This window comes from Canis lupus, chromosome 1, assembly GCF_048164855.1.
Source record: "Canis lupus baileyi chromosome 1, mCanLup2.hap1, whole genome shotgun sequence".
Taxonomy (NCBI): domain Eukaryota; kingdom Metazoa; phylum Chordata; class Mammalia; order Carnivora; family Canidae; genus Canis; species Canis lupus.
In genome coordinates, this window is record NC_132838.1 from 58,006,453 (window position 1) to 58,136,152 (window position 129,700).

At 36.5% G+C, this 129,700-nt stretch overlaps 3 protein-coding genes across 4 annotated transcripts; 1 reads left to right on the forward strand and 2 right to left on the reverse strand.

The window, feature by feature from the left end:
* Positions 1–223: 223 nt before the first annotated feature.
* Positions 224–43,182, forward strand: KPNA5 (karyopherin subunit alpha 5). 2 transcript variants are annotated; one of them, XM_072831577.1, is made up of 14 exons: positions 224–472; positions 6,243–6,376; positions 7,784–7,885; positions 8,005–8,104; positions 9,509–9,603; positions 12,799–12,930; positions 14,587–14,675; positions 20,530–20,629; positions 29,079–29,242; positions 31,186–31,264; positions 32,823–32,948; positions 33,554–33,681; positions 36,672–36,850; positions 39,716–43,182. In XM_072831577.1, exons 1-14 carry the CDS (start codon positions 469–471, stop codon positions 39,901–39,903), a joined length of 1,620 nt encoding a protein of 539 aa, XP_072687678.1. In that variant the 5' UTR covers positions 224–468; the 3' UTR covers positions 39,904–43,182. The 2 variants fall into 2 exon arrangements, with proteins under 2 accessions (XP_072687678.1, XP_072687680.1); XM_072831579.1 differs by lacking the exon at positions 224–472 and adding an exon at positions 1,081–1,100.
* A 7,257-nt stretch (positions 43,183–50,439) lies between these two features.
* On the reverse strand, positions 50,440–57,796 carry FAM162B (family with sequence similarity 162 member B). The gene is made up of 4 exons (XM_072776745.1): positions 57,649–57,796; positions 57,364–57,475; positions 53,457–53,565; positions 50,440–50,627 (listed from the first exon to the last, which is right to left on the reverse strand). Exons 1-4 carry the CDS (start codon positions 57,794–57,796, stop codon positions 50,529–50,531), a joined length of 468 nt encoding a protein of 155 aa, XP_072632846.1. The 3' UTR covers positions 50,440–50,528.
* Positions 57,797–76,087: 18,291 nt separating this feature from the next.
* Positions 76,088–100,278, reverse strand: GPRC6A (G protein-coupled receptor class C group 6 member A). Its single transcript, XM_072831580.1, has 6 exons — positions 100,036–100,278; positions 95,947–96,250; positions 92,725–93,561; positions 85,874–86,086; positions 83,042–83,165; positions 76,088–80,806 (listed from the first exon to the last, which is right to left on the reverse strand). The coding sequence occupies exons 1-6, from the start codon at positions 100,227–100,229 to the stop codon at positions 79,692–79,694; spliced, it is 2,787 nt and encodes a 928-aa protein (XP_072687681.1). The 5' UTR covers positions 100,230–100,278; the 3' UTR covers positions 76,088–79,691.
* Between the last annotated feature and the right edge of the window lie 29,422 nt (positions 100,279–129,700).

A 129,700-nucleotide genomic window follows, 5' to 3' on the forward strand; every position in this document is an offset into this window, starting at 1 on the left:
GCATTTTCCGTCGTGCACCCCCAGCGCGGCTCTACTATTCGGTGACAGCGCCCGGCGCCGCTTAGGCTCCCCATCCACACCACCTTGAAGGATGAATGACTGAATCTGCAAACGCAACCCACGCATGAGTGTGAATGGAGGGGAGCTCGCGCGGAGGACGAGGTCGGGAGGACACGCGGCTGCCACCGCGCGCGCTCCCGGCTGACACCCGGGAGGCGGGGCGGGGGGCGGGGCAGATGCGGGCCACGCCCCTTGAGGGGTGGAGCTAGGCCGCTCGCTTGCGTGCAAGGGCTTCTGGGAGCCGAGCCTCGGGGTCTCGGGGAAGGGGCGCCGGGAGCCGCCATCTTGAGCTGCCGGCTTGGTCGCTGCGCTGGACGCTGGGGGCGGAGTGGCGGCCCCGCGGTTACCTGCAGCGGACGCCGCCGCCGGGAACTGGGCAGTTAATACGCCGGCTAGAGTGCTACGTTAATGGGTAAGTCGGGGGCGGGCAGGCCAGGTTGGGTGAGAACCCCGGGCCAGGTCCCTTTGGGAGTTACAGGGTCCAGGGGCCACCGTTACTTGCCCCTTTGCTGGCGGAGGCTCGAGGACAGGCCGTGCTGCCGGGTATCGGGGTTCCCCCCCGCCCCCCGGTGTACCGCGGGGAGACCGCGGGGGCGTGGCCGCCGGACCCGGTGTTCGCTGCCGCGAAGGTGCGGGAACGCAGAGCCTCGCAGGCGGGAGGAGCCCTGCGGGCCGAGCCGGTGCCGCCGCCCCGGGCCTGGGCCCCGATTCTCGGTACGAGGGCTGGTCGGAGGTCGCTCGCTCCCGGGACGCGGCGTCTGCGTGGCTCAGGCAGCGCGTTACGAGTTCCCCGGGGCCCGGAATCCGGCCCGGGTGGTGGCCCCGGGGGCCTACTTGCCGCACGGTCGCGGCGCGCCAGGTGCAGGTGCAGGTGCCCCGGGGCGGGGGGGGGGGGGGCTCCTGTCCACGCCGGCAAGGGTGGGTGGGTTACATGCTTCTCTCTGATGGCCTGTCATCTGCCTCCCCTCCCAAGATGGAAATTTAATAGGTGTTTTCCTCGGCGGTGCCTAGGAGATGAAGGATCCGAAAGCTCTGAAACGGTATAGTGATGCTTCAAAAGACTAGGACATCGGCATTTACACTTAGGCTTTTAAAACATTTTTTTTCTTTTTCTCCCCAAGAGAACGGACCTCTGACCTGGTGTCTCTTAATTACAACGCTCGGTGATTCTTATTCTGTAGGGAAGCGACTTTTCTTGGTAAACAAGGTTCAGCTGTGTCTCGTCTTCGCTGCCTGTTCGGTTGTCGGGGCTCTAGTCGGCAGGCAGGCTCCCCGTCTTGTGCCGATGTTAAATATTTTTTTTTTTTTTTTTTTTTGCTGCTAGGCACCCATAGGAATGGAGGCTTTTTTTTAGGGGCATGAGAAATTCGGTTGATAAATAGAAGAAGTTCAAATTCCAGTTACTTTCCCAGCCTCAAGCCAGTATTTTCTTTTTTTTTTTTTTTAAATTTTATTTATTTATTTATGATAGTCAGAGAAAGAGAGAGAGAGAGAGAGGCAGAGACACAGGCAGAGGGAGAAGCAGGCTCCATGCACCGGGAGCCCGATGTGGGATTCGATCCCAGGTCTCCAGAATCGCGCCCTGGGCCAAAGGCAGGCGCCAAACCGCTGCGCCACCCAGGGATCCCCAAGCCAGTATTTTCAAAGAGCTAAGTGAAGAAAAAAAATAAGCTTATGACTGAAAATAAAAGGAAATCCTTTGTGCAACCTCGAAGTATGTGAATGTCATTTTTTCTTTTTGAAATCAGTTGTATGAGGGGCACCTGGGTGGCTCAGTGGTTGAGCGCCTTGGGCTCAGGGCGTGATCCAGGGGTCCTTGGGATCCAGCCCCCCATCCCCATCGGGCTCCCTGCAGGGAGCCTGCTTCTCCCTCTCTGTGTCTCTCATGAATAAATAAAATCTTTTTAAAAAATAATTTGTATGAGATAGCAAAGATAGAAAAGGGAACAATCCTGTTGGGCCAGGCACCTTTAAGAGATGACTTTTCTTGGACTTGTCCGGTTTAAAGCAACTGCAGTGAGGATGCAGGTGTTCAGTAAGAAGTTAGTACTATATCCGAAAAGGAAACCAATGATTCATGAGTTGTTGGGAGTAGATTTTATTTGGTTGACATATTTATATTCAAGGTTTTATTTTTTTATAAATTTATTTTTTATTGGTGTTCAATTTGCCAACATACAGAATAACATCCAGTGCTCATCCCATCAAGTGCCCCCCTCAGTGCTGGTCACCCAGTCACCACCACCTCCCCCCCCCCCCACCTCACCTCCCCTTCCACCACCCCTCGTTCGTTTCCCAGAGTTAGGAGTCTCTCATGTTCTGTCTCCCTCTCTGATATTTCCCACTCTTTTTTTCTCCTTTCCTCTTTATTCCCTTTCACTATTTTTTATATTCCCCAAATGTATATTCATGGTTTTAATTGTGGTCACCTAGAATAATGGTCTTAGAAGTACTAGTGTTGAGTGTGTAGGTTGGGGAGGCACAAGGTGATTGAATCAAATGTGGGGAGAAGATATTAGAAATTGTTTCTTTACCTTTTAAAACTATTCCCTTTTTAAAAAAACTTTTGTTAATTTTATAATGGGATGGAATTTTAGCCTAGAAATACTTGTATATAAATAAATGTGGGGATGAATGCACTAATATATTTTGCATACATGAGGATATGTGATCAAAAACAATTAGAGGGGATCCCTGGGTGGCGCAGCGGTTTGGCGCCTGCCTTTGGCCCAGGGCGCGATCCTGGAGACCCGGGATCGAATCCCACGTCGGGCTCCCGGTGCATGGAGCCTGCTTCTCCCTCTCCCTCTGCCTGTGTCTCTGCCTCTCTCTCTCTCTGTGTGACTGTCATAAATAAAAAAAAAAATTTAAAAAAAAAATTAGAGGCCAGTGACCTGGAAAAGCCTAATGTTGTAGGTGATAAATACTAAGATGCTTATTGCTGTGAACATTTCATTTTGCTAAAATGTTTTATACTTATTGAGCGTAATGCAACAAGTAATGTTGAAGCCCAGTTTGCTCTGCAGTGAACTTATCTCTGTTTTTCTCTTCCCAGAGCCTAAACTCTTATTAATAAAACAATTTTTATATATGAAATGCTTAGAGAATAATGCTGAACATTGTTATTATTAATAAAGTTAGATTGAGCTGTTTCTAATGATAAGTATTTGTAGGTCCACAGTATTGTTGCAATCCATTCATTAAATCCTTTGAAAGAAGGATTTTCGTCAATTATAAATGCACTTTAATTGCTAGAATATACATGTGATAGGTTCAAAGACAGAGAGTACCTCTTAAATCATTCTGAAGTGCTCAGCCTATTCCATTCTACTTTTAGCTCCACCTATAATGAAATTTTTCTGTCTTTACCAGTGACCTAATTATCACATCTTTTGCCTCATGTGGTATTTAGCTTATTGTTGGAACTTGTATTCGTTCAATGAATCAATGAATGAATAAATTGAGTGACTTATTTTTAGTGCTACTACAAATGAAATACTCCTTTGTCTTTTGAATTCCCTTCTCTTTCAGGACTCTTACTTCTGATTATCTTATTCCTCTGACCTATTTCTTTTGGTTTCCTTTGCTCTTTCCTTTTCCCAATCGAAGGTAAACGTTCTCAAGATTTCTCCCTTGGCCATCTCTCTTTTATAGCTCTGCATGATCTTGGGTGATCAGTTTGGACTCTTCATCAGTTTTGACCCTATTTTTTAACCATCTATAGGTCTTAATCTCCTGTATGTGCCCTAAGTATTAATAAGTATATAATTATAACATCTTTAAAATGAAAATTACTATACATCTAGTAGAATGGCTACAATTAACAACAAAATTCTGACAATACCAAGTGTAGACAGAACACAGAGCAACAGGAAGTCTTATACATTGCTGGTGGAAATGCAGAATGGTACAATACTCTGCAATTTCTTATAAAAAATGAAGCATACATTTGCCATATTATCTATCAATCCTACTTCTAAATATTTACCTGAAGAGAAATGAAAACCTATATTTACACAAAAACCTGCATGTAAATATTTATAACAGATTTCTTCATAACTGCACTAAACTAGAAACAACCTAAATGTCCTTCAACTAATGAGTGGATAAACTGGAATATCTATGCAATAAGGTACTACTCAACTATAAGAAGGAATAAATTGTCAATATATGCCAACAGTATGGATCACACAAATACACTGTGCTAAATAAAATAAGCCAATTTAAGAACATTTTGCATTTCCAATTTCGCTAATTTAAGCCAAAGTAAGACTTCTGTTATTAATCCATTTATGTGAAATTCAGGAAAAGTCAGAACACTGAAGATGGAGAACCCAATCAGTGGTTACCAGGTGTTAAGGGTGGGAGAAGGGTTAATAGGAGCAGCAACCAGGTTTTTTAGGGAACATGGAGCTATTCTGTATCTTTATTGCCTGTGCATTTGTCAAACTCATAGAACTTTATACCAAAAGAGTGATATTTTTACTGTATATAAATTAAAAAAATAAAACAATTTTTTGCTTTCATCTCAAAACAAGCTCAAAAACAAGTAAGCAATCAAACAAAACCATCGCTCTGATACTCCATCTTTATTCCCTGTCTTGGCTTATTTTGTTGCTGTACTGAAATATCTCAAGCTAAAAACCATGGAGTCATTCTAAGCTACTTTTTCTTCTTCACCACATATTCCTTACATTTATTTGGTCTCTGATTCTTATTGAATCAGTTCTGCAATGTTTCTGTAATCAGCCAGTCTTCTACATTTCCAGTTAAGCTACTGTTTTAGTTCAGTTCTTTATCATCAAAGTTTGAAACAATCTCTTTAATTTTTAAAATTTCTTTACTCAGGATCAAGTCCAAATTTCTCAACTTGATTTCAGGAACCATATGTGTTGTTAGTTACCTTTCTATCTAGCTTTATCTCCTGCCTTTTCTCCCACAAATCTTTTTTGTTCAGGCATACTTAATTTCTTACCGTTTTATGTTTATGCCAGTCTTCTGTAAGAATGCTGCCTTTGCATATATTCCCTCTGCTTGAAATGCTTATTCCTTCCCTTTTCTCTCTTCATCCTCTTCTCTGGCAAATTCTTGCTCTTTTAAGATAAATTTCAGAGCTCCTTTAGCTCCTTAATTAGTTGCTATATCTTCTGTGCTCTTACAGGATTTAATGCATATGTTTTATTGTATAATTAGTTTATCTTCAACATCAGAAATGGCAGATAAATGCCAGCCTTTTCTTCTGTTTATTTTATAAGCATTAATTGATCACGAACATTCTCTCTGGTTTCCAAAAGTAAAATTATCACATTATTTTATTTTTTTATTTTTGTAAAGATTGTATTTGACAGAGAGCACAAGCAGAGGGAGGGAGAAGTAGGTTCCCCTCGAAGCAGAGAGGCTGATGTAGGGGTTGATCCCAGGACCCTGGGTCATGACCCGAGCCGAAGGCAGATGCTTAACTGACTGAGCCACTCAGGCGTGCCTATCACGTTATTTTAAATGGAAAATGTTATATAAAGTATTGTAAACATACTTGTAAGGAAGTTTATGTAAATGTTAATGTTTTAAAATACATTTATATTAAAACTACTTAAAAATAAAGTATACAAGTATTTCAGTATTTAAAAAGAAGTAATTATACAGTAGTACTGCAAATTAGTATTGCAGTCATGACTGAATTCATGACCCATGGAGCCTTAGTTCTGAAGTAAACGAAAGCAGCCAGACCCCCCAAAATGTTTGAGGTCTGCTTATTGAAGCCTAATACCATATTCCATTGAAAATAAGATCTTGCCAGGAGCTGTAGTATAGAAGCTTTCTACCCAACTATTTCATGATTGATTATATCCTAGCTGACAATGATGTTAAGATGCGTCCCACTTCAGAAAGATCAAAACACCAGGCACTGGGGAGTGCATCTTAAAATCAGTGAAGTTAGGGTCAATGACTTTATCTGTATTAAAACCAAAATCCATTATTTGATAGTTTAGTCCAAAAATATTTTGATCTTTTTGTTTCCATTTTGATATGGGAATGAGGGAACATATTCTTTATACATAATTTTAAGAATTAATTTTGTCTGTCTATTTAAGCCGTAAGCATGAACTTAGTTTTCCTTGAGTAGACATCTCATGTTGTTTTGAGAATTGTCAGTATGTTTTTTCTTCTCTCCTACCCTTAAGATGCCATGGCTAGTCCAGGGAAAGATAACTATAGGATGAAAAGTTATAAGAATAAAGCCCTAAATCCCCAAGAGATGCGTAGACGAAGAGAAGAAGAAGGAATACAACTTCGAAAACAAAAAAGGGAAGAGCAGGTAGGTGTCTTAAAATATTTAATTCTGTGTAACACAGAAACGTCATTATATAGATTTTAGAAGTTACATTATTATTGCTTATTTTTAGATAACTTAAAATGAAAAAATATTTTTAGGAGATTGAATAAATCTATTCTTTATTAGACTACAGGAATAATTCATGAATCAGAATCCTATGCTATTTTTAATCACTGAGAGGAATAGCTTTTCTGTTTTATTGATAAACATTTTATGTTCATCATGTTTTATCCCAGTGTTAAGGAATTTCTTACTCTTGAGCCTATTTAGATCACTTCCATTTGTCATTATAAAATTTGACAAAAACATTACTTTCATTTGTTGCTTTGTGATTTTCACAGTTCTTGCTCCTAAGTTAATTACAGTCTTCTTCCTATGCCACTCATACTGTTCCTTCTATAGTCTCATTAGCCAGCTAGCTCTCCTAGCCTTCTGTGTTTTGAACTTTGTATATGTGACATAAGGAACGGAAAAATCATTTAAAAGAGTATATCTCAACATTTTTCATTCCAAGATATACTTAAATTTAGAAGTATATATAAGTAATTAAGAGGGTTTAGTCCTCACGTGCATGAATTAAAATTAATGTATAGGAAGGACTAGCAAATAATAAAAAGTAGGGAAAGTCCTCCTCTTTTAGATATACGATTTATCATCTCCCTATCTATAGTATCTAACACAGTCCTTACTATCAGTCCCTGCTATAATATAGTAAAGACTCAAAAAAAGTCTGTTGAGTAAATGATTAGAAAGAAATGTATACTGGTTAAAGAAGAGCAGTATTTCTTCAGCTATCAAAAAGAATATACCAGATTTTTTTTGTATATTTTGATATAGGAAATGATCCATATATCCCCCTCAGTGACCTCACTATGCCTCATTCCTCTTTTTTTTCTTTATTTTTATTCATTCTTGAAATAATAAGGATAGGGCCATATTTCGTTGAGCGGTGTTCTCTATTCCTTAGTAATCTGCTATATGTTTGTTAATATATCGCATTATTTCTCCTATGTAACTAATTTGCTTTTTTATTAATATTTTCTTGGAAAAACTCTTAGACATCTCATATATCAGTGTGAGCATATGTGCTTTTTGAATGCTGTAAAATGTAAATGTGTACTCCACTTATGGGACCGGCCATTGGTAGAAGACCTGAGGTTAAGAACGACCCAAAGCAGTCTGTCTGCAGGATAAGAGCTAACCAAGCTCTTTGGAAAGTTCTAACTTTTCAAAGATAATTTAGGTTATCATGGTACAGTGATTGAGAAATACTATTTAGAATTTTAAATCATCAGTTTGTTTTGTTTACTTAAATAAAAAATATAATTCTATGGGAATTCAGTGTTTTATGGAAAGCCCAGTGTATAAAGTGATTTCTTTTTATTACAGTTGTTCAAACGAAGAAATGTCTCTCTGCCCAGAAATGATGAATCTATGCTAGAAAGTCCTATCCAGGATCCAGATATCAGTTCCACTGTACCCATTCCAGAGGTAGGTATTATAAAAATGTTTTTCAAATTATACTTCATCAATGTTTCAGAGCTACTGAATATAGCAGTGATTATTCATGTAAAATATTTAAGTGATAAAGTATATTTTCTTTGTTTTAGGAAGAAGTTATCACCACAGATATGGTTCAGATGATATTTTCTAACAATGCTGATCAACAGCTAACAGCAACTCAGAAATTTAGAAAGCTACTTTCTAAAGGCAAGAATTGTTTTCAATTTGCTTATTTGATATTATAAGATTCTGTAATAGAGTTTTACTTATTAGATATTTTTTATTTTAAGGCATTTTCCTTGTCAGTAGGTCATTAGTTCTTAATTCTTCTTTAAAATGTATTTGTAGGGGGTCCCTGGGTGGCTCAGCGGTTTAGCGCCTGCCTTCAGCCCAGGGTGTGATCCTGGAGTCCCAGGATCAAGTCCCACGTCGGGCTTCCTGCAGAGAGCCTGTTTCTCCCTCTGCCTGTATCTCTGCCTCTCTCTCTCTGTCTCGCATGAATGAATAAATAAAATCTTTAAAAAAATAAAATAAAATGTACATGTAAATAGATCTATTTTTTTTAATAAAGTTTATTTAAATAAGCTCCATGGCCAATGTGAGTCTTAAACTCACAACTTCAAAATCAAGAATCACTTGCTGTAATGACAGAGCCAGTCAGGGAACCCTAAAGGAAGTATTTTTTAATCCTTTTTGTTTTATATATAGGGAACATTAACAGACAAGTTTCTGGAGAATCACGAGAGTATATTTTATGTTGAAGCCAAGGGAGGGAGAAAGAGTTGTTAGTACTGGATCCCTGGGTGGCTCAGCGGTTTGGCACCAGCCTTCAACCCAGGGTGTGATCCTGGAGACCCGGGATCAAGTCCCACATCAGGCTCCTTTCATGGAACCTGCTTCTCCCTCTGCTTGTGTCCCTGCCTCTCTGTCTCTCTGTCTCTCTTTTTCTCTGTGTCTCTCATGAATGAATGAATAAAATCTTAAAAAAAAAAAAAAAAGAGTTGTTAGTACTTAGATTGCCAATAGCTGAAATATCTTGATTTTAATTTTGCATATCTTTGTTTTAAAATTTCCTAGAGATTTTATGATTCTTAAAAGCCTTCTGCATTTCATGAAAATTGATAAAGAATCCTACATAATCCAGTAGCATTTCTGTGAATAATGAATGATATCTGATGAAATAGAGTATCATTTGGCTGAGAAACATTAGAAAATGGTTGGTAGGGGAGGAGGAGACATTGCCTGGGGTATGCTTATAAAGAATTAGCAGGAACATTATCTATCAGTTGGTGTTTTGAGTGTTAGGCTGTAATACTCCATGTTGTGAAGGTAACCTTCTAACAAACAGTCTTCAACTTAAAAAATTTAAATTTTTGTGTAGAAAATATTTTAAAATTTCTCTTACTATAATTAATGAATAAGAATTTGCTTTCCAGTAGCACTGCAATTATTAGAATATTTGTTTACTTCCGTTAAGTCCACCTAAGGGTTTTAAACTTGGTCAGTAAAACCTAGGAAAGAGTTATTTTGTGCATCCTGTAAATTGACACAGGGACCAGGTTATTGTCTTTTTGTGTCTGTGTAATAACTTAATTCTTATTTAATTTTTAGAACCTAACCCACCAATAGATCAGGTTATACAGAAACCGGGAGTTGTACAGAGATTTGTGAAATTTCTTGAAAGAAATGAAAATTGTACTTTACAGGTGAGTTCTAAAGTTTTCTTTCTTAATGTCCTTTGAGAAATAACATACAATGAAAGTTTCTAGTGAACCTCTGCAATGCTAAATATATTGTAAGCATTCAGGAAATACTTGGTAATTAAAGGAAGAGGTAGTGCCTGCCACCTGTCTTGCCTTGGTCATGTTATGATTGCTGGTTTCTTCTTGGGACTGTTATTTTATTTAAAATATTTGGGAAAACTATATAAAATGATTCCTAATGGTAATAAAAATTTTGTACATGTCAACCTTTAATAACTTTTTCATTTTAGAAAACCTCAAATTAAAATGTTAATGAATAATTTTTTTTTTTTTTGGCTCTTAGTTATTTAGGGTTGTAACTTTTTAGTATAAACACTTTTACCTCTTAAAATATTTTTATTTGATTAATTGTTTTTTTTTTTTTTGAAAAAAATGAAATGAATATAATCAACTAAAAACATGACCAAAGTTAGGTTTCTCTAAATGAGCATTGCTTCTCAGTTATATTGTAGTGACAGTTGTAAGATATCTTCCAGGTAATTGGCTGCTAATAGTAAATTACTGAAGTTTGCAAGTGTTTTACTGTTTTTTTAAGAAAGATTGCTTTTCCTGACTTCATTGCTATATATATTCTTATGTAGGAGTACAGTGTGGAATCTAATCTATCAGGAATTGCACAAGACCTGCACCTAGTTTATCTGTGCTATTGTCAGTAGTAGAAGATTGTTACTGGTATTTATTTGAGTAAGAGTTGTTGAAATTGCAACTTAAAATAGTGTTCCACTTATCTGAGTAACTTAGAAAAGCTCTTCACATTTTAGATAATAAGCAAAGGAATGTGTTGCACATGTGAACGTTACCTATCATGACTTTTATGCTGAAAAATTTTGAGAGTGTTTACAATAAGGATGCCTGAGGAAAAAGCCACTTGGTATTATATATAGTCATACTGTGCATTAGTTTTCAAAGTCTTTGGGTGTTAGCGCTGTAAGGACTAAAGGTCATGACTTCTAGTCCATTTGTTTTATGTCTAAGCCCCAACTCCATACTAAAACCCAAGTCTCCCGATACATAGCTTATTTTTTTTTAAAGATTTTATTTATTTATTCATGACAGAGAGAGAGGGGCAGAGACACAGGCAGAGGGAGAAGCAGGCTCCACACAAAGAGCGCAATGTGGGACTTGATCCCGGGACTCTGTGATCATGCCCTGAGCCGAAGGCAGATGCTCAACCACTGAGCCACCCAAGAGTTGCAGGATTTATATAGCTTATTATTTGGCATTTTAATTCTAAATGAATGAAAGAGGAAATGAGTAAATATGTATAAATAAAACTGAGTGCGTGCTAGTTTTAGCCGTATATTGTAAGTCTTTGTATTACAAAATTAAAATATTGTCCCTCTCTGCAGAAATTCTTCACTCTTTTTTGGGGAAGACAAACATGTAAACAGATTTTTGATGCCGTAGTATACTTAGTGCTATATCAGAACTATAAACAAAGTGTTTTAGGAGCACAGAACATAATTACTCATCTGTGTAAGGGAAGTTAAAGAAGACTTCACAAAGGTAGTATTGTGTGGCTAGTCTCAAGGATGAACGAGAGTTGGCAACCCAAAAAGAAGAAAGTTATTACCAGGTTGTGGGAACAGCTCCAAAAAGCGTAGAGTATTCAAGAAGAACATTGGGGAGTTTGGCATGTATTAATCATTGCAGTTAAGACTTAACAAAATTCAGCAATATGGGCTTGGGATAGCTGTAGCTTTGTTCTATTACCCAAGATCATATGAAATATGCTAATTCTGATTATTGGTCTGTTGAAAAGGTTTTCCAGTGGAGGGCTACAAGCCATGTTGGCCTACAAACAAGTTTTGTTTGTCCTGCATGTGTTTTAAAAATGTATTCACATTTAGATATTAGCCTTTAAAACGTTGGGAATTTCATATGAAAATCTAGATTTTTGGCTTCTTTTGACAAATCAGAAGAGATGGCATTCCTGCCACTTAGTAAAGATCTAGTGGACCTGAATAGGACCTGGGCCCACCCTATTTTTTTTTTAATAAAGTTATTTTTTTCAATAAAGTTATTTTTTTCCCCTTCTTTTTAGAAATACCATAATTATGCTCTCCAGTTTGCTATAATTCCCTGCTTAGTCATATCACTCCTTTTATTGTTCTTTTATTGTTAATTATCTATTTTGTCAACTTGTGAATTCAGCAGTCTTTAATGCTTTCTCCTGGGTATACCTAGGAGAATATTAGGGGGTAACTTTTTAATTGTTCTTTGTTTGTTTAGAATTGGTTAGGAGTATGGATTAGGACTAGGATTATATTTTTCCAATATAAATTCCTCCCTTAGAAATTTAGACTTACACATGATAGTAACTATTTTCATACCTTTTAATAATACTTTTGGATGAGTTTTCATTCTATTAATCATAGTGATAGGTACCTTTCATGTGAAAAGTTGTCTATGCCAAATATTTTTAAAGTTATAGTCACTCCTTAGTTTGTTAATTTGTAGATCATTTTCAGTAATTCACTAGTTAATTGTGTATTGGGAACCATGGATTGAATTTTCTGTTTTGTTACAAATCTATCTCATTTAAGTATATCAGAATTTATTTTTTATTTTTTTTAGTATATCAGAATTTAAGTAGGATTGATATGAGTGACTTCTCAGAGGTTCTGTTGCTCATAGGAGTACTATGAGCCCTGCTTGTGGATCTGCTCATAGTGAACTCTGACTTTGAACAAGTCAGCTAAGTCTCTGGAATTCTAAGTTTCTTAATTTCTTAAAATGGGGAGGTTGGAACTAGATGATCCATCCCTAAGGAAACAAAAGTACCTTTTAGGATTCTAAGTTCCATAAAAATACTTTTGCTTTATTAAGTAGTGTCTCATTGATTTTTGAACTGCTTGCTTTAGGACACCTGGCTCTCTGAATAGTAACCATTAGGAGTTTTGTGAATTATAATTTCACATGTGTTCATGTATTCACGATTTTGAAATCTTTCATTATGTTCTTCTCAGTTTTTGTTTTTCCAAATTGAATCCTTTTTTAAAACTAAGGGTTTTATTTATGAAATCTGATTAATCTTCTATAATCATAAATCATACAGGCTTGTCCAGCTAACTCTTTACTCCCTCTCTTCTTCCTTTCTTTCTGACATTTCTTTGGTGCTTTCATTTATTTCCTTAGTTTGAAGCTGCATGGGCATTAACTAATATAGCATCTGGAACTTTTCTGCATACCAAGGTAGTGATTGAAACTGGGGCTGTTCCAATATTTATTAAACTTCTTAATTCAGAGCATGAAGATGTGCAAGAGCAGGTATGTTTTTATATTTACTAGATTTTAATGTCCTCTAGAGAGTTGCAGGTGCCTTGCATTTGTTAAAATGTAGTAATTTTTGTTCAGTGTCAATTTAGAAAGAAGGCAGAATGAACTGTCTCAGGCATAATCCTGGGTTCTCTCTAAGTGTGATCTCAGGTATCAGAAATTACTATTCCTGAGTATAAAACAGCATACTGGAACTCAGAATTAGTAATTTACCCAGTCACAGTAAATTGCTGAACCAAGTTTTAAACCTGAGCTAGTCTGACTCTGTATTTTTTGCATGTACATAGAATTATTTTGTTGTGTCTTTTTAAAATACCACATTATTTTTAATGGAACTATTTTTAAATAAACATTTATAAGTAAATTCTCAGAGTCGTAAAGAGGGAAAATTTAATCACATATACTTTGTACCAATGAAAGAAAATAAAATGTTTTGAAATTTCTGTTTTTGAACTATTTTTATTGCAAATCGATCTGTTGGTCCACCATTCCATTCATCTGTTTAGTTTTTTATATATATGGTTTTTTATCCCCACTTAATTGATATTGGGAGCCTTTTCTAATGACATGAACTATTCTTCCAAGAAAATTTTACTCATTACACATTATCTAGTCAGGTATGTACCATAATTTGTTACCTTTTATTATATATTAAAATTATTTTCAACTAATTAATATTAATATTATAATGAATATCATTATATTTCAGTTTGTATGTGTGTCTTGATTATTTCATTAGGCAAAATGATTTAACCCTGGCAAATGAAAAATTTTTTAAATTCTTAATATTTCAAAGTTGACCTTTGAAGAAGTTACATATACTGATTTCCCCACCAACAGAATATTAGACTTCAGGGTGAAAAATCTCTTTACTTCAAAAATTTTTTCTTAAGGTGGTTCTATGGCTTAGTTGGTTAAAGTGCCTTGGTTAAAGTGCCTTTAACAAAAATAAAAATTTTTGTTAAAAAATAGAAAATAAATTTAGGTCTAGAGTAAATGTTAAAAATATTTTTGACCCATGTTTTAGGTATTAAAATTTTCCCAATTGAAAAAGTAACTTATGTCTACTTTTGAACTGACTTTAAAAATTTGAAGTGAGAATGTAATGAAATGATAAGTTGCATTTGCATAATTCATTTAATTGAAATTTAATAAGTGAATAATTTGATCTTCTACTTCTAATTATTTAAAAAATTAGAATGAACCTGGACTAATTCTAAACTTATTTTCAAAGATCAATCCAAGCCAATTCTTGTAGTATCTTTACTTCACTTTTCTATATTTTGTCTCTCCTTCCCTTTTACAAATTTGTCCTTACCCAGTGAGTGGATTCCTTGGCATAGGTATAGGTAATTGCAAATTTCACTAAATTGATATATTTTGTCTCCATGTAGATTCAGCATAGACAGACTTTCCCTTCGTTGAACAGAATAATAATTTCACTAGTGTAATTAAAAAATGTTAATGCCCTGTTCTTCGGTTGATTAAAAATATTGTTAATAAATGGTACTTTTAAACGTTCTTTACTGTCCTATTAGCATGTTTTCATTTTTTTTTTTAAGAATTTGTAAACTATTTGTTCATTCTGTAGAGAGAGTATCTCATTTAAGATATTGTAACAGAATATTTTTTTCTCATTTTCCTAAGGCTGTTTGGGCACTTGGTAATATTGCTGGTGACAATGCAGAATGTAGAGATTTTGTTTTGAATTGTGAAATACTTCCACCTCTTTTAGAGTAAGTACCTCTATCACGAATTAATACTAGTTTCAGAATAGAAAACTATATTCTACATTATATTCTACATACATAATTATGTTCTTCAGTGATGCTTTTCAATTTGGTATATGGTTAGCTGTATTTGCAAGAGCAATAGCTTAAACGTAGGTAAAACAAACAAAAAATTCCAAATTTATCATTTCTTTTATATCCTCTTAAGCTGTACTTAAGTTATACTTAACAGTGTTTTATTTATTTTTTATTTTTTTGATTTTATTTATTTATTTGAGAGAGAGAGAGGAGAGTGAGAGAGCACAAGCAGGAGGAGCGGCAGAGGGAGAGGGAGAAGCAGGCACTGAGCAGGGAGCCTGACACAGGGCTCAGTCCCAGGTTTCTGGAGCCAGAAGCAGATACTTACTTGACCGAGCCACTCAGGTGCCACTAACAGTGTTTATTGTGTATTGATGCTTACTGTGTTGAAATAATAATTATACAAAATAAGAGTATGTAGTAATTTTTAGTACAATAAAAATTTAAATTTTGCTAAAGAAGGGCATCTTTAGTACATGAACAGATGATGTATTTAGGATATCAGGTTTTTATATTTGATGTTGAAATGTTCAGAGATCAAAGATCATAAGAGATTTTTCTTTCAAAATTAGAATTTACTTAAATGATTTATCTACTGGTTTCTTTTTCAAATACATTATACACTTTTTAGAAAAGCAATTACCCTATAATGTAAGGATCTTTACAGAAATTACATAAAAAAATTTTTTTAAAAGATTTTATTTATTCATCAGAGACACAGAGACACAGGCAGAGGGAGATGTAGGCTCCATGTAGGGAGCCCAATATGGGTGGGACTCGATCCCAGGACTCCAGGATCAAGCCCTGGACTGAAGGTAGGCACTAAATTGCTGAGCCACCCAGGTGTCCCACATAGAATTATTTGAGGGGTAGATTCCTTTATTAATCTTGGTTATTATTATTTACTAAGTGGACTTTTTTTTTGTTGTTTTTTTTTTTTTTTTTTGGTTTGATGCCACCTGCAGGTGGTGAAAAAGGAAAAACTGAGGAGATGGTTGAAAGGAAAAATTTTATCATTTCTGTGTTATTAGCCATATTTTCCAAGCTGAAGAATTGAATAGGAAGAATAAATTTTTAGTTACTAGTTTGCAAAAGATATGTTATTCCTTTAGAGAGAGTAAATTTCCATAGACCGAGTGATTTCACAGTATTTCACTCAACATTGAATACTTACCTATGTGCAGGCTACTGAACCACTTGCTACGATGTCATTATGTCATTAACTTTGGACTTACTCAAAATTAATCCAGAGTTTTGGGAATTTAACTGAGCTATGAAAGAAAATAGTGATTTAGAGTTCAATATCAGTTATTTTGAAATTCATACTATCAAAAGTATCTCTTAAATTTTCAATTTGAGATTTTTTTGGCCTGATAATATGGTTCATAGATTAAGCACTTTATTTCTTTTTACTTTTGCTCTCTGTCTTGTTTTCTTATTTGTTAATATCTCAAGTTGGCAATGGTTTATGAAATAGTAAGTAAGCATTTCTTAGTTTTAATTCCTTTAAATGTTCTAAGGAGCTTCTAATCATGACCAAAGAAACCAAACTAAAAAATAAAGCTCTAATGGAGAAAAAGTACCCAGGTATGTAGTGCTGGTTATAAACATAATAAATTTCAGAACAGGAGTAGGCTTAAAAAATTAGAAAGTTTCAAGTTCATTAAAAAATTGAGAAAAGTAGTGAAAGAGTAATTATGTCACCTCAGCTACTAGATGCTCCCACTTTAGTTGGGCAAAAGGAAGGAAGTGATTGGCTTTTATTAAGATTATGGATTATCTGTTCATATTGAAATTCACATTTTAGTTAATGTTTAAGTAAATGTAAAACTTCTATTAATGTACGGTTTTATCAATTCTGTTTGAGTTTTGTTTTATTCTACTTCATTTGTTTAACAGTAAGCGTAACTTTGCAGTAACCATAAACCTTTCAGCAAATGTAAATCTTTTATTACTGTAGATTTCATATACTGACACATTTGTTGTTTTAACTTTAATTTGTATAATAATTCCATTAATACAGATAAAGAAAAACATATATAACAGAGTTTAGCCAACTACAGGCCTCAGGCCAAATCTGGCCTGCTTCCTGTTTTGTAAATTAAGTTTTATTGGAGCACAATCATTCCATTTGCTCACTTTATATCTACAATTGCTTTTGTGCTGCATCAGCAGAGTTGAATGGTTGCCACAGAGAAAGGCCTGGAAAGTCTAAAATATTTACTGAAAAAGTTTCTCAGCTCCTGATTTAAAAAGTCAGTGTAATTTTTTTTATTTCTAAATGAGTAATGGTTTTAGAAGACAATTAGGGAAACCTGTACAACAGATTATTTTTTTAATATATAGTAATATATACATAACATAAAATTTATCATTTTAACTATTTTAAAATGTACAGTTGTGGCATTAAAGAGTGTTTTGTACCTATCACCACTATCTAGTTCCAGAACTTTTAGCACCCCAAGGAGAAACCCTATATCCGGTAAGCTGTCATATTCTGTTTCCTCCTAGCCTCAGCTCTTGGAAACCACTAATATGCTATTTATGGATTTGCCTGTTTTGGCTATTTCATATAAATGGAATCATACATTGTGTCACCTTTTGTATCTGGCTTTTTTCACATAGCATATTGTTTTCACAGTTCATATTACAGTATATCAGTAATTTTTTTATCAGTATTATTTTTATGGCTGTATAATATTCTATTGTATGGATGTACTACCACATTTGTTCACCCATTCATCAGTTGATGGTCATTTTTTTTTTTTCGACTTTTGGATTAAATAGTATTCTAAATACTCTTATACAAGATTTTGTTAGAATGGTAGTTTTCAATTCTTTTTAGGTATACCTATGGATAGAATTGCTGGGTCATACGGTAACTCTAACTTCTTGGGAACCACCAAACTATTTTCCATAGCAGCAAGGTTATCTTCATTCTCAGGGTTATCTTCACTCTTGATAGTGTCCATTGAGTCACAAAAGTTTTTAATTTTGATGAAATCCAGTTTACATATTTTTTCGTTTTGTCGTTTATGTTTTTGGTGTATATAAGAAACCATTGCCAAATCAGAGGTCATGAATATTTGCTCTTATGTTTTCTTCTAAGAGTCTTATAGTGTTACCTTTTATATTTTCATCTTTTTAAAGATTTTATTTATTTGACAGAGAGAGAGAGAGAGAGAGAGCACAAGTGGGGGGAGCATCAGGAAGAGGGAGAGGGAAAAGCAGGCTCTCTGCTGAGCAGAGAGCTCAACATGGAGTTCGATCCCAGGACCCTGGGATCATGACCTGAGCTGAAGGCAGATGCTTAACCAATTGAACCACCCAGGCACCCCTGTGTTTTCATCTTTGATCCGTTTCAAGTTAACTTTTTTATATGATGTGGGGTGTAAGGGGACATTCACTTATCACAGCATAATTTGTTGAAGAGAATATTCTTTATTCATTGAATGGTGTATATTGTTTTGATTACCTTTGTGGTAAATTTTGAAATCAGAACATGTGAGTCCTTCAATTTTCAATTTTTGGTCAAGATTGTTTTAGCTTTTGGGGTGCCTGGGTGGCTCAGACAGCTAAGCGTCTGACTCTTAATTTCGACTCAGATCATGATCTCATGGGTTGTGGGATTGAGCCCCACATCGGGGTCTCTGCTCAGTGAGTCCGCTTGAGATTCTCTACCTCTCCATCTCCTCCTCCCCTGCTCACGCACACGCTCTCTCCCTCTCTCTAAAATAAATCTTAAAAAAAAAAAAATAAAGTGATTATCTGTAGAGTGTATTATAGATGACTCATAGATTGTTGTTTGTTTTTGAGTTTTTACAAAATGTTATTCTGCCAGTCACTGCCTTTTAATTCAATAATTTGATCCGTTTACGTTCAGTATAATTACTGACAAGAAAGGACTTCTGCCATTTTATTGTTTTCTGTATATTTTATATCCTTTTTGTTTCTCAATTCCTTATTGCTACCTTTTGTGTTTAATTTTTGGGGGTAAGAGATTGTATTCCATTCTCATTTCCTTTTCTGTATATTTTTTAGCTATTCTATTAATGATTAATCCAGGGAGCACAGTTAATATCTTAAACTTACAGTACTTGTTGGAATTAATACCAATTTAGTTGTGATACTATGAAAAAACAGCTTCTGTACATCTCTGCCCCATCCCCTTTAAGTCATCATGAAAAATTACATTATCTCTTGTATGGCAATTAAAGTAGATTTATAATTATTGCTTTATGTGTTTGTCTTTTAAATCATATAGAAAAATTACAATTCAAACTTACCACCTTTTATACTTATCTATGTGATTATTTTTATTCTTTATTTTTTCTTCTGGTTTTGAGTTATGGTTTATTGTCCTTTCACTTCAGCCTAAAGGACTCCTTTCAGTTATTCTTGTAAAGCAGATCTACTGGTGATGAGTTTTCTTAGCTTTTGTTGTTCTGGGAATCTTACTTTCTCTTTGATTATTTTGAAGGCTAGTTTTGCAGGATACAGAATTCTTAGGTGACAGTTTTTTCTTTTAGCAGTTTATTTTTTATTTTTTAAAATTTTTAAAAGATTTTATTTATTCATGAGAGACACAGAGAGAGAGAGGCAGAGACATAGGCAGAGGGAGAAGCAGACTCCATGCAGGAAGCCTGATGTGGGACTCGATCCCAGGACTCTGGGATTACGCCCTGAGCCAAAGGCAGATGCTCAAACACTGAGCCACTCAGGTGTCCCTCTTTTAGCAGTTTAAATATATAATCTCACTGCCTTCTGTCTTCCATGGTTTTTGATGAAAATTTACCTGTTGAACTTCATGAAAGAGTTCCCAGTTAGACAAAGCAAAGGCATGCCCCTTGTATCAGTCCTTCAGACGGCACCTACACAGATCAAAACAGACAAACACTATTCCTTGAAAACAGGTCTCCTTAGCTCCCTTTTCGAATCAGGAACTCACAGTGGGAACTAGCTTTCTTCTTCAGACTGCTGCCAGACTGGGGAAGAGTTGGGCAAGGATATGTCAGACTGCCTGAAATCTCTCCTACCACATTGCAGCCCTTTCCTAGCTAAAAGTTTTCTTGGTTACTATCAACTTTTGGTTGTCTTCGAGAATACTAATAGACAATCTTTTTAAAACAAACATGCCTTCTCAATAGCTGATCTTCATTCAGTTTGACCCTGTATTCCTTGCTTCTTGAAATTGTATAATGTATTATTTTCATAGTTCTAAAAAAAAGGTAATACTTTTTTTTAAAGTATATAGAAATAATTTTGCTTAAGCACCAGATCAAATATTTTGCTTTTTTTTTTTTTTTTTACTAAGATGATTTGACCTTAATTTATAATGGTTAGGCTACTCTTGGTAAGACTTTATGCATTCCCTTTTCTGGTCCTCTAAAATCCCAGTAAAAAGATTTAATCTTCAAAATTGTATTATTTATTACTTTATATTGTGACTCAAAATAATAAATCTATCAAAGTTTTAAAAAAATATATAGAAGTAAGTCAATTTTCCATAACATCCTTTATTTTGAACATGTTTTATGTCTTGTAAAGACCTATTCAGATCATAGATTCAGAATTTTAAAAGTAAAGTGGTATATTTATTTTTATTTCCAGAAATATAATGATTTTTTAAATTTCTTTTTCCAATTTTACCACATTAGACTGACTACATTATAAAGTATACTGAGAATTTTCATAGTTTCTGATATAAAATAGCTAAAGAGGAAAAATGAATGTAAAGTGACAATTTTCTTTTTTCTTTCTTTTTTTTTTTTTTTTTTGGCAGGTTATTAACAAATTCAAACAGACTTACAACAACCAGAAATGCTGTATGGGCCCTCTCAAATTTATGTAGAGGCAAAAACCCTCCTCCAAACTTTAGTAAGGTATGAGTAAAATATACAAATTAAGGAATCTATCTACATAAACTTTTAAGTTTGTTTATAATATATGTGATTGCCTCTCAGCCACCATTGTCACTTGATATTTATGTATGTTAGTGTTGACCTTACAAATCTTCTAGTTTTGTTCTCATGTATAGGAAATTGAAATCCCCCAAAAGGTTAAAGTAATTCATCCAGGTCCACTATTAGTTGTAAAATTGGAAAAGTAAAAGTCCACAGTGGCTTGTGTTTTCCCAATGTACTTTTTATCTGTTTAGAATATCTTTTTCCCCATCTGTTCATATTCTGCTACAAGAATAGATTATTAGCAAATCTCCATTTTTAGTTCTATTTTCTTACCAATAAGATATTGTTAAAAAGACAGAACGTAGTTAAATTTCTGGGCTATTATTACACTTCTTTTGAATTCAGTATCCATGAGTGAAAGGGGAACATTGACTATAGCACTAAGAAGAGCTTAAAATCTGGTGAGGATTTAGTGTTAAAGTTTCTGGGGGCAAAAAATAATAAATTCCTAATTCAAAAATATGCATGAGTTGGTATGCCTTCTCATTTATACTTTTATCATTCCAATTTGAAATTTAAGATTTAGCCACATTTCATCTGAACCACCAACATAACTTTAAAATCTCATTGGTACCATCATTTATTGATCTTTTAGCACACTCCATAGCATGTTAGAGGTTCAATCATAGTTCATAAAATGTTTCCATTACTATCCATAACCATCCATAAAATTTTTCCAAATCATATTCCACATATATTGACAAGTATGTAATATGACTAAAGCTGGTTTAAGGCATTGTAAAGTATGCTACAAATAAAATGAGGAACAAAATTATTACTTTTTTTTTTAATTTTTATTTATTTATTTGAAAGAGAAAGGGCACACACTCAACATGGGGAAGGAGTGGAGGGAAAGAATCTCAAGCTGACTCCCACTGAGCACAGGGCCCAATGCAGGGCTTGATTTCATGACACGTGAGATTATGACCTGAGCCAAAATTGAGAGTTAGATGCCTAACCTGCTGAGCCACCCAGGGATCCCCAAAATTATTTGGTTTTATTTTTAAAAAATTTTTTGAAGAGATTTTATTTACTTATTCATGAGAGACACACAGAGAAAGGCAGAGACACAGGGAAGCAGGCTCCCTGCGGGGAGCCCAATATGGGACTCCATCTCAGGACTCTGGGATCACACCCTGAGCCAAAGGCAGATGCTTTATCTCTGAGCCACCCAGGTGCCCCCTAAATTATTATTCTAATTAGAAATTTGGTTTAATATGTATCTTAGAAAAGTTTTGTGTAAGCTATACCACAGTTCCTCAAGGAAACAAGTTATGAAATAATGTAGCAATGGCCTTAATTAGTTAAAAGGATTTTTTATAATTTTCACTTTATTGTAGAAGTATTTCTTTGAGTAGAAATACCATAAGGGATGAGTATTTGAACTGAGTATAATACAAGGAAAAGAATATATGGTACACAAGTACCTAGTAAATGACCTTTTTAAAAAACAAATGCATTATACATAAAAACATCATTTGGCAATGATTATTATAGAATTGAAAAAAATGTTTGTATTTTGAGGAGATAATAAGGATCAATTCAACTGATGGTGATGAATCCTTCAGCTATTTGTAGGTTTAGATGTGCATATGTAGAATTGGCTTGCTAATTATATATTCATGGTTTGAACATAACAATCAGTAATTTTTAAAATTTACCTTTTAAAAAATGGTATGGGATAACTGTATTTTGATTGAGTTTTTTGCATTGTTTTTCATTTTAAGTTTTTCTGTAAAATACTTTCCTCTTAAGAGTTTGTAGTTTTTTTCCCCTTAGCTTTTGAAATAGTATGCATCTGTATGTGTATATGTTAAGATGATAATTATGCAGTAATGGTTGTAAACGTATAGCTAGTTTAAAATCCTATGTTTCATTTTTTTCCATTTTTCCTGCTTAGTAACAGTATTGGATTCTTTTTTTTAAGTACTGTTTACATTTTGCGATCTTTTTGTGTTCTAATTGTATTACATGGTTTTTAAGAGTTCTTCAGCCATAGACAAGCAGTAAAGATTTAAAAAAATTTTTGTAATAACAGGTATCTAATATAAAGAACTCATTTTTAAAGAGTTTTTCTCAGGGACACATGGGTGGCTCTGTGGTTGAGCGTCTGCCTTCGGCTCAGGGCCGGGTCCCAGAGTCCGGCGATCAAGTCCCACATCGGGCTCCCTGCATGGAACCTGCTTCTCCTTCTGCCTGTGTCTCTTCCCCTCTCTCTCTGTGTCTCTCATGAATAAATGAATAAAATCTTTAAAAAAAAAAAAGAGTTTTCTCATAGAGATGCTTTTCCTGAAGAATTTGCTTATTTGAAAGATACTTTCAAAGTTTATGAATTTATAATTTATAAAACTGATAGTCTAAACCACATATTTGAGCTTTCTTTTTATTTTTTATTTTTAAAAAAATTTTATTTATTTATTTATTTATTTATTTATTTATTTATTTATTTATGATAGCCACAGAGAGAGAGAGAGAGAGAGGCAGAGACACAGACAGAGGGAGAAGCAGGCTCCATGCACCGGGAGCCCGACGTGGGACTCGATCCCGGGTCCCCAGGATCGCGCCCTGGGCCAAAGGCAGGCGCTAAACCGCTGCGCCACCCAGGGATCCCTTGAGCTTTCTTTTTAAAATGATTGCCTGTATGAAACATCTCATGGAATATTAAGACTTTGAGAAGTTCTATGAATCTTGAGAAGCCATGTGGTTACCTGAATTACAGGCCAATTCACATTTATAATGGTGAATAGATATTATTTAATAGCTGGTAGAGACTGTTGCTTATTTTCTCTTCTGTCCTACCTATACTATACTCTATTTCCATCCTCACTCTCAATTAATGACTCAGCTTCTTCACTGAGAAAATTGAAGCACTCTGAAGCGAACTTCATAGGTTATTACTGTCACCATCTGTATCGCTATGCATTCCTATCATCGTTGGTTACTTTAACCATGGTTCTTTATAAACTTAATTCATCTGTTTGTACACTTTGTAGATTTCTGTCTTCATCGCTCCGGGTACATCACTTCTTTCCTTCTAATAATTTAAAGATACTGTTATTTCTCTCATGTTAAATCTTTTTTTAGTCCCTGAAAGCCCTATTAGTTTCCCTGTTTACTGCCACCCCATTTCTTTGCTTCTTTTTATAGCAGAATTCCTCATTTGTCTGTTCTCATTGTCTGTTCTCTCTCCTTTCATTCTCATTGCATCCTCCAATCAGAATTTTCCCTCAGTCACTGCACTGAATTTACTTTCACTAAGGTCCTGAGTGTCTTTACATTGTGACATTCAAGGGTTAATGTTTAGACCTTTTCTTAAATGACTTGCTACATACATCACAGTGGTGATTCCTCAGTCTTCATGTTACCTGATCTATTGCCTTCACATGATACACTTGGTCACTTCTTCCTCCTGTGTATTTTTTTTTTTTTTTTTTTTTAAGATTTTGTTTAGTTACTCAAGAGAGACACAGAGAGAAGCAGAGACTTAGGCAGAGGGAGAAGCAGAATCCCTGTGGGGAGCCTGATGTGGGACTTGATCTCAGAAGCCCAGGATCATGACCTGAACCGAAGGCAGACGCTGTCAACCACTGTAATTTTTTTTTTCACTTAGTTTTCAAGCCACTACTTTAAGTTTTCCTTCTACCTCAATGATTGCTCCTTTACAGTTTCATATAGTAGTTCCTCCTCTTTTACCTCCTAAAGTTGAGAGTACAAAGTGAATGGTTTTGGCTGTTCCTTATATTTATCTGCATCCGGTTCTTTATTGATATTACCCATTATGTGACTTTAAATGTCATCCACATGCCAGCAACTTCCAAATTTCAGTGTTTGACTCAGATCTTTTTTTCTAACTCCAAACTTAGCATTTTTATTTGGCTATCTAATAGACATCTCAAATTTAACATATTTAAAATACAATTCCTGTTCTTTTGCCCAGAACCTTCTGTGCTAAGTTTTTCAGACCCATTAATAAAATTTTCATCTTCTATTATTTAAATGAAGTACTTTAACATTTTTACCTGCTTTCTCTTTTATCTCATACTCTGCATTCATTCCATCAGTAAATTCTGTTGCCTCTCCTGAAGAACATTCAGGTAGGGGTTCTTGTAGCCAAATTTGATCCTTGCTTGAGGATCAAGATGATAAGGAAAGGAAATAGTTTTAACATTGAATAAAAAGAATCTGTGAGTCTATCCTAATACTAAAAATCGGGAAAGGAAAGCTCTTTTTTACAGAAGAATGCCAATTAATACATGTAGAAGGACTTTGTATTAGAAAAGTCAGCCACCATGCTAATAATTGATTTGGGCAGGGATCATCAGTGAGTTCTAAGACACTTAAGTGAAATATTGCTGGGGAACAGAATATTTATATGGTTGGAAAGTATTGTCCTACAGAGTATTAATTACAAAGTAGGGAGTACGCCTGGGTGGCTCAGCAGTTGAGCGTCTGCCTTTGGCTCAGGGCGTGATCCAGGTTTGGGGATTGAGTCCTGCATCAGGTTCCATGAGGAGCCTGCTTCCGTCTCTGACTATGTCTCTGCCTCTCTCTGTGTGTCTCTCATGAATAAGTAAATAAAATCTTTTAAAAAATAATAATTACAAAGGGCATAGGAGGGAGTTTTGTTTACTGTTGATAATTCTAGTGGACTCTTGTCACCTTAACCAAATGATTAAATTTAACATTGCTAAGAAGGGAAAACTGACATTATGTGCCTTCAGATGTGACATGACTAAAAATAACACATCATGACCTATGTAACACTCTTGCTAGAAATGTTTAACCTGAATCTAATAACGAGGAAACAGGAAGACCAATCAGAATTGAGGAATGGTTTGTGAAATAAATGTCCTAGACTCTAAGAATATCAGCAGTGTGAAAGCACACAAATAGGATGAGGAGCTATTCATGATTAAGACAGTAAAGGCAGACCTATTGGGATGGTTAAAATCTAAAGAACTAATAATACCAAGTGCTGACGAGATAATGGATAGCAACTGAAATTCTCACACATTGCTGATAGAATGTAAAATGGCATACATTTTAGTAAGAAGACAATTTCTTACTATGCTATTTAGCAATATGGTACTTACCAGGAAATAAGAAATAGTATGTCTACAAAAAGACCTGTATATAAATGTTTACAAGAGCTTTATTCATAATCATCAGAAATTGGAAAACAGCCCAAACGTATATCAGCTGGTGTATGGATAAATAATTTCATTCATAAGGTGGAATACAACTCCACAATAAAAAGGAAGAAACTATTGGTGCATGCAACAACATGAGTGAATCTCACAAGCATTAAGCTAAATGAAAGAAGCCACACACAAATGCTGCATCTTGTATGATTTCATTAATATAATATTTTGGAAAAGACAAAACTATAGAAACAAAAAATCAGATCAGTGATTACCTGAAAGGGACAGAGAGGGTAGTTTTAGGGATGATAGAAATATTCTATATCTTGATTGGGTGGTAGCTGTACAACTGAATGTTTTTGCCAAAACTCTCGATAGAACTGTACACCTAACTATTATTTTTACTTTATACTTCAAACTTGATTTTTTTTATGACACTTGTGAGCTATAACAGGTATATGCAACATTTAATTACTGATTAGATCATGGATTGAAATTAAGTTTTAGTTTAAAAGATTTAAATTTGCTTTAGACCTTAGATAATATTATTGTAGCAATGAAAAATTTTTCGATGTTTCGATTTTTCGATAACAGTTATGTTGTGATAGGAGAATGTAAAGAAATACCATTTTTCTTAGGAGATACATGCTAAAGGATTCGGGGGGGGGGGAAGTATGATAATATCTGCAGTTGGTTCCCAAATAGGCCAGTAAATGCCATTTTTCTTAGGAGATACATGCTAAAGGATTGAGGGGTGAAGTATGATAATATCTGCAGTGTGTTCCCAAATAGGCCAGTAAATATATTTTTAAAATATATTTTATGTGCATATATACACATACATATGTATGCATATTTCCCATTTTATCTCATTTTCCCATGTATTCAAGAATTGAGATTTAATAAAATTTGTAATTTTTACTGCTTCTACAAGGTAATTCTTAAATGAACTGGCATTCCCCCCTCTCCTGGCAAGTGTGTGGGTGTAAAGAATACAAAGTTCTGTGGTATATTTTGGTACTGCTGCCTTAATATATGCTGACTTTTACCCACCATTGCTTTTGTGGCTTTAAGTGCAAATGTCAACAAAAGACCAATTATGTGTTAGTATAATTATGAAAATGGCTTTTACATTAAAGATTGCTTCTCCCAAAGGTTTCAAGAATCCTGCAGGGGTCCATGGACCACACTTTGAGAACCATCGGCCTACAACTTAATGCTAAATATCTGCTTAATTACATAATTCTTTAATTGCTTGCTTAATTACAATCTTCTTTAATTGCTTGCTTTTAAGCAATTTTTCCATAAGCTCTACTCTGACTACCCTTCATAATAATGTAATCTCTCAATACCCCAGCCATTGACCCACCTCCACATTTTACTCCACATTTTTTTCAACATCTTTTAACATAATACATGGTTTTAAAAATTTATTACTTATTTAAATAAAATATCTTTCTTCCACTGAAATAAACTCCTTAGAGTTAGGAGTCTTTGTCTCTTTTTGTTTCCTTATGTATTCCAAACTTACAGTATAATTCATATTAATAGGGCTTAAGACTCATTGGGTAGATTTTCTGTGATTTTTTCTATGAGAGATTTTATCATTGACACTTAAAAAAATTATTTTCACAATCATTTTATATTCTCAAGAATTTGTTTTTTGCTCTTATCTTTATATGGAATTTTTCTGTATAGGTGTTAGCTTTTTTATGGACCCAGCAAATTATCTACCTGAGGTTTTATAATTTCTTTGAAATTTTTTCTAAAGTACTAGAACCTTTCAAAAGCTGTAACTATTCTTTATTTGTGGCATATCTAGATTTAGTATATAGCTCTTGTCTGAGAATAGACTAAGGGATACTTTAGGTTACTGATAAAACTTTGAGTATAGAATCAGTACTGATCATGGCAATAAAAAGAGCAATCATCTCTGTGCTAGTTACTGTTCTAAGATGCCTCATACATTGTTACTAATTTAACAGTACTTTTTTTTTTTTTTTTTTTAAAGATTATTTATTTGCTCTCATGAGTAAGGGGGAGGATAGGGAGAGGGAGAGAGCAAGATTGGGCAAGCACAAGCAGAGGAAGGGGCCGAAGGAGAAGTAGAGTCCCTGCTGATCAGGGAGCCTAGTGCAGGGCTGGATCCCAGGACTCTGGGATCATGACTGAGCTATAGGCAGACACTTAACCTACTGAGCCACCCAGGTGCCCTTAACAGTGCTATTGTATCCCTGTTTTATAAATGAAGAAATGGGTTTTAGAGATATTAAGTAATTTACCCATGGTCCTACATCTAGTGAATCTAGGTCTGTCTGATTTGAGAAAGGAAGGATCATAGAATTTGTCTAATTATGGCTTTGTTTCATAGAATTGGAAACTGAGTCTCAGGTGAAGTGATAGGTTTATTTCACAACTGATTAGTTGTAATATTAATATGAAAGATTAAAGTCTCTTGCTATGTGTGTGGTTTTTCTTTTTTTTGTAACTGAAGATTCAGGGTTTTCAGTACATTAAAAAGTACAGCTTATTAGTGACTTCAGGTTTCTTATTGTATTTTCTCTACCTTTAGTCCTCAACTGACTATTAGATTTATTTCCAGTAGTGTACATGTAATAAGTAGGTTGAGGTTTATTTCAGTTGGATCATATTTCATGAGCATTGTATTAAACACTTAACTAAAACATTTTTACTTCTGTTAGTTTTGGTATGCCTTTTATGGGTGCATTATGTGTGTGATTTAAATATAGGGGATCTCAAATATGTAATTCAGTACTCTTAAAAACTTAAAATTACCACATATTTAATGTAAGATTAATTGGAGGGGCACCTGTGTGGCTGAGTCAGTTAAGCGTCCCGATTCCTGGTTTCCGCTCAGGTGGTGATCTCAGGGTCCTGAGATCAAGCCCTGCATTGTGCTCCCCACTCAGTGGGGAGTCTGCCTCCCCTCTCTTTACCCCTCTGTCTCTTCCCCAGCTTATGCACTCTCTTTCTTTAAAATAAATAAGTCTTTTAAAAAAAGATTAATTGGAAATAATCAGTTACATGTTCATATATATGATCATAATTTTAAAACAATAGAATGTTTTAATTTCTCTGTTATTTTTGTAGCATTAAATTTTTGTTTTAAAATGAGGTTCTAAAAAACATAAAATGAAGTTCTAGATTTTCCTCAGGAAACTCGATCTTAGATAAAATAGTTAATATTGGCTCTTTTCTTCTAGGTTTCACCGTGCTTAAATGTCTTGTCACGATTGTTGTTTAGCAGCGACCCAGATGTATTAGCAGATGTGTGCTGGGCCCTTTCTTATCTCTCTGATGGACCCAATGATAAAATTCAAGCAGTCATTGATTCTGGAGTCTGTCGAAGATTGGTGGAACTTTTGATGTAACTATGATTTATGATTAATAATTGTATGATTGTGTATTAAATCTAGCAGTTAGAGTAATTGCCTTATAATAATCTCTCAAGAGGTACTATTTTTAGGAATGATTGAAGAGCTATCAACCCCACTTTTCAGAACAGCTATCATGCTGAAAAGTTGATCTTTTTAAAAGTTGTATCTCATTTTCTAGTTGGAACTACTCATTTTGTGAATGTGTTTTATCAGTTTTAATCTTTTTATAAGTGGTAGGGACTTAATTCAACAGTTAGGTATAGAATGCCTGTTACTTGCTAGAGTGTTGTACAACATATTGTTAATGAAGTATAGAACATGGCATCTGCTCTCACAGAACCAGTAATCCAGTTAATTGTTACAGTAACCAATTTGTAAAAGCCCATGTAGTGAAAACATTTTGTTGTATTTCATTTGTTCTAGTATTTCACTTGCTAGGCTACTATTGCTACCTTTTTAAAAAAGAACATATTTTTTATAAAAGAAGTTAAAAACCTGTAAGAGAATTTGTTTTAAAAAGATTATCATTTTCTTAAAATTTTATTATACCTTTCCTTTTATCAGAAAACCATTAGGTAGGCTCAAACAAGGCAGATGGTATGAAGAAAAGAGCTCTAGTACAAAGACAACATCTGCCTAGGCAGGCAGGTCCAATGGGGGATCAGGGCTCAAGCTTGAGGTTGGCACCCACAGAGCAGAATAGCAAGCAGGCTGGATGGAGCAACACATGATAGATAACAACCTAGTTGGATCAGAAAATTGGTCATTTATAGGGGGGTTATGATAAAAGAAGCCAGTTTCTTATTCTAAAAGAATGGAGGTACAAATATGGAAAGGAGGAAATACAGAATAATCCCGTGGTATTAGATTAGAATTAGAGATACCAATGTGAACTCACAGCTTTGAACATAAAGAGATAGATGTAGAAATAAGTGTGTATGTGTGTGTGTGTGTCCTCTTAAAGGGTGTGGGAGGTAGTGACACATCTGTACTAAAAAGCCAAATACACCAAATCTTGGTTTTTAAACACTACTCTTCATTAACAGGAACCAAAGTTCTTGGATAAATGGCTGATTCTAGGGCTGGGACTGAGAAAAATTAAGATGAACCCAGAAAGTAGTAAGTGCTCAAAGAATGGAGAAATGTCAAAAGGACACAGACCCACTTGAGGGAACTCCTATGTAAACTTCCAAAATTCGGATGATTTGAGCATTAAAGTAAATTACAATAATATAACAATAGAAATCTGGGAGTCCACACTAAAATAAGTAGGTAGATTAATAGACTGAAAAAAAGCATATAGTTGGAATGATGGTATTATAAAATGTTTATTGGCATCAACATTAATAATAATTCAGACAGTACACATCAAGGGGTGGTGAAAATAGTGGTGCTGGTGCAAGTGGGGTAAGGAATGAGATTTTATATAGTCTAAAAGTATATCCTCTCAAAAATATTAAGTATAAAGGGAAAAACAGTAATATTAAAATAGAGAAATCTGACAGACACCATCATAAGTGACTGGAGTTTGGTTCTACTATTGTGGACAAAACAGGTATCAGATGCTATATAATGTAATGAAGGTGATAGCATTTATGATATCCCAGCTAAACATATAATTTGTGTCTTAATCATGAGGAAGCTTTGGACAAAACCTAATAATTGGCTTATGATTAGCATAAATGTCAAGATCATGAAATAAAGGAAAAATTGGGAATTGTTTTGAATTTAAAAAGACTAGAGACATGACAACTGGGTGTAATACATAATCCTGGATTAGATTCCTTATTACAGAGGTATTACTGGCAAAATTAGTGAAACTTGAGTGGGCTCTCTGGGTAAAGAGTATATAGGAATATTTTGTACTATTTTTGCAAATTTTTTGTAAATTGTAAGTCTTACATTGTATGTAAGTTCATATTTTTATTTTTAGGCACAATGATTATAAAGTTGTATCACCTGCATTAAGAGCAGTTGGTAATATTGTGACTGGTGATGATATTCAAACACAGGTGAGTTCAGACTTTAATATAAATTGTTAACATAATAGATTTTAAGAAATTTATCTAGTTTCATACTATTGGTTACATATTAATCAAGACTTGAGCATTACCATAACTATATAGGCATGTATAATGTGTCAGTAAGCATATTCTCGATAAGAAGTGATCAACCTCAAATATCTGTATGTGAAAGCACTATCCTAGATCTATATCAATATAAAGAAGTACAAGATAAGAGGTTGGGTCTCAAGGGATTTATAATAAAATTGATGGGAAAATATGTATTAAAGCAAAACAAATTACCCAGGTTAATGAAAGTTTGCTGAGAGCTGATTGGTCAGTAAACGCTATGGAAGTTTAAAAAAGAGATCACTGTGCTGAGAATGAGAAATCTTTGTAGATTCCATAAAAGAATTGTAATTAAAACTATATTTTAAAGGTGGAGAAGAACTTAAGTAAACTAGAAGAGATTTTTGTGAACATAGGTACAGAGGCAGACATGTATGATTTGTATTTAAGAAACATTAAGCCTGACTGGAGAAGGAACTGGTAGGGTTGATTGATAATAGTTTTAATGTGGAGTTGGTTGGAAGGAGGAGCGCTTTTTATAGTAGATTGAAGACCTACTTCAGTGAATTCAGAGAATGGAAGGAAGGATGGCAAGGAAACATTTTCTGGGTTAGTAACCGTGTGTCTTTCTATCTGTGTTTTGGAGGATGGTGAGATACTAGAAAAGATATGATATCAAGATTGACCTTAGGTCTGGGGCAATCTTTCTTGAAGATAGGAACTTAAACTCTGATGTTAAATTTTCATTTGCCACCATAAATTTATTCTAATTTACATATTATTTTTCAGGTTTAATCTTTTCAAGTTCTATTTAGATATATTAGTTAAGTAGTTGATCCTTGGTAATTGATAGTTATTAATTTAAAATAGCTCTTTAAACAAGAATACTCTTCTAAACATAACATTTTCCAGCAGAATTTTGGTGTACTGCTTCATACATTCTTCAGCAAGTAAATTTAATGTAAATCATTGCGGGTATTCCGAAAATAGGAACATAATTATGCCATGGAGAATGTAAAGGGACAAGGCAATACAGATTTCTTTACAAAAGAAAAGTGGAACAGTAAAAAATTTTAATGAAAAGTAATGTACTTATTCTACACATTGAGGTCTTACCAGTTATGGAATTAGGTACTTTCAAACTATTTTTTTTTTCATCGTTTCATTTGGTAAAACTAGAAGTTGGATTCTGACCAGTCACTAAATCTATCTTGAAATTCTTGTATCAATTGAATTCTTAAGTATATTTGTAAACTTGAAGGACACACTTCTGAGTGTCCTGCTTATTTGCATTTTAGTGGTTTGACAGCACTTTACTGCAACAAGTTTTGGCAAGATGGGAGAGTAGAAGATAGCAAGTACCTAAGTTTTACTTTGAAAGGAAGTTCTTTTTTCTTAATTTAGTTTTTCATGAGCGATATTTGTATTTCTAAATTAGTCTATCTTTTTGTAGTTTTTTGCTATGAAACTTTGTTTCCATTTCTGATTTTTGTTTCAGGTAATCTTGAATTGTTCTGCATTACCATGTCTCTTACATTTGTTGAGTAGCCCTAAGGAATCAATAAGAAAAGAAGCCTGCTGGACTGTTTCTAATATCACTGCTGGAAATAGAGCTCAGATTCAGGTAAATATCTTTCAGATCTAAGAAAACAGGAAGATCTCATAAGTCAGTTTGGACAAAAGTTACCATATTATCAGTGATTTTTTTTTTTTTTTTTTTTTTTAGTGTTACTCAAAAAGATTCTTGAAAAGTATTTTACAGAACATGGCCTTTTCTCCTCCAAAATAATAAGATTTATTTATAGTAGTTTGGTAAGGAATCGTGTGATGTGTGTATGTATAAAATTGCCCACAGTGCTAGATACATATGACTAGTCTTAAAAAGAGATTGGTTTTTATTAGTTTTAAGTAAGTTAGGTAATAATATTCCTCTCAAAGCTTTTAAGTGATGATTTTTTAGGGTCTTATTAGGCTACTTGAATCAAAAATTACTTATCCATTTTGATCAAGTTATCTGCCTTGTACTTTTATCATCCTTTTAAGTTTATATTCTATTAATATATTTTCCAATCTTGAAAGTATATGAAAGTTTATTGAAAGATTAGAAGGATTTCCAAAGGTGTTTTCAAAAAACTCTTTTAAAGCCAACGGGTCTTATTATTTCTGTACTTATTAACATTTTTAAAACAGCATTGGCATTGTTTATGCTGTATCATTTTTCCTTCTCAGGCTGTTATAGATGCAAATATTTTTCCTGTTTTGATTGAGATTCTTCAGAAAGCAGAGTTTCGCACCAGAAAAGAAGCAGCTTGGGCTATAACTAATGCAACATCAGGAGGCACTCCAGAACAAATAAGGTGTGATACAGTTTTTTTATTCGATTTCAAATGTGAACAGAACAAAATGAAGTACTACATACTTTTTATTTGTTGATGAAACTAAAACATTATTTCTAAGTCCGTTTAGTATGCATTTTTATTTATTTTTATTTTTTTAAAGATGTTATTTATTTATTCATGAGAGACACAGATAGAGATGCAGAGATACAGACAGAGGGAGAAGCAAGCTCCCTAGAGCCTGATGTGGGACTTGATCCCCAGACCCAGGATCATGCCCTGAGCAGAAGGCAGATGCTCAACCACTGAGCCACCCAGGTGTCCCTTAATGTGCATTTTTAATGTGAAATGAAAGCATTTTGTTACATCAGTTATATTATTCATTCATAGTAGGGTTTTTTTCTTTTTTTCAGCAGTAAAGGATAATTAACATCACTTGCCTTGGCAGACTATTTCAGATTAAAAATCTGAAAAAGAACAGTCTGTATTAATTTAAAAAATATACTATAATGGACATTAAATATTTTGTATACCATTAGAGTCACATACATATAACTTTATTATATAGGAATGGCTGGTATGAACATCCACTTACTTAAGTAATTATTAAAAATAAAATTAAAAATAATACTGAAATAGACATTTGTTTGTATAGTGATGTTCTCCTAGTTGTTAGCCTTACCTGCAGATGGTATCTTTTTTTCTCTATACTAGTTTTCTTTTTTTCTTTTTTCTTTTTTACAGTTGGTTTTTGAATCTAGGTCTTTTGTTATTTGTTTACTTGTTTCTTTTACTGACAACGTAAGTAGTAGGTACAGGGGCTTTGAAGTCAGGCTGCTTTCAAATCCTGTTCCCTGAATAAAAGTTGTGTGACCTTGACAAAGTAATTTTACCTGTCTCATCATCCACAGTTTCGTCACATTTTCAAATGAATTTGGTTAATGGATAATCAGTTATGGTAGTTTCTTAATAATTAAATGGAATTCATATATTGAAAGTGCCTAACATGATGCCTGAACATTAAGTTCTCTACTGAGTTTAGCTGCTATTATCATTATTATTTGTTATCATCATCAACTTTTATGACCAGAGTTGATTCCTAAATTTCTTTTTATCTTGTACTTTTACTCTCTTTTCCCCCATAGCAAGGTTCTACTTTGCACTTATATAAAAGTCTGACTTCCTACAGAATCTTCTTCTATGGATTTGTCTGAAACTCAGGACTTTTTAAGTTTCTGGAAGTGACTGTAGAGGGTATTTTCTAATGAGTGTTTAATTTATGTCATAATTTATAAAACAAGAAGTCAAGCTACTAGCTATTTTACAAATCACTGAGAGGATTTTGAAATATACCTGTTGAGAGATCTTTGTCTTCTTGCCTTCATTTATACTATTATCTTGATGTCTTAGATTTATATTTCTATATATTGATTACATCTTTTCTGCTTTTTATTTTCCACTTTCTTTCCATTACATTTCAATCTCATATTATGAATATAAGGAGTAATAAAACAAGATCTTCCCTTTGTTCTAGTTTGCATTTTTTATAAACTAATATTTATCTGCTTTGTGAACGAAAGTTTCTTTGTTCATCTACAAATAGTTGTATTTTTTCAATTTGTTTTCATTATTATGTCTAGTTCATATATTATTACCTAAATTTATTGGTGTGTGTCAGGTGTCCAAAATGAGATCATTATTTTTTCTAGCCATTTTTGCCATTTCATTAATTCTACATATATGGAAGGAAATCTTGATCTTAGATTAATTTCAGCATGCATACCAATAATATTTGTTGAATGTCTGATATTGCCAGTTGTACTAATTCATTTCAGTTATTGAGTGCCTGGAGAATATCAGATACTTTCATATACTTTTTGTCCTTTAACTCCATACCTCTGTGAGATTTATTCAACAAATATATTGATTAAAGTATATAGCAAGTGAATACTCTAATGAAGGTATATACTTTTTTTTTAAGAAAAGAAGAGTGGAAACTGACTTTTGAACGCTTAACTGTATTTTTACAGCAACCCTCTGAGCTTGGTACTGTTATTACCCCCATTTTTAAGATGGAGAAATTGAGGCACAGAACACTCAAAGTCATACAATTAATAAGGAATGCAATTGGAACTTGCATGCAGTCTGGCTTTAGTACATGTTTTTTTCCTTTAGCCTTAATGGACTTTTTGCCAAGTAAATAAATCAGTTACTTTATTTATGTTATAGAGAATGGAAAAGAAGTGCTAAAAACTATAAAAGAACAGAGTATTAAAAAATGAGTGGAAGGGATGCCTGGGTGGCTCAGCAGTTGAGCATGTGCCTTCGGCTCAAGGCGTGATCCCAGGGTCTTGGAATCAAGTCCCACATCGGGCTCCCTGCAGGGAGCCTGCTTCTCCCTCTGCCTGTGTCTCTGTGCCTCTCTGTGTCTCATGAATAAATAAATAAAATCTTAAAAAAAATGAGTGGAGTAACTTTTGTGAGCATTGTTTATTAAAATTACTCACAACATAGACTGTTTTGCTCCTAGAAGCCTACTGTATGCTTCTAAAAACAGGAGATATTTTAGAGCATCAGCTATGATTGTTTTTGTGGGAAATTTGACTTCGATGTCACTTCTCCCTATTTCTCCCTCCTCCCATATGACCCCAATGTGTGTGCATAGGCTCACATTTTAAAAAAGAAAGCACCTTGAAGCCACTATTCATAGTATTCATATGCTGTGCAAAAACAGGCCCAAGTACCAGTTTGCTTGCATGTGTATTTTTGTAATATTTGTAATATTACTTATTGCTAATTGTGGTAAATGAGAATAGGAGAGTAAAAAGTTTTCTTGTTCTTATGTAAGTGCAAATTAAATGTTTTAATGTTTGAGTTTGTATAAGAATATTTTTCTTAATTGTTTATATAACATCACTGAAGAATATTTGCTATAAATAACATTTAAGTCTTTCTAATTGTGTTTTTTTTTTTTTTTCTCTCTCTCTGCTTTTTTTTCAATTACTCTGAAGGTATTTGGTAGCTTTAGGTTGCATTAAACCACTTTGTGACCTGTTGACTGTTATGGACTCTAAAATAGTCCAAGTGGCTTTAAATGGACTTGAAAATATTTTACGTCTTGGAGAACAAGAATCTAAGCAGAATGGGATAGGTATTAATCCATACTGTGCTCTCATTGAAGAAGCATATGGTAAGCAGTGAGTTCAAAATGTATCATATAAGTAAGTCTTTTTGTTTTTAATTGACATATAGCATTACAAGTTGGTCTCAGGTGTACAACATAATGATTCAGTGTTTGTATATATTGTGAAAGGATCAGGATCACCATCATAGTCCCCGTCCAGTACATTCTATCCCCATGACTTATTTATAACTAGAAGTTTGTACCTTTTGACCTCCTTCACACATTTTGCCAACTTCCCCCACTGGCAACCACGAGTCTGTTCTCTGTATCTATGAATTTGGTATTTTTTTTGTTTTTGGATTTCACATACAGGTGATATTATATAGTATTTGCCTTTCTCTGTGTGGCTTATTTTATTTAGTGTAATGCCCTCAAGGTCCATCCATGTTGTCACAAATGGCAATATTTCATTCTTTTTTATGGCTGTGAATAATATTTTATTATATTCATATATACTAGTTTTTTAAATCCATTCATCTGTCAGTAAACACTTATGGTTGCTTACATACCTTAAATGCCACTGTAAATAGTGCTGCAATGAACATGGGGATGCAGATGTCTTTTCTAGTTAGTATTTTTGTTTTCTCTGGATAAATATCCAGAAATGGAATTTCTAATTTACATGGTAGTTCTGGTTTTTTTGAGTAGTTTAATTTTTTGAAGAACTTCTATATTGTCTACCACAGTGGCTTTACCAATTTATATTCCTACCAACAATGCACCAGGGTCCCCTGTGCTCCACATCTACACTTCTTATTTCTAGTCTTTTTGATAATAGTCATCCTAACAGCGGTGAGGTGATTATTTCATTGTGGTTTTGATTTAAATTTCCCTAATGATTACTGATTTGAACACCTTCTCAGGTACCTGTTGGATATCTGTCTTCTTTGGGAAAATGTCTACAGATCCTCTACCCATTTTTTAACCAGATTGCTTGTTTTTGGTATAGAGTTGTATGAGTTCTTTTATATATTTTGGGTATAAACACCTTAAGATATATGATTTGCAAATATTGTCTCCTTTTCTGTAAATTGCCTGTTCATTTTGTTGATGGGTTCCTTTGCTGTGCAGAAGCTTTTTACTTTGATGTAATCCTACTTGTTTATTTTTACTTTTGTTGTCTTTTGGTGTCAAATTCAAATTTCAAGACCAGTGTCAAATAGTTTATCACCAATGTTTTCTTGTACTTTTTTGGTTTCAGATCTTAAGTTCAGGTAATCCATTCAGGGCATGTTTTTGTGTACAGTATAAGATAGTGGCCCAGTTTCTCTTTTGTATGTGGCTGTCCAGTTTTCCCAGCACCATTTATTGAAGACACTGCCCTTTACCTATTGTATGTTACATTCTTTGCTCCTTTGTAGTAAATTGATTTTACTAGATTGCAAAGCTAGAATTCTCAAAACTTACTGGCAGTAAATTGATTTTACTATATTACAAAGCTAGTTTTACTGGTTTTGCCAGTAAGTTTTGAGAATTCTAGCTTTGTAATATAGGTTGAAATCAGAGAGTATGATGCCTCCAGCATTGTTTTTTTCTTAAGATTGCTTTTGGCTATTTGGGGTTTTATGTGGTTCAATATAAATTTTAGGATTGTTTGTTCTGTTTCTGTGAAAAATGCCATTCGTTTTTTGATAAGGATTATATTGGATCTAAAGATTGCTTCGGGTAGTTCAGACATTTTAGCAATATTAATTCTTCCATTCCATGAGCACAGAGTATCTTTCCATTTATTTGTATCATCTTCCAATTTTAGTATATGTGCTGCCGAAGCGAGCACTATTTGTATCAACTTCAATTCCTTCCTTTTTTTAGTTTTCAGTGTGCAAGTGTTTCACCTCCTTTGTTAAATTTATTCCTAGGTATTTTATTCTTTTTGATGCACTTGTAAATGGGATTATTTTTAATCTCTCTTTCTGATAGTTATTGGTGTATAGAAATGCAATAGATTTTTGTACTAATTTTGTATCCTCCTTTACTGAATTGACTGATTCGTTTTAAGTTTTTTGGTGGAGTCTTTAGGATTTTCTATATGTAATACCATGTCATCTGCAAATGGTGATACTTCTTTTTTAAACTAGATGCCTTTTATTTCTTTTTACAGCCTAATTGCTCTGGCTAGAACTTCCAGTACTATTCTGCTATAATACAATTGAAGAGGTTTATCTGTAATTAAATGAAAAATATTTTCAGCATCACCCAGACTTAGTGTAGATTTTTCTTCTTGTAAGCAATAAAATAGAGTGAGTGCTCTAAATTCTGCTTATCTTATAAAAATAGTTTCACTTATAGTTTGTACTTTTGGTATATTATACAGTAGCTTCATTGGATTTGTAAATAGTACTCTATTCCATACTGATCTCCTCTGGCTCATTCTCTGAGAGAATGTGTGTGTTTTTTGCTCACTTTTTAGTTTCTTCATTTTGTTTTGATGCTTTCCCTTTTTGTGGTTTTTATAAAGAGCAAAATCAATCTGGAAAGGACCTGTGGAGTACAGAATCTGAAATTGTCATTCTCTAAACTTTTTTAGAGAAACCAAACTTATTTGGGCAAAATCACATAGCAAGGTGGAGTCTTTGATCTTTTTATTCCCAAGCCTGTGTTACTCCCTCATACCTCACTGCCTTATGTTCTCATTCTTGAAATTTAAAACATAAGTGGTATTGTCTATCAGCATATGCAGAGATTTGATAAAAATAACAACCCCCATTGCTGATGGACTGACAGATCCTATTGGTTCAGTATTTTGGTTCAAATATTTGATGAAACTTGGATAACAATTTTCTTTGTATATATATATGTGTGTGTGTGTGTGTGTGTGTGTGTGTATGTATATATATACATATATATAAATATATATGTTTTGTATAACAGGTCTGGATAAAATCGAATTTTTGCAAAGCCATGAAAATCAGGAAATTTACCAAAAGGCTTTTGATTTGATTGAACATTACTTTGGTGTAGAGGAAGATGACCCAAGCATTGTACCTCAGGTGGATGAAAGTCAACAGCAGTTTGTTTTTCAGCAGCAGGAAGCACCAATGGAAGGGTTTCAACTTTAACTTGTTGGGGAAAAATTAATGGCTACAAAGGGTAATTTCAGATATCACTTCTTTGTTACAATGTCAGTAGGAATGTTTGATGTGTTTTTACTTAGAACAGAAAAACAAGTTGATGCACTTTTAAAAAGCAAAACAAAATTTCCATTCAGATGCAATTTTCATTATAGTTTTGTTTTTATTTTAGTGTACCTATATTTGTGTTTTTATTGTTTTATCTATTTTTTGTAACTATTTCGTGAGCAATTAAATACATATGAAATTATTTAATAACTTAAGCTTGAAAAGGAGAACTTTGGTAAAGTATTACATATAATGGTTCTGAATTTTTTCTAGCATCTTGGAAACTGCACATTAGCAGTACAGCTGATAATTGCATTTTGGCAGTAAGTCTGACATGCCCAATCTACTAAATCTACCTCTATCTTGAAGCAAAAACAAAAAGCTTCAGAAGCATGAAATAGTGTAAAAGCTAAATTAGAATGTGAAAATATCTATTACCTTAAATTATAAATCACTGTGCTGTAGGTTATACTTTGCAAAAAAAAAAAAAAATTACAACAGGAAAAACCTGTAGGATTTATTTATAAAACATAGAAGTATTGTACTGATAATCAATTAAAATGTGGCAATTGTGAAGAGAAAAGCTGTTCTTCATGTTGAACACATTAAAATGATTACACATTTAAATATTTGTGTTTTTAACATGTAAATGCTATTATATTAGTATATTTTGTATTTTGACCAAATATGCTACCATTTTTGAAATAGTGTTTTATTATTTTTTCACTCTTCATTTTAAAAAGCATCATGATAGAGATGCCATCATGAATCTAAAGTAGTGCTGCATAGCAAAAATAATACTGTAATTCTTTCTCTGATTTTTTTCAGAGCAGTAATTGAAAAGTTTCACTTTTTGTGTAATGATAAACTTAGGTACTTGAATGGCAAAATTATCCTGAAGAAATCACCTTGTTGTGTGTTAAATTTTAATAAATGACTTAATGCTTAGAGACTAAAGGATGACACTAATGAAAATTGTTAAGGATTCTTTGATATAGTTGAAATCTGTATTAGGGACTTTTTTTTCATTTTTCATAATAATCGGAGGGCCATACTGCTGCTTGTTGTAAATCAGTGTATTAAATTACATTTGTATCAGATTGGTCAAGATAATGTATGTGTTTTATGTATTAACAGCAAAAACCTCTTCAAACCATGAAGCTTTTTAAAAAAGTTTCAATAGAAAAAGTATATATATTTATTTATAGATGCATATGTATATGGTGTCTGTGTGTTATTCTCACAGTGCTGTACTTGGTAGAGCTTTCCAAGCAGATATGGTACTGTTGAAACTCAGTCTTTTCATTTATAGTTAAATGCAGGCTATTTACACTTCCAATTATATACCTGAAATACTTATTTAAAAATTAGTATACAATTGTTTTAAGATGGGAGGTAAAGCATTTTTGATATGATTCATAGTCTATTCTGTAAAGAAAGATTTCATTTATGATAGCATTTATAATGTTTCTGCTGGAAATCAGAGGCATGTTACAAGAAGAAAATGTATATAGGAGTACTTTTAAATTGTATGACACTTTGTAAATTATGTATCATGAAACTAGCTTTTGGCAAGACACTTAAAACCTACAGCTCTAAAATACAGGTTTAAATGGTGTCCATAATGCTGACTGTATCTGCCAAACCTCTTTTATATATTGTTAAGTAGAGGATTGTATCTGTGCCCTATTTATTGTAGTGGAAGTTACAAAGTTTAGTATAAAAAGCTTTTTTTGTGGTATGTATATTTAAAAGAACAGGGTAGTTCTGTCCAAGATTACCAAATTGATGGTGAATTTATGAGATAAACATTTTTTTGTGGTACAGATGGTTCCAAGTATCAGGTAACAGGGTATTCCACTCTTTCTAATCAATTGAACTTGATAATGCAGCATAAACTAATTCATAAACTAACCAGCTGTGCCTGCTTTTATTTTGAGGACCCTGTAGTCACATAACTATCTAAGCTAAGTCTTTGAAACAAATAGTTCTTATAGAAGGAAAAATAATATATATATGTCTATACACCCACACACATAAAAAATGATTTTTGAGGGGACAATTTTTAAATTTTGCCAGTAAAACAAATCTTGTATCTCTAAATACAGAATATGGCCATGTTTTAAGCATCTAAATATAAAATTATATTTAATTTCTTAGATCTGTTATTTGGGTAATTAATTTAATTAGATTTGAATTCAGGAGGGAGTATCTAATAGTTGAGACCAGCTATTGACATGCTGATGACTTAATTGAATCAAGAGTAGCAAATACTTTGTTATTAAAAATTTTTTACATATGACTACTCTTTTCAAATAAAATATTTAAAAAGCTCCAAAATGTTATTTCATTAATCTTCATTCACCCTTACGGAAAAAAAAAAATTCTTTTTTAAACTTGCTCTCCTAATGAGATATTTAAATTGAATAGAAACTGTGCCAAAAAAAAAATTTTAAACATATTGTAAAAAGGGGAAATGCATGCAACATTAATGTAAAAATCAAGAAAACACTTGAAAGAACCTTTTACATTTATTTAAATTCATTGTTTTATTTTGTCTAAATTTTAATTTGTACTAGTTAATCTATGCAATCATGCTTACTTGTTTTGTATTTGCAAGTACTTGACTCAGTAGCCTGGTGTTTTTAACAAGTTTTATTTTTAAAGGTGTTTCTAGAACTTAAATTTTTAGTGTCATTTTTTTCACTTAACTGGTTGCACCAGAACAAGAAAGCAAAACAAAAACAAAAACAAAAAAACAACAAAATCTGCTGGCACAAAAATAACATCATTTGGTACCTGTAAAACTTTTTTTGCAAGGTAAAGGTTGATTTATTGAATAAAGGACTAAAAGAAGCATTACCTTTGCCTCATATTTTTTCTGAAAAGGAACATTATGGAAAAGGTAACTCTAATACAAGGTCTTAGTGAGCTGTTCTGAATTCAGCTATCTACTGGCTGCTTTGTGAAACTGTGAAATCAAAGTAATTGTTAACCTTTACTTATTTTAGTTCATAGCATTACTGTTTTATGAAATGTGACATATTAGGAGCCAATATGCTAGGGCTCTACAAGGATAATGTGTCTTTAAATTCTGAATTGGGGAGTGGGATGAGGGGAGGATATTCTTGCCTAACTAAACCAACAATTGAGCAGTATGCAATATTATGAAATGTTACAGCACTATATTAAAAATAATAAAATACTATTTTACAATTGTATTTATATAAATGTGTCAGTTTCATTTGTTCTCACTTAGGATGGTGTATTCCTGATGGAACAAAAACAGATGCTCTCATTGACTATAATTCCCTCCACTTTCTAAAACCAGATTGTTGTTTGTAGCATATCTGATAAAGCCGTATGTTGCTTTTATTTAAAAACTTGTATGTTGTGCTATACAACAAATTTATCTTTGTATTTCAAGCTTTGGCAGTTAGCAGACATTCACATGTTTTGAGATTACTTTTTCCTTTTCTCTCTTTTTTTTTTTTTTAAAGATTTTATTTATTTATTCATGAGAGACAGAGAGAGAGGCAGAGACACAGGCAGAGGGAGAAGCAGGCTCCATGCAGGGAGCCTGATGTGGGACTCGATCCCCGGTCCCCAGGATCACGCCCTGGGCTGAAGGCGGCGCTAAACCACCGAGCCACCAGGGCTGCCCTCCTTTTCTGCTATTTTAATGCAATACAGTGCACTACTTAAGGGGTAAAGTTTTAAACGTGATAAATAGAAATCAGAGAGAATATCCAATTTAACTTACTAATGAACTATGGGACACAGGGTACACACTGTAGCCAAGCCTAAGCCTCCTAGCCTAGTATTTTTGTTTTCTTCTGCTGCTACTATATTTTTTGCTTTGCCTGGCTTTGTTTCCTTCAGTATTTGAAACTAAGTTTAATCACAGAATAGTGAAAGTGATTGGATCAATTATTTTTGGTACCTTACTCTCAGTAAGGCAGTCTGCAATTTTAGTGACAAATGAGTTCCTGAAAATGTATGAAAATAAAATTAGAGGTCAAACAATAGACTTAAATATGCAGTGGCATTCCCTCCCCAGAAATTACTAAGTGTACATCCTTTAATGTGTTTTTGCTCAATTTTATATATGTTCTTTAATTTCCTTTCCTTTGGTATTTGAAGAGGACTAAATTCGGTAAACACACGATTCCCCCTTTTAGCATATCACTTTTTACATTTGTTTCAGTAGTTTGTCTTAGGATATATATATACATCATATCATTATTCATAGCACTTTTAACATTTCAATTTTCCATTCTGTTATTAAATAAAACCTTCAAATAATTGCACTGGCTATAAAGCAACACCAGAACTAGAATGTTGATTGGGAGCAGCCCCACCAAATAAACAATTTGGAATGCTCAGTAGTTCATGCACAAGCATTTTAATATGGAGACAGTAGGCAGTTTAGGGATTTTAATTTGTAATGCTGAAAAGTGCTTCTTATTTAAAAATTAAATGTCTTAAACTTGTAGACTACTCATGAGGGATCTCTCCTGTTCTTTTGCAGTTATGGTTAACATGTTTTTAAAAGCTAAAATAGCATGACAAAATTTAATATACTCTTTAGAGTTTCAGTATGACTCACTATTTCCTAAGCATTCCATCTTTTAAATTGTTTTATTATAAAATATACACAAAGAGAATAACGTGTAAGAAGTTTGAATAACAAAATGAACACCTACATATACACCACCCAGTTTAAAAAATTATTCTTTGCAACCATTATTCTGGATTGTGTTAATAATTCCTATGTTTTTCCTCATTGTTTTTTCTCATGTTTATGTATCCCTAAAATAGTATCACTTCCCTGTTTTCAAAATACATAAAATGGAATATTTCACTTCACATATTCTATGATTTTTTAGCTCAATGTTAACTTTTTTTTTGAGATGCATTCATATTGATGTATATATCTGCTTCATTTTCTTTGCTGTATATACTATTCCATTTTCTGACAACATAATTATAAGGCACATCTTCTATCTTGTTCTTCAGGATTATCATTGCATTTTCACATAAAGAATTCACTTTTCAAATTCTGTTAAGAGCCCCATAGGGTTTTGGGATGAAATTAATCTAGAGGACAATTTTGGAGGAATTAACATCTTTATGAGACAAACTCTTCCTGTCCATGAACAAGTTATAGCTTACCATTTACCTAGACCTTCCTTATTGCATTTCAAAAAAAATTTTTTTGCAGTTTTCTTCACAAAGATCATTCACATTTTTAAAGATTTACCCCAAGTTAGGACCCTTACATTTTTCATTGTAAAAACAATTATCTTTGCCACCTAAAATTTTCCAACTTGTTGCTGGGGTATAGAAATATAATTGAATTTTTATATTAATCATGTCTAATAACCTTGCTAAGTTAATTCCAATTTATAGGAGATTTGTGGTTTTGTAGACCATATGAACTGAATAATGGCATTTAATTGTTTCTTATTGCATTAGGTAGCATCTCTAGTACAATAGTGATTAGAAGTAATAGCAAGCATTTTAAACTTGTTATTTTTTTTAGTGCCTTTAATGTTGCACCACCAGATATGAAGTAGTAGATGTAGTTTCTCTTGCTATTTTCAGATGCTGTGTTATCAAAGTTGCCTACTCTCCAAAAATCAAAATTCAGGGCATTTTCAAGGTCATTTATGGACGTTGTGCAGAGTGGTGAAAAAATGGAGTCACCCAGGGCACATGTTCCCAGCTGAGGTTGAACAAAGCAATGCTCTGCTTTCGTATTTCAGCTCTCATACTATAAACTATCCTGATCTACGTAGTGCCACGTTCCTTGCACCTTATTTGTTGGTAATCTTGCTGTTTAAAATGGCCTGTAAGTATAGTGCTGAAGTGCTGTTTAGTGTTCCTAAGTGCAAGAAAACAGTGATGTGTCTTAACAGAAACATGTTACCCAGGCTTTGTTTAGGCAGGAGTTAGAGTTCGTAGGCTGTGAGTTCAATGTTAATGAAGCATATATATAGTCTTAAACACACAGAGAACAGGTTATACATTGATTGGTTGACAAAAATGTTACCAGAGGCTCTCAGGAAACATATGGGATTTTCCCCTTGGAGTAATGATTTAGTACTTGCTAATTTTGGTGTTTGCAGCAACTTTATACAATAACTCCCATGAATAATGAGAATTGACTGGGTTTTTTGTAGATAGTTTCTGTCAGCCTTAAAAAGTTAAAAGTACTCATTCCTAGTGTAAGGTTTTAATTTTATTCTGTTTTTAACCAGAATGGAGTTGAAATTCCTCCCCTGTTTATTCTGCATCATGAATAAGCATATGGTTTTCCATTGTTAATATGCTGGAAAAAAGACTTTCCAGTATTGAACTTATTTTAAGATATACCCAATGTGTCATGTATCCTTTTATTGCTTTTAAGCTCCAAATGCACTCTTCCTCAACCTACTTTGTGATATGTTTACTGGACTGTAAACATTTCTCCTTTGCCAAGTGGCATTGATTTGTCAATAGAAGGCACTGGAGAGACACTGACAGAGGAAGAAGTTTTCTTGACTTATTCCAAGTGTGCTTTTCTTAGTGTTTGTTCCTGTGATGCTCAGTCATCATGCAGAAGACTTACAGAGAATTACCCCAGTGATCCAACTGGTTTTCTAGCAAGTTGCACAGGCACCCAGTAGGTGGCTTCCCAGTTTAGTTTCACTGCAGCCCCAGCAGGCATGTAAGGAGACTTGCAGGGACCCCAATGGGCAACTTCTCAGTGAGATTAAGCAGCATCTTGCAAGCAACATTCTAGGAAGTTCCTCCAGCATCTCTGAGAGCAACTTCCTGATGAGTTTTGCTGGTACCTCAGTGGACAGTTTTCTGTTTGTCAGCCTCAGCTGGAGACACCCAAAGAATTTAGCTGCCATCTAGGGATGCTACATACCAACGAGGTCTGACTCTTAACCTTGGAGGAGAGGGCTCTATCCAGGTTTATTCCTTCCTTGGATACTCCCTTTGTCTCAGACATAGTGGCTGTTCCCTACATCTGCTTTTCCTGTTATTTATCAGACTTCTCTTTAGAGTAGCCAATCCTTCATTACAACTGTTTTTTTCATTAAATTTTCCCTGTTCAGGTATCAAGGACATGCTTTCTTTAAAAAAAAAAAGTTTTATTGAGATATTTACCCACATTTCGTACAGTTTATCTGCTTAAAGTATACAGTCCAGTGGTTTCTATATTCATACGGATGTGTAACTATAGCCACAATCAATTGTAGAACATTTTATTTTGAGACTCACTTCTTTCATTTAGCATGTTTTCAATGTTTATCCATGCTGTGACATATACCAACATTTCATTCCTTTTTATTAATGAGTAATATTCCGTTGTATGTATATAACACATTTTATTTACCCGTTCATTGGTTGATGGACATTTGGGTTGTTTTCACACTTTAGTTTTCATGAATTGTCCCCTTATCAAATAACCCTCTTTAGATTTGATAATATTCTTTGCTCTAAAATCTACTTTGATATTACTATAGCCACTCCTACTTACTTTTGTGTTAGCATGGTATATCTTTTTCACCCTTTTACTTGTAATCAGTTTGCTCCTTTATAAAGTGGATTTCTTGTAGGCAACATATGGGACTTGCTTTTTTATTTTGACAATATTTGCATTTTAACTGGAGTGTTTATAAATCATTAACAATTACGATTATTGATTTAATTTAGTTTAGACCTACCATCTTGCTTTTTGTCTCTCTTTTTTTTTTTTTGGTCTGCTTTTTCTTTTTCAACATAGTTTTGGATTAACTAAGTATTTTTTAGGGTTCCATTTCATCTCCTTTTTGACTTATTAGCTATAAACTATATTTTTCATTTTTTATCAGTTGCTTTAGGCTTTAAGCATTTTTAACTGTGGCTACTCTCAAATAATATAGAAAATATCACACATAACATTTCACTTTGGAGCACTTGAAATGTGGCTAGGATCACTGAGAAATTGAATTTTTAGTATTATTTTATTTTAATCAAGTTAAAAATAAAAACTGATAACTTGGTTATTAGAAACCAAGATAACTTGGTCATTATATACTTGGTATACTTGGAATAACTTGGGTATGGGTATCTTTTTCTTACTATACATTTTATGAAGTCTAAGTATAGACTAAGTATTTCCAAATAGAATTTAGCCTTTGAACTGAGATGTAAAATCCACGTTGGATCCCAAAGACTTAAAAAGGAAAAAAGACTGTAACTTATTTTGTTAACAATGTTTATATTATGATTACTTGCTAAAATACTATTTTGGCCATATTGGATTAAGTACCATTAAAGTTCGTTTTACTGATTAGTTTTACCTTTTAATATGGCTATTAGGAAATTATAAATTTCATTTGTGGTACTATTTTTCTTTTGACAACACTGGTATGAGCAGCTTAAATACAAATACTTCCATTTTCTCCTCTGCCTCTATTCTATTGTTTTCATACATTTTACTTCTCTATCTAAACCCCATAATATATTCATGGTTTCTCATAAATTTTTGCTTTAGTCTATTATTTTTAAAAGGGGTTTTAAAAATTCTAAAGTTCTTTTTTTAAAAAAAGGATTTCATTTATTTATTCATGAGAGACACACACAGAGAGAGAGAGAGGCAGACACAGGCAGAGGGAGAAGCAGGCTCCCTGCGGGGACCCCCATGTGGGCCTCGATCTCTGGAACCCGGGATAATGCCCTGAGTCGAAGGCAGATGTTCAACCGCTGAGCCACCCAGGTGTCCCAAAAATAATAAAATTTTTTATATTTGTCTTCATAGTTTCCATTTTTGGGGGTCTTCAATTCTTTGTGTAGATGTAGATTTCCATCTGGTATCATTTTCCTTTTACATGATGGATTTTAATATTTTTGTATTTTAAGTTTGCTGGTGGTGAATTCCATCAGCTTTTGCATTCCTGAATGAATATGTTTTTATTTCGTCTTCATTTTTGAAAGTTTTTTTTTTTTTTTTTTTAGAGAGGAATGGGGGTGTGCAAAGGAAGAGAGGAATGGCATGTGCAAAGGGATAGGAGTGTGCAAAGTGCAAAGGGGTTGTGCAAAGAGAGATACTTTTTAAAAATATTTTATTTATTCATGAGAGACACAGAGAGAGAGAGGCAGAGACATAGGCAGAGGGAGAAGCAGGCTCCCTGTGGGGAGTCTGATGTGGGACTCATCACAGGCCCCCAGGATCATGCCCTGAGCCAAAGGCGGATGCTCAACCACTGAGCCACCCAGGTGCCCCCAATTTCTGCTCTTCTGTAATTTCCAATCTTTTATTCCCTTTGGATTTACTCTATATTTCTTTTTCTAATTTCTTAGAAATATTTAATACATTTGTTATAGAACTTTCTTTTCTAAGAAAAGCATATTAAGGCTAACAATTTACTTTGAATTACCACTCAACTACATCCCACAGGTTTTGATATATAGCTTTTTCTTAATAATTCAGTTCTAAGTATTTTAAATTTTCTATTATGACTTACTTTGACCTTTGAGTCATATAGAAATGTTTTCAAATCTTCAAATTTTAAAAATCTTATGACAATAAATAAGTGACTACAAACATTATGCCATTAATTTCTAAGTTGTGCCATAATTGCATGTAGTTTGAAAGTTGATGAAATGTGCTTTATGGTTTAGTATGTGCTGTTTTAGGGACATGTGTGTGCTATGTTCCATGCATGCTAAAAAAGAATGTATATATTATTAATTTACTCACATCTTTTATATATTTACTAATCAGTGGAATTTGTCAGTTTCTAAGAAAGATGTATTAATTTCCCCAGATAATGGTGGGTTTGTCCACTTTTTTCCTTGTAGTTCTGACAATTTCTTATGTATTTAGATGCTAAAGTTGATAGTTTTACATTGTTCTGGATCAATGCAAGAGTCCTACCTAAATACAGTGGAACTTTGGTTGAAAATTAGTTTAGATTTTACAGAATGCTTAGTGAATGACATACACAGAGTGCTCATTTTAACATTAACTGTATTAGCCAAAAACTGGACCAAATATCCAGATAAACTGTTGCATATTCATACAAGGGAATACTAAAACAAAATTAAAATGAATAAACTCATGCTATACAAAATTTGTGGAAGGATCTCATAACATAATGTTGAGTATAAGAATCCACCCTCACAAATGCATATTGTGTAATTCTCCTATAAAGTTCAAAAACAAGCAAAACTAATCTATGGTGATAAAAGTCACAACAATGGTTATTTTTGGAGGGTAATGACTGACAGAGGGCACAAAGGAGGTTTCTCAGGTGTTACTGGTGTTCCCCATCTTGACCTGGGCAGCGGTTATGCAGGTGTGTTCACTATGTAAATATGTTTCAAGCTGTATACACTTTTGTGCATTTTTCTGAATGTAGTTCCATTTCAGCAAAATTTTGCTAGCAAGTAAAGATAAAAAGACTTTGTGCTCTTTATAAAATAAAACCATGGCAATTATTTTGCTAAATATTCTATTTTACCTATCCTTTATTGTTTGTAATAATAGTCATGATACTCTGATTAACACTTCATCACTTAGCATTTCACTTAGCCTTAGCCTGTGCAGCCAATGCAGCTTCTTCACGCCACTTAGCTTTCTTTGCCAGGTTCCAACTTGTTAAGGATTCATGTCGTTCTGCAGCCTGAAAACAAACAAACAAAAACAAAACAAAAAACAAAGCAAAGCCTTGTGACTGTCTGGAAAGAATCTTTTTACAGATAGACATATATAGGAGATACTCCAAGAAGAGAAGAAAATTAACTCAAGACATCTGTCACAAATAATATCCAATAAAAATGATCCTTTGGTAGAGAAAAAAGTTTTTAAGTTGTTAGACTTCTAGTCAACAGGATGACTGACATTGGAAATCGGCCCTGACTCCCTTGGCACACAAAGACATATTTTTTGGATAAAAAATAACAAAAATATTTTCAAATAGTTATGCTCAAAATCAAGAAAGGGAAATCCTTAGGAATCAGAATGGGAAGATCTCAAAAGGCAGGGCATAAGCAGGATTGAAGACAGGATAAGGAGGAATGGCTTCAGGGAGAGGGGCAAATAGGGTTTTTAACAGCTGTGGGCTGGGAGTTTAATCTCTACACCAATAGGTGAGGCCAGAGTTAGGATCTGGGGTTGGAAGTATCAGATACTCCAAAGAAATGACTACAATCCCTCACACTAGCCCAAGGAACTGGCAAAGAAACTAGGCATTTACTGCGGGGGTGGGGTGGGGGAATCGGCTCAGAAAAGGAAGGATGATCAGCATCATAATTAGGATGGAAAAATTCTATCTAGAAAATAGATCTGAGGGAATAATCTAAGTGCAGTACAGAGACACAAATACAAAAAATAGAAAATAAAGTTAAGAGACATGGAGAATACAATTAGACGTTCCAACATACATGCATAATATGGAAAGAATAGGATGGGCGAAGAGGCCATATTTGAAGTTATGAAGGCTTAGACTTTTTCAGAAGCGAGGGAAGCTATTGGTCTTCAGACTGAAGAGTGTACAAAGTCCTTAGCAGAATAAAAAAATGTAATAGATATTGATGAATGCCTAATCCACCCCTCACACTTAATATATCCACAGTACAGGACTTGGTGTGTTTTGCCTGTCGTGTCTATCAGTTCTCTCCCCAGCTTTACACATCTCCACAAATGGTGGCACCATCCACCTTGTTGCCGAAGTCAAAAACTCAGGCTTTTTGGTTGTTTCTTTCTTCCATTTTCTTTCCTCTTCCCACATCAAACTTACCACAAAGTTCTATCCTTTCTATCTCCCCAAATATATCTCAAATTGCTAACCTTTTCTCTACCACCATCTATCACAACCTCAGTTACAATATATGCATTAATTATTTAAAACAAAAGATGAATTGGAGACAGGCAAGAAGGATAGCTGTGAGACCCTTTAGAAAAGACTGCAATCAACTAGGAAATAGATGTTGGTTATCTCAGACCAGAGTGATATCAGGAGAGATGTTGAGGAGTGGTCCAACAGTAGGTATATTTTAAAGTGGAGTCAACAGGATTGCTGACGTAGAATGGCTTACTTGTGAGCAGCTGGGAAGATGATAAAATAGTGAGCACCTGGGCAAGGCCTTTTTGGAGGGGGTGGTCAGGGAAGGTCTCTGATGGGAGTGAGAATAAGCCAGCTATGGCAAGACCAGAGGAAGGAAGGAAAGCCTAGTGACAAAGGGGTTAGCGTATTTAAAAAAAAATAGGAACTAGTGTAGATGGAGCATAATGAACAAAGATGTTATAAAACGAGGTGGGTCTAGACAGTATCAGACTCTTGTCTGTCATTTAGGAGCTAGAGAATTATCACCTTGGTGGACAGTCATTTTATCTACAGGAGGCTATATACGAGAGATGACAAAGTTTCTATTTTTGTTTGAATATTTAAGAAATATTTAGGAAGTTTCCCATTTGATGAGAGTCATTTCAAAGCACACATTCTCTGCCACGCTAATAGAAATGAATGGATACGTACATAACATAGTAAGCTTACAGCCTCAGTCCTTATGTGAATTACTGGGCCCAGATACTCTCAAAAACCTAAAAAATAACCCAGGGGAAGAGTCACAGAACTAGGGAGAATGGTAATCAGCTACACGTGCCCAGAGAGCAAAGATGTATGGGCCCAAGCAAACCCTTCTACATGATGCGGCAGCCAAAACTTAGTTCCAACTCTGGCTGTGCTAATAGGACATAGTTCACCAACAAGGAAGTTACAGTCATGCTCTGATGGGTCCAGCTGCAAATGCCACAGTGAAGAGGGACACTGATAAACTGCAGTGTGTTCAGAAGAGAGCTCAAAATAGAGGGAAGTTGTTAGAGGGGAATTACGACTGGAAAAGAGAAGACTTGTGAGGATGTGTTAGATGTCTCCCAATACTTGTGGGGCTGCTCTTCATGGTAAAAAGCAATCAGTAGATTAAAGGATTTGGGGAAACAAGAACACAATTAGAGTAATCAGCTCTTAATTTCTCTCTGGAAACCACGTACTGGAGATGACAAGGAAAGGGTTCACATACAGGAATTAGACACACAAGTTGACCTTGATCACTTCCAACGTTTGCCTTTTCTAACGATTTAATGATTCTATGTGATAGCCTATGATTGAGTTCATGACTTAAAGAACGATCTAGTCTGGGTAACTTTCATACAGCAAACTTCTTTTTGTGCAGATTTTAAAACCGGCTATGAACTGTTTTGTTTTTGTTTTTATCTTATAAACAGAAACAAGCTTTGGTTCCTCCTGTCCATGTAGTTTGCACTTGTGGACTCAAATTTCCATGAAAGAAATTGGTTCCAGGAGGACAGATATTTATGGGTGGCTCAAGGTGTTGAAGACAAAATTGTGCTTACACTGAAAGCACAGCACAATAAACCCCAAATTGAGAACAAAACTCATAATATTTCTTGAAATTCACCTGTACAGCTTTATTTTAAAGAGAATACTCACCCTTTTGGCTGACGCTATCACTGCAAAACAGGCGATAATGGTGAGTCCAATCATTATGTAACAAGCTTTCACTCGAGCCTTGTTTCTTGCAGCATCTATCATTTCTGGCCTAAACCAAGATGTGTATTCTGTTAATTATATTGGAGCAATCTGCTTTTTCTCACTGGTATGATAGATAATCATTTGTTATGTAAATATTCCCCAAATTTCCCTCAATGGCAACCGCAGATGTGGAAGACACATCCCAAACCTAGCCTGTTACATTACCAATTGTACCAATTTCAAATTAACAGGTATATTTAGGTCTGAGTTACTGTCAGTCAACATGAATCTACAGTGTAGTACAGTTTCTGATTGTTCAAAATATAATGACTAGAAATGATGGTCTGACTCTCCATCATTTTTTAGTCATAGATCAGGGTAAAGAATTTATGTATGTCTATGACTCGTGTTCATTTGCCCCTCTATTGTTAAGTGAGCTTCATTTTTAGTTTTTTTAAAAATATTTTATTTATTTATTCATGAGACACACACACACACACACACACACACACACACACACAGAGGCAGAGACACAGGCAGAGGGAGAAGCAGCTCCCCATGCAGGAAGCCCGATGTGGGACTCGATCCCGGGACTCCAGGATCATGCCCTGGGAGGCACTAAACTGCTGAGCTACCCAGGGATCCCCTTCATTTTTAGTTTAGTCTTTTAAATATTTTATTTATTTATTTTGAGGGGGACAAGGGGAAGGGGCAGAGGCAGAGAGAGAGAGAGAGACGATCTCAAGCAGACCCCCACTAAGCCAGGAGCATGAGTTGGGGCTCCATCTTAGAACCCTGAGATCATGACCTGAGTTGAAAACCAAAAATCATCCACATAACTGACTGAGCCACCCAGGTGCCCCTCCCTATTTATTTATTTATTTATTTATTTATTTATTTATTTATTTATTTTCTATTATTTATTTGAGAGAGAACAAGCAGTGGGGAGAGAAGAGAGAGAGAGAGAGAGAGAGAGAGAGAGAAGCAGACTCCCTGCTAAGCAGAAAGCCCAGTGTGGGTTCGATCCCAGGATCCAGAGATCAAGACCTGAGCTGAAGGGAGATGCTTAACTGACTGCACCATTCAGGCTCCCCTCTCCTTTTAAGTTTTAAACAGATCGTTTTTTAAAAAAACTTATTTATCTCATTTTATTTTCTCATCAGGCTCCCAATCCCTTCTTGCCCCATCCCATCCAATCCTGAATGGAAAGGTCCTTTACATTTTGTGAGGACCACTATGAGAGAAAAGGTATTTTCTTTGTGGCTTTTGCATGAAGTTTTAAAAAGAAGTGATCAAAATCACAAAGATTTGTCAAAGAAAAAGAAAAAGTCACTTTCGTTTTCTTATTATTCTGAAATTTTATATACTTATTGAATACTGGGGAGACTTATTTATTAATATAAAATTACAGGCAAGTTGAGATTTTAGCAATGCTATTTAACAAATCAGTATTAAAAACATAATCATGCCCGTGGGCCTTTTATACTGAAATAAACTTTAACAATTGGCAACAAGTTTATAGATACACATGATTAAATAATGATTCTTGAGAATGTATGCAGCAGTAATCTTTCTTATCTAAAGTCAAGTTTAAATAGAATGTAGTTACACTGGAAAAAAATTCAGAAAGACAAGTTGAGATTTCTCTTAAGAATGAATAAAGTTTTCTTTAACTTTTCCACCAGTTTAAAAAGCACAGAAAACCAGTATCTAGCCTGTTTTCCTTAGATTTGAGACAGGTTAAGATGCACATTTTAAGATGTTGGTTGCAAACAGGTGAATATGAAGACATTATTAGATTATATTTGTTGCTGAGTTTTGTTCCAGATGGAGCCTAGAAGATATGATCTTTTCTACCTATCCATCTGGCTTTGATCTGCTATACCAAATTAGTTTAGCACTGAAAAAAAAAAAAAACAAGAAAAACCACAACTATTATTAAATATCATTAGTGTGTGATAAAAAAAATTATAGGTCACTTGTTAATTACATGTCCATTAAGAGCATACAAAGTGAAAGCTGTTCACATTGTAAATCTAATACTCAGTTTAGGAGCCATATCCCTCTTAAATAACAATGCTTTAAAAAATTACAGAAAACAGCAAAATGAAAAATATTCAAATACTTTATTTAATGTTTCCAACCCCAAACTACAATTCCTTTCTTAGACATCTTATTCAAAGTTAAATTCTCCTGTTTATAACACTTCTTTTGACTGTGATCCTGGGGAAATTAAATGATTTCTGTAAAATGGTTCTCTTCACACATAGAGCTATATTAATGTAATCCTGGGCCTGCCGTCTCTTGATGAGCATTAATTTACAATACTGCAGCTTCTTTACATTCTTTTTTTTTTTTTTTAGTTATCAGTTGATTTATTATTGAAGTATTGATTACTCTGTTATAGCACTAAAACTCAAAATTCCAAAAAATTAAGGACAGTGTTTTAGCTTTTCTGAGTATAATTTCTGCTTTGGGCTAAGTCTGTAGTTTCAGAGTCTATTCATTTTAAGACAAACAATCTTTGTTTTATAATATTGAAAAATGTCTCTGTGGTTGAATAAATGTTGAATGCAGATTCAAATCCATTGTTATTTCAAATTCCATGCCCATTCCTCATTAAATAATTTGATCCAAGAAAGGAACAAAATGTTTGAGAATTCATTATTGAGTGGACATTTCCCATATTTTTTTCATTTATTTGATATGCTTTGGGTAACTATTACATTATAAAGTAATAAAAGTGTTACTGAAGTAACATTGTGTGTCAACTACAATTTAAAGGATGTAAATTTAAATTTCAAAAAAATGTAGGTAATATGTGCACAGCAAAATGTAGGCCTAGTTTCCATCATCCATTCTACTAGTCATTGATTATATTGTATAAAAATAATATACAGGACATCTAAAATCCTTATTTGATATTATAGTTCTAGTCTCCCCATTTTTTTTAAAGATCAGTTTAAAAAGTAGTAGATTGGTTTTCTTCTTAGTTTCCTTCATTCTCTCTTAAAAATTGACTCCCTTGTAAAAATGCTGGGAAGTGGGATCCCCGGGTGGCTCAGCGGTTTGGTGCCTGCCTTTGGCCCAGGGAGTGATCCTGCGGTCCAAGCAAGGGTCGAGTCCTACGTCGGGCTCCCTGCATGGAGCCTGCTTCTCCCTCTGCCTGTGTCTCTGCCTCTCTCTCTGTCTGTGTCTCTCTCTATGTCTATCATGAATAAATAAAAAATCTAAAAAAAAAAAAAAATGCTGGTAAGTAGTTTGGGCTTGCATAAACCGAAACTGCAGAAAGACAGTTTTTACTTGTTTGGACTAAGTTAAATGTACCCTTGGGGTGAAGTCGTCACGTTGAGTTTTATCATTAAAGCGACCCTCTGTCTTGGGCTTGGGATGCTGAAGAGGCTAGGGATGCTGACCTCCGAGGGTCCTGGCCCCGGGGACACCCGGTGCTCGGTGGGCTGCAGAACCAGCCCCAGGCGTCTCCAGCCCCAGAACGGGAGGTCCCTGGACGCAGATTCCTCCCAGAGACTCTCAGGCCCTCCCAAGAGCCAGGATCCTTCGCTGGGCGGGGCAGGGAGCTGCTCCCAGGGCAGAGCGCCTCTCCCCCTCTGGGGACCCCGCAGGACCCGGAGTGCACGCGTGGGCCAGGCCTTGTGCGCGGCCTCAGGGCTCAGCTTGCGGCTCCGCGCTCTCAGGGGCAGGTGTCTGGCCGGGGGTGGAAGTGCCCCCTGAACTTCTGGGTTTTCGCTCAACTTCAGCCTCTCCTTGTAAGCTTAGACGCCCACTGTCCCGTCAAGGAATCTGACCTTTAGCCGACCAAGGGGAGGTGATGCCCCGGGCACGGGCCGCGCCGCGCCGCACTTACGGGATCCGAGGCGGGATGTCCTCCATCGCTTTGAAACGCCCGGTCCACAGCAGGATTCTCTTATCGAATTGCGAAGGCTTGTGCTCGGCGGGAACCCGGTGCACCCTTCCTGCTGCGAAAGCGCAGGGGTGGACGGAGGAACCGACTGACCGACGGCACACGGCGGCTCAGCGCACGCGCGCCCCCACCTCCCTCGGTCCCCCCAGCCCCGGCTCCGCGGCCGCCGCCCCGCCCCGCCCCGCCCCGCCGCGCCCCCCTCCCGGGTGGTTCCCAGCCCCGGCTCACCGGGACCCTGGGGCCCAGAGCCGCTGGGGGCCCGGCCGCTGCAGTAGCGGGGCAGACCCCGAGGCCGCACAGGCGCCGTGGGCCGCGGGGCGGCGCGGAGGATGCGCCCCAGGCGGAGGCGCAGGAGGCCCCCGACGGCCGCGAGCATCCTGCGCGGGCTTCCCGGGCTCCCGGCCGCCGGCCGAGCACTGCTCCCCGCGCCCCGCCTCGGCCCCGCCCCTCATCCCCCGGCCCCGCCCCGGCCCCGCCCCGCCATGCCCGCCCCCGCCCCCTCACAGCACTGGCCCCGCCCCGGCCCCGCCCCTCGCCGCGCTGGCCCCGCCCCGGCCCCGCCCCCTCGCCACACTGGCCCCGCCCCCGGACCCCGGGTCCCGCAGCTGGACGTGCGCACTCGCTCCCCGGCTCCGCCCCGCGCCCGAGACCCCGGCCCCGGGTGGCACGACCCTGGGGGCCGAGTCCCAGGCTGCGACCCGCCCGCCTCTGCGGGAAAACTCTCGGAGCAGATTCACGACCCCCTGAGACTGCTCCCTGCAGCTCCTTTTAAAGGCATTTTTCTTCGTATGGAGTAGAAACGCGTTTCCCTCCGTCTATCACCCTTTGGCTCCACTGTTTGGTTCCAAGAGAATAAATCTAAACCCCCCGGAAAGAACCAACAGTCCTTCAAGGGCAGGACACGCCAGATGTTGCACGTCCGTGTGAAGACATGCAACGAACTTCTGAATTCCCCACGAAGGCAGTTCTTGAAGCTGGCTCCTCATCGCATCCTCCACTCCCATGCCTTTTCTCTTATCTAGGCAAAACAACCTCAGTTGCTGCAATTTATTTCTCTCCATCTCTTCATTTCTTGCTAAGACCACAAACTCTCCAAACGTTCTTCAAAAGGAGCCTTTCTTCTACCTTCCACCATTTTCCCTCTGCAAAAAAAAAAAAAAAAAAAAAAAAAAAAAGGAAGTGGTGGGATCAGCTAATCTCTGACATCCAAATGGAAACAAGGACTGAGGAAAGGGCTTATTGGAAAGCTGTCTACACTGAAGGACTTTACTTATTCTGCTTACTTATGCTAGGTAAGAGTGCTCTTTGGGACCCGGCACCTGGCCCAGCTCACCCTCCTCCTGTTGTTTTCCGTAGGGTTCCTTCCATAGCCAGACACTGCCTTACACTTTTCGTTGGATCTCCAGATATTTCTTTCTTCCTAACCAGACTGTCAGGCTCTTGAAGGCAAGATCTCTGTAACTCCACTGTCTCTCACATAACAATGTTTAGCAAAAGAAGAGATTCATACCTCTGGATAGAAATATGCATTTAAAGGAGTGGTTGAAGAAAGAACACAGGCTTTGCCTTCATACAAAGGTTGAAACCCCTGATTTATGACTTAAGAGTCGCACAATCATGAGCAAATCATTTATGCCATCAATCATGGTCTCATTCGTAAAAGAATCCCTACCTCTCAAGTTCCTTCATGCAAAGACTACAAAAATCCTACTATATGCCAGCTACGGCTCAGAGCTGGGGATAGGGCCCTGAACAATGTCAAGTGGGAGTTAGTAGATGAAGAGACAAAAAGCAGGATGAAAAAAAAGGAAGCAGGGGTAGAATGAAAGCTATTTAGAAAACATAGCTAGGGATACCCCTCTTACTGTGCCTGGCAGGCAGATAATAACATTTCAAAAGATGTTATCATTTCTTCTCTTCACATCTTTTGTTTCAGCAGTCCTAAAACGCAAGGGCATTTTAATTTGTGTAATCTCATGGAGGCAATGTTGGAGGCTATGACCTCCCAAAAGGTAAAGGTTATGTTTCATTCAACACTGTATCCTTAGGATGTAGCTGAAAAATTTGACACTTCGTAGATCCCTTATAAGTATTTGTTAAATGAATAAATGAGTGCAAGTCTTCAATAATAAAATAGACTCGGTCTGGGCTAGTTTAAGAAAAGACTGAAGTATTTGAGGATGTGCCACATGATGAACTGAAGGAATTCCTGTTTGATGAAGTATGTTGCCATAGGTAATATTTGATTGTTTCAGGAATTTGCTGCTTGAAAATTCTCCTGTTGTTCAGATGTGTTCCTTTTCCTTTTAAGATTTTATTTTTCTTCATGTTTCTGAGAAAAACATCTCTGGGAAACAGCCCATCATTAATAGTTCACCAAGAAGTATTAAACTAGCCAAGTAAGTTTATTTCCCTGGAAAGAACTAAATGTCAAACATCTACACATGATTTTCTATCCCAAGCTTCTCTAGAGTTGCAGAATGACAATGTGATTGAATAAGAGCTTCTATCATGAGAAAAAGAACAATCTGCATTCTATTTTCTATTCCTTATGGGATTAAAATGTCACTATTTGGCAGTGGTCTACATAAAAAAAGTACAGCTGCGTGAGAGATGTTTTCTTTAGTTCTAGAATTGGACTAAATTAAAAAAATACTCAAATCATCTTCTAACAGAAGAAAAAGCTAATTATATTCCTTCCTTCCTTCCTTTTTTTTTTTCCCAACAAGGACAGCTTATTTATTTTTTCGATAAATATTTCCTGAGTGCCTCCTGTATGCCGGGCACTGTTCAAGGATCTGAGGTTGCAGTAGGCAAGCAAATGCAACTCTTTGCCCCTCACAGAGCTTATTACTAATATGTGGCAGTTTTATTGTGTACTATATTATATTATTTTTCAATCCCATGGTTCATCTGATTTGTATATACTATTTTCAGTTTTGTTCCTTCCAGGCTTGATTTTGATTAGCATGGTTTACCTTTCCATTTCTTAGTATGGTTCATGTTTCCATTCCTTATGGTTACTTTAGTTACTTCTTAAGATACACTGTTAAAAGTAGGAATACATTTTATTTAATTTTTATTTTTTTTAAAAGATCTTATTGATTTATTTGAGAGAGACAGAGAGAGAGAATGAGCAGAGAGAGGGAGAAGCCAACTCCCTCCTGGACAGGAAGCCCAATGCAGGGCTGGATCCCAGGACACCAAGATCATGACCGGAGCAAAAGGCAGATGCTTAACCTACTGAGCCACCCAGGCATCCCTATGAATCCATTTTAAATAACGCTATTATATAGACTGAGTGGAAAGTGTGGGTAAATTTTAAATTATTTTATTATTATTATCTATTATCAAGAGCCATTGTGTGCTCACCACTGGGCTAAGGCAGGAGAAGCCAAGATTGCTGCAGAGCTGTCCCTGAGAGGCTCCCACTCTGACTCAGATGATAGTCCGTCATCAGGAAATGCCTTTCTTCCTAAAGAGGGGTTGGGAGGGAACTTTAACTAGTTTGTTTTCCAATCCCCTACTAGCCTCTCTGTGGGGAAAGTTCTAAGGTGACAGCTTACCTGCCGATCCTGCTCAATGTAGTCTCCAATTGGTTGCTTCGGGCAACTTCAATGAAGTAGCTGGTCCAGGCGACAGCCCAGTCACCCAATAGGAATGAAGCATAGGTTGACAACACAGGCAGAAGCTAAAAATGAGATCTGAAAAACCATTCATGAGCTCCTACGTGCAGATCTTTTTTTTTTTAATTTTTTATTTATTTATGATAGTCACAGAGAGAGAGAGAGAGGCAGAGACACAGACAGAGGGAGAAGCAGGCTCCATGCACCAGGAGCCCGACGTGGGGCTTGATACTGGGTCTCCAGGATCGCGCCCTGGGCCAAAGGCAGGCGCCAAACCGCTGCGCCACCCAGGGATCCCACGTGCAGATCTTCTTGTTATTCCTATTCATTCCCATTTTCATTGCAGCAGTTCAATCTTTCATTCTCTCTCAAACATGCCATTGTAATGGCCCCCCAAAGCATTTTCCCCATCTCTAGTCTGTTCTCTCTCTTGTTGTTCCTCTGCCCAGCCTCTGGGAGATAGCTTTTCTAAGGCATGGATGCAATCATGTAAATCTTTTGTGGGCCCCATTTTTTCCCTATTCCCTCTCTAATTTTTCACTCCACATCCCTTTCCATGAAGATGATCCTGAAAGAAATCTTAATGTGGCAGGAGGACTCTTTGAAAGTCTCCTGCTTGGATATCTTGGGTAGTCTGGTTCAAATTCTCTGCCTTTGTCATATCCCTAGACATTTAAAATGTCACTAACCGCAGGTAGGTAGGTCACATAGAATTGTTGTGTGCTATTACTGAGGCACAACAGCTACCGGTTAACATCACAGTTTACTTCTGGCTTGGAAGGCTGGTAGGCATGGTATGTGTAACCAGTTCTCATCAGGGCACGGCAGGCTTCTGACTGGATGAGTTGTTTGGGGTCCTATTGCTCTCAATAGGAGTCTGAGAAATACATTCAGAATATAGCAGGTTGGATTAACCGCTCCTGCACTGTTCAATAGTACATAGCTTTTATTCTGGAAATAGCAAATCTGAAATACATTCGTGTTTATTAAGTACAAGTCTGTGCAGATTGCCCCCCGGACGGTGAAGGGGCATCTGCATTGGCCACGTCTCTCACATTCTTGGGCTGAAAGGTTATTTTTGTAGTCGACTTCGATGTCTGTTAAGGCTCTTTCATGTGTCAGTTGTGCACAATTTCCCAATCACTTTATAGGAAGCAGCCTCTGGTCCTACCCCCGTGCTCAATTTCAAACTCCAAAATTCCTGGTAACAATCTCATGTGACAAAATTAGCATTTTATGGTCCCAAGGGCTAAATCTGCTTCAGACTTCTCCCTCTTGAGGCACAATAATGACTTTATGTAATTCAAATCTTAGGCTTGGCTAGAATTTTAGATTGACTTACTAGTGCTTCTCCAGCTTCCTGTCCCACACCACCCTCTTCAGACACATATAGAAAAGCGGTCTTGCAGAATGAACCAGACCCAATATAAATGTCCAGCATAATACCTTTCCTATATGATTACAATTAAAGAAGGCTGCTCATAATCATAATGTGAATGACGCCACCCCAAATTCCCATAAGATAATTACCTCTTGTCCTACTTGCATTTGTACAGATCTTAACTCCTTTCAGCTGCTTGTCTCTCTCTTGATTTATGAGGTCATGTTTTCTCAGAAATTGTGAACTGACCTGTTTGAGTGTTTTGGCTATTCAGGGATAAAAAAATCAAGTTATCAAATAATTTTTTTTTCTCTTTCAACCTTTTTACTTGGGGCTACTCATACAGATTTCTGATTTCCAGTGAGAAGTATAGTTGTCATATCTAGGCAGAGCTAATTAAAAGGGCAGGGACTAAGGGTTTTGTTTTGTTTTCCATACCTCTCAGTATACCACCATCTACAAATGAAAACAATTATTATTTATGATCATGATAAAAAGGATTTACAAAAGAACCTGTTACAGATGATTAGCACAAATCATTTAAATTATGGGAGCTCTCCAACAAGAGGTTTGGCTTGGGTTGAAGAACCAAAATCTAGGGAAATTTTTTAAGGTTGAAACTGCATAATCAACCTAAGAGAGTGTTATAGAGGTGAAAAATCAGCTATTTTGTTTGTTCATTAATTTCTTCATCTAATCTCCTGTTTTTTGCATTTTCATTATTATAAACTATGCTGCAATGAGTATTCCTGACACATGTCCTTGGGTGCATGTGTAATAGGTTGTTCTGGGGTATTTACCAGAAATGAAGTTTCTGAATCTGGGAATAGTCTCATTTTAGAAATTAAATGTTGAATTGAATGTAATGATAAATATTCTGGGATTTATTTAAAACAAAACTGGCCTCCCTCTCTGAGCTCAGGTCTGCTTTAGGCTGGCAGACTGCCATGAAGATGGGAGTGTGTGGTCAGTTTCCTATCTATCACCTCCCTGCTTTATGCTTCTCTTCAACATCTAATTGGCCCTACCTCTCATCCCCTTCACAGGTCCCCCAGGGCTCCCTCAAATCTGGAAAGGAGAAAGGGGAGGAGGAGAAGAAAGGGAAGAGAAAGGTCTTGTTTCACAGATTTTTGTGATCTGATGTAGGCAGTCTCTGTCTTTGATGGCTGTCAGAAGCTGACCCTTTTTCTTGGTGTGGGCGGGGTCTTTTTATAGGTTCCTGAGACACACGTGCAAGCCCACCATGGTATCAGTGGAGTGAGGGCTTGCTCCTGATGCAGCCACCTCTCTTCCCTGCTGCTGGACAGATGGCTTTAGTCACAACCTTTTGTCTTTAAATGTCTTAGTCGTGGATCAAACTCCAGAGTACGTGTGTCAAGTTCTCCAAGAGGTTCTTCCAAAACTTCTCTCCTTGGGTTTGAAGTGGGAGAAAAGAATTTCTCCTCCGCCCCCCTCCTGCCAATCCCATATGGGAATGAGGGAAATTCCAAAGCGCTTCAACAGGTAGGCAGAGGGAGAGGGAGAAGCAGGCTGCCCACAGAGCAAGGAGCCAGATCTGGGGCTCCATCTCAGGATCCGGAGATCATAATCTGAGCCCAAGGCAGATGCTTCACCGGTTGAGCCACCCAGGTGCTCCACTGTTGAATTTTGTATGCTGATCTGTATCCTTTGATCCTGATGAACTTAATTATAATTCGGTGGGTTACATATATTTATAATTTTGTACATATTGTTGAATTTTCTATTTATTTAGTTATATTATCAAAAAAATAAGGCATTTGAGTTGTTTCTTTCCCACTCCTTTCCCTCCTTGTAATCATTGGCTATGTCCTCCAGAACAACATTTATAGGAAAGCATGGTAGTGGATTTTGTCCCTGACTTTGATGGGAATACTTTCACCATGAAATCTAGTATTGGTGCTATGGTCTAAATATCTGGATCCCCCCGAGATTCGTTTCTTGAAATCCTGACAACCACGGTGGCAGTATTATGAGGTGGGGCCTTTAGGAGGTCATTAGGTCATTAGGGTGAAGCCCTCATGAATGGAACTAGTAGCTTTTTTTTAGAAAGGCCCAAGAAAGTACCCTTGTCTTTTCTGCCATGTGGGGCTACAGTGAAAAGATGGTCTTCTAGGAGGCGGGCCCTTAACAAACAGGGACTCTGCCAACAACTGGATCTTCCAAGCACCCAGAATTACAATAAATAAATGTTTGTTGTTTGTAACACACTGAGTTTATGGTATTTTTGTTGTAGCAGCCTGAATGGACTAAGACAATTGTCTTTAAAGTTTGGATGGTGTAGGGGTACCTGGGTGGTTCAGTGGTTGAACATCTGCCTTTGGCTCAGGGTGTGATCCCAGGGTCCTGGAATCAAATTCTGCATCAGGCTCCCTCCAGGGAGCCTGATTCTCCCTCTGCCTATGTCTTTGCCTCTCTCTCTCATGAATAAATAAATAAAATCTTTTTTTTTTTAAAGGTTGGATGGTGTATTAGTTTCCAAGGGCTCCCATAACAAATTACCACAAACTGAATGCCTTAAAACAACAGAAATTTGTTCTCTGAGCTCTGGAGGCTAGGAACTCTAAATTGAGGTGTTGGTAGGTTCATGCTCCTCTCAAGGCTCTAGGGAAGTATCCTTCCTTGCCTCTGCTAGCTTCTGATGGGTGCCATCAATGCTTGGTGTTCCTTGACTTATAGATGCATCTCTGCAATCTCTGTTTCTGTCTTCACATGGGCTTCTCCCCTGTGTGTTTGTCTCTGTGTCCAAATTTCCTTCTCATAAGTATGCCATCATAAGACTTTGGATGCTTGGATTAAAATCTGCTTGTTAAAAAAAATCTGCTTTTTATATTATTTATTATGTACTGACGAATTTCATTTAACCAGCAGATTTTTAAAAAGAATTCTCATCCTTAATTAAAAGCTTGATTGAGAATAAAATTCAAAGACCAAAAAAATTAGCAATTTTAAATATTGTTCCATTGAACTCTGGCACCAGTACTGCTGTTGAGAAGCATGGTGTTATTCAGATTCTTAATCTTCAGAAGTAAACCCTTTCTTTTTCCCCCTTAAAAATTTTTTGGAATCTTCTCTCTGGCTCTACTGATTTAAAATTTCAAAATGAGGTGTTTTGGCGTGGATCTCTTCTCATCCAAAACACTTGGCATTTTTTGGATTCTGTTTTCAAAAACTCATGTTACTTACTAATGAGAGTAATGAGTGATTTCTTGAAATATTTCTCTGATAAATTCCAGTCATCATTTTCTCTGTACTCTATTTCTGGAAACTATTTAGATGTGGTCTCTTAGAGAAGTCTTCTGATTTTTTTCTACTATTTTCAATCTCTTTTTCTTTTAACTTACTTTTTAGAGATTTTTTCTCAAGCTTATTTTTCAACTCTATTGTTTATTTTAACATATATTTTGATTGTCTCCTCTGTGACAAAACAATCCTAAGCACCGTGATAATGTCAATGACTAAAATGAAGATCTCTACTCTTTTGAAATTCTTACTCTGTTTGGAGGAAACAGAGTAAAAACTAAACATTGTAAATAGGAAAATTAGTATGTTAAAAGTTGCACAAAAAAATTAAAAAAATAATGTAAGGAGGATTCAGAATACCAGGATAGAAGACAGATTGCATTTTATATAAGGTACATATATTTTGAATGTTCAGTCAACCGCATTTCTGCAGGGAATGATGGTTGAGTATGAGATAAAGAAAAGACTCAATTCAGGAACCTTGAAAGGCATAGTTGTCATTAAACGGAGAAAAATATAGGACTGTAGGTTGGAAAGGGTTTGAGGGAAAAATTATGTAGTTCAGTTTTGTATATTTTGAGTTTAATATGTATTGGAGTTCTTCAGAGAAACAAAATACATATGAATGTATATCTATGCATCTCTTTCTATCTATATATCTATATCTTTCTGTATCTATATCTATATCTTTACTGTCTCCTCAAAATATATGTGTATATGGAGAAAGACAGAGGCAGACAGAGAGAAAGTGAAAGAGTGACAGATTTTAAGGAAATTGCTTGTGGTTTATGGGATTGTGGGAACTGACAAATTCAAAGTTGGCAGGGAAGATCAGTAGACTGGAAACCCAGGGAAGAGTTGGTGTTGCAGCTTAAGTCCAAAGACAGTCTTGGGGGCAGAGTTCCATCTTCTTTAGGGTACTTCAGTCTTTTTCTCTTAAGACCATCACCTGCTTGGATGAAGCCCATCCACATTATGGAGAGTAACCTGCTTTACTCAAAGTCGATTGATTTAAATGTTAATTTCATCTAAAAAATACCTTTACAGCAAAAGCTAGACTAGTGTTTGGCCAACTACCTGGGTTTCATGGCTTAGCTAAGTTGACACATAAAATTAACCATCACGGATGTCTATTAGACAAGCAGAGATGAGAAGTAGGCATACAAGTCTAGAGTTTAGGACATGAATGAGAGATCTTTCAGTGTATGAATGGTTTTACAAATCAGAGATTTAGGGCTGTACCACCCTGAACGGGCCCCATCTCGTCTGACAAATCACGGGTCAGTTGAGATCACTAAGAGAGTGAATGTAGATAGCAAAAAGGACCAAGAACTGTGTTCTGGAGCATGACAACATTAGAAGACCAAGGATTAGAGGAAGAATCAGCAAAGGAAAGTGAAACAAGCATCTACTTTGATTGGAAGAAGGAAAAAGGAGTGCAGTGTTTCTGAACCCAAGTAAAGAAAGTATTAAGGAGGAAGTGTGATCAATTGTATTCAATACTACTGAAGGTCAGTAAAGTAGAGACTAAGAATTGGTGATTCCAGTAGTTAGCGACATGGCACCTTACCGAGAGCACTTTTGGTGTAGTGGTTAGGGATAGAGTCTGACGGAAGTGGGTTTAGGAAAGGGTGGGAATCCCTGAAGGGGCTGGGATGCCCATTGTCCTTGCATAATTATTATTGGTGCTTTCTTTCATTCCCAAAATGTTCCTGTTTGGATGATAAAATATATGTCCCCAGAAGAGAGAAATTGGAGACAAGGAATATAAATATCTCTTAAAAGGAAATTTGAAATAGAGGTGATAGAGCAAAAAACCCGTCAGACATTAAAGAAGCAACTGTTACTTTGTTTTTACTTTTAAACTTTAGTACATAAGGATTAATGAATGTCCAACTTAGCAGTTTTCTCCTTTTCTCCTTTTGTCTGGGACAAATAGTAAGATGTTTTTAGCTCACCAAGAACTGAGCTGCAAATCACTTGAGAATACATACTTCAGACACATTTAGTCTATTTGATTATTCCCTATGCCTCATCTATCTCATCTTCCAATACTCCAGGAAGAACAGAGCTTGCATCTGGGAGACTGCAGATTCTCCTGCGGTGTCCGTATCATCAGCAATGCTGGTCATGGCTAACTGTAGATCCATGCCCGGTAACCAATGCCATGGCACCTGTAGCATGTTTTTGGCCTGATGTTAAAGAAACTTGTGTTTCTCACCAGGTCTTACTTGTTTCTGATGCTCCAGCAGCTCATATAATTCCTAGAAGTAAATTATAGCTATGATCAGGATGGGGCAATGAAGGCTTTACCCCAGTAAATCAAGCTTACATGATGCAAAAAATTCTAATAAAGATTGTTTAAAATTGTACTGCTTTAAATTTTGTTTCGTTTATATGTTGACAACACAAGGACTTCTTTAGCATCAAAGAAATACTTGAGTTTAGTATTGAGTTAGCACAGAGTTAAGCTAGGAATACCTGATGGTGTTTAATGCTTATTATAATAATCAATGAGCCAGAGTATGATATATAGAACATATTTGAACTATTTAGAAATAATTTTCTTGTTACTTGCATCAGGGGTGAATATTGTAAGCACTGGAAAATGGTGCATGAATAAATGGTGAAGTTTAAAATTTTTCAATGAGAACGAACTTTGTTTATAGGCATTAAAATTAGAATATTTGGGGAGAAAGGACAAATCCTATAACGACTTCTCCCTAAGGACGAAAAATGTGTAAAAGTTGAAAATGAAGAATTATTATCCTGCCAATATTTAAAATTGTATTTTTTCCTCAAAGAATCAATTTAAAAGCAAATTCTTTGCTTCTAAGAATATATCTTTACATTACTATTTTTTAATTACTTATATTTGGTAAATTACTAAAATATATAGTTTAATGGCTATATTAATCAGTATTGGTCTAAGTGGAAACATCATTACTAATGTTTATCTAAAAGTGTTCTATGGTGAGAAGGGGGTGGTGAGGGGAAAAGGACGGGATAACCGGGGTGATGAATGTTAAAGAGGCATGTGATGCAATGAACACTGAGTATTATGTAAGACTGATGAATCACTGAACTCTACCTCTGAAATCAATAATACATTATACATTAATTCAATTTAAATAAAATAAAAACAAAGACAAAATCAGAGAGGGAGACAAACCATAAGAGAGTCTTAACTATAGGAAACAAACTGAGGGGTGCTGGAGGTGAGGTGAGTGGAAGATGGGGTACCTGGGTGATGGGCATGAAGGAAGGCATGTGATGTCATGGACAATGGGTGTTACATGCAACTGATGAATTACTGAACTCTACGTCTGAATGTAATGGTATGGTATATGTTAACTAATTGATTTACATAAAATCAATTAAAAATAAATTAAGAAAACAATTCCATTTATAATAACATTAAAAAGAATAAATTATGTAGGAATTAAAAAAAAAAAAGTGTTCATGAGCATCTCCGTTCCAGTTACTCTATGGTCTATAAATAAAAAGGAAACACATAATTGTCCACCAGGTGGCAGGAGTATGTCAAATTGTTCTACAAACACACATCCTCAAAGTAGGGGCACTACTAAATTCTTGAAGATATAAAGAAATTGAATTCTGTCCCTGTCCTCAGCTAACTCATGGTCTGTTCTGCAGCTCAAATATATGTACTTTGAGTCTCTTTTTCTTTTGGTAGTAAAACTTTAAATACAGACTATTCTCATATGTTAGAAGAAAAAGTGAGGCTATTTTGCTAGTGGGGAGCCTGAGCTACCAAGTGGTTTTGTGACATTCCTGGAATTAAATTATGAGTGTAGTGTCACTCCTCTTTTGCCCCCAAATTAATCTAATAGACATTAGATAGTAAATGTGATAGTATTTCCATTAAAAATATATGTGGTTTTAGGCATTGTGCCTTTTTCATGTTATTCCTTAGCCTCTAGACAATTGAAACTCATATTTATGATATTTTTGTATATGCAAGACATCCAGTCACATCCTAACTAGTGGCAATAGAGCTGCAAGTTGGAGGGAGCAGTCTTACTCTTATCATCTGTACATTTTGATATACCCCATGAGATAATTTAAATATTTTATATATATTTATAATAATATGAAAGTTAACACAAAATTATCCCATATTCTCACATTCTCAACACAAATATTTTCTACCTCTCTGTGCTTTCTGAGAATCTTTATCTATCTTTGTAGGCTTTGTATACAAAGTTCTAATTAGAGTACTCATAATTAGTATCATTTCACTTGATAAACCATTTTTATTTTTAGTCTCATCTTTATATTTCTCCTTTTATGTGGTATCTTAATATTTAGTTATAAAGACATGCCATACTTTATTTTATTTCAGTGATGGATACAGATTGTATTTACTTTATATGTTGTAGTTTCTAGAATGTGTGATGTTCTGGATGGGCTTGAGGTCAGATATCTTGTTTAATTCCATCTGTAAATACTCTCATATTTGTCAAAACATGTTCTGAATTTGATTCCCAACACCTGTCAAGAACCATGTAAATGTGTATGTGTGTGTGTGTGTGTGTGTGTGTGTGTGTTTGCCAAGAATTTTATTCTGGGAAATTGACTTAAGGAAATATTTCAAACAAACTTAAAAGTATGAGTTTTATGTTACAATGTTTCTTCATACTTCATTGAAATTCTGGGAATGTTAGCATGACTTTATTTTTTGTAACTAATGTTTTTCTTTTTTTTCTTTCTACATTTCTATAACCAAATAATCGACAGGGAGTTCACTTGGGGTATAAGTTTTATATCTAAATCAATTTCTCTATATTGTACTATAATTATCCCTCTCTATTTATTAAATAATATTCACTTGCCTGAAATTATGTGGGTGTTTTTTTTTTTTTTTTGAGAGGGAGAGAGGGGGTGGGGAGAGACAGAGAGAGAAGGAGAGAGAAAATCCTAAGCAGGCTTCATGTCCAGTGCTGAGCCTGACATGGGGCTTGATCTCACAACCCTGAGATCATGACCTGAGCCTAAATCAAGACTTACCTGATTGAGCCACATAGGCACCCTGAATTATGTGATTCTTATTTCACTGAACACTTAAACATAATATACAAATTGGCTTATCTGGGTTTTAAAATTCTAATTTACTTACATTTGTTTTTGTGTCAATATTGCATCATTTAATTATTGTTACATTCATTATCTGGAAGGACTAGTGATGCGTGGCACTTCTCCCACCTTTATCATTATTCTTTTTTAGAATATTCTTTACCATTTATTTTTCTATTTTTGTTACATAAAACATAATTTTATGATTTTCATTGGGATAGTGTGATTATCCCAATTAAGAATTGGACTGGTTAAGAAATTATTTTTTTTTAATTTTCATTCCGAAATAGAACATGCTCATTATAATGAAAATTCAGTCAATAAAACATAGAAAGTGAAAAGTCTTTCCAATCACACACTTTTTAGGGAAAACTTGTATTAGCAGTTAGCTACTTGTCTTTCCAATCTGTGTATATATTATCTAGGCAAAAATTATACTATTCTGAAACTGGTTTCCATTACTCAAAATGGATGGCAGAGTCTTTTAATATCTGTTCATATACACTTAACTCCCTTCCTCAAATGGCTGAATAGTCTTTTATTGAACAAATGTGTTATAATTTATTTGGCAAATTCTTTATGGACCTTTAATTTTTTCAAGTTTCTAAATTTTTTTATTATTGTAAGGATTGTTACAAAGAACATCCTCTAACTGAATAGATCTCTGTGTAGTTGAGAATTTATATGTGAGTCTAAATTTGCATCAGAATTGCTAAGTCAGAAACTGTTCCTTTAATTGTGATATTGACAAATTAGCCTCTAAAAAGTTGCTCTGAATTGTCCTTCCCTCTATAGTATATAATAATTCCTATTTCCAAACTAGTAAACTTAACATATTTTGAAGATCTGAGAATATCTGTCTTTTTTTTTTTTAATATCTGTCTTTTTATGGTTGGATAAACATTCCATGGAATATACCTTTTCTTCTTTTCCGGTTTTGATTGATTGACTGGAGAAACAGGTTTATGATTCTACCCTGGTATTTTGACTTGGATGCCTGTAAAATTATTTAATAGTTCTCATCAAAAGTTTAAGCATTTTGGGTCAAAGGTATGAAAAAAAGTGTTCATCTGTACCTCTGGAGATCTTTTCTCTTCCTGATGTTTATGGTTTAGTAGCTGGTTAGGGTGTGTGAATTCATATCACCTTGGCCACCAAAAACTGTGGTACTTGAGGCAAGACACTTAATCTTACTGTTCCTTAATTTCCTCCTTGGTAATAGTTACCACCTCACAAGATTGTTGTGGAAACAAATAATGACAGTGATGAGGGTAGTAATAATATTTTGAGTACTGTTATATAGCTTCCAAAGCACTTTGATGTGCATTATCTCTTCTGGTCTTCATAATAACCTGATATGGTAGATAAGGACAAGCATTTTTATCATTGTTTTTTTTTCCACATAAGAAAACTAAGGTGCAGTTAAGATTTGGTAAAAATATCAACAAATGTTCCTTCGAGAAGTTAAAGTTATTACACAAAGGTAATACCAAGGACAAGGAAATATGTATTTGTGGCAAGGAGCTTTGGGGAATACTATATATGTATGACGTGTCTTTTCCCAATGTTCCCATCTGTAAAATGAAATGTTCTGTGACCAGCCTTCCCCCTCCACTTTTCCCACCAAAACTCTTCACATATGGTTATAGAGAAAAGTTTAATTACTAGAAAATAGAAATATGTGTATGATTTATAAATGCTTACATTGTATAGAAACAGAATCATCAGACAGGCACTCCTTTTACATAGCACTTCATCTGATCCATACTCAACAAAGATAGGACACTCAAGTTTTCCTCCCTTGATCACTGCTGGAAGCCTTGGTTGTGCATTTAACTTGTAGCTCCTGTTTTCTGAGCTTCCACTAAAATTTCATTACAAGCACTGATTTTTTTATTTTTTTGAGGGGAAGAAGGTACACTTGAAAGAAAAGAAAGCCCTGACATTAACAGAAGCATGAGTACAATTTCTAAAACTTGGATTATACCTTTATAATCAACTGATCCAGTAAATCCTTTAAAATGTTCCGTTTTCCACCAACAGAAATTGAGAAATATCAAATATTCAAGTTCTTATGAATGTAATGATTAATAATTTTTCTATCATGGTCTATGTCAATAATAAATATCTCTTTTGGAGTATTATATTTCCCTTGGAATCAAATCTGTAGTATAATGTGTATTTCTCACTTGAGGATTAAACACATTCAGTAATTTAACTGTGGTATTTAGCTCTCTTCCTATGAAAGGGAGACCTGAGAATATGTATTCAACTCTATCCTGGGGAAACAGAAAGGAAGTAAGTAAGCAGAAGTTTCATAAGAGGATAGGCTTAGAGAGTGGCCAGCCTGTTCTTTTCAGTTACTATAGGAAATAGTTAATGAGAGCCTACAAAGCACTGGAAATTCTGAGTACTAAAATAAGTGAGATAATATCCCTGTCCTGAAGGAGTTCACATATTAATCTAGTTAGAACTATAGTACTTTAGGTCAAAGGGAAGTTTTAAATAAATTTATGCCATGTCTTTCATTTTACAGATGGGAAAATGTAACCAATAATGCAAAGCACAAGCGTGTTAGTCATGGTTTTTTAGTTTCAAATAATAGATATCCAAGAAAATTAAGGTGAATAAAAAAGGAAAATGTATTGTCTCTTATAACCAATAGTCTAAGGATGGTTCAGCTTTGGGCATTGCTAAAGTCTAAGTATAGTTTAGCTTCAGACACAGTTAGATCAAGGTGCTCAATGCTTCTCTGCCCCCTCTCCATCTCATCCCTGCCTTCCCTCCCCCCACTTCACTTCCATCCTCTTTCCTCTGGCCCTTCCTTCTTCCTCTCTATCACTTGGCTCTGCTTCACTTTTCACTTTGACCTTACCTGTGTCAAATTGGTTTCCTTCATGAGACAGGAAGGATGATGGTTGGAAGCCCTATCATTCACAAACCCAAATCAGAGAGAGCCTTTCTATTTCCTTCCAAGGGCAGAAAGGACCCAGAAGGACTCTAATGGTTTACTATGAGCCACTCTTCCACCACTGTAGAGCTCCAAGTGATTAACAATCCTTCCAGTGGCACATAGAGTGGACAGTTCCTCAAAGAATTCTGAAGAGGGACGGGACCTTGTAAGGTCACAAAGCAAATAAAAAGGGGACTAGACCCAAAAACAAACCTCCTAGGCTATGAATTTTCCAACTTTACTGTAGGTTGTGACTGTGGAGGGCTATAGTGTCCGCCTCTCTTGCCTGCCATGATGCCGAGAGTGAATAGTACAAGAGCAACCACTCTTCCTAGCCTTTTTTTTTTAATTTTTATTTATTTATGATAGTCACAGAGAGAGAGAGAGAGAGAGAGAGGCAGAGACATAGGCAGAGGGAGAAGCAGGCTCCATGCACTGAGAGCCCGACGTGGGATTCGATCCCGGGTCTCCAAGATCGCGCCCTGGGCCAAAGGCAGGCGCCAAACCGCTGCGCCACCCAGGGATCCCCACTCTTCCTAGCCTTGATGTCAGTTATTTCTGCCTGGTCTCATTCCACATTCGATTTTTAAAATACTTATTTTAAGAATTTTATTAAATACATTTCTTTTCATAAAATTCACTTGAGATCTTGGAAATGGGTGGTTGCAAACATAATAAATAAACTGTACCCACCAACACTTTTCCCGTGCTTTTTACCAACATGGGGCCTCTTACTAGATATTCTCACTTTAATTATCTCTTATAAGAACAGAGTAGTTTTTCTAATATACTGGATTCCAATAGTTTTACGCTGGAAACTCCCAGAACCTGGCTCCGGGTTTTTTGTTTTATCTGAGTATTTACAAGGAATAGCTGTTTAGATGAGAAATACTCTTAACACAGTCCCTCTGGTTAATTGCAGACTAGATTTTACACTTTTGGCTTATACATATTTAGTCATGCCTTCTATGTCTAACAAGCAAGAAGCAGATCAAATTCACATATTCATGGATATGAAAGGGTGGCTATTTGTAAAAATGAGAAAGTATTTGATTAATTTGTTTTTAGGCTGGTCTGGAATTTTCAAACTTTCATTTTTCTCATAATACTATTTTGGCTGGAAATGTAATGTCAGGTATCAGAAAATTATGTAAGAGTAGAAGTTGTAAAATGTAATAAATTTCAATCACCTGAGATTTTCCTACTAGGGGCTCTTGAATGCGAATGCATCTTCTTGCTGTGTTCAGTCTTCCAACTCTTCATTCATGGTCACTCATTAAGGAAGACAGCCCAAATATGAATTTATCAGGCTGTTTGCTTAGAGAGTATATAAGGAAATATATTCTCTAAGCATAAGAAATCCATAAGCTGAAAAGCAATACCAGAGTCTTGGTGACCAATGCTTTTTCAGTCTTGTTACTCTGCCCTCTTAAGCCTGCAGATCGCATCTCATGGTCCAAGATGGTGGCTTTACTTCTGCATAACAGCCAGAAAGAAGGAGAATAGAAGTAGGAGCAGGGCAAACTCCTTTCTTTTCAGTGCCACACTAGAAGATCCACTTACCACTTCCATGTTCAATTGTTCACATGTTTATTCTTCACCGTCTTCTAACCCAAGTTTTGAGGGTTCTGCAGTTAACTATTTTCTACTTGAACTGTCTGGAAGTCTTATGTTGCTAATAATGGCAGTAAGGGCCTATCTGAAGATTTGGCTTACAGACAGCTCAAGAGCTATGGAGACTCTAATATGAGAGGTAAATTTTGGAAAAAAACCCTGTGAGTTATTGTGCTGATCAAGACGTTAAGAATATTTGTGGACAACATTACTCATTCAACACTTGCTGAATACTAATTTTGGGGTTCACTTTGTACAAATGCACCCATAACAATTATGCTTGGACCGTGCTCTTGAGATCCTCACAGCCTGGGATGACCACCTTCTGATTTCAGCCTGCCAATTAAGGCTATGGTGTGAGGTGTTTTTTTCCCTTACCTTTGCATTTTAGCAATAAAGTATTTTACTGTGTGTATCTCTGTGATCAGTGTAAGATGATAACTAGATGAACCAGTCTGTCACTGGATTCTAAATGCTCTCCCACCCCCAGATCAGTTTGTTTTGACCAGTGGGAATGTTTCTGTTTGAGTAATGATTTGAACTTTGCTAAAACAACCTGTAAAAAGTTGACTACTTATGTAATGGTGGATTGTTGGTTTGTCATAGAATTACAGATTCTTTTTTTGTGTGTTCTGTTTACTTATTTTTATTTCCTTATTTTAAAATAGTGTTTAGATATTGGCTTTATGATAGAAAAAAATCCCACTTTATTCCAAAGGTAGCAAGAAATTATTTAAAAGAGTAAGCAATTATTTAACTTATACTCAGTTGAATTTAAGAGCCCCAAAAGTTAACAGAAAAGTGAAAAGTACAATGGTCTTTCCCTTGTTATTTGTTTGTTTGTTTTACATGATGGCAAAGATGTAGTTTTGGCATCAAGGAATTCAGAACTTCATTTCTTATGTTAAATAGCATTTTTAAAATTCTGGAATAATTGTTGAAAGCTATGTAACTGTAGTAAAAGTCATAACTCTTATGAAACAATATTCCTTTCATTGTTTTATTGGCACAACAGTACTGGGATTTCTGTTTTGTGTGATCACACTCAAGAATCTGGAAGCTCTCCTACAGCTTTGCTCTCATGTCAATATGAGAAGCTGTTTTCATATCAACAGAGCAATGAGTCAGTAAAATAACAAACAGAATACTCATTTCTTAACACTTTCATGTACATCAAGGTATTTCACCCTTAACAATTTTATGAGATGTTATCACCATATTATAGGTGAATACATTTGGGTTAAGCAATAAGCTAGGATCAATATCTTGGGTTTGTTTGTTTTTATTGTTGTTGTTTAACATTCAATCCATGTCAGGCTAAGACTGTGGAAGATTTGCTTAGCAAGATAGGGGAATTTAACTTAATTCTGAAAGTGATAGGAATTCATTAAATTTTTTCTGAATACGAGAATGATAGTATTGAAACTACCCTGAGTAAGATCAATCTGTGGTGATGTATTGTGTGCATTAGAAGGGGAATTCTAGGGTAGTAACTAGTTTGGACTGTTTCAACAACAGAGATGTGGAGTCATGACAGCCTAAACTGGGGTGATGATAGCAGTGGTAGTAGAGAGGAAAGGGCAGCCAAGAACGTTGATCCAAAGGAGAACTGATTGCTCACTGCATAATGATGAAAACACTAAATATAAACTCCTTGAGAGGAGAGAACTTGTCTGTCCTTTATCATTGTATATGCCCTGTGCATAGAATTATACCTGGCACATAGTAGGCACTTATAAATGTTAGTGGAATAAATTAAACTAAAAACATGTGAATGCAATGAAGTGTAATAGGTGCTGTGACAGTGGCAGAAAGAAAGTCCTGGTAGAAGGGAAAACACTTGATTGTGTCTGGTGGATTAGCTAGAATGTTCTAGGAGGACAGAGGTGGAAAGGACATCAAGGCCAAGAGGAGAGGCAGACTCTGAGGCATGGAGTAGCATGGTATGGGTACAGACGATCACCAGCGGGTGACCATTTTTCAAGGGTAACATACCAGCTAGGAAGGGGCAGCCATTGTTCCTGGGCATGGAGAGTCTGGGCATCAAGATAAGAAATTTTGACTTATTAGAGGTTTTAGGACAACTGAGTAACATGAAGAGGTTTTTACTCTAGGAATACATGAGGTAGAAATGAATGGAAGGCTTGTAAGAACTCTGTGTTTGAAATAAAATGAGAGATCAGAGTCAAAGTAGGAAGCTGTTGTAAATATCTACGAAAGAGATTATGAAGGCCTAGGTTAAGGAAGTGATGACAGGGATAGAGGTCTTGGCAAGGTTTTGAGAAAATTCAAAAGTTAGAAAACAAAAGACAGGTGATGAATTAAAGGTATAGAAAGGTGAAGCAAATGGTGGGGTCAGAGATGAATAAGATGATCTGCAGGGTTCTGATGAATCCAAAGGTGGTATAATATGCTGAGAAATGGAAAACAGGAGGAGGGGCCAGGAAAAGGAAGTAATGGATCAAATGTTAAACATGTTGACTTCGACAAGTCAAAGTACAAGGGACAAGAATGTGAGTTGATTAGAGTGACCAGAGACATGGTTTGGGGGAGTTATCTGGGCCAAAGTTAAGGTATGGAGATGGATGGTATTGTAGCAAGAAAGTGGATAGAGAGAAAAGGGATTTAGATTGAGGATGGCACTCTGGGGATTACCCATATTTGAGAGTCAAATGGACGAAGACATATGCTCAGGATGCCAGAATAGAACCAAAAGAGTCTTTGCATCAGATTGAAGAGTTTTGAATAATTGGAAGCTTTAGAATATCATGTAGGGAATGAAGAAGGAGAATTTCAGGGAGGAGGAATTACACCACAAATGCCCATCAGATTCAAGGGAGATGAAGGCTTAAGAATCACCATTGAATCTGATAGATAAAAAGCCACAGACAGCTGTTCTTTGAACTACTTTGGCAGAGTGGTACAACTAGAAGCCAGATTTCAGTGGGCTCAGTGGGTCCAAGTCAATAATGACACTATTCCTTCAAACATTCAGTTGTGGAGAAGAGGAAGAAAGAGAGTTGTAGTTAAAGAGGTTGTCAAGACTGGAGACAATGTTATTTTGTATGTTTATCTGTTTTATAAGGATGGGCAGCAGTGTGAATATGGCATTCAAATCCTTATTAGCAGCTCTGACCTGGTCCCCTGGGCTCAGAGTCTTATATCCATACGATTGCTTGATACATCTTGAAATTACTCCAGGCACCTCAAATTCAATATTCCATCTCCTACTCTAAACCAGTCTTCTTCCCATATTGCATATCTCCTCCAATAAACCAGATAAGAAGGTCATACCTCACCCTTCACCAACCACATGAAGTAAAGTACCACTTCCTATATAGCTTAGATACCTATTCATATTCTTTTCTCTTTTCCCTCGTGTAGATCCGAATCCTCTCCCAATTAGACTCCATCCTCTATCCTGTTTCAGAGTGATCTTCCTAAAATGAGACTTTGAACCTGTCATCTTGATGACCTTCAACTCACAAGATAAAGATCTAAGCTTCCTATGAAAAAACTCCAGTCTGTGGTATTCCTTCATGACCTAACCCCTACATACAAAACAGGACTCCTCTCTAGTAATACCAAATGGCTGTACTCCCCCGAGTGTACCTTCTTGACCCTTTCTTCTGCTGCTCCTTGCTTTCCCCCTTTATCTGGAACAGTTTTCTGTACTTTCTTTGATTAGCTGACTCTTATTAATCTTTCGAGACTTTACCTAAGTGTCATAGTTAGCTTTCTTTGAAGCTCTCTCATCATCTCCCAGGGTGACTAAGTGCTGCTTCACTATACTGTTACAGTGCCTTATGCACATGGCAATCAGAATTCTCCACACTGAAGTGAAAATGTTGATATGTGACCCTCTCTCCTGGATTTTGAACTCCTAGAGGTCAGAAATGATGCCTTGATCCTTCTTGTACCTTTGTATTTAGCATACGACCTGGCACATGGTAACTGCTAAAATGCTTGTTCAACTAAACTGAGCAATGAAGGCGGAAAGGTAAAGATGCTTTGGAAGAGAAGGAGAACCCATATGAAGAAGTTTGAGAAGAGGAGACAGAGGATATTACAAGGATGATGTAACATGGGCTAATATTGAATAAAAACATGGCTAACAGGAAGGAGGTAAAGATGGACGCAGAAGGAGGAACCAAGGCAGTTTCAGGTTGAGGGCTCTATTTTCTCTGTTAAACAGGTGGTTAGACAGAGGGAGCATTGGTGAACATGGTGGCAGTGAAGAAAAACAAACTATATATTCACTGGAAAATAAATGTACATTTTAAATACAAAGATCCTAGAAACATTTTATTCTCGAACATGCCATCTCTTCAGGACTCCTTCATATACTTGAAATTCTTTTTCGAGGCAAAATTTTAGGTACACTTATCGCATTTTCTCTGCATATGTGTGCAAATGCTTGTGCCTGAAGATCCTTGCTTTCCTGCCAGGCTGCAGACTTGCCACTAGAGCTGGGATTGGTCGTTGTGATACTGCTGTTAGTGGAGTCCAGTGAAACATGACTAATGGCAAGGCTGCTTGCAGTGTGGGAAGAGTAACTGTAAATCATCTTGAGAAAGGCAGATTTTGTGTTAGCCTCTTGCTTACAAAGAATAATATAGCATTTGGGGAAGAATGTGCAACACAGGATCCCATAGTTAGAAATTAAAATAACAATAATCTCCACAGCTGGCAAATATTTACCAAATGTGGTAGCATAGATGGGGATGAATGTGATCCAAGCTATGAAATAAATGAGCATGCCAAATGTTATGAATTTGGCTTCGTTGTAATGCTCAGGTAATTTCCTGCCTTTGAATGCAAATATGAAGCAAATGAAGGCCAGGATGGCAATATAACCCAGCATGGTGCCAAATGCAAGGACGGATCCCTCCTCACATTCCAGGATAATGACTCTGGGCAAGGAGACATTCTCTTCCACAGCAGGTGCTGCAAAGATTAGCCAGATTGTGCAAATGACAACCTGGATACCTGTGCAAGTGAAGATGATGGGGATCGGTTTATAGAGGCACTTCAAGAAGTTCTGCAACTTGGGATCGAAGCTGAAGGCTAGCAGAATTTTCAGGGACTTCATCAAAATGCAGGAGATGCAGAGAGTGAAGCTCACACCAAATACAGTCTGCCTGGTTTTACATGTGAAGTCTTGTGGTTCTCCAATGAAGAAGCCTGTGCTGGCGAAGTTGAGGACATGACAGAGAAGGATCACGTAGCAGACCAGCAATCCCCCAGATGATTTTACAATGGGTGTGTTCAGGTTTCTTGTAAATATTATGCCAATGGCCAGAACAAGGATGATTCCTAGTAGGGAGAGGGCCAGGAGCAGTATAGCCAAGGAATCATTCCAGTTGAGATATTCCACTTCCTTTTCAAAGCACCTTGTGCTCCTGACAGGGGCCCAGTGAGTTTCATTGTTGCATAAGAGGCAGTGATCCATATCTAAAAGACAGAGGAGATTCAGTTACATTGCAAACATTTAAGCTAGAGTTAATTTTCACATTGGTTATTCATTCACACAGAATCCAAAAGAAGGCAAGAGAGAAAGTGTGAAGGTGAGGGAAGAAAAAGGGGAAGAGAAAGGAAAAAAGACCAGCTGGGCTGCAAGTCTTTAGGAAATCAATACTCAAGATAGCTGGGCTGTGAGTCTTTAGGAAATCAATACTCAAGATAGACACTAGCCTCTTATGAATTTGCTATTATAGGTGGCAGTTCAGGGACTCTGTTAAGAAGGGCTTTGGAGTCAAAATGCATCTCAAGTTCCTTCCTCTATTACTTACGATTCTCATAATCTTGAATAAGTAATTTGAACTTTCTGATCCAAATCTTAAAAAAATTCATAAAGACCCTGCCTCACTGGGGTGCTGCATTCACGCCAATAAATATAAAATGCTTTGCACGGAGCATTACACATCTTAGACGCTCAATGTAGTGAAAACTACACTAATAAATAAATAAATACGACAGCAGTTCTTTAAGAGCAGAGAAAATATAGCCAAGTTGCTCTAAAAGCTCTCTAAAAGTGAGATAACACAAGATTGTAACCAATGACAGTGAATGAAGAATTAGTTATTTATTTATTTTTTTTCTAGGAGGTCATAAAATTGAGCTTCTCACACAGGCAGTGACAAGCTGGGAAGTGATTTCAGCTGATTCATGATGAGCTGATATTAGAGTGGAGTCTCTGGGAGTGTGATTGCCTCTGCTCTCCATTCTTAACCCCCTAAAGTTGGGGTCTCGCCTACTACCAAAAGCCCCTCCCCGGGCATCCATCTGAGAACACTCCACAGTGCCCATTCTGTTTTATAAGGGGGCCCGCGTTCTCTTCTTTGTTAATCTCAAAGACAGGTTGTGTTTCTGTGTATAAACTTCTTCATTACCTCTCCAGCCTCTTCCTCTTTCCAAAACCTGTGTCCCTATAAATACCCATTCTTCTCTGTGGTCCCCTAACTGTTGCTGCAAGTGTGTGCCACCTTCTTCACCTGTTTGGAGAATGTTTCATGGCCTTTTCGATGTACCTGGGCTGTGTGCTGGAGACATAGGGAACAACAAGAGATGCTGTCCTTTCGGATCATCCTAAATCCTTGTGTTTCCTCCAGGGGAAAAGCGGTCATCTACACTTGTTCTTTCCCGGGTTATCAAAGGGCAACCCCAATTGTATTTTGAAAACTCGTGCACGTCTTTATGGGAAACAGACGCTACATACTCTATTATCCACTTGGCAGACAGTTGCTAGACATCGTATTACCTGGAAAATCCCCTCCCTGCCTGTTATCTAATTATTCACACAGCAGAGCCCATCTCTTGGGTTGGAACAAGTAGCATTTTTGTGAGATAGTGATAGAACGTGAGTGTTGGAATGTTAACATTGTCATTTATTCCCCTTGGAGCCAATGAGAAAAAAGAGTAAGCATTTGAGAACTGGTCCAGCTCTGGAGTTCTCAGCAGTTAGAGATGAATGGGGATGCATCTATAATGAACAATAAGCCAGGGAGGGAACAAGAGGCTTTAAAGTAGGCTTAACTCCAAAGAAAGCGCTGATAGCTCCTTTTAAGACCCTGAAGGCTGCTGGGCTCCTTCTTGTTCTCTAATTTGTGTATTTTGCTTAGATATCATGAACTGTTAAAGACAGATTTGTCAAACAAGCAGTTAGCATCTCATCTATGTCAATAGTTCACCCCTTCCTCTCACAGATGATTCTTTTTAGGCTTTACCGTTGCCTCTTGGTAGGAATAATGAGATCTCCAGGGTATGCACACCTCTGGGTCTCTATCATGCTCTGTTTAGCTAACTCAGCATTTATTTATTCATACGTACTATGCCCCAGTTACAAGGCAGGCATGTCTCTGTGGGGGACAGATGGACAAAAATGGATAGAATTCACATTGTTTTGAGAGATGCGAGAGAGGAAGTCCAGTTGAGGGGGTGACATCTCTCCTTGGAAGTGAAGTTACTTTTATATCTCTATTATGTATTAGTTATGCATCTGCTGATATAAAAGAGCAAATTCCAATGTAAAATGAAATTTCACTGGAATTTATTTTAGCAGGTGCATGAAATCCTTAAGTGAAAAACAAAACTAAACAAAACAAAATAGGATTCTTGTAAAAAAAAAAAATCAGCCTAAGAGAAATGGTTCAGGTCTATCACAGTATGTGCTGTGGTGACTATAGTTACCTGTCTGGTTACTGTAGTGATTTTCAGGACAGTCCACACATTCATAGCAGCAGATATGTTGACTTCTTGTAGTTTTTTTCATTTGCCCAGGACTGCATTCCTTGGAGCATTTAGATCGAATTTGCTGCCAAGTGAAAGAAATCTCAAATAGATTTTTTTAAAAAAAAGATTTATCCTAAGTAACCTTGACTTAATGTAAAGATATATTTACTAAATAGTAAACATTGGTCTCTTTAAAAAAAATAGCACCATAGAATTGTTTTGTCATCTGGAGGAATGCGAACAAGTTTAAAAAACAGAAACTATTTCAGATAGTGATACTGCCTTAGGAAGAAGGAGTTTTTGTCCCATTAATAGCTTCTGTAAGCAAATAAGGGAAATGAGCTCTTTCAGAAAGTCCCTAGCAGAGGGACAAATGTATAGTGATGACACTAAAAGAGGGGACAATGGCTTGGAAATGTACAATCTTGTGCTATATAAAGACTTTAACTATATTGGAAAATAGAAACTTAATGGGCTTTTGTATTCTTCAGAAGAAGGTTAGTAATCATGCTGTCCAAGGACTCTGGCCAGTCTGACCTTCAAAAACAAAACAGTGGAGGGGCACCCGGATGGCTCAGTTTGTTGAACATCTGACAAATGATTTCGGCCCAGGTCATGATCTCAGGGTCATGAGATCAAGCCTGGAGTCTGGCTCCTCACTCGGCAGGGAGCCTGCTTGAGATATTGTCTCTCCCTCTGCCCCTCCTTCCACTCTCACACACAATAAATGAATAAATAAATAAATAAATAAATAAATAAATAAATAAATAAATATTTTTTAAAAAACAATGGAGATTTTGAATTTAAAACCATTAAAGTATTAGTGAAAAAGGCAACCCTAGCTATATAAATAGAATTTTAATAATCCTGAGAATTTAGGTTATAATTGTGCACACCACAGTGTGAATCATATATAGCATCCTATTTTTATGAAGGCTTTTTTCAATTTACATAATAATTCTTTGCACTTCAGTTGTGCTTTTTTTCCATTCATAGTCCCTTTCTCATGGCATATCTTGCAAACTATATCTGTTAACATCTCCCTCTTACATTCTGAAGACCAAAGCAAAATGGGTAAAATAGGGTTTCTTCAGATTATCTTAATAGCCATTCCTGAGCCAGGAACACAATCCAAGGACTAAGCTAACTGGCCTTTACTCTGGGAGATGAAAATATCTGGCTGAGAGAGAGAAGTAGCTGAGATTTGGTAGCCCTGTGTCCACAAGCAGTGGCTTTCTTCCTCTCAACACAGTTATTCCTCATCTGGGTTTTCAGCAGGCAGGACGTCATTAGGGGATAAAAGGGAAACCTTCTCTCCTCTTCACATAAGAGACAGCAAAGACATTCTAAAGTCTGGTATTAATAACTTTGGAATATCAAAAGATATAGGATTATCTGAGGTTTTATACTATGGATTTTGATGATTTACCAGAAATGCTGATACCCCAACTAGCCTACATATTGACAAACAGTTCCTGAAATCTGACTTAATTGGTCTCCTACTACCTCCTTGAAATATTTATGGGTTTTGCCATCAGAAAAGAAGACATGTCCATCTTTTTTATGGTGATCAGCCCTTTCCACTTAGTCACCAAAAACCCCTCTCACTTACTTATCATCCTATCACCTCCCTCTCACCGTCTCCCCTACGAATTCTGAAGATAGTCTTGGTAAGGATTAAAAACAGTGGTTCTTGCAGGAATTTTAGTAGAGAATCCCCTCTGTATTCAGTACAAAAAATGAGTCACCACATAGTAAACTATGTAAAGTAAAGATTGAGTTAAATTATGGTGTTTAGCAGAGTTCTGGGTTCACAATATTGTTGTGAGAGTGGAGGTGATAATGAAAATGATAAAGAAAGTTTGAGAACACAGAAAGATGGCTACCTTTCTATCTTTCAAGGAAAAAGTATCTTGCCTTCCTGAAACTTTGACAGGGAAAATTAGAATAAAAGTAGTGACTTGAAGCTTTGATTCTTTCATTCAGCACACTTTTTGAGTGTCTATTATATGTCATGCACTGTTGTAATTATTGGGGCCACAGCAGGGGACAAAACACAAAAATCCATGCTAGCATAGACCTTCATTCTAGCTCACAAGGCTGACAATAAGCAAGTTAAGAATAAGCAAAGGGTACAGAATGCTAGATGGTGATAAGTGTTAAGAAGAGAAATAAAAAGAGAAGGATATATAAGAAGTATTAGGTTGGCATTGCAATTGTAAATAAAGTGACTGGGGGAGACTGCCCTGACATGGCGACATTTTAGGAAAGATGGAAAAGAAGCAGTTCTCTTCTGATGTTTTCAGTTTTGTTAGTGACATAAGAAGCAAGGTCAATGGAATGTGAAGATGGGAAAGATGTGTGGGAGTCGGAGGAGAGAAGAAAAATTATGGAATAGCTATCCAGGAAGGTGGGTGAATTAATGGAGTAGGATAATAGTCTGATTGTCCAACAGCATTAAGGGCCATTGGAGGTGAGAGATCATGAATTTGAAGTGAAAACTGTCAACAAGGTGTTTTTGTTTTTGTTTTGCCAAGTTCAGCTACATGAGGGCTCTATTGATTAGGTAGAGAGTTGAATTTAATCAGGATCATGCTTTGGTCGAATGTGTATGATGAAGACAGCATGAACAGGGAGTGATATATAAGTTGATCATAGAATTTAAGGAGGGAAATTGGGAACAGTAAACAGGAAGTGAGGTTATTGGAGGTTCTGGTGGGATCAAGGACTTTTGCAACTGAGGTACTAATTTGATTTGAATGCTATAAAGCAGGCCTACCACAAAATTACCTTAAGATTTCTGAACTCATTTTTTGTTTCTTGGTCTGTGATGATGAAGACATCATTCCTCAGATCATATTGTGCCATCTTGGTGATAGTCATGTGGCCGCCAATCTCCTTCCAGAGCACAACATCATATCCAGTATTCATATCCCCATGGGCATCAAAATGAAATGAATTCCCTTCATCAGTGAATGTCACATTTTTTAATACATCAAGTAACTATAAAATATAAAAATGGAAATAAAAACTAATGGAAATATGTATCTATTATCCCAAGTATAACACTGCCTTACATAGAATATCACTTAAAAGGTAAAAAAAAAAAGAAAAGGACATTCTGGACATTCTGGATCAGCGAGTGTGGTAATTAGTTGAGAAGGTTCGTAACTATCTGGCAACAATTTAAGAATTCTAGTCTGATTTCTGCCAAAGTCTTGCTCTGTAAACTTGAGAAATCAAGTTAATATTTGCAGAGGACAGCTTCTCTCGCTTATAAAATTGAAATCTGGGCATCTTCTTTTTCCATGATGTAGAATTTCAGGGTGAGTCCTCTGGGGGCAGTTGCCTGGGCTCTAATCTTGGTTCTGTATCTCATTAGTGATGTGGTATTGACCCAATTGCTTCCTAGGCCTCAGCTTCCCCATCTGTAAAATGAAATAAATGGAACCTTCATTATAGGATTATTATAAGGATTAGATGTAATTAAGCATATAAAGAGTTTAGCCCAGCGTTGGGCACAGATTAAGATTAGTAAAAGATAAATATCTGTTAACACTGTTAATTAGCTAATAGAGGTATTGTGCAAATAAATAAAAATACTTTGAGTCTATCAATTAATGATGCCACCTGACATTCATATATTACTTGCTAATACTCAGAAGTGTGCTATCCTTCTATGCCACAACAACTCAGTGAAACAAGCTGAGCAGGGATCATTTTCTTTTGTTAGATGAACGTCACCAGCCAAGGGGTGAAGGGCCTTATCCGGACCCACACATTTTGGCATTCAGTTCTTTCCATTGCATCTAACATTATATTAATTCAATAGCTTCTTATTTTTTCCTTCTGACTCAAAAGCAGTCATCAGTGTGTCATCTGGAGCTATAGAAGGCAGCAACATTCCTTTTTTCCTTCTAGTCACAGTTGGATCCTTGGCCAAGCCTGGAGTGGGTAATCCAAGCCAGAGGTTGCTCCCCATCTGCAAAATGAGGGCTAAAGGGACAGAGGTACAAATGTGGGAAACAGTCCCTGGCAACAGCACCCTGTTCTCGGGGTGTCTCCCCACCAGACAAGGTTAGCTGATGGGTGGAAGGTACTGCCAGCGCCTGCCCCCTACATCCGTACCTTGTTACTAATTTGGGGGGAAGTATGGCTCTTATTATCTCCAGTCATTTTCACATCTGTTTCAGTGATTGTATGGTAAAGTGACCTCTAAATTCTATTTCCAATGTAATTCATAAAATGATTTTTTTTTTAGTTTGAGAGGAAAGAAATGCACTGAAAAATTACTGGTCTTGTTACCCAATTTGTACAGTAAGAACTTGTATGCAATGCAATTAGGACAGGGAATGTTTTACTGACACAGAAGGCAGCTGTGTTGAGTTTGTGCTTTGGAGGAAGAATCATAGATTGGGAGGAAGGGACCCCGGCTCCACCATTAACCGGATATATAATCACAGCTAAGTAAATACCCTCTCTGAACACACTCGGTCTACTCTTCTAAGTCCATGAGATTATGAGGCTTCTGCAGTATGCAAAATCTGTGGAATGAAGCAGAAATTATTCTATTTGAATAGAGCTCTTCTTATTTTATTCCTTTGCAGTTAACCTTTTATGAATGTTTCTTTTCTTCCATTTTTTAAAATAGAATGTAAGAAAATCAATTTATATTTTAGGGTAAATATATTAGTTATGACAGATCAGTGATCAAATGTCACTTTAGTAAAATCTCTAAGCAATGTCTATTGATTTTATTATATGTCCCCACAGATTTCTTAGTTCTTTTAATGAACGTAAATGGATTAGTATTACTTTAAAGAAGCAGGACATCAGATCTAACAGGGTGGAATTAACCAGCAAAAGCTTTTTCCAGCACTTGCCTGGAAGAAAAACTGTGAAGGGAACGAAAATTTAAAAAAGGAAGTAAGGACCTATGTTTCCACCTCTACCTGTGTATTGATTTTTCTTTAGCAATTCACACTCACGAACCCCAGAAAACTCAGCTCTTTAGGGAGCATTTCCTTTCCTACTCTTGTGTTTGGACTATAATTTCCGTCTGTTTTTTTCCCTGTATTTAATGAGGCTTTCAAGGGTAAAGCTTTGACACATACATGTTCTGTAAATAGTGATAACATTGTATGATGCACATAAACTAGCCTAACTGTATGCTTGTCATCACAGCAGAGGGGGTGCAGGCAAACAAAACAGTGCATTCATGACCTGGTAAGTAAGATAGAGCATTTACTCCAGGTTAAGGTGAGTTTCAAACATTGGTGCTCTGATTATGAGGCTATTAAAGGCTTTTTCTGCCAATTTTTTTTCATGGAGACTCTGAAAGTCACTGTAAATTGACGCTACAAATCGTAAACAGTGGGATTTGCATTTCCATGTTACAGAATTCTCCCTTTGTAGGGCAGGGAACTGTTTTTGAGAACGCAAGGCCAGGAGGCCACACCACTCAAGCTGTTGTGGTTAATGTTGTTTTCCTTTTCCCTGTCTACCCTGATGTCCAGGACATTTCCCTAAGTAAGCTGTGCTGGTGAGGAAATTCGAGTCACAGAGGATGCGGCGGCCTTGCATCTCTGGTGCCCAACCCATGTCCTTTTTCTTCCATGAAGTTTTCCATGCTGTGGTGGAAAGCATCCTGGACTAAGGCTGGAACAGTTTCATCACTAACTGTGGGTGACTGTGGGCTGGACGCGTATTGTGGGGGTCCCCTCCATGTCTAAACAGCTGCAAATCTTGGTCACTAGTAACATTTTCCTCTTGCCACTACTTTAGGATAGAGTGTAAGGAGCATGCACATGTGGACCTACCAGAATATTATAGAGGTTAGAAGTCAATGCCTACTATAGTAGCCTTTCAAAATTAGTTATTGTGGTGCCTAGGTGGCTCAGTAGGTTCAGCGTCTGCCTTCGGCTCAGGTCATGATCCCAGGGCCCTGGGATTGAGCCCTGAGTAGGGCTCTCTGCTCAGCAGAATCTGTTCTCTCTCTCTCCTTCTGTCCCTCCCTCTTGCTCATGTTCTCTCTTGCTCACTATCTCTCTCACTCTCAAAGGAATAAATGAATGAAATCTTTTAAAAAATTATTAGTTACTATTCTGCTTATCACTTCAAAATCACTATCTCCTCAGCATGTGTCTCTTCTGACTTCTGGACCAATATGTAACTGCCATTACTACATTTGAATGTCTCTGAAGCTCTTCGAATTCAACATTTCCAATAGTGAATGCCTCTTCTCCCCACCAGACCTCTATTTATCTCTGTTTCTACCCCAACAAATGGTACCAATTGTCCAAATGTGGACTCACTTGCAACATCTTTGCTTTTCTTTGTCTGTTGTCCTTTACACCCAATCTATCTCCAGATGCTCTTCATTCTTCTTCTTTAAAATCCACATATGTGCATCTCCATCCTCACTGTCACACAGAATACTTGTAGTACTTGTACCTGTAGTATAAGCCATCATTATTTTATGCCTGGATTACCTAATTGGTCCTTCTACCTCTAGGCTTGTGTCCCTCTAACCAGTGCACATCACAGTGGAAATGAAATGCTATTTCTGCATTGGAAAGAGGAATCACGTGGAAAGAGGATCACGACACTTTCCTGTGTAAAAATATCTTTAACTGGTTCCCCTTTGCTCTATCAAGTCCAAACCTATAAACATAGTTTGCAGACTTTCTATTGAAAGGATGTCCCTATACCAGCAGTATCAGCATCACCTGAGAGATTGTTAGAAGGGCAGACTTTCAGGTATCCCCCCTCACCCGTGACTGAATTAGCATATACATGATAATAAGATTCCCAGATAATTCAACTGCACATCAAAATTTGAGATGCTCTGATTGATTGAGCCCTCATGATGGCTCCTTCACTAATCTCTTTACTTTCATTTACCCGTAGTTGCCATAAAACACTGAAATCTGTGGCACTATTTTCTTATCCATGAAGATGCCATGTTTTCTCTCCCTTCTCAAAGTATTTCTTTTTTTAAAAATTTTTATTTACTTATTTATTTATGATAGTCACACGCAGAGAGAGAGAGGCAGAGACACAGGCTGAGGGAGAAGCAGGCTCCATGCACCAGGACCCCAACGTGGGACTCGATCCCGGGTCTCCAGGATCACACCCTGGGCCAAAGGCAGGCGCTAAACTGCTGCGCCACCCAGGGATCCCTCAAAGTATTTCTTTTCTAACTCCTACCCACCCATCATATTCCCCAGAGATGTCATGACCTCTGGGGAATGTTCTCTGAACCAGTACTGGATTGGTTGCCTCAGTTATGTGCTTCTCTGCCATTTTGTGTCTCTATGAAACAGAGCAATGCATTAATCCTCATTGTAATCAGCTCCTTAATTGTTTGATTGTATATAAACACCAGTAGACAGATGACTCCTTTAGGATGAGAATTGTCTTGTTTCCCATAATTTTTCCAACACTCAACTCAGTGCTTGGAACACTGAGACATCGGATAAGTATCTGCTAAATAGATGTATGAATTGGAAGTTTGACCATTAGACATTGGGTCATCCCATATGCATCACTTACTACTTTGCACATATCATCATGAGTAATGGAAAACAAAGCCCCCCCCCCCATATCACTGGTCACAACAAGGAGGTGGTATCCTCATGCACATCTGGCTAACATTAAAAATCTGTTGAAGTAAGATAATTCTGATTGTACCATTCCTGAAGACTGCTCACAGATGTCACCAAATGGGAAGCCAAAGTAAGCGATATCTCCAAATATTGGGAAAAACTTCTTTAAAGTTATTTGAATGTAAAATTATTTAAAAAGTAATATTCAAATACAAATGAATTTTACCAGGGGTCAAAATAATCTTTAGGAAAGTATCTTTGATTAGTGACCCTAAATGTTGCTGGTCTTTTAAATTTAAAGTGTATGGAGATTTCTTCATAAGAAGACAATTGTCTGCATTATTTGTCCTACTCAATCTGGCACAGATGTGGTTCACTCACATTGTGATCAAAGGAGCAAGTCACTCACATATTCCTCCTTTCCAATCTGTTTCTGTTTGTTTCTAGATAACCAGGCTCCCAGGGGGAATAAAGAACAACCCCAGACTCTTAACTGTTTAAGTAAAACATTTTAGAAGACGCTGCTTAGATTATACTTTCTCAAGTCTTTTCCTCCGAATGTTTGAGATTTACTTCTGATTTAAAATACTTTCCCAGATCTTTGAGGGATAAATAGTTCTTTTGATTTGCATTTTTCTTTCCTTATGAAGCTCTTTAAGTCTCTCACCTTTAGCCTACCTGTCCCTAGGATTGTCTAATTTTTCTCTATTACTCCTTCTCAACATCTTATTCCAAAAATTTTGTGTAGTAGTTTCATTGTTGTGGATCACTTAATGTATAGTTTTTACCAATCCCTCATTACAATTTTATATTACAAAGAGTGTGCTTTCAAACAGATGTCTTAAAATAGCTAGGCATATATGTACAGATTTTTAAAAGATAATTTTAATAAAAAAAATCCTAATCTCTAGTCTTAACTCTTCATAAGGTTTTCTGCCTTGCATTTACAAGATCAAAACTAGTTTTAAAATGAGCAATTTAAAAAACCTTATGACCATCACATGATCCACCCAAATATAAGCTGATGACCTCAGACCTTGGAGCTTGTATTTGTGAGTGTTTAAAGTAAAAATGACAAAAATAGAAATAGCCTGTCCTGGATACTCACATATATGGTACGAATTGAGTCTTATTTCCTTTTGCCGCCTTCTCCTTTACACATTTGTAATAATTATATTTTTGGAACATAATTCTGCATCAAGACAGACAAGCTTATCTTTGAATACACACTATTGAGAAATCTAGTTTTAATGAGTAAAATTTACCATCATATAAAGCAACAATTTGCATGTAAATGTCTTGTTTAAAGGCATATAAAAAACGTAGTGGAAAATTTTCACTAAAAGGGGTCACATTAAGCTTGAATTTGAGTTTCTTCAAACTAATAGAAATGAAGAAAGGAAAAGACTTCTTTAACCCACAATTAGTGGCTCATGTCAACCTGAGATACCATACAAATTATGATTCATCTAACCAACATTAATTTGAGGAAGACTGGAGTCCTAGGGAGACTGTCCTAAGAGTTGTAGCTGAAGGCTTTGAAAACTATTAACCACCAGAGATAGCATGAAAAATTAAGGACATGGAGGCAGAAGACCCAGACTAGAGTCCTATTTCTTGTACTTTCTAATGTTAGTTTCCTTATAGATAATATTTAATAATAATAAAAGGGCCATTAAACATCCATGGTCTTGTGTCAAAAGCACTAAAAGAGATAATTCATATGAAGCACTGAAAAACTGTAAGATTGGATACAAATCCATAAACTCACAGAAAATAATACTATAAACTGAATATTCTTGGAAAATAAAAAGAAACACCAATTTAGAGGGTCAATGTAGTAGTGAAGGCAAAATAAGAACTCTAGTATCCTCAAGAGCAAAGAGCTAGTGATAGAAATGCAGGGTATTCAAACACTGAAGGTATCTACTTACAAAAAGAATATGATAAGGAGTAGCTAATATAAATATTTGCAAATTAAAGCAAGGAAAGAAGTGACTGTAGGGGAATTCTCTTGGATGTGTGAGTTAGTACCTCCCATGGTTGAAAGGCGTTGGGGTTCTGACAGTCTCGAGCTTGGCAGAGATCCCGAATGGCATAACCAAGGGCAAGAACTGCGAGCTGGATACTGTGAACAGGTCCCGGCTCGGTGTAATCCCACAGGAAATCATTTCTCAGGGAGAAGTTCCTTTCTATATCCTTGTTAGCCGTGTAGGCCAAAGTCCCCCGAGAGCGGCTGGAAATGCACTGACTCAAATCACTGTCCTTGACATGTGCACAGGCAGACAAGAGCATGGCATATTCATTTAGGGGCTTGTTATTATCTCTGGGAAACATATGCAGGTTTTGAAGAAAGGAGTGGAAAGAAGACATATTCCCTCTTCTAAAGGTAAACCCCACAACTTTGCCAATCCTTTTAACATTAGGGATGGTGGTGATCTTGGTGGCCATGGACCAGTTATCACTGGCAATCCAGATCTTATTTATATTCCTTTCTATAGCTTTAGTGAAGAGATTGAAAACATGGAATTGCCTCAGAAATACCACAATGACATTAACCTGGGCTTCTGCGATGATTTTCTCAAGGGTCTCATTGATCCTGATTTCAATGGTATCATCTGAGAGGAAGGCTGGGAGAACCTCCTTGAAAGCTATGCACACATTATTTGCTGCGGTCTGAACTGCAAAAGTGTTGAGGGCCAGTCGTCCGTAGTCATCATCTGTGGCTATGATGCCAATCCAGTTCCATCCAGATTTCTGAATCAGGTGGGCCATTGCTTTAGTTTGATAGAAGTCACTGGGCACAGTCCGTAAAAATGAAGGAAAGCGAATTTTGTCACTTAGGATTTCTGCAGTTGATTCATAACTCACCTGGAGATTGATAGAATCTCTTAGTTATGGTATTGATGTACTTTGGGGGGGCTGTTCACACTCTCTTTTCTGTGATCTTCTGTACAATCTTTTCCTAAATTCTCTGGTCCTTTACATTCTTCCCTTTCAATGAACTTCTACTTTATAAATAGCTTAAATCATGACAGTACCCGGTGACTGTTTAGAGTCATTGCTCCACAATCATTTCATATTGTGTTCAGTACAGTTCTCTGAAAGTTCAGGCTCTACCTTATATTTCCAGCTACATTTCTGTATCCAATTATACCTATCTTATATCTCATGCCAACACGAATAGGCGAATATTATTTAAATGCATCAATACAGGAAAAATGCAGCTGGTTGAATAAGCAAAATGCATTTTGGGACACCCAGCATGTTCAACATTTTGTCTAATTGACAACTTTGGTAATTTTTATTGTAGGTAGGATAAATTATCCAGCCAAATAATTATCTAGTCTAGGGGGTCAGCACACTTTTTTTTTTCTGTAAAGGGAGAGATAAAATATTTTAAGCTTTTTTGGTCACATACAGTCTCCATTGTGTGTATGTGTGTGTGTGTGTGTATTTTATATTTTTTGTTACAATCCTTAAAACAAGTAAAGACCATTCTTACTTGGTAGCTTAATAGCTTGGGAGCCACATTTGATCAACATGCTATAGTTTTCTGGCCCCTGCTCTACCCAAACAAGCATCAGCATTTTGGGAGACCCACCTAACATGTATGCAAAGTTTGGCTTGATGTACAGCTCTGGTGATTTTATTCTAGGGGGAATTATTATTAGCTGCAATTCCAATGTGTTTCTGACTCAGAATATATATATTATATATATATGTATATATATATATACACACACATATATATATATTTTTACTATTTACAGCAGCCACCTGGTATGGTGGAAAGACAACAGGCTTTGGAGTCTGACAAACAGTCAGAATCTTGACTTCAATAAATTTGGGAAAATTAATATTTCTTTACCTATGAAATGATAGGATTCCCATGAAGATTCAAGGAGAACATTCAGATGGATATTGGCCCATGGTTGACATTGACTAAACCTTAGTTCCCTGACATTGCTGTGCAGATTTCCATTTTGTACCTAGCATCCCTGTGCTCATCTACATTTGACACCTGAGCTTCAGTAAAATCAGTGTCCCCTGTGGAGAGTCCCCTTTCCTTTTGTGTTGTCTATCATGGAAATTACATTTTTACATGACATAATCATTGTTAAAAATAGTCTACTTTTCTTACTCATCACCTAACTAGCATTATACGTACTCTAGAAAACTTGAGCCAAAGCTTTATCTCTGAGTTATTTGGGGGGATAATTCTTTTGTCACTTTGGATATAAACTTTTTTTTTTTTATCAACCTCACTAGGCTATATAATGGAACTCTCAGAGTTCTTCATGGGTGTATGCTCTTATTTACTCTAACTCCAGAAAGTTATGTATTTTAAATTCTTATGCACATTTATTATATATATATTTTCCATCTGTTCACTTCTATCAAATGGCTATTTCTTGATAACATGACTATTAACTCTTTCTCCTTTCTAACTTTTGGCTTCTAATCTCCCTGGAGCCTAGAAATAGTGGCTTAGTGAATCACAGAGTAATGTGATGGGAAGGTAAGTAGACTCAAAATGCAAACCGAGGGGACGTGCTAGACTCTTGAGTAGAGTGTGCAGGACCTCAGTGAAAGGCTCTTTATGTTGGTTTTGGTCTTTCAGAGGCCTTTTTGCTTACTTCCTGATTATATATTGGCTTGCATTACAAGGAGACATGTAGTACTATAGTCTCTGCTCAATGCTTCCCATCATACTCAGAAGAAAATGCAAATCGTATCACAGCTTAAAAGATACTGAATGACCAGCCCTTGCTTATCTCTGGAAATGCACTGCTTATTGCACTTCTTTCTATATACCTGACCTAGCTATATTGACCTTTTGCTATTCTTTGGACATTTCAACTTTGTACTTACTGTTTTCTCAGCATAGATACTGTCCTCTCCTCTCCTCCCTGTCTTTGCTTGGCTGTCCCTTCCCATTCGACCTGCATGTCCTCTTATCTCCTGATCTCTCTTCCGTTTTCTTCATAGCACCCAACTGATGTTATTTCAGAAACAAGGGATTTGAGGCCCTCAGAGATTTGTCTTATCTGAATCCCAGTGAAAACCATCAGAAACTGGATCTGACATGACAGATTGAGGGGCGACTATACTCTGTCCATTATACTATCCAGAGTAGGGCACCATGCCCTCTTTGACTGAAGAGAAAGAAAGAATAAAATAAAAGCAACTCCCTAATCTTCTAATAATAAAGAATATGCTCAAAACCAACATCTAGGGTAAGACAAAACCTACCTGTGGCATGAGCTGTAAATTCAGCATCCTGGAGACAGCCATTGTTATTTCTGAGTAGCCAGCACCTATTACAGCCTTAACTCTTGGCATGTAGCTGGAATAATCACACTTAAACTCCACAATTTCTCTGGAGCAGTTGCGCTTAGAGAGAAACCTCAGAGTGGCTGCCATCGCCACTGTGACTTCGGTACAGGTGTCATAGATTTCATACCCCAGTTTGACTCCGGATAATAGTGTTGAATTGTTGATCATCTCAATGCTATGAATCATGGCAAGAGTTTGAAGAAAAATTGATATTTCAAAGCTGTTGAGAAACAATTTTTTAAAAATCAGAACATAACTCTTCTATAGACATTATGGTAACTCATTTTATTCACATTTCTGCCTTACAATAGACCATTTCTGGACCAGTAAAGCTGGTCTAAACTTTATTTATTTAAAAATAGTTCTTGATGGAAACCTTTCTAAAAAGTATACAGGGTCTCAAATGGAGTCTGTGGAACAGAATTTAACTTTTTCTTAATTAATTTTGGGATCATTTGAATACTCAGTTTAGTATTCTGCAGTATGAAGATGTGTCTGATTTTTAGTCCTTCTTCTAGTTAGATGTCACCATTTTATTGTTATCCAAGTATCTATTCCTTAGACTCACTAGCCTGTGTTTTATGTGTTTTTTTTTTAATTATACACTATTGTGGTTGGAAACCAGATTAATAAGACTCTTAAGAATTGGGCAGTCCGGGTGGCTCAGCGGTTTAGTGTTGCCTTCAGCCCAGGGTATGATCCTGGAGACCTGGGATCGAGTCCCACGTTGGGCTCCCTGTGTGGAGCCTGCTTCTCCCTCTGCCTGTGTCTCTGCCTCTCTCTCTCTCTCTCTGTGTGTGTGTCTCTCATGAATAATAATAATAAAAAATCTTTAAAAGAAAAAGACTCTTAAGAATTACATATAAAACAGACTGTATGTATAAACACAATAGTTTTCTTCTAGATGAAATGCACTATTTTAGTTATGAAACATAGCTATTTCCTCTTTAAGTGGGTTTTCCCAGTTGACCTCTTGATTTGTGATTACTTCAGGGCATTGAGTTGCTTGATTACTGATTTACAATTAAGTTTATTGTCACCTACCACTGCATATGTGCAGTTACAAACAGTACCTAATATATAGTAAAGATTAGTAAGCATTCAAATGTTTTTTAAATGAATAGAGGACATTATTATTATTATTGTTTTAAATTCCAGTACAACTACCATGCAATGTTATATTAGTTTCTGGCATACAATATAGAGATTCAAAAATTCTGTATATTACTCAGTCTCAATATAAGAAGTATACTCTTAATCGTCTTTGCCTATTTCCCCCAACCCCCTACCTACCTTCCCTCTGTTAGCCATCGGTTTGTTCTCTGCGGTGAAGAGACTGCTTTTTGGTTTGTTTCTTTATTTTTCTTTTGTTCATTTTGTATCTTAAATGGGTGAAACCATATGGTATTTGTCTTTCTCTGATTAATTTCGGTTAGCATTATATTCCCTAGACTTATCCATGTTGTTGTAAATGACAAGATTTCATTCTTTTTTTATGGCTGAATAATAGTCTATAATGCTCCATCATAGAGGAGAATATCATTGTTCAGGGTATTGATATTTTTAAGTTTCCTTTTAGTTCATTGAGTTACGATAAATTAAAGTATTTGAATAATATTTGTCATTGGAGACTATTTTTTATTTTTTATTTTTTTAAGATTTTATTTCCAGGATCACGCCCTGGGCGGAAGGCAGGCACTAAACCCTGAGCCATCCCGGGTGCCCTATTGGAGACTATCTAAAAGTGAAGTTTGGCAAATCAGCATTAAGTTTTTAATTTAAAGAAAGAAACAAAGAGGAGAGAAAAGTTTAAGTAATGAACTATAACCAAAATAATGAATTAAATGACATTTAAAATGTATAATATCTTCAGGGTCCCCACATGTTAGCTCCATGAGAGTCTAAACCTCTTTGCTGTATTCCTTCAGTATCCCAGTGTCTAGAATAGGGCTTAGTTAATGTAGGCACTTAGTAAATAGTTGTTTGATGCTGAGTGAATACTGTTTCTGTCCCGGAGTGGCAATACGGTGAAAGGATGTTCAATTCAGAGATTTTTTTTCAGAAAAAATTTGCTTATTAGATCAATGATTTTTTTTTTTTTGTATTTTCCATCCTTAATTGTTGGCTTAAAATTGTGGGCCTCAAATCTGCAGTCATTCTTTGGGTACCAATTTAATGCTCTGAAATTTTTAATGAATTATCCTGAGGCATTTGCTCATATTCCTGATAATCAACATTTAAGAAGACAGTAGCTTAAAGTGTTCAACTTCTAGAGAGAATGCCAGGAAGGAATCTTAGTGGGATATGCAACCACATTTTATCTGACAGTTGGTAAACACTTTTTGATAAAGAAAAAAAGGGGGGAGGAAAGAGAATGTTACATTTACATACAAAAACATCAAGATAGAAAGCAGGATTTCAGAGTGGAAGGAAGCATGGCAGTCACATTGCCATAGCAACAGAAGCTGATGCTGCCTGTGTCCTTAGAAGTGATCCGGGCCCTTCTTTTACAAAAGAGAAAATTGGAAACTGGAACTCAAAGAGTTTAAGTGATGTGCCTAAGTCTATGAAATTAGTTTGTTCCCAGACAGAAATTACAATTCAAGTATCTTGCTCTCCTTAAAAAAAAATACAAAAAAATCCATTTGTAACATCCTCTGCCTAGCTTTACTCTTCAATTATACACTGTGCCATGTGTCTTTTCTATCATCAAACTTTCAGGGGAAAGTGTTCATAAAAGAAGAAGGAACAATTTAAGTTGAAGTAAGGTCTAACTTTATTATGAAAGAATTAGATTATTTCAAGAATGAAATGAATGCAGTACTGACCAAAATGCTAGTGTAGAGAGAAATTTTAAATGTAGCCTATTTTAAACAAAACACTAAATAATAGATTGACATTTATTTATTTATTTTTAAAGATTGTATTTATTTATTCATGAGAGACACAGAGAGAGAGAGAGAGAGAGAGAGAGAGAGAGAGAGGCAGACACACAGGCAAAGGGAGAAGCAGGCTCCATGCAAGGAGCCCGATGTGGGACTCAATCCCGGGACTCCAGGACCACGCCCTGGGCCGAAGGCAGGCGCTAAACCTCTGAGCCACCCAGGGATCCCCTAGATTGATTATTTATTTATTTATTTATTTATTTATTTATTTATTTATGATTTTATTTATTTATTCATTCATGAAAGACACACAGAGGAGAGGCAGAGACACAGGGCAAAGGGGAGAAGCAGGCTCCACGCCGGGAGCCTGATATAGGACTCGATCCCGGGTCTCCAGGATCTCATCCTGGGCCAAAGACAGGCGCCAAACCGCTGCGCCACCCAGGGATCCCTAGATTAATATTTAAAACAATATGCAGGGGATCCCTGGGTGGCGCAGCGGTTTGGCGCCTGCCTTTGGCCCGGGGCGTGATCCTGGAGACCCGGGATTGAATCCCACGTCGGGCTCCCGGTGCATGGAGCCTGCTTCTCCCTCTGCCTATGTCTTTGCCTCTCTCTCTCTATGACTATCATAAATAAATAAAAATTAAAAAAAATAAAATAAATAAGACAATATGCATATTGTGGATGATAGAAACATGAATAATGAATAGTATAAATAGATAATATAATATAAATTGATGCACATTAATGTTAATATGTAATAAATATATATAATATAAATATAAATGTGTTAAGCATGTTGGTAGTGGACAGGCTATAGTTCCTCTTAACTGGTTTCCTCAAGTGACTTCAAGGTTTGTTTGTTTGTTTTAGGCAAAATTCAAATAAATATATTAATGGAAATCATTCATTGCCTCTGCACTTGGAGATTGATTATACATACAGTGCTGATATATTTCTCTTTTCAGGAATGATTGCAAGACTATATGCAACTTAAAAATATATGAGTTTAAGTTTTATAAAAATAATTTAAATGTTAATACAAGTGAACGTTTACATGCCTTAGTTTCATAATATACTCTGGAAATCTAAAAGTGTTCTTTGAGACTTTACTCACCCAACACACTTCTGGATTTCTGGTCGTCTGGGATAGTCTTCTGAGGGCAGCATTTTCTCATGAATGGCAAATAAACCTCCAATCATGATATGTCCTGGAGAAGTGGCAGCCACAAAGTCATCAGGAGTCTGGCAAGGCTGGGAAGTAACAAGAGTACTCCCAAAGCAGGTAATCGGTATAATCAATAGTGCCATGCTTCTATCTCATTTGCTCAGTTCATGTGAGTTCTTAGGGATCATTAAGCTCACAGAGTGCCAACAACATGGTTTCTATTTCACCTGTAAACACCATGTAAGGTATAGGGCAGTGTCAAAGGCCGGAAGCATTCAGTTTTCAGATGCTTGATGATAGTCAAAACAGTTCTTCACCAATAAGAACATATCAGACTCTAACATTCCATTGTTGGAGATGTATCCTAGCAGTCATGCTAGGAAAAAAGTTATAGAATTAGAAACACTGATCCTCCCTGGGATAGTACTCTTTTGCCTCACTGATATGCCAAGGACTTTGGGTCATGTTGGCTTTTCTTTTGAAGTAGAATACAAGAATTTCCAAGAGGGTGCAGTTTGGGAAAGGCTTCCCATATCAGGAGTGGACATTTATGCATTTCCAAAGATCTTGCATTCAAGGCCCAAAATCTAAAGTGTAGTTTATAAACGGTTGAGAAAAATAGCACTCTGCTTTTGTTTCTCCAGAAAAGCTCTTTTTAAAAAAATGAAATTGGGCAGCCCGGGTGGCTCAGTGGTTTAGTGCCGCCTTCAGCCCAGGGCGTGATCCTGGAAACCCGGGATCGAGACCCAAGTAGGGCTCCCTGCATGGAGCCTGCTTCTCCCTCTGCCTGTGTCTCTGCCTCTCTTTCTCTCTCTCTCTCTCTCTCTCTCTCTGTGTGTGTGTGTCTCTCATAAATAAATAAAATCTTTAAAAAAATGAAATTCAATTAAGTTTAGGTATTTATCCCTCTCAGTTTACATGTATTAGAAATAAGTAGTTTTGGTGGTAATGGGCAAGCCTAAAATTGAGATGAAATTTACCTGAGCTAGTGTTTGGCTTTGAACAAGAAAGGTCTGTCATAGATCATTGACATTGCCATAGTTTGTAGATTTTATTTTTATAAATTTGGAACAAATTTTAGTCAACATGTTCTTACATGCTTAGGAATCTGAACTGATGTGATTTAATGGATATCTTTTAGAATCTAACAGAGGATAGATAAACCTCAGTAACTTGGGAACCATTAAGAAAAAGTTTAAAAAATTTTAACTTTACTTTTTAAAATCAGTCTTTTTGAGACATTGATTAAGAAAGATTATATCATGGGCGGGCAGTTCCAAACTGCATACAACCAGTTTGTTGTTGGGAAGCTGACACATTTAAAGGAATTTCAGAAGATAAAAGAGTACAGTGGCTATTTTAGTGATTTTCATCATCCAGATCAGCCTTAGGTTCCATTGACATGTGAGGTAATGGCAACCGAAGAGTGGACGAGTCACAGCTCTTCATACAGCGTCCAATGTTCCTTAAGTCCTACATTCTTACCAATGGAAGAATTTCCTCTGTGAATCCAAATCAGTTAACTTCAGTTGTTCGAAAGTTTAATATACATGGATTTGAAGTCTCTTCATATGTAAAGTAATTGCATTTTGCCCATTGTAATCTTATTATTCATTTGTGTATGTATTCATATGTGTGCAATTGGATATATTTGTTTTCATGAATGTAGGCATTTTGCTCAGATAACTTCCAAGGTCTACTGCAGTTACAAATTCAAAGACGATTTTAGCAAAAATATAATAAAAAATGGTAAGTTCAGATAATTGTCCAGCAAAAGTATATAATTGATATTAAATAACTCTGAGTGATTCTCAAGTATGACCCTCATGTGACCCTATTACCCAAACCTGATATTTATTTGAAAAAAATCAGTGACAAAGTTGTACCAATTTTAACAAGTTTTAGGTTGCAATTTTAACAATATTTAGGGACTTTGTTAATCTGACAAAAGTTAAAGATAAATCACATTTTCTTATTTTAATACATATAGTCTAAGTTGGAAAGTCTATTTTTATAAAGGAGCCTTCTAAAGGTAGGAAAAAAGGGTTTTGTCCTATAAAATGCAATGTTATGTGGCAGAAAGAGCTCAAACTTTAGAAGCTTACAGACTGGTTGGCTCTGTTCACCATAAATCATAACTGACCATAAATCAGTTACTAAGCTTTTCTGAACAATAATTTTCTCGTTTATAAAATACGTAGGCTCTTCTTTCTCATAGGTACATTTTGAGACTTGAACTGAATTGATTTATAAAGCTCCTGTATTCTAGTAGGCTTTCAATAATGAACTCCTGTCTTAGTATTTTAGGGCTGCTATAACAAAAATATCATGAACTGGGTGGCCTATAATCAACAAACATTTATTTCACAGTTCTTGAGGTTGGGAAGTCCAAGATCATGGTACTGGCAGGTTCAATATCTGGTAAGATCCCGTGATAAATCTCATATGGTAGGAGACGCCAGTGAGCTTTCTCAAGGCTGCTTTTATAAGGGTATTAATCCCATTCAGGAGGGCTCTACTCTCAGGATGTAATCACTTTCTGAAGTCCTCACCACCCAATACCACAACCTTTTAGGTTCTATTTCATTATATACGTTTTGGGAAGACAAAACATTCAGAACATAGCAGCTTCCACCTTCACCTTTCCAAAACCAATCTGAAAGTTTCTTACTTCTTAAATTTGGAGTGCTTTCTACAGTTGGCATTGCTCAGAGCTCTTCCTCAAACACCATAAATGCATGCCTGGTGGAAACGATGATGTTTATACTAGTACCACTAGTTGGTTATTGTCTCCCTAGGAGGTGAGTCATTATTGAGTTAGGCTTGATGGAAGATACAGAGTATATTAATTATTTCAGAATTCCACTGGACATATTCTCTTCACTATTGTAGCTTCTGTCATTATCAAGGTTTTGTTTGGGACCAGGAACTGTACTTTTAGCCATAATTTTGAATCTACAGTAACCACATATTTTCTGCAACTTAAAAACACTTGCATGTGTTTGACATGTCATGACAGCAATAACTATTACTATTCCAAAAGATCTTTTTTAAATTTTTTTTAAAGATTTTATTTATTTATTCATGAGAGACACAGAGGGAGAGGCAGAGACATGGACAGAGGGAGAAGCAGGCTCCCTGTGGGGACCCCAATGAGGGACTTGATCCCCAGACCCGGGATCACAACCTAAACCAAAGGCAGACGCTCAACTGCTGAGCCACCCAGTCGTCCCCAAAATATCTTTTTTAAACAACAGTTTCTGAGATAAACACTCTTGAAGAAATTTTGAGAGATGAATTACTGATGGCTGTAGTTCTTTCCTCCTTTTGATCTCAAGGTTCTGTATTTCTTTGTAACTCTCTTTATGGGAAGAGCTATCTGGTTAATATTATTTAAAGGAAGTAGAATGGAAGTGATAGTTATACCACTCACGTAATTCTCATAGAGACACCATTGCCCTGCTTGGACAAGTACAGCAGGGACATGTACTCAATGAGTAGGGATGATCTCTTCTATCACCGTGTTTGTCGCACTGATGATGGAATGACCCCCTCCTCCCCGCAATGATAAAAGGCTGCGGTGAAGACTGGGTCAGGCTGGAAATGGCTCTCTGGGACCTGAGGCTCACAGTATGGCATCAGCACTCTAAGACCCTTTTAATCAGTGTATTAGTTTTAGCATGTTAGTTAATCAACATGTTAGTTTTCTCTCTTGCTACCATAGTTTTCCATCCACCCTCCCCAACTCCACAGCCCTCTTTCATGCTTCTTTAGATGTCATACTAGTAAGGACACCACAGTGCTATTTGCATCTGCAATGAGATTATTAGAAACAGAAGTACTGTCTTCAAAATTAAAGGAATCAATTTAAACAATGGATTTCAATTATTTGCAAGAGGAACTGCAGGGAGGGACAGCATGGCAGAGGTTAATGGGGGAATTTCTGGGCCACTAGCCAGGCTATGACGCTCCGCCTGCATATAGAGCCAGCCTGACAGTTCAGAGTGCTAACCCTGACATGAAAGAAGCTAACACCAGTGTTATGAAGGTAGATGCCAGTATCCACAGCCTGGGGGAAGACATACAGAGTTTAAGAATTAGTTCTCATGCATCAGTCCACATTGTCCATCGCGTTAGGGTTTTTTTCCCCCCAAGGCTGCACACAAAAAAATATATATTTAGCTAAAACTTATATATTAAGCAAATATTCAAAGCACAATACCAAAACTACATTTTACTTGACTGACATGAAATTCGAGTGCTTTTTTTATGTTCATGTATGCTTCTCTTCCACAAGAATCCCTTATCAGGTAGTTGTAACAGGAGAGTGTAGCCTTAGGAACACAACTCTAAGCACTGAGCTGGGAACTCAATGCTTCAGGCACTTTGAACTGGCATCTATTGTGCTAATGTCTTTCACATTTACTTCCTCTTCTTACTGTTTCTTGATTTTTTTGTGTGTCCTTAACTATTACCACTTCAACTAGATGGACACTCTTTGTAGGGCTGAGACAGGGTTTGATGGGTCTTTGTACATCCCATAATTTATCGTCTTTCTGAAAAAATACAGTTTTATGATGTATTTATCAACATTACCAGTGTATTGTTCAGTTGATATTTTTAACAAGTCATCAATAAGCTCATGGCAGATGAGCCCCAGTAAGCTAATTTGAGCTCGAGTCTATACTAGATATGGTCAGCATTTTTTATAGTCTATTATCATTCACTTGCAAAAATCAAAATGTCAATTCATGTTGCATAAGCTGCAAGGAATGCTAGAGGAATACCATTGTTCTGTAAATCACAAAGTTCAGTAAAACTTCAGCAAAGGGTAAAATTACATGGCAAAGGCCTAAATCTGCAAAGAACCTAATAGACTGCATAGCTAAGCAATTTATTTCCTTTAGTTGGATTTCAAATATATCAATAAGATTAGAGATGGTTCTTAGCAAGGTTATAAAAGAATAGTCAAATTTTGGTCCTGTTACAATCTTTCCACTATCAGGTACCCCATTCCCCTGTATTTACGCACCTTGCCTGAGTATTTCCTCACCATGCTATCCCATAATGAATTGTCATTTATCATTGCAACACTTCTGTTCCATTGTACATCATCTTCTCTGCTGTATTGCTATCTGTAGTTAAAATTTCTCTCCTAGCATTTTTTTTCATTCATATATAGTTTTAACATTATGTAATTAATTTCCTTTAATATACAACATAAAGGATATTATCCTACTTAGGGCACCCATGGAGGTCCATGGATGGAGTTCCTGAAAGTCTGTGAATCCCTTCAAATTGTATAAAAATTTTGAGTAAATGTGCATATGTGGATTATTCTGGGGAGAGCATTCGGTGCTTTTATCAGATTGCCAAATGGGCCTGTTACCCCCAGAAAAGTTAAAAACACTGTCTATTCGATGTAAGCTTTGCTTCCCAGGAAACACAGGAATGTTTTCTGAGATAACGATCCTGCCTTTGTTGCTCCCATTCGTAACTTGAACTATCTCACTAGTCTTCCACCAACATCATTTGCTAGATACATGTCACTGCTTAATACCACCTGGCAAAAGATCATGTAAGCTAAGCACTATCACCCACAAGTCACTTCTCATCCATCGCAGAGGAAAACGCAGCTACGTCACTACCCTCAGGAACCCAGACCTGCTTCCCCTACTTACCACAAAATGAAGGGAAGGATAGTTATTTCCCAGTGAGGCTAAGCAGGAGAAGCAACCTGCAGTGTTCTAGTAGTTTTTACAGAACAGGACAGGTGTTCATTTTTCAGAGATATTTTCATTTCATTTTTTCTGCAAATCATATAAAAAAAGATACTGTTATTAAAATGTCTTGTAAATTGAAAGTGTGTGTGTGTGTGTGTGTGTGTGTGTGTGTGTGTTTTCCCCTCTCTCTGAAGGGAAGAACTTGGGTATTTTAGGTTATCATCTAGATCTACATTTTATAGCCTCCCATGGAATGGCAATGCAGCATTTCATTCTCTTTTCCCTTCTGATATTACTGTTCCACTTACAAAAGTACTGCTTTTGCCCACCTCATCACTAATTACAAAATAGGCAAGGAAATCAAGATCCCGACAGATCTGCTTCAGTATCCAATCAATTGCCTCAATCTTCTTTTATGTATTAATTGAATCCCTCATATTGCAAACAAGATTTTATTTTTGACGGTGTTATTAAAAAACCTAAAAGCTTTTAGTCTTTTGCATAACAATTTGCATGTACGTGAAAGACATTTTTAATATCGAATAAATTACGAATTCAATTCAAGAACAAATCTGCTATGTCATTACTTTAATGCTGTTGATACAATTCATTGATTGAGTGAATGTCTTACTTTTCAATCAGTTTTTTGATGTATTTGGACATAGTGAAAGTCAACCACTTTGCTCTCTTTTCTCCGTGGGAAATAAATAATACTTAATCTATAAAAATATTTTTTCCAGGAATTTACAAACTGTGCCTCTATATCCCCACATTCCCAAATAAACATTCTGCACACCATAGATGCTTACATTGGCAAGGAGCCTGTTCCTTTTGACCCAGTTTGCTGTGTTTGGCTCAAAGTTGAAAAAGTGTAAAGAGATTCTTTTACCTTGCAGATGTTGATACTAGAGGATTTTCAACCATCTTCTATTTGATTTTAGCTTATATATCACTTTCTTAGAGAATGTATTAATTTTCTTCACAGCATTTATTAATATCTGTTGCTGTTGGTTATTTGTTTATAATGCATCACTTCCACTATATTTTAAAGCTCTATAAGGACAGAGATTATGTCCGTATTTTTTTAATGTTTTTTTTTTATGTCTGTATTTTTACTTAATTATACCCAGTATCTTATACAGTGCTTAGCCACCAGGTAGACACGCACTAACTAATTGTGGAACAGATAAATGAGTATGTTGGAACAGCAGAGAAATGTGTGATTATAGCTTAGACTACCCTTCTTAGCTGGGTGTTGCTTTGGGGACCTGCCCTACTCAGAGGAGGTCAAACCTGAATATCAATGGAGAACATTCAGCAGTGGAAAACAGGAGCTCCAAGTTCATATTGGTTTTCTCCAGTTTGTAAGGTCAGGATGATGACTTGTTTGGGGAATCACTGACACCCGCTTCCCTATTTATTCATTCTCTGCTCTCCATTCCTAAGGAGGCAGCATAGTAAGCACCTGGCTGGGTGGAGGCCCAACAGACTGTTCACTACCAACTTGTTATTTGTTTTCAAACCACTCCATTAGGTTCACAGTTCATGTTGTGAGTGTCACATGTTTGTGTTTTAAGGATAAACAACTTTTTATGTGTGCTATGTATGCAGCTCTTAGTTTCAATTCAGTAGCAAGGAACAGGCCAAAGCACATGATAGGTAATAGACGACAAAATCAGAAACTGGCATATGAACAGGTTGCCAGTGAAAGGACTGCAGATTGCTCAGCAACAAAAATATTTGACTCTATAGGTTTCACATCGATCTAAGCAAAAATAAGAGGTTGGTGATTTGGGGAGGGAAATAGGACCTTGTGTAAGAGACAAGCTCAGGTCTTCTTCCTTGGGATTCCAGATAATCAACAGGTTTAATCCCTCAAACAAAGGCAGACAACTTTGGTTAGACTAGGTTGGTGAATTATTGCAGATCTAACAGCTGCAGTTGGCAAGCAATCATTGAGAGATTTTTTTTTTCCCAAAGCTTCTTGTACAAAGGGATAATAGAGCTCTTGGGAACAAATAGGTAGAAACCTCTCTACTATGATTGAAAAAGCCAGGGTAACAGATAACTAATTTAGAAAGATAATTCTACTTATGTCTGCTTTATAGAATGGCTAGATTCAATTGACCAGTTATTTCAATTTAGCTCTTCAAATTTGTCCTCAAATACTATAGAAATAAATGTATGTAATTCTTTAAATCTGTAGAATAGAAAATGAGAGCTGGAAATAAGAAATGAGATTGAGTCATATATATATTTGTGCTGATAGACTATTTTTAAAAAATTTTATTTAAATTCAAGTTAGTTAACATGTAGTGTAATATTGGTTTCAGGAGTAGGATTTAGTGATTCATCACTTACATGCAACACCCAGTGCTCATCACAACATGTGCCCTGCTTCATGCCCATCATCCATTTAGCCCACCCACCCAACCCTCTCCCCTCTAGCAACCCTCAGTTTGTTCTCTTAACTATAGAGTCTCTTATAGTTTGCCTCCCTCTCTGCTCTTCTTTTCTTTTTCCTTCCCTTCCCCCATATTTATCTGTTTTGTTCCTCAAATTCCACATAGGAGTGAAACCATATGATATATGTCTTTCTCTGACTTATTTCACTTAGCATAGTATCCTCTAGTTCCATCCATGTTGTTGCAAATGGCAAGATTTCATTCTTTCTGATGGTTGAATAATATTCCATTGTACATATATACCACATCTTCTTTATCCATTCATCAGTCGATGGGCATTTGGACTCATTCCATAATTTGGCTATTGATAGGGCTTCTACAAACATTGGGGTTCATGTGCCCCTTTGAATCATGTGCTGATAGACTATTATCAAATTTTCTGAGAGACTACTAAAGGTAAACCGACTATGTAGCAATTCAGTGCTTTAGGGAAATGTAGAAAGAACTTGGATTGTTTAAACTTGCAATTCTATTCTGAGGCATGCTTTGTCTAAATTAGCCTCAGACAGTTAGCTGGCAATTGATCAAAGTTACTTTTAATTTGCCTGTAGATACTTTCCTTTTTTGGGAAAGAGGTATATTAAACTGTGCCTAAATATCTCTGGAACTGTTCTGGGTTGGGTGGTGGGAAAACACAAGTGAACAAAACAGGAAACATCCCTCATGAAGTTTACATTCTAACGGAGGAGGCAAACAATTATACAAAATGTATGTTTTATCATATATTAGAAGGTATTAGGAAGGTTATGAAGAATAGTAAATCAGGAAAGGACATAGGAAGTTCCAGAGTAGGGTTGGGATTTTAGTCAGGTAAGTTCATCAGTGAAGGCCTTGCTAAGAAGATGACATTTGGGGAAAGATTTAAGGTGAGGGAGGGAACCCTGTGGATGTGAGAGGAAAGAGTTACCCAGGTAGAGGCGAGTGGAAAGGCCTGGAAAGGGAGAATAGCAAGGAGGCCAGTGTATCTGCAGGAAAGAGAACAAGGGGGAAGGTAAGAAATGAACTAGAGAAATGACAGGGGACTGTGTCATGAGGGCCTTGCAAATTATCATAAGGATTTGACTTTTTACTCTGAAATGGGAACTTATTGGAAGATTTTGAGTAGTAGAGTGATATAGTCGATTTACATGTTTAAAGAATCATTTTATCTCTGTTGAGAATAGATTAGATGTGAGTCAGTAGCTGTTGCAATAATTTAGATAAGATGATGCTGGTTCTGACGAATCTAGTAACAGCAAGGAAAGTGAGAAGTAGTCAAAATCTGAATATATTTAAAAAGTAGAGCCAGGAGAATTTGCTGATGTCATTACTTAGAAAAATTGCCAGCTCTAAAATTCATATTTTTTTATTTTCTCAGTTTTCATTCACAGATACACTAAGGATGCTGGACAGATTCAGAAGGTTGTGTTAGTTGGGTATAGAGACTGTAACAAGGTAGATAAAAATTCAAGAAAAATACACAATATTTCTTAATACTATTGTATCATTATATTTATCCCAAAATATTCAGATAAAATGGGATAAAAGGTAAAATGCAAACCATCTTTTCTCTTACTAAGGATGTGGTAAATATAAATTTTAATGAGATGTGGCTGAAACATTTAATTTGGTCTTCACAGCACTGTCTTTTTGTTTACCTAACAACAACAGAATATGTCCATCTTGGAAAATGAAAAGATCAAAGAGTTTCCTCAACTGGCTTCAAAGACAGTAAAGAAAAACAGGAAAAGAATAAACGTTGATATTTTTCAAGTTTTGAACTCTGTTACTATTTCTTAGTATATTTTCACATTTCACTTTCTGGGTTAGTTTAAAACCACTCTAATTTACTATAGTAAACAAGAAATGATGAAAGCATTTTCTTATGATGATAAAGTAAATAAAAAATTTAACTCCACTTCAGAAAAAATATTTTAGGAGATACCAAAAAAACCCACAAAATACTGATGAGTTAGAATTTCAGGGAATGATAGGATCCTAGCAAAAGAGAAGTGTCTGATGACTTCAAAGTATGGGTGCTAGGAAAATCTGCTAGAGAATTTTATGTGAGGTACTAGAGAAAGAGACAAAGAATAAAATCTCTAGATCATTGCTTCCCAAACTTCCTTAAGATATTATTAGTTGTCCTTTGATAAAAGGATTTTTTATCTAAATCAAATGGGATACACTGGGTTGAACTGTTCCTTCCCCTTCCCCCTTCCCCCTCCTCCCCCTCCCCCAGGCTCTCATGGTTCTCACTTCTCGCCTTTACTCACCCTAGGGAGAGGGGGCCACATGGAGACAGCTTCCACATAGTGCATATTCTGTTTTGTCCATTTGAAAATGAGGTTTGTCCATTTTCTTATTGACTTAAGGGGTTCTTTATAAATTATGCTAAACATATGAATATAAAATATTTTCTAACATTCAGTCTCTTGTCTTCTCAAATCCTTCTCCATTGTTATTCCCTAAAGTTTCAGGAAAAAATGGTATCTCATTTAGGTCAGGATGACAAGTTCAAGGAAAGAACTCTTCAGGGAAATCAGGAAAACATTACTCTTCTGTTGCTTAATTGGCAGCTTCCATAGATGCCCAGAAACCCCCACCCTGAGACTGAAGCCGCATTTGCTGTTCAGTGTTGTTGTTTCTGTGCTGGAGAGATAATATTTGCCAGTTTGACTTAATATTTAGGCTCTTGAGTCAGAATTGTCTCCAAGGATGAAACAGTCCATCAATTAGATACTTAAACAGAAGTATGACCTACAACACATGTGCTCAATTTAATTTCTCTTTTAAAAATCAGTAAATGTATTTTGATGTCTTATTAGGCAGATGAAAAACATGCGTCAACCAAGGGAGAGTTAAACTTCTGTCTCTGCCACCTAGTAGTTGAATGAGCCTAGCCAAGTAACTTAATTTCTCCGCTCCCTTATACGTAAAATAAAATGAATAAGACTCCCTCCTGGGGCTGCCCTGCAGCTACAAGGTTACCGAGTATGGAAAGCACCTAATTTAGCACCTGGCACCAGGAGTTGCTTAATAGCTGTTAATAATAAGAAAGTAAGTAAAGTCAGGCTCTACTTTAGTATTTTCAGTAAGTGAGTCAGATACAGGCACTTACTCATTATTTATATTTTATAATCCACTCTTGAAGTCCTTAGCCCAAAACTGAGATGAGATACTGATTTAGAGTCCACTAAGCAATCAAGAGGCAAGAGGCTGAAATGTTGACCTGTTGCAGTGAGAGACTCTTTCCACAGGAGCTTCAGAGTTCACATTCTAGGCTGAATACGATCATTTTTGGTTATTTAGAAACCTTTAAAAAGTTTTTTATAATTAAAATTTTTTTTTCATTAAGAGATTATGCAATATAATAGGGCAACTGTTTATTCACAGCCGCCCCCCCCTCCCCTTTTTTTAATTGGGAACAAGTCTTGTGACAATCCAGAAAAACATTGTTCAACATCCCCACCTACTGGTAACTCTACACAATGATAGACTACATTTACTGGAAGAACTGAAAATTCCTAGGTTCTAAGAAATAAATTACTACTAATAATGATAATGATTACGTGGTGTTAGACACCTTTTTAAGAGCTTTCTGACATGGCAAAACATAGAATAATAAAATATGTTTTGGATAGAGTCAGTATAACCTAAGGAAGAAATCATTTTCAACATTATCACTGGACAAGAGAACAAATCACCAACCCAGTCCAAAGCAAGATTGTGGTCCATGTCGTCTTAAGTTCAGAGGATTGCAATGGCCTCCTAGGTTGCCTGTCTGCCCCCAGTTTTCTCCCAGGCCAGTCCCTTTTGCTCTGTGACATTAATTTTCTCATGGTGATTAAACACAAAGCTTGTTCATGGTGTATAAGCTTCAAAAATTTTTTGAAAAAATTCAGCAGAGACTATCATCTTAAAGCCAAGACTTTCTTGATGGGGTTGGACTTGTGAGAGAAAAGAAAGCAAAGATGCATCCCAGGGGCAATGGAATAGGAAGTGTTTGCCTTGTAAAGTTGATTTGAAAAAAAGATGATGATGATGATATCAAAGCAGATTCCCCATCCTGATTCGATAAAATTCTCATAGGTTGGGGGAAGCAGAAGATAGGGGCAAGGTTGTGATCTGGACAATGAGATCCTGGACCTGAGCCTGAAGCTGGTGTTATAAGGGAAGGTACATTTAAGGGTTTGAGGAAGGAAGGATTATATTTTACAAGTGGAGGAATATTAAGTAATTTGTGGTCAGAGAATAGACTGTAGAGATTGCCACACATTCTTTGATACTTCTTTCATAGATGTGATATGTAATCGATGGTCCCTTTCCTTGATTTTTGGCTGATTCTGTAACTTCCTCAAGCTCTACAATATCACAGAAGTGATGCTATGTGAGTTTTCAGGCCCAACTCTTAAGAAATGGGCAGCTTCCACTTTCTGATTCTTGGAACAGCCGGGGAGCCCGACAGCTCTATGCAAAAATCCAGTCCTCCACGGTGAGGAGTCTATGTGTTGGTACTCCAGTGGGCAGTCTCAGCCCAACCTTCCAAAACACTAGACACTTGAGTGAAGCCATCTTGGACTCTCCAGAGTAGCCTTTCCAACAGCAAAATATCACTAGATGACCTTAGTTGATGCCACATGGAACAGAATTACCCAGATGAGTCTTGCCTGGATTTTTAACTCACAAAAATCAAGAGATAAAATAGTGGTTGTGTCGTAAGACTCTTTTTTGGGGGTGAATTGTTAGCCAGCAATAGATCACCAGAACATTCCTCTGCAGCCCATCCTCAACACAGAAGCCAGAGGGAACGTTGAAATGTAAGTCAGACCTTGTCCCTTCTCTGCCCAAAATTCAGCAATGGGTAAAACCCAAAGTTCTTATCTTCAAGACTTTACAGGATCCAGTCCCTATTACTTATTTAACTTCACCTTCTTCTTCTGTCCTCCTTCCTCATTCACCTCTGCCACAATGGCCTTCTGCTCTCCTGAAAAAAAAATTCAGCATGTTGCTGCTAATAGCTCTAGGAGTTTCCTCTACCCAGAATACTGTCCTTCCACATGGTCACTGGGCGAACTCCCTCACCTCCTTTAAGTATTTGCTCAAATGTCATCATCTCAAAGAGGCCTATCCTGCTCACCTTATTTAATGCTATTAATTATCCTTACCCCTAGCACCCTCTCACACTTCCATCAGCCCTAGACTCTTGATTCCACTTACCTTGTACTATTTTGACTTTCCCCCCTACTTAGGTCCTTTTAACCTCTTATACAACTTGTTTATTTATAATTAATTAATTAATTAAATTGCCTATCTTCTTGATAGAAGAATAGAAACTCCTTGCAGGCAAGATCTTTTTCTATTCTTTTTGTTGTTGCTGTTTCTTGGGTTTTTTTTTTTTTTTCACTTATGAATCCCAAGTGTCTGGCACATATAAGTACTCAGTAAATATTTGTTAATTGTTGGGGTAAATGAGTTTCCCTTGAATTAATCAGGTTATATTATCTACCACTGAGCAGATATGAGGCTTCCAGAAGTAAGTTCAGTTTAGTTTTAGAAAGAAAAGTATGTTATACCTTTGCTCACCTGGATTTTCTGAATATGCAGACATCTTCTCTACTGTGTTTTTTGAGCCAAGGACAGTAGACAAGGCCTTTGAATCTTGAGAACAAAGTTTTCCAAATAGAATACAATCACCATCATTGTCATCATCACCATCACCATCATCATCCTTACCACCTTTGTGACCATTTGCAAACCCAAATTGCAAAGCAATTTTTCCAATGCAATTTCTTTTGTGAGATGATAGGCAAAGCAGTGCCTCGACTACATTTTATTTATTTTTTTCTCTAATAGTTTCCCCCTTGTGAGCCCAATTAAATCCCATCTTTCCTTGTTTGCTGAGTGCTTTTACCTGAATTATGTCAAATGCCTTTTCTGTGTTTATTGAGATGTTTTTTTCCCCCTCTATTCTGTTAAGGTAGTGAATTGTATTGATTGACTTTAGAATGTCAAAGTATGCTTGCATTCCCAGGATAAAAGCCCTTTGTCATAACAGATCATCCTTATAATATCTTGTTGGATTCAATTTTGCTGAGAATTTTTGTGTAATGTCTTTGTCAGCTTTTGGTAGTGGTTGTTGACCTTCTAAAATGAATTGGAAAGTATTCCCTCCTCTGTTTTTTTGAAAATTTGTGAGTGACATTATTTCTTCTTTACATATATGATAGGAATCTCTAATGAAACCATTCAGACCTGTAGTTTTCTTTATGGAAAAGGTTTTGGTTGTGATTTTAATTTTTAAAAATAGAATATAACTATTCTGATTTTCCATTGCTTGTTGAATCAGCATTAATGAGTTGAGTTTTAGAAAAAATTCATCCATTTTGTCTAGATTTTAAAATTTATTGGTCTAAGATTGTTCATAAATATTGTCATTTGCTATATCTAGAATCTATAGTAATATCTTTTATACTGGAGAGCAGTCATTATGTTTTATCTCACTTTTTAAAAAAATATTCTTGCTAGGGGTTTACAAATTTTCCTAATCTTTTCAAATATTCAACTTCTTAATATTCTTCAATGTTTTTTATTGAAATGATTTTTCCTCATATTTTTATTATGACTTTCCTTCTACTTATTTGGTTTGTTTGATTTATTTATTTATTTATTTATTTATTTTTAAGAAAGACTTTATTTATTCATGAGAGACACACACACACACACACACACACACACACAGAAGCAGAGACACAGGCAGAGGGAGAAGCCGGCTCTCTACAGGGAGCCTGATGTGGGACTCGATCCCAGGACTCCAGGATCACGCCCTGGGCTGAAGGCAGGCACTAAACCGCTGAGCCACCCAGGGATCCCTACTTATTTGGTTTTAATTTGCTTCTTTTTTGCTAACTTCTTGAGATGGCAACTTAGATCACTGATTTTCTTTCAAAGATTTGTATATATTTATTCATGAGAGACACAGAGGGAGAGGCAGAAACATTGGTAGAGGGAGAAGCAGGTTTCCTGTGGGGACCTCGATGAGAGATGTGATCCTAGGACCCTGGGATCATGACCTAAGCCAAAGGCAGACACTCAACCCTGAGCCACCCAACTGCCCCATAGATCGCTGATTTTAAGCCTTTTTTTTCTTTACTAGTGTAGTCATTTAAAGCTATAAATTTTCCTGTAAATACTGCATTATCTGAATCTCACCAATTTTGTTTAATATCAAATTTTGACAGATTAGGTTTTTATTATCATTTAGTTAAAAGATATTTTCCCCCCTTTGACCCATGTGTTACTTAGGAATGTATTATTTCCAAATATATGGGGATTTTCTAGATATCTCTCTGTTGCTAATTCCTAATTTAGTTCCATTCAAAACAAGCCCTATAAGATTTTGACCTTTTGAAATACACTGATTTTTGTTCCTTAATAGCTTAGTATATTTGATAAATGTTCCACATACTCTTCAAAAGAATGTGTATATAATTGTTGGATATAGTGGTTTGTAAGTATCAATTGGATCAAGTTTCCTGATAGTTTTGTTCAGATCTTCTATATCCTTACTAGTTTTTTGTCTACTTAGTTCTACTAATTATTAAGAGATGAATGTCAAAGTCTCTACAATTGTGGACTTTCTTTCTTTAGTTCTCTCAGTTTTTGCTTCATGAATTTTGAAGTTTTGTTGTTAAATGCATATCTATTAAGGTTTTAAAGAATTGCCCCTCTTATCAATATGCAATGTCTCTATCTCCGATAATATTCCTTGTCCTGAATTCTACTCTGTTTTATGCTAATATAATCACCATATTTTGCATAGAAATTTAACAAGAGTTGCTTATTATTTCAGAAAACTGCATTACCAATGGCAATACCTCTTATGTATTTTAGTGACCAAAGAAAGCTCTCTGCATGTATAACTCTTCCATTATGGTGACTCTATATTTAGATGCAAGCATCAAAAAAAAATTTTTTAGGGTTTTATTTATTTTTTCATGAGAGAAACACAGAGAGAGAGAGGCAGAGACACAGGCAGAGGGAGAAGCAGGCTCCACCCAGGGAGCCCGATGTGGGACTCAATCCTGGAACTCCAGGATCATGTCCTGGGCAGAAAGCAGGTGCTAAACGGCTGAGCCACCCAGGGATCCCCAAGCATCAAATTTCTTAATGAAGTTTTTAGCATTGTCATTCCTGAGCGTGTATCTATTTAAATGCCTATTATTTATTATTAACAATCTTTCTGTAGCTTACTCTTTATGTAAGAACCAGTACATTACATTGACTATATATATATGTTTGATTTATAGTAAACTATATATATATATACATATATATATATATAGTTAACAGTATATATTACAGTAAACTATATATAAACTTCTTTTGGCATAGTAAAGAGAATATTACAAACCATTTGCTATAAGATGGGGGCTAAGGTTGGGATGTGGATTGGAAGGCTTAGAACCACGGGTTCAAGCATGTGTAATACAGACCTGGCCCCTGTGTTGTGGAAGGTCCAGCAAGCTTGGCATTGCACTGATTAAGATATGAACCTTTAAGTCAAGCAGGGCTGAGTTCATTCCTGTTTCTTCACTTACTAATCATGAGGTGTTGGGCAAGTCACTTCCATTTTGAGTCTCAGTTTGTACCTCTGTAAAAAAAAATGTCATATTCACACCTACCTCATCGAATCAGTGAAGCTAAAGAGACAGATACAAAGTACTTAACAGGGATCCCTGGGTGGCGCAGCGGTTTGGCGCCTGCCTTTGGCCCAGGGCGTGATCCTGGAGACCCGGGATCGAATCCCACATCAGGCTACCGGTGCATGGAGCCTGCTTCTCCCTCTGCCTGTGTCTCTGCCTCTCTCTCTCTCTCTGTGACTATCATAAATAAATAAAAAAAATTAAAAAAAAAAAACAAAAACAAAAAAACAAAGTACTTAACATATTGCCCAGCATATCATGTGTTTGGTATATGATATGTTATTGTTGAAACCCAGTAAGTTAATGAATTCCTATAAAAAACGTTATGAGAAAAAGTGTTATATACTATTAATGATATAGATAGTGACAAATGCTTCACATTCGTTCTTTTACTCCTTGCGCCTCTCTCCTAGCTCATAGGATTCAATGTGCCGTTATTCCATCGTGTTTTTTCCAATTGTGCCAAGATCTACTCCTTTCAGTTATCTTGGTTATTTCCTTTGGGTCTTGAATTTTCATTAAAATATATCAATACTTAGTTTTTGTTGTTTTCCATTTCCCTTTGTTTCATTCTCCATATTCTTATCAGCATTTATTTCCTTGCTAGACTTCAGGACTGTATCCAGGTGAATGTGAGTTCCAGGTCTCTGGATGTCATTAATCTATTGTGCATAGATACTTTGTTGGGCAAAACTAAGAAGACTACTACTCATCATGCCTGCATGTAATCTTCTCTCCCTACAAGAGTTAATTAAAGTGCATCCTTGACAGGGAGGGAGCTCCATTTCCTGCTGGGTTTTCCACAGTTAACTATACAAAGAGCACATCATGCCTACTGCCCACTGAATGAAGTAGTGAAATCTTATTCATATCCTTCCATTCGCTGGTGCAGTGAATCTTAATAAAACATTGGAAGGTTGTGAGTTGTTTTAAAAAATCACTTTAACTTTTTTTTTTGCTTTTTAAATTTTTTTTATAAATTTATTTTTTATTGGTGTTCAATTTGCCAACATATAGAATAACACCCAGTGCTCATCCTGTCAAGTGCCCACCTCAGTGCCCGTCACCCAGTCACCCCCACCCCCCGCCTTCCTCCCCTTCCACCACCCCTATTTCGTTTCCCAGAGTTAGGAGTCTTTCATGTTCTGTCTCCCTTTCTGATATTTCCCACTCATTTTTTCTCCTTTCCCTTTTATTCCCTTTCACTATTTTTTATATTCCCCAAGTGAACGAGACCATATAATGTTTATCCTTCTCCGATTGACTTATTTCACTCAGCATAATACCCTCCAGTTCCATCCACGTCGAAGCAAATGGTGAGTATTTGTCGTTTCTAAAATCACTTTAACTTTAAAGTTAAACCCAGAATTTCAGTATCTATGACATGAATTCATATTTCTACAAAATTTCTGTACCAATTTTGTAGAGTACCAATTTTTCTAGCTTACTGTTTGAATTTATTCACATCAAAGTGGATGATGAAACAATTGAAGTGTAACATATGCCATATGTTGGCACCGTGGAATTACTTTTTCTCTCCATAGGCTTGCTTTTCCAATACACTGGAACAGGGTCAAAACAGAAATCATTCTTACCGTGACCCTGACTCAACTAAAGTTCTTCTTTTTACCTTAATCACTTCCTGTCTCAACCATTGCAATTTCCTTTTTTTATAGTCATCTTCAATTTTCTTATTTCTAACTCTAAGTGAGTGCTGAAGGGAGCTGGTAATCCATAGATTATTTAATGGAAACATCGTAAGAGAATTTTCCATTAGTCTAATTTTCCTTACGTGGCTCACCAGCAAGTCAAATAATGACCTTGATAATTGCCCTACCATCTCTGAAGGGATCAATTAACTTTTATGTCTCTCATGTCTCCCTTCAAAATTAACTCATAGTTAGAAACAAATCATCAACCACCTTTTTGATATGATTTAAGTTAAAAATTAGTAGTTATAATAGCTATGCTGTAAAGATGAAGTGGCTATTTATTCAGTTCATAAAACTGAAGCTTAGTTCACATTACTGTCAATTGGTGAGTAGGCTTAATATGCAACTTGGTTTTACATTTGATTTTAAGTTGCTCTATTTGTCAATGAGTTAGGTTTCTGGGGACATGAGTAAACAGAAATTACAACTAGATCAACACAAAATGTATGATCATTATTTGCTTTCCATGTTAGTATAAATGTTACTATAGTTTATGGTTAGTACTATGTGCCATTTATTTTTTTTAAGTTGATGCATTATTTTCAAAGTTATATATTCTGATTTATTTTGGTGCACCCAATTAATGTTGAAAGATACAATGTTGAACTAAAGTTCAACCTAGTTTGACATGTATATATGGAAACTCAAAATTTTTTTTGAAACTCAAATTTTTAGTACTACATAATTTAGGAAAGTGATCAACAAGGATTTTTATTTGAAATATTAATCATTTGATGTTTTTAGCTATTTTTGGTTTTATAAAAGTTGGTAGCAAAGCTGCTTTTTGACTTTATCTCTTTTTGATTCCTTCTCCTCATCTTTATTCATTTTTTTAAACCTGGAATATATGATTTTTTAAGATGCCAACATGCAAATAATTTTCATCTGAGGATAAAAACAAGTTCTATTGCCTTTGTTTTTATTTTCTTATTTAAAAGACAAGATAACTTGTACATGCTTTCTAATATAACAATTAAATCATTTCACTCAAATGTAAATAACATAGAGTAATCCAGAAAAATGTTCTACATGTAATGCCATATCCACTTAATAGTATTCCACACTTGACTGTGGAAATGGGGAAACCATCCCATATCCTTCTTTACAAGGAGCAGGAAAGTGGCCCAGCAACCTCCTGGTATTAGCCTTCCTATTCTTCAAAGTAGAAAAGATAAAGCCAGTGCCAGGCATTGCTGAGAGCATGCAGTGATGAACACTAACAGAATGATGGATATTCCCTGGAGCATTTTCCTAACAGGGTTTCTGCACTCAGAGGGCATTGATCCCCTGTCTCTTGCAGTGTTCAGAATCTCTGGTCTGCTTAGCTCTTTCTATGAGCAGATTCATCTGTCTACCCCAACGTGCTGTGTAGAACGTTGCCATTTTCTACATGAGCCGTGGTATGAAAAACTAGGAAAGCACCACTGAGGCTACTAGGAGATTGTGATCACCTTTTTCTTCCTTAACCAGCCCACCACACTCTCCTCTCCTCTTTCTTTTCTGAATGAGCCATAGTCTAGCTGAAGGTATTCTCTATTACCTCTCTAAGATTATAGAATATGATTTAGGGTGGGACACATTATCCTTCTTCATGTCTTCTAAAGGCCAATTTTCCTAGTCTTAATGTGAGAAATTTGTAATATGTGATACCATATTGATAAAATCCATTTTATGCGGTGATTCCCCGGTTCTAAGGTGGGTAGCAGTATATTTAACATGTACTTTAGATAACGCTGATGCAGATGGTACAATTTCAGGAAGTATCATCTTAATTCTTGTGTCCAACTATCTTTTGGATAGATAACCAACTATCTTTTCTCTTGACAAATATATTATGCTATTCTATCATCATTTATCCTCTACTGGCACCCCAAAACAGTAAGTTATGGAAAGAGTAGTATTTACTCAACAACTTCAATTGATAAATTGTTCAGTAAAGATGATGCGTTGAGCTCAAAAGCTTTCAAACAGAGTGAGGGATGAAGAGTAAATGCATTGCATGCATGATCTTAGATCCACAGCCTGGAGTTAGTAAGTATAGTTATCCATTCCACTAAGTGACAAATTACAAAATTAATGATTTAAGCAAAACTAAACTTGTGTAGCTTGAGGAAATTGTATGAGTTTTGTAGAGTTATTGATTATAATATTGTTTTTAAAAAGCAATGTATTCATCAAAATTACTAATAATTATTAGTCAAATTATTATATACAGCAAAATGATTACAATCAGCATTTTTACATGTCTCTTATAAAACACAAAAACTTAGAAGGCTGAGAAAAAAATAAAAGCTATAATCTTCAATATTCATGGAACAAGGGTTCTAAGTAAAGGAGCCATTTGGTGTATTTAACAACTAAGGAGTGATATATAGAAACACACTGAGAAGAAAAAGAAGTTTGGAATCAGCTATTGATTATAAAATATTAAAAACAAGTTTATGAGAAATCATGCATACTGCCTTAAATTTTAGATGACCTAGTTTCTTCTATATTATCCATGACAGTAGATAAAACATGACTAAAACTTTATGCTTACAGTATTAGTCTTTTAATTTCAATATTTGGGGGCACCAAGGTGGCTTAGTGGTTGAGTGTCTGCTTTTAGCTCAGGTCATGATCCCGGGGTCCTGGGATCGAGTCCCACATCAGGCTTCTTGTAGGGAGTCTGCATCTCCCTCTGCCTGTGTCTCTGCCTCTCTCTGTGTGTCTCTCATGAATAAATAAATAAAATCTTTTTAAAAAATTCAATATTAAAAAAATTCAATATTTACCTTATTATGATGATGGGAATATTATGACTAAAAAGCTTCTGGTCTTGCCCATTTCTCCCACGTGAACATTGATATAACATGAAACAGTTTATTGCCCTCATCTTGTAGACTACACATTATGTTTTGAAATTCTTGATGAACTAGTATATCTCATTATATAACTTATTATGTGTAATAATAGGCATCCCAGCCTTAAGGTCACTAGGAAAATATGTGGCAACTAAAAAATTAAAAAATAAAGGTGAGTTTGTTTTGTCTTTGTTTTGTCTAAACATGCTTCATTTATTTAGGGGGTTTAGGGTTCACACACGCATAACATGTGTCTCTGTGTGGACACTTCATTTTGAAGAAGCAAGTGCACAGTTCTTTGTGTTTGGGAGTAAAAGTATGCCTGTGAAAATTATATCCTTCCTATAGTCAGAAACTTTAGGGACCGTTTTAAAGTGTGCTGGGGTACCCCAAGTTGTTTCTCCCTAAAATAGGATACGTGTATATATCTCTTCCTCTGTATGTGTATAGCCACTTATGTGAATTCCTAAAGTCAAATAGAAAATGAAGTATGTATAACTCACATATATACAGACTTACAAGGTAACAATTATTTTTCATTTGGTGTTTTTGTGTATATTATTGCATTTGATGTTTATATGAACTCTTTGATGTAAGCTTGATTATTCAAAATTTCTCTCACCTTTGAGTTCTATTCTTCCTTAATTAAAAAGCAAAAGCAAACAAAAAGCCACCATGAAAACCAAACAAAATCGCTCCATACTCACTCTTCAAACTGCTTTTCCCACTAGCTTCTTCTGCTTCTAAATCTCTAAAGTTCAGCCAACTTTTTGTGGCATTCAAGGCTTGATAAGCCATAAACTAATCTATTACTGTATCAGTTAGTTTTTACTGTGTAACAAACTACTCCCAGTTTTAGGGGCTTTAAACCACAATTATTTTTTAGTGCACAGTTCTAAGGGCCTGCAATTTGGGCTGCACTTACTCCTAAGCCTCACTCTTGATACTGCACTCAGTTGGCAAGTTAGCTAGAAGCTGGTTATTTTAGAATGGCTTCATTTAAATCACTCATATGTCTTGTAATTGGCTTTAGTTATTGGTTAATTCTGGTTGTCAGCTAGAGTAATGGTTTTGACATGTTTCTAGCAAACTAATTAGGGCTTGGCCACATGGTTATGGTCTCAGAGTTTTCAGCAACAGTGAGAAAAATGAAACCCAATGTCCAAGTGCTTTCTAACTATCTGCCTGATGTCTGCCAATGGCCAAGTTCAGAATCAACATAGGATGGGATTAGCCAATGGCATAAATGAAGGACTCATGAATTACTGGAGGGGCCGATACTGTTAAAATCTGTCACAGTCACCATGTATTAATCCTTAATATGTTCTCAAATCACCTTTTTTTCTGTCTTCACTGCCATTGTCCTAGTCCAAACTTTTGTTTTGTTGTATCACATGGTCTTCCTAACTTTCCTCCCTTACAATCCACTCATTCTTTGTACTTTTTTCCTTAAAACCCCTTGGGGCATCTGGGTGGCTCAGTAAGTTAGGCATCTGCCTTCAGCTCAGGTCATGATCTTAGGGTCCTGGGCTCGAGCCCCGCATCGGGCTCTCTGCTCAGTGGTGAGTCTGCTTCTCCCTTTCCCTCTATGCTCTCTCTCAAATAAATAAATAAAAATCTTTTAAAATAAAACCTCTCAATGATGTGTTATTATTAGTTATAACATATATTTGTTAGCTTGAACAGGTCCTCCAGATCGGATCTCAACTCATGATCATTCATGTTCCATGATGCTCCTTATCCTCCAAAGGCACTTCTCCAACCAGCCATAGTCCTTCTTGCCTCTGTGCCTGTGTACATTCTGTTCCTTCTGTCTTCCACCTGCGATCACATAGCAGCCCTTCAAGACTAGTTCCAATTTTATATTCTGTGTGAAACCTCTGCTTGCCCTTCTTGGACCAAGGCAGCCCTTGCCTGAGCTGCTCATTCCTGCCTCTGTGCTCCCTAGAGCACTTTGTGCATACTACCATTTTAATATTTATCGTGTTGTCTTCTAATATATCTGCCTTTTTTTAAAAAAGATTTTATTTATTTATTCATGAGTGACACAAAAAGAGAGAGGCAGAGACACAGGCAGAGAGAGAAGCAGGCTCCATGCAGAGAGCCCCCCGATGTGAGACTTGATCCCAGGACTCTGGGACCACACCCTGGGCTGAAGGCAGGTACTAAACCACTGAGTCACCCAGGTATCCCAAATATTGAAACATTTTAAGTGTATTCTCTCCATTTTTAACAGTAGCATTGTAATAAAAACATATATTTCCTTGGCTTCAACATATGTTATGTATACATCTGCACCATTAGAATAATGTAAATATCTTTTTATAAACAAGTATAGGTCAACTTTTATTAAAGATAAAAAGCTTACTTCACTTTAAGAATTTTATTTTGAAACAATTTTAATCTAGAGAGTAGTTATGAGTACAATGCAAAAAACACCTTATGTACTCTCTAGTCTTCCATTTCTATTTTCCTAAACCACATGTAGAAAAACAACAAAAAAGAACAACAAATAAACATATTTGCATCAGTTATCAGGATTTACAGTATGGAGAGTTACAAATCAAGAAGAGTACCTCCTCAGAGCCCTGAGGAAAATCTGATGAAATGTCTACAGACATTGGATTGGGTTTCAGCAGCATGCTCTCAATCGAAACACTGGTGGTTCAGAGCTACTAGCTCTGGGCCCCAGCTCAGGCTGAAGCACCTGTTCTGAGCTTCAGACACATGCCTGTTTTTGGAATGATGGTGGTAAAAGAGGTAGCTGTTTTTCATGAGTTGTCTGCTAACACCATATTTGGCAATGATTGTAATGAATTCTGGGGCAGGGTCACAGACACTAGCTGAGCAATTATTTTACACGGGAAGTCCCTCTTATTTTCCTTGATAGCTCCTAAAGCTGCAATCTGGGAAATAACTTTTCTATTCCATGCAAGACCTGCCCATTAGTCACCTAGAAATGCTGATTCTTCCTTTAAATCACCTTAGTGCCTGCCACTCACTGCATTTCCAGCTGAACACTCCCTTTCCTGGCCCCAATCACTGCCCAGATGTAATCTGGCTGTAATTGCCTTGAAAACCCCTTTCCTGGATTTTCTCCAAGTTAATTTACCTTTTACATTGATCTGCAGTTATGGAAAAAATGGTTCTGTCCAAACAGAGATTGGAGCTATCAGCTCTGTCTCCTAACTTCTAACCAACTGGATGACTTTCGTCTTTCCCTTTTTATTTTATTGACTCCCTCAGTCTTTGTAATCATTTCTTAACCCTTCCTGTCTCTTCTCTTCATTCTCCATTTCCTACTATTTCTTTCTCATCCTAAATGCAATCAATACATAACAGAGAGAGGAAGAGAAAATTAAACTAACATGGCACAACCAAGTTTGAAAGAGGAAGAGATGAGGCTTGGAGAAGGAATTAAGATATAATTGGTTGAAATTTACAGGACAATAACAAAAGTAATGGCTCATAGTTTAAGAATAAATCTGTGAAGTTTGTCCAAAGTAGTGATTTTTATCTGGTAAGAATGTAGCAGATTCTTAAGTAGTTTCTTTATAACCTGACTTTGCTTATGTAAAAAAAAATTTTCTTTATTGACATAAAATTCACCATTTTGCCCATTTTGAAGTGTATGCTTCAGTGGTTGTTAGCATAATCACAGTGTTATGCAACCATCACCACTCATTCCAGAACATTCTCATTACCCAACACAGAAACTCCATACTCATTAAGCAGTCACTCCCCATTACCCTCTCCCTTTAGCCTCCGGAAATCATTGATCTACTTTCTGTCTCTATGGATTTGCTTATTCTGGACATTTCATATAAATGGAATCAACCAATACGTGGTCATTGATATTTGGCTTCGTTCACATAGCATGATATTTTCAAGCTCCATCCACATTATAGCATATCTCAGGGCTTCGTTAATTTTTATGGCTGAATGATATTCCTTTTTATGGATATGTCAAATTGTGTCGTATCTGCTCCACAGTTAGTGGGCATTGGGGTTGTATCTACCTTGACTCTGATGCATAACCCTTCTACAAACATTTGCATGCAAGCTTTTGTGTCAATATATGTTTTCAATTCTCTTGAGTATAAACCTAGGAGTGGAATGGCTGGGTCATATGGTAACCCTTTTTAACTTTTTGAGGAACTGCCAAACTCTTTTCCCCAGTGGCTGCACCAAGTTCACATTCCCACCAGCAGTGCATGAGGAGGAGTCCCTTCTCTCCGCACCTACACCAACATTTATTTTCTTTCTTAAAAAAATTATAGCTATTCTAATCCTAGTGGGAGTGAGGTGCGATCTCACTGTGGGTTTGATTTGCATTTCTCTACTACAAATGATATTGAGCATCTCTTCCTGTGCTTATTGGCTGTTTGTATATCATCTTTCGAGAAGTATCTATTCAACTCTTTTGCCCATTTTTAAATTGGGCTATTATCTTTGGATTATTGAATTGTAAGAACTCTTTATATATTCTGGGCACTAGACTCTTATTACATAGATGATTTTCAAATACTCTGCCATTCTGTATGTTGTCTTTTCACTTTCTTGATAGTCTCCTTCGATGCACACGTTTTAATGGAGTTCAATTTGTCTATTTTTTTTTCATTTGTTGCCTGTGCCTTTGGCATCATGTTAGAGAAATATTTGCTTAATCCAGGGAAATGAAATGCATACCTAGGTTTTCTTCTAAGCATTGTACAGTTTTAGCTCTTATATGTAAGTCTTTGATCTGTTCTGTGTTAATTTTTGTATGTTGCACAAAGGAGAGCTTCAAATTCATGTGGAAAAGGGTTTCTCTTGCATGTGGTTATCTAGCTGCTTCAGCGAAATCTGTTGTAAAGTTTATTCTTTCTTCACTGAAGGGTCTTGGTGCCTTTGTCAAAATCAGTATTTGCTTCATGTAGTTTCAGGATCTGTGGTTAGTTCATAACTACCCTTACTTTTATTTGAAAGCATGAAATTTATGACATGACAGCAGAATAAGAGGTACTTTCTATATTTTAAAAGTAATCTTGGTGAAAAGAAAAAAATTAGAGGAGATATGTGTTTTTCTTCCTTCCTTCCTTCCTTCCTTCCTTCCTTCCTTCCTTCCTTCCTTTCTTTCTTTCTTTCTTTCTTTCTTTCTTTCTTTCTTTCTTTCTTTCTTTTCTTTCTTTTTTAAAGATTTTACTTATTTATTTGACAGAGAGAGAAAGCAAGCACAAGCAGGGGGAGGGGCAGAAGGAGAGGGAGAAGCAGGCTCCTCACTGAGCAGGGAGCCTGACATGGGGCTCCATCCCAGGACCCCAGGATCATGAGCTGAGGTGAAGACAGACACTTAATGACTGAGCCACTCAGGTGCCCTGAAACGTGTTTTTACAGAAGAAAGTTTCATAGTATATGATTACTGCAGATTGTACTAAGCCCAGGAATAGTCTAAGTAAGGAGAAAGATATTTTTCAGAATTATTTTGCAATGAAAGAGAAAAAAACTTCTCCCTTATCTATGAGCACTAAAAGAGATCTAAAGTTTCAGAATAGAATATTAGATACCTTTTATTGAGAGCTTACTGTTCTAGGCACTGTATTAGTTTTGTGTTTATAATATTCCATTCAATTCTTACATAAGCCCTAGAATGCGATGCCTGTCAGCAGAACTTGAGTGAAGTAGTCATCTACAAAAGCGATTCTTAAGGAAATGTTTCCAGAAGAAACAAGTAAGAGGGGACATGTAGCAGGATAGCAAAGGGGAAGAAACCAAGCAAGATGGCATTTCAGGGATTGTCCAGCCAAGGATGATTCCACCCAATTCCACAAGGAGCTCTGAGTTGTAAAATTGCAACTCTGATTTATCTACCATGAGATCAAAGAAGTAGGCTTTTATTCTTCCTAATTATCAGTCGTTGGCTAAGGGATCCCCAAGGAGTATACGGACACTGGGGCTCTTGGGCTCTCTCTGATGGTGGGCAATGGTGGGTCCGGTAACCAAGGGCAGTCCCTGCTCTCAGTGGCAGCGGTGGAGCTGGTGAGTGAACACACAAGGAGTTGGAAGCTGGGAAAAGGGTACTCAGAAAACTTACAGAGAAGGAAACAAAGGCTAAGTTATACAGAGAATGAGCACAAATGTGTGTGACTCCAAATTCTTTTTCTTTCCCTTTTTCTGTATGCCTCCAGTCATAAAGACACTGACACTGGGAACTTCCAAGAATATCCTGTTTCAGGTGTCATTATGCCCTTTTCTCAAGACTGAATACACTTCCAGAGATTTTTTTTTTTAACTTGAGATCTGTCAAATTGCATGCAAAATTTTGAATGTATATATGTGAGTGTATTCATGGGCTATGTTTCCCCCCTTTGAGAGTGAGTTGATGGCTTACATCAATTTATTAAAGGGAATTTAAAAAACAAAATGTTAAGAATCACTAAGAGATCTTTCTCCATATTTATCTCTTATCCTGCTTAGGATCTTATGACTTGTTTATCATTATTATATCTTTAAAACTTTGATCTCAGGGCACCTGGCTGGCTCAGCCTATCTGCCTATGGCTCAGGTCATGATCTCAGGGTCCTAGGACTGAGTCCCACATTGGGTTCCCTGCTCAGCAGGGAGTCTGTCTCTCCCTCTGCCTTTCCTCCCTGCTTGTGATCTCTCTCTCTCTCTCTCTCTCTCTCAAGTAAATAAATAAAATCTTTAAAGAAATTGATCTTACGAGTTCAACTTAATGATAACAAATAAAGATTTAGGATATTGACAGCTTCCCTCCCCCACTTTCAGCACTGTTTTCACTTGATCTTATCATTTTGAGAAGAACTGGCATTAATTATTTTTTAACATTTGGTATAACTCATAGGGAAGCCTTTTGTCCTAGCTTTTTTATGTGGAAGTTTTCGATTACCGATTCAATTTCTTTACTTGTTTAGAGGTCTATTTAATGTATATTTCTGCCTGGAATCACAAAGAACTTAAACATTATTTTGTTAGACAGATAGTTTACTTAAAATTAAGGCAAAAAGTTCACTAAGGGCATCAAATGAGCTTGGTTTGTGTTTCCATTGATCAATTCAACTGGATAATTGCCAGATATTCATTTAGTGTCTGTATGACTTACACACACACACACACACACATACACACACACTTAGCCTAGAGAGCAAGTGCATAGTATTTTTAAAAATTCAGAAAGAATTCCCAATAATTTTCCTGAATATTTTTCTGATTATGTGATATAAATAAGAGTCTTTTTGTGTACACATAATTAATCACTAGAACTTTTACAAAATGAGTCTGAGCGAGTCTCTATAAAAGAGAACATTCTAAACTTGTAGACCTAAGTAAGCTCCATGGACTGAGAAAGTTCTAGGGCTTTTGGGGGACTGGGTGGAAGAGACTGATAGAGTTCTCCCTGGGGTGGGGTGTAACAGCCTCTGCCTTTGGGGGCTTGGATGTCTGGTGGCCCCAGCCTGGGCCCAGCTGCTGGAGGTACCAGGTAGGGAGGACACCTATGACAGCAAAGTGATGCCTTTCCCAATAAGCGGTGCTAAAAACAAGGAAAAGTTCAATTACTATAATCTTGGCTGCTTAAGCAGGGTAATGCTCTTAGATTATATTACTCCTCCCTATAATTCACTCTTCAGCCATTCACCACCTTGAGTCTCATTTTCTTTTTTCTAAGTTACATTTTGATGCAATGTAGTTTGATGTCAAATTCAAGCTCAGGGGCGATTTCTCTTTCTAATGCTCCACAAGAAGATGGCAGGTTGTTGGTCCTGGTGAAGCAATGTGAACCAGAGCAGATTCCTTGCTTTTTTTTGGGGGGGGGGGGCGGGAAGCACTGGGCCTACGGTAAGCATACAGGGCTTATTTGTCAAAAGAACAGAAGATAGGAGGAATGAAAGAATATGTGGCATTGAGGCAACACACGCACCAACTCTCGACTTATTTCTCCTTCTTAAAAAGAGCACAGGGTAGGGCAGCCCGGGTGGCTCAGTGGTTTAGCGCCGCCTTTGACCCAGGGCGTGATCCTGGAGACCCGCTCCCTGCATGGAGCCTGCTTCTCCCTCTGCCTGTGTCTCTGCCTCTCTCTCTCTCTGTCTGAGTCTCTCATGAATAAATAAATAAAATCTTAAAAAAAAAAAAAGAGCACAGGATATAATCCCCCCACCCCCACCCCACAGCACTGTCCTGTCATTTGGG

Excerpts from the sequence above, each read along its gene's own strand:
- KPNA5 (XM_072831577.1), top strand. Across the intron at positions 9,604-12,798 it reads ATGAAAATTGTACTTTACAG|TTTGAAGCTGCATGGGCATT; the intron begins GTGAGTTCTAAA and ends TTATTTCCTTAG. Across the intron at positions 29,243-31,185 it reads AGATTGGTGGAACTTTTGAT|GCACAATGATTATAAAGTTG; the intron begins GTAACTATGATT and ends TTTTATTTTTAG.
- FAM162B (XM_072776745.1), bottom strand. The coding sequence starts at position 57,796 with ATGCTCGCGGCCGTCGGGGGCCTCCTGCGCCTCCGCCTGGGGCGCATC. Across the intron at positions 57,476-57,648 it reads CTCTGGGCCCCAGGGTCCCG|CAGGAAGGGTGCACCGGGTT; the intron begins GTGAGCCGGGGC and ends GCGCTTTCGCAG. Across the intron at positions 53,566-57,363 it reads GACATCCCGCCTCGGATCCC|GCCAGAAATGATAGATGCTG; the intron begins GTAAGTGCGGCG and ends ATCTTGGTTTAG.
- GPRC6A (XM_072831580.1), bottom strand. The coding sequence starts at position 100,229 with ATGGCACTATTGATTATACCGATTACCTGCTTTGGGAGTACTCTTGTT. Across the intron at positions 96,251-100,035 it reads GAAATCCAGAAGTGTGTTGG|CTTTGAAATATCAATTTTTC; the intron begins GTGAGTAAAGTC and ends GTTTCTCAACAG. Across the intron at positions 86,087-92,724 it reads ACGCCTTTCAACCATGGGAG|TTACTTGATGTATTAAAAAA; the intron begins GTACTAACTCAC and ends TATATTTTATAG.